Source organism: Acipenser ruthenus, chromosome 21 (assembly GCF_902713425.1).
Source record: "Acipenser ruthenus chromosome 21, fAciRut3.2 maternal haplotype, whole genome shotgun sequence".
Classification (NCBI taxonomy): domain Eukaryota; kingdom Metazoa; phylum Chordata; class Actinopteri; order Acipenseriformes; family Acipenseridae; genus Acipenser; species Acipenser ruthenus.
This window is the reverse complement of record NC_081209.1, coordinates 14,540,612-14,652,750: the sequence shown is the minus strand read 5'-3', so window position 1 is coordinate 14,652,750 and position 112,139 is coordinate 14,540,612. Positions and strand designations below refer to the sequence as shown.

The 112,139-nt window shown below is 41.3% G+C and overlaps 1 protein-coding gene across 1 annotated transcript; it reads left to right on the top strand.

Annotated features, from left to right (window-relative positions):
* The first annotated feature begins 7,705 nt into the window (after positions 1–7,705).
* Positions 7,706–106,591, top strand: LOC117428201 (tyrosine-protein kinase CSK). The gene is made up of 13 exons (XM_034901491.2): positions 7,706–8,242; positions 65,554–65,633; positions 86,348–86,461; positions 86,821–86,933; positions 89,882–90,101; positions 92,243–92,336; positions 98,678–98,743; positions 99,215–99,314; positions 101,206–101,296; positions 102,645–102,718; positions 103,206–103,401; positions 103,910–103,996; positions 105,605–106,591. Exons 2-13 carry the CDS (start codon positions 65,619–65,621, stop codon positions 105,785–105,787), a joined length of 1,353 nt encoding a protein of 450 aa, XP_034757382.1. The 5' UTR covers positions 7,706–8,242; positions 65,554–65,618; the 3' UTR covers positions 105,788–106,591.
* Positions 106,592–112,139: the final 5,548 nt, after the last annotated feature.

Genomic DNA, 112,139 nt, shown 5'->3' with positions numbered 1-112,139 from the left:
AGAATTATCCCGGGTTTAAAAGGCATGTCGTATGCAGACAGGCTAAAAGAATTGAATCTATTCAGTCTTGAACAAAGAAGACTACGTGGCGATCTGATTCAAACATTCAAAATCCTAAAAGGTATAGACAATGTCAACCCGGGGGACTTCTTTGACTTGAAAAAAGAAAAAAGGACCAGGGGTCATAAATGGAGATTAGATAAAGGAATATTCAGAACAGAAAATAGGAGGTACTTTTTTACACAGAGAATTGGGCAGCAGTGTGGAGTAGTGGTTAGGGCTCTGGACTCTTGACCAGAGGGTCGTGGGTTCAAACCCCGGTCGGGGACCCTGCTGTTGTACCCTTGGGCAAGGTACTTTACCTAGATTGCTCCAGTAAAAACCCAACTGTATAAATGGGTAATTGTATGTAAAAAAAATAATGTGATATCTTGTAACAATTGTAAGTCGCCCTGGATAAGGGCGTCTGCTAAGAAATAAATAATAATAATAATAATAATAATTGTGAGGGTCTGGAACCAACTCCCCAGTAATGTTGTTGAAGCTGACACCCTGGGATCCTTCAAGAAGCTGCTTGATGAGATTCTGGGATCAATAAGCTACTAACAACCAAACGAGCAAGATGGGCTGAATGGCCTCCTCTCGTTTGTAAACTTTCTTATGTTCTTATGTTCTTATGTTCTTAGACATCACGTTGTAATACACACAGTGCATAAACATCATGCTGTAATACACACACTGCATAGACATCATGCTGTAATACACACAGTGCATAAACATCATGTTGTAATACACACACTGCATAGACATCATGTTGTAATACACACACTGCATAGACATCATGCTGTAATACACACACTGCATAGACATCATGGTGTAATACACACACTGCATAGACATCATGTTGTAATACACACACTGCATAGACATCATGCTGTAATACACACACTGCATAGACATCATGCTGTAATACACACACTGCATAGACATCATGCTGTAATACACACACTGCATAGACGTCATGCTGTAATACACACACTGCATAGACATCATGTTGTAATACACACACTGCATAGACATCATGCTGTAATACACACACTGCATAGACATCATGTTGTAATACACACACTGCATAGATGTGCATTATAAATATCATATGGGAGATAGTGAAATTGAAGAAGGGAACTATGAAAAAGACCTAGGAGTTTATGTTGACTCAGAAATGTCTTCATCTAGACAATGTGGGGAAGCTATAAAAAAGGCTAACAAGATGCTTAGATATATTGTGAGAAGTGTTGAATTTAAATCAAGGGAAGTAATGTTAAAACTCTACAATGCATTAGTAAGACCTCACCTAGAATATTGTGTTCAGTTCTGGTCACCTTGTTACAAAAAGGGTATTGCTGCTCTAGAAAGAGTGCAAAGAAGAGCAACCAGAATTATCCCGGGTTTAAAAGGCATGTCGTATGCAGACAGGCTAAAAGAATTGAATCTATTCAGTCTTGAACAAAGAAGACTACGTGGCGATCTGATTCAAACATTCAAAATCCTAAAAGGTATAGACAATGTCAACCCGGGGGACTTCTTTGACTTGAAAAAAGAAAAAAGGACCAGGGGTCATAAATGGAGATTAGATAAAGGAATATTCAGAACAGAAAATAGGAGGTACTTTTTTACACAGAGAATTGGGCAGCAGTGTGGAGTAGTGGTTAGGGCTCTGGACTCTTGACCAGAGGGTCGTGGGTTCAAACCCCGGTCGGGGACCCTGCTGTTGTACCCTTGGGCAAGGTACTTTACCTAGATTGCTCCAGTAAAAACCCAACTGTATAAATGGGTAATTGTATGTAAAAAAAATAATGTGATATCTTGTAACAATTGTAAGTCGCCCTGGATAAGGGCGTCTGCTAAGAAATAAATAATAATAATAATAATAATAATTGTGAGGGTCTGGAACCAACTCCCCAGTAATGTTGTTGAAGCTGACACCCTGGGATCCTTCAAGAAGCTGCTTGATGAGATTCTGGGATCAATAAGCTACTAACAACCAAACGAGCAAGATGGGCTGAATGGCCTCCTCTCGTTTGTAAACTTTCTTATGTTCTTATGTTCTTATGTTCTTAGACATCACGTTGTAATACACACAGTGCATAAACATCATGCTGTAATACACACACTGCATAGACATCATGCTGTAATACACACAGTGCATAAACATCATTTTGTAATACACACACTGCATAGACATCATGTTGTAATACACACACTGCATAGACATCATGCTGTAATACACACACTGCATAGACATCATGGTGTAATACACACACTGCATAGACATCATGTTGTAATACACACACTGCATAGACATCATGCTGTAATACACACACTGCATAGACATCATGCTGTAATACACACACTGCATAGACATCATGCTGTAATACACACACTGCATAGACGTCATGCTGTAATACACACACTGCATAGACATCATGTTGTAATACACACACTGCATAGACATCATGCTGTAATACACACACTGCATAGACATCATGTTGTAATACACACACTGCATAGATGTGCATTATAAATATCATATGGGAGATAGTGAAATTGAAGAAGGGAACTATGAAAAAGACCTAGGAGTTTATGTTGACTCAGAAATGTCTTCATCTAGACAATGTGGGGAAGCTATAAAAAAGGCTAACAAGATGCTTAGATATATTGTGAGAAGTGTTGAATTTAAATCAAGGGAAGTAATGTTAAAACTCTACAATGCATTAGTAAGACCTCACCTAGAATATTGTGTTCAGTTCTGGTCACCTTGTTACAAAAAGGATATTGCTGCTCTAGAAAGAGTGCAAAGAAGAGCAACCAGAATTATCCCGGGTTTAAAAGGCATGTCGTATGCAGACAGGCTAAAAGAATTGAATCTATTCAGTCTTGAACAAAGAAGACTACGTGGCGATCTGATTCAAACATTCAAAATCCTAAAAGGTATAGACAATGTCAACCCGGGGGACTTCTTTGACTTGAAAAAAGAAAAAAGGACCAGGGGTCATAAATGGAGATTAGATAAAGGAATATTCAGAACAGAAAATAGGAGGTACTTTTTTACACAGAGAATTGGGCAGCAGTGTGGAGTAGTGGTTAGGGCTCTGGACTCTTGACCAGAGGGTCGTGGGTTCAAACCCCGGTCGGGGACCCTGCTGTTGTACCCTTGGGCAAGGTACTTTACCTAGATTGCTCCAGTAAAAACCCAACTGTATAAATGGGTAATTGTATGTAAAAAAAATAATGTGATATCTTGTAACAATTGTAAGTCGCCCTGGATAAGGGCGTCTGCTAAGAAATAAATAATAATAATAATAATAATAATTGTGAGGGTCTGGAACCAACTCCCTAGTAATGTTGTTGAAGCTGACACCCTGGGATCCTTCAAGAAGCTGCTTGATGAGATTCTGGGATCAATAAGCTACTAACAACCAAACGAGCAAGATGGGCTGAATGGCCTCCTCTCGTTTGTAAACTTTCTTATGTTCTTATGTTCTTATGTTCTTAGACATCACGTTGTAATACACACAGTGCATAAACATCATGCTGTAATACACACACCGCATAGACATCATGCTGTAATACACACAGTGCATAAACATCATGCTGTAATACACACAGTGCATAAACATCATGCTGTAATACACACAGTGCATAAACATCATGCTGTAATACACACACTGCATAGACATCATGCTGTAATACACACACTGCATAGACATCATGCTGTAATACACACACTGCATAGACATCATGTTGTAATACACACACTGCATAGACATCATGCTGTAATACACACACTGCATAGACACCATGCTGTAATACACACACTGCATAGACACCATGCTGTAATACACACACTGCATAGACACCATGCTGTAATACACACACTGCATAGACATCATGCTGTAATACACACACTGCATAGACATCATGGTGTAATACACACACTGCATAGACATCATGTTGTAATACACACACTGCATAGACATCATGCTGTAATACACACACTGCATAGACATCATGCTGTAATACACACAGTGCATAAACATCATGCTGTAATACACACACTGCATAGACATCATGCTGTAATACACACACTGCATAGACATCATGCTGTAATTCACACACTGCATAGACGTCATGCTGTAATACACACACTGCATAGACATCATGTTGTAATACACACACTGCATAGATGTGCATTATAAATATCATATGGGAGATAGTGAAATTGAAGAAGGGAACTATGAAAAAGACCTAGGAGTTTATGTTGACTCAGAAATGTCTTCATCTAGACAATGTGGGGAAGCTATAAAAAAGGCTAACAAGATGCTTAGATATATTGTGAGAAGTGTTGAATTTAAATCAAGGGAAGTAATGTTAAAACTCTACAATGCATTAGTAAGACCTCACCTAGAATATTGTGTTCAGTTCTGGTCACCTTGTTACAAAAAGGATATTGCTGCTCTAGAAAGAGTGCAAAGAAGAGCAACCAGAATTATCCCGGGTTTAAAAGGCATGTCGTATGCAGACAGGCTAAAAGAATTGAATCTATTCAGTCTTGAACAAAGAAGACTACGTGGCGATCTGATTCAAACATTCAAAATCCTAAAAGGTATAGACAATGTCAACCCGGGGGACTTCTTTGACTTGAAAAAAGAAAAAAGGACCAGGGGTCATAAATGGAGATTAGATAAAGGAATATTCAGAACAGAAAATAGGAGGTACTTTTTTACACAGAGAATTGGGCAGCAGTGTGGAGTAGTGGTTAGGGCTCTGGACTCTTGACCAGAGGGTCGTGGGTTCAAACCCCGGTCGGGGACCCTGCTGTTGTACCCTTGGGCAAGGTACTTTACCTAGATTGCTCCAGTAAAAACCCAACTGTATAAATGGGTAATTGTATGTAAAAAAAATAATGTGATATCTTGTAACAATTGTAAGTCGCCCTGGATAAGGGCGTCTGCTAAGAAATAAATAATAATAATAATAATAATAATTGTGAGGGTCTGGAACCAACTCCCCAGTAATGTTGTTGAAGCTGACACCCTGGGATCCTTCAAGAAGCTGCTTGATGAGATTCTGGGATCAATAAGCTACTAACAACCAAACGAGCAAGATGGGCTGAATGGCCTCCTCTCGTTTGTAAACTTTCTTATGTTCTTATGTTCTTATGTTCTTAGACATCACGTTGTAATACACACAGTGCATAAACATCATGCTGTAATACACACACTGCATAGACATCATGCTGTAATACACACAGTGCATAAACATCATGCTGTAATACACACAGTGCATAAACATCATGCTGTAATACACACAGTGCATAAACATCATGCTGTAATACACACACTGCATAGACATCATGCTGTAATACACACACTGCATAGACATCATGCTGTAATACACACACTGCATAGACATCATGTTGTAATACACACACTGCATAGACATCATGCTGTAATACACACACTGCATAGACACCATGCTGTAATACACACACTGCATAGACACCATGCTGTAATACACACACTGCATAGACACCATGCTGTAATACACACACTGCATAGACATCATGCTGTAATACACACACTGCATAGACATCATGCTGTAATACACACACTGCATAGACATCATGCTGTAATACACACACTGCATAGACATCATGGTGTAATACACACACTGCATAGACATCATGTTGTAATACACACACTGCATAGACATCATGCTGTAATACACACACTGCATAGACATCATGCTGTAATACACACAGTGCATAAACATCATGCTGTAATACACACACTGCATAGACATCATGCTGTAATACACACACTGCATAGACATCATGCTGTAATTCACACACTGCATAGACGTCATGCTGTAATACACACACTGCATAGACATCATGTTGTAATACACACACTGCATAGATGTGCATTATAAATATCATATGGGAGATAGTGAAATTGAAGAAGGGAACTATGAAAAAGACCTAGGAGTTTATGTTGACTCAGAAATGTCTTCATCTAGACAATGTGGGGAAGCTATAAAAAAGGCTAACAAGATGCTTAGATATATTGTGAGAAGTGTTGAATTTAAATCAAGGGAAGTAATGTTAAAACTCTACAATGCATTAGTAAGACCTCACCTAGAATATTGTGTTCAGTTCTGGTCACCTTGTTACAAAAAGGATATTGCTGCTCTAGAAAGAGTGCAAAGAAGAGCAACCAGAATTATCCCAGGTTTAAAAGGCATGTCGTATGCAGACAGGCTAAAAGAATTGAATCTATTCAGTCTTGAACAAAGAAGACTACGTGGCGATCTGATTCAAACATTCAAAATCCTAAAAGGTATAGACAATGTCAACCCGGGGGACTTCTTTGACTTGAAAAAAGAAAAAAGGACCAGGGGTCATAAATGGAGATTAGATAAAGGAATATTCAGAACAGAAAATAGGAGGTACTTTTTTACACAGAGAATTGGGCAGCAGTGTGGAGTAGTGGTTAGGGCTCTGGACTCTTGACCAGAGGGTCGTGGGTTCAAACCCCGGTCGGGGACCCTGCTGTTGTACCCTTGGGCAAGGTACTTTACCTAGATTGCTCCAGTAAAAACCCAACTGTATAAATGGGTAATTGTATGTAAAAAAAATAATGTGATATCTTGTAACAATTGTAAGTCGCCCTGGATAAGGGCGTCTGCTAAGAAATAAATAATAATAATAATAATAATAATAATTGTGAGGGTCTGGAACCAACTCCCCAGTAATGTTGTTGAAGCTGACACCCTGGGATCCTTCAAGAAGCTGCTTGATGAGATTCTGGGATCAATAAGCTACTAACAACCAAACGAGCAAGATGGGCTGAATGGCCTCCTCTCGTTTGTAAACTTTCTTATGTTCTTATGTTCTTATGTTCTTAGACATCACGTTGTAATACACACAGTGCATAAACATCATGCTGTAATACACACACTGCATAGACATCATGCTGTAATACACACAGTGCATAAACATCATGCTGTAATACACACACTGCATAGACATCATGCTGTAATACACACAGTGCATAAACATCATGCTGTAATACACACACTGCATAGACATCATGCTGTAATACACACACTGCATAGACATCATGCTGTAATACACACACTGCATAGACATCATGTTGTAATACACACACTGCATAGACAACATGCTGTAATACACACACTGCATAGACATCATGTTGTAATACACACACTGCATATACATCATGCTGTAATACACACACTGCATATACATCATGCTGTAATACACACACTGCATAGACACCATGCTGTAATACACACACTGCATAGACATCATGCTGTAATACACACACTGCATAGACATCATGCTGTAATACACACACTGCATAGACATCATGCTGTAATACACACACTGCATAGACAACATGCTGTAATACACACACTGCATAGACATCATGCTGTAATACACACACTGTATAGACATCATGCTGTAATACACACACTGCATAGATATCATGCTGCCAAAAAAATAATGAAAATGTGTGTGAAGTCGTGTCTCTGCACTCGCACTCCACCAGAGGGCACTACTGGCTTTGGCGTCGGGAAAAAGCCCGTCCTCCCCTCTGTGCGCGCTCCCTTCTCTTCCCACAGTGCGCGGCTCCGCGGAGGCGCATGCGCACTCAAGCTGTCTCACGGAGGGACCATTTCCTCTTGGAGGCCTGTGCTTGCAAAGAGAGTAGAGGTTAGTCTGCGCAGGGACTATATTTTATTTTTAAAAATATAACTGGATAACTGCGAGATACAACTATATCTGTGGAGAGCAACACAGAGCAGCTCCTTTCTGAGTCGGTGCTGCACTGGGAGCTCGCGGCACGTTGTTTATTATTCATTACCGCTGGAGATTAATTATAAATACCACTCGGAATCGCTGAGAGAACATTGTATCTAAAAAAAAAATCGACTTTCTTCTTTGTTTCTGCAATACTGTGGATCGCTTTCTGAAGACAGATTATATATTTTGTAATTACAAATATTATTTGTTCATTAAGACCCGCTGCAGCCGTTGTGTTCATTAATGGACTAGCTACCCAGACGTAGCATCTTGAACACGGAGTTGGTATTTACTTGTATCTACACCCGAAGGAAAGGAATTACAACGCAGCTTCCAAAAAGGCAATACAAGGTGAGTGCACAAAGAACCGTTGCCGTTCAGTTTGAACAGAGTCGTCTTTTCTGCACCGCTGCATAACTCCGCTGTTAGGGTCGCTATGCTGATATGGTCGCCTACGCTATGCTGTGTATGATGTTGATGTATCTTGCCGGGCTGGGTTGCCAGTATTTTGATTTGAATAGCTGCTTGTGATCGTGCTACACAACCTTTTTAACTATAAACTGGACCTTACCAGGATATTTGTATGAGTTTAGTAATGGAAGCTAATTGTAAAACACGCTATGATGCCACCTAATAAAGGGTGCAGTTGCGTTTAAAAAGGATGCAGTGTCACACATATTGGTAAATTACTGTACATCTAGCTTCCGTATACATTCTGGGCAGTACTGCAATTATAAGATGGATACTTAACTATTTTGTGTTGCATATGTGTTATTTATGTATGTCTTTATTAAAAAACCCATTCCTGTAACTTCCTTCTTTGGGTGCTGAGAAGTGTTGACGGGGTTGGCCTGCGATTCATTTTGCTCGGGCTAGTCTCTGGCTCCGCAGCCGATGTATTCATACCGCGACATTGTCATTTGGCTGCACCTCTGTGCATATGCTGCTAGGTTTAGAATGTGTTGGTCGTTTCCATTGCTGCTAGACTCGCTTTGTGTCCATTCTGACAACCGCAGTTGTTCTTTCCATGGAAACAATCATTTAAAAAAAAAAAAAAAAAACCCAAACAAAAAAGAACACCAGGAACTTCCTATATTAGTAGAGCCAGTAGTAGTCGCGGTGTTGCACGACATCCGAGCTCCACAGTCAATGAAGTGAAAAGCTAGCTTCTCCATCCTGGTAATTTGAGAGCCCTGCACATCGAGATATGCTTTGCTACAATGAGAACCCCCGCTAATTGAATTACAGTTTGACTTCACTAGAGGCTGTTAAACATATATACACTAATATGTTCCGCTTTTGTGAATTCCCATATTTTAAGCACAGTTAAACAGCAATGTCCTTGCATGTCCCATCTTTGTACCTGTTAATGTGTGATAAATCAGTAGTACAGCATGTGCAATATATATCGTGCATTCTGTACATACAGTTCAGAGCAATGTTCTGGATATTGCCCTGGCTACAGGCTTGCAACAGTAAGGTTGTGGATATTGCCCTGGCTATAGGCTTGCAGCAGTAAGGTTGTGGATATTGCCCTCGCTACAGGCTTGCAGCAGTAAGGTGGATATTGCTCTGGCTACAGGCGTGCAGCAGTAAGGTTGTGGATATTGCCCTGGCTACAGACTTGCAGCAGTAAGGTTGTGGGAGGATCATTTGGGTGAGAAATCACCATGGACTGATTCATGTACTGTATTGAGTTATACAGTAGGTACCACGTGGTATTATTTCAGCCTTGAGTAAATGTCAAAATTAGACCCCTGCCTAATGTTAATATTAAAAACCATGTACATGAAGTTGAGTTCCGGGACCTTGAGAGAGGGTTTCTTTTGATACCTAAATAAAGATGGATTTATTTTAATCACCTAAATACCAGTGGCCTGAACATGTAGAAAGCTGTTCAGAAGTATCTGTGTACCCTGGGCAACCCAGTCTCTGGGTAGAAAGTGTCATTTTTTTCTTTGTTTGGAAACCCAAGAACCTTGTTTTGTTTAATTCAGAGTGGCAACCCTTTGAGAAAGAGGGACCTAACAGGCTGTTGAATAGTGGGACACAGATAGGTTCCTATTCCATCCATTACAATGCCTCTGCTGAGCCACAGCATGTCTGAAAGAGGGATAGGCACTCCTCAAAAGAGGGCACACCTCTGACAGCCTCAGTATCTAGAACGAGTGCTCATGTCCATCTCCAGTGACCTCTGACAGCCTCAGTATCTAGAACGAGTGCTCATGCCTATCTCCAGTCACCTCTGACAGCCTCAGTATCTAGAACGAGCCCTCATGCTCATCTCCAGTCACCTCTGACAGCCTCAGTATCTAGAATGAGCGCTCATGCCCATCTCCAGTCACCTCGTGCACGTTTCCCATGCTGAGAGTTCTTTTATCTGGTTCACAGTTTTGCTTCTGGTGAAGTTTTTGACCTCCGCACACAGCATTTAAATGTCCTGCCAGTTTGGTGTTGCAGATGCAGGCAGGCGGTGAGTGACACAAAGCAGTCGGGTATCCCCAGGGAGCGTGGCCATGTTAGATAGAAGGATGTTCACAGACAGGAGTCCAAAAGGGAGGGGGATCAGCACAGGCTTTCATTACATTAACATTTATTTCCTTGTTTTACCAGAGCCTGTTGAGGCAGGTGTCTCATTTTGAATGGGGTCCTGGTAAGATTAAGCACAAATATTTATTTATTTATTTATTTATTTATTTATTTATTTATTTATTTATTTATTTATTTTTCATTTTATATAGTGCCTTTTGTACAAAAGTATCACAAAGCACTGTACAGTACATCGCAGAAAAAAACCACAATACATTTGTATAGCATGTCACACATACAACTGCCACAATCAGACCATTTAAATATCATATTTAAATAACAGTATACACATAATACAAAAACATCAATTTTAAAGTTACATTAAAACCCACTAAGATAAGAAAACCAGTAACCCCTGCAAATAACTAGGTGCTAATCTATTCAGGGACGTGTTAGTTAACAGCAAAATCTTAAACCCAATTCTATACTACACAGGGAGCCAGTGTAAGGCCAGTGGAGGCCAAAACTAAGGTAATATGTTCACTTTTCCTGGTTTTAGTCAGAATTCAGCAGCGGTATTCTGAACAAACTGCAAGCGGGATACCACACGTTTTGGGAGACCAGAAAAAAGTGCATTATAATAATCAATTTGGTGCATAATAATCATGCATTAGTCTCTCAGCATCAGATACGGAGAACTGTACCGGAGGAAAGTGAACCATTTCTCATTTTTTAAATGTAGGTATTAATAACACAAGAACATCTTTTAGTAGTTTTGTAGGAATAAGATCAAGAGAGCATGTAATAGCTCTCATATGTTGAAATCAGCATCCTTGTAATCTAACACAGAAAGGTCATGCTTCAGGGTGTATCAGGGATCAGTACTGAAACATGAACTCCAATATAAAGGGCCTTGTAATCTAACACAGAAAGGTCATGCGTCAGGGTGTATCAGGGATCAGTACTGAAACATGAACTCCAATATAAAGGGCCTTGTAATCTAACACAGAAAGGTCATGCGTCAGGGTGTATCAGGGATCAGTACTGAAACATGAACTCCAATATAAAGGGCCTTGCAATCTAACACAGAAAGGTCATGCTTCAGGGTGTATCAGGGATCAGTACTGAAACATGAACTCCAATATAAAGGGCCTTGCAATCTAACACAGAAAGGTCATGCTTCATGGTGTATCAGGGATCAGTACTGAAACATGAACTCCAATATAAAGGGCCTTGTAATCTAACACAGAAAGGTCATGCGTCAGGGTGTATCAGGGATCAGTACTGAAACATGAACTCCAATATAAAGGGCCTTGTAATCTAACACAGAAAGGTCATGCGTCAGGGTGTATCAGGGATCAGTACTGAAACATGAACTCCAATATAAAGGGCCTTGCAATCTAACACAGAAAGGTCATGCGTCAGGGTGTATCAGAGATCAGTACCGAAAGATGAACTCCAATATAAAGGGCCTTGTAATCTAACACAGAAAGGTCATGCGTCAGGGTGTATCAGGGATCAGTACTGAAACATGAACTCCAATATAAAGGGCCTTGTAATCTAACACAGAAAGGTCATGCGTCAGGGTGTATCAGGGATCAGTACTGAAACATGAACTCCAATATAAAGGGCCTTGTAATCTAACACAGAAAGGTCATGCGTCAGGGTGTATCAGGGATCAGTACTGAAACATGAACTCCAATATAAAGGGCCTTGTAATCTAACACAGAAAGGTCATGCGTCAGGGTGTATCAGGGATCAGTACTGAAACATGAACTCCAATATAAAGGGCCTTGTAATCTAACACAGAAAGGTCATGCGTCAGGGTGTATCAGGGATCAGTACTGAAACATGAACTCCAATATAAAGGGCCTTGTAATCTAACACAGAAAGGTCATGCGTCAGGGTGTATCAGGGATCAGTACTGAAACATGAACTCCAATATAAAGGGCCTTGTAATCTAACACAGAAAGGTCATGCGTCAGGGTGTATCAGGGATCAGTACTGAAACATGAACTCCAATATAAAGGATCTTGTAATCTAACACAGAAAGGTCATGCGTCAGGGTGTATCAGGGATCAGTACTGAAACATGAACTCCAATATAAAGGATCTTGTAATCTAACACAGAAAGGTCATGCGTCAGGGTGTATCAGGGATCAGTACTGAAACATGAACTCCAATATAAAGGGCCTTGTAATCTAACACAGAAAGGTCATGCGTCAGGGTGTATCAGGGATCAGTACTGAAACATGAACTCCAATATAAAGGGCCTTGTAATCTAACACAGAAAGGTCATGCGTCAGGGTGTATCGGGGATCAGTACTGAAAGATGTTCCAATTTCCATTATTGTGTTAGTTGCAAAGCAGTAAGTTTATGTCATTTACAAACCTGTTCGTAAGTCATCCTTTATTCAAACATGCTGCTAATGCTACAAAACTAACAATCAACTTGAGCAATCGGATATGTTTACTTAATGTTATGAACTTTAGAGAGAGAGAAAACCCATTTTCTATTTGTTTAAATTGGACCAGTACCAGCTTTGGTTCCCATTTATTGCGGCTGCTGTAGTGTAAACTTGTGCAGACCTTGCAGACTGCTTGCCACCATGTGCAAGCTGTTTTCGGAACAGGCACACTTCTGCTATTTCATAGTGAGAAAGTTAGAAATGGCATCTTCAAGCTTTTCAGCTGAGGAAGCTGAAACGGAAGTTAAAAAGAGGATTTCTTTTTTGTCTAAAATTGTGTTTTTTTTTTTGTTACACAGATAACGTTTTACAGGAAACTATTACATAGATGATCAACATCACGTGATATGGTCATAACCTTATTAAATATGTAAAAAAAAAAAAATAAATTAAAACCATGCATCGTACTACCGTGCAGCTTTAATGTGCCTGCAAGCGTTACTGATAAGCACCCCATGTGACACGTATTGTAGTACCACTCACCACAATGCAAGGTTCAGCACTGAAGTGCTGTGCAGTTCCACTGGCTAGAGGCATCCTGCACTCTAAAGAGACTGCCTCCTTTGTGTGTTTATTTGTAAGAATTTGGATTCGCAACATGACAGAGTAATGGAGTGAACATGTTAGGGATGGGAAGTTTAAACCTATAAACTCTAAAGAAGTAATTAAACATTGAATAATATGCTAGACGTATAACCAGTCACGTGACACATTTCACCAAACGCATATTTTTTAATGTATTATTTTTAGTAATTTATCATCATTAGGTGTCTACTTAAATCTCGTTAAATTTACGTATTTTTCACGGGTATGTTGCGGAATAAAATTAGGATTTCGCGGACATGTTTAAACATTAAATAAACCTAAGTAGACAGTATTTCAGAACACTATAAAGCCTAAAAATAGTGGTACTTGCTTCCTTACTAAAACAGAGTGCTGGCATTTGTTAAAGGCAAGTATGCAGCATCCCCTTGCAGTTGACTTGCCCATACATTGAGACTGCACGTTCTGCATCCACTGAATTGGTTGGAAGTTAAGGCAAAGCTTTGCCAAGTTATACAGATGTGAAAATCGATTAGAAACAGCCCAAAAACTCGGTTACACAAGGGCATCTGGCATACTTTAATGAAGTCAATGTATGCAGCACGTTCGCTGTCATGTTATTTGTCCCATCCAATAATTTATTTTATTAGTACCGACTCAAAACAAAGAAGACGTGGCTATTCTATTCAGGTCTAAAATTCCAACTGTAAGCAGCAGGTTGAAGCGAGGTGGCTGTGCTGGATCGTTTTAGTACTGATTTAACTTGCAGAATACTTCTTGTCTGCGCTGACTTCCCAGTTTGGTTTCTGAAAGCTGTTTATTTTACGTTCTGTTCAGCAGCCTCTGTAGTAGCCTTTTGTTTAATGTGTGATTCTGAAGCTAAATTGCGATCGATCGTATTTTCTCCAAATACACATTAAGATATGGAAAACAATTACCTCAGTCTGCATGTAGTTTATTTGGGAAATATCTTGAAACGATCATCAGCCGAAATATAGTTTGCTTTCTTTGTCGTCCATTTCTACTATTTTACCTCCAATGCTGAAAACTAGATTTTAGCAACCTAAATGAAAACAATGCAGCACCAACTTTGTCCCGCCCCCTCCTGCACAGTACAGGTCACATAAAAGCAGTAAAGACGCACGGATAGGCTGATTAAAACTTTGTCATTTGAATAGTAAACAAGAACGTTAACTGCTTTGGAGAATTTATTTTGTAAATGTTACTTGTGGACATTTTTTGTTTGTTTTTTGCTTAAGTGCACTGCACACGGGACGGCGAAGGAATAAAAATGGGCTATCTGCAGAAGGAAGATACGTAGTTTGCGTCACTGCGTTGTGCAGTAGTTCCTTTAAACAAGTTTTTTTTTTCTTTTTTTTCCTCTCCGTACTTGTTTGTATGCATTGGCCCCTAAGAGGTGAATTTCGCGGTGACCCCTCAATTTCACGATTGCCGCGAAATCGCGAATTAGGTAGGTCCCTAATCATCATATACAGCAGCCCGTCGCATTTCCAAATTCTGTGATGCCCCAGTAAGGGCGGATATTATAAAAAGGAAGGGGTTTGGCAGTTGCCTCCAAGTAGTTTTTCTAATTGGTGCAACAGAAAGATTGACACTGGGGCGGGTTTTATTCTCGGTTGATCTGGCGCTTCATTGGTACACTGTGTGTTCATGCTGTAGTGGGCTTGGTATGGTAATTTTTTTCAGACGTTTGTTGTATATTTTTAATAAAATTGCATCTCTAAATAAAGGAACAAGCCAAAGTCACGTTTGGAATTATTATGAGGAACCGGACGAGAAAACCGAGGTATGTAAATAATTATGCCAAACAAAATTGTAGAGTGTCACTAAGGAGGGCGCGACTGACTAAAGAAAGAGGCAGTTCTGTTAAAAATAAAAAAGATAGAACATTTTAAAGAAATACATAAATGACAGCTAATTAGGCCAAGTTCTTACTTTTCAAATGAGCCGTTGACGATTACTCTAGGACTTGTAGAACCGGAGAAATTGTGTTTGAAGTGGCGAGTGTCAGTGAAACTACAGTGAACAGTGCAGTGTAGAAAAAATGTTTTCCTGGATTAATGTAAATCGCGTATTTTTTCCGAGATTGAACCAAAAAAAAAGTCCCGATTTAGCTAAATACATAAATGTTAACAAACACAGTGTTAAAAGTAGGAGTGTAAGGGCAGCTCTTCAGCATACAGTGCCAAATCAAACACGTCAATGGGCATGGGCTTGCATGTTAAGAGCTATGCACACCAGATGCGAGCTTGCAAATCAAAATTAAGACAAGCAAAGCGAGTGGCGTGAATGAAGCGAGCAAATATAGAAATACATTTGTTGTATTTGAATTTTGCTATGCGCCGTTTGCGTCGCAATGGACCAATCAGAAATAAGGTCAAAGGTAGCGGCTGTCAGACTGTCAATGTCTCGCACACGCAGAGATTACCACAGAAATAAAAACATCTACATCAATGAGAATTTAATTATTAAAGTCGAAAAATATAATGGTCTTTATGATGTCAGTGTCTGTGGTTATAAAGACAATAAAAAGGACGCACAAGTCAAGAAATAGCAGAGCAATTGGAAATTGATGGTATGTTTATTCTCTTTATTTCACCTTATTTTTAGTCTTAAGTGACAGGGAGCACCACACACTGGTTTTGTATTTCTGTAAAGTGATGCTTCTTTGTTTTAATAATGTTGACCAATAATAATAATCACATTAGCTCTTTTACAAGCCGGTGGTATTCCCTAAACTGTTTCTTTTTTTAGTGTGTGGTGTTTCCATGCTCTTCTGTGTTTCATTTATTTTATTTCGTCTCCGCAAAAGGAGACAGTCTTTTCTTTTCATGACTAGCTACATTTTTTTGTACTTGTGCTGTTTTCGTGTCGTTTGCTTCGCTCCCGATGTGCATACTGTATTTTGTGAAAACCTCAGATTTAATTGCTGAACGATAATGTTTTTCAGATGTATCTGTCAGGTAACTGTTGAATCGCCAAGTTTAAACAAAACAAACAATATTTACATTCACTGATGTATTTGTTAGAAACCCTGGTTTAACATGTCAAAATGTTCACTCGAAGTGTAAAAAAAAAAAAAAAAAAAAAAAAGGTTTCCAGACTGATTTTAAATGTTGAATTTGTGATCCGCGTTTATATTTAGCTAAATCTGGACTTTTTTGTGGTTAAAGAAAAATACACAATTTACACAAAATCAGGGAAAAAAACTGTTAAAGTATAAAGTTATGGTCTAACGTTTTTATATGGGGGGGTGCGACAAAATGTATGCTAAAAAAGGGGGGGGGGGGGGGCGGCATTTAAAAACTTTGCGCAACACAAGTTCAATGCTTCACCATTTGAAATGAAAACCATTCAGAATTACTGTGGATGGAGGTACTGAATGTAGTAAAAAGCAAACATCCAGAATAAACCAAACAGAATGCTCTAGATGGCGACTGTGAATACGTTGGCACACTTTCAAAAGGATTTTTGGGTTATGTATAGGCTTTAATTTACCAGTACACTTTTACGCAGATCATTGATATCTATGTAATCTCTCAACAAAGGGGATTAAAAAAAAAAAAAGAAAAAACAATAAATGGATTTCCCGTTTTGTGGCACTGATCCCTGAATTAATATAACAATGTATTGGAATATGTGCATTTGATAGATTCTGTAACATATGTAAGTGTTAATGTTTTCTAATTATTATTGGTCTTGTTTTGTTCTTTTGAATATTATAATTAAAACAAAAAAAAAAGGTTCAGTTTGTGCCCACAGGGCCTGGTACATCTCAATAGCGCAGTACAAATACCAGCATGATTTACTCAGCCTTCTCATGTCCAGCCAGCTAAATTGCCGTCTACTTTTCTACATGAGTCGCCTAATATAGTTATTAAAAAAATAAATAAAAAAGTTTTTACAGTGCTCTTATGTTCCAGTGAATAGTATTAAAATGTTTATTTATTTTCTTCTAGTAAAATAGTGGCAATTTCCACAATTTACGTATAAGTCGAGTAAAACAGCGTTTCTTTTCCGGACTTATGTTTCTATGGACACCGTGAATCGCAATGGACCAATCAGTTTCGAGCTTACAAGCAATGTTGGTGATAAAAGCCGAACGATGAAGTGGGTGTCAAATCAGTTACCACCCACACACACACACTCCCCTGAAGAAAACAAATGACAGTGGAGGTGAGTAATGCCACAACTTGTATATATATATATATCATTTTTATTGCACACTTTCAGTCGTTGTAACTAAACTTCTTTTTGAGTGCACCGTCTCTAATTGCCATCAAAACCAGGCTTACCCCATTTCCATAGTAATTTGTTTCCCCCGGTTTTGCTTTTTGTTGAGAACCAGTTCTGCCATTTTGATTATAAACGAAGCACTGTTTTGTTTTAGTTTTTCAGCACATGCCAATCATTTTCTGTGACTTCAGTTGAATCCCGTTGTCAGCAGCTTAAATTCCTCCTTTTAGCTGTATTGACTGTTGTTTTGTTAGACTGATTCTTTACTCATTTAACTGTGCATATTTTTTATATTTTACAACATAATGTATATCGAACACGAAATATCTGAACCCGTTAATGCGAATCGGTTTGAATCTTTGTACTCCTACGCACTCAAGCCAGCTGTATCGTTGACTCATCGATCTGAGTGCCTCTCGCTCTGGCAATGTTGAGCTACAACAGTATTATATATTGAATGTCTTAAGTAGACTGTATACAATCAGTGTTAATCACCTGTACCCTTTTCCAGGGTCCTACATAAACATTCATGTGATTTCTACATTAAGAGGTTGTGCTATAATTTAATAGAAGTTAAAGCTAGGTAGCTGTCTATTGCAGTGTTTTGTGGCAGACTGCAAGCACCAGCCAAAAAGGGAAGCTGCTCCAGATTTCTTCTGCTAGCTCGTCAAAGGAAGTGGTATGTCTGTTTGTGCTAATCTGTATTAATAAAATGAATAAGAAATATCCAAAACCATTTGTGTGTGCAGTATAAATGTAATGTGTAGTGGTTTTCTTTTTCAACATTACTCTTTTCCATTTGGTAATTCATTTCCATGTTTTTCCATTTCATAGACCTGTTACTTGATATATATGTGCTGGACTTTTACTTTCAAGCTACGTTGTTCAAGTAAATGCCAACACATTCTTATTTGTATTTATTTTAATAAACCAACAGTTAAAAGAATTGAAAAAAATACATTAAAAAAGAAAGAAAAAATACAACCTACTGTAGAAATCGCATTGTTTACAGAAATTGTAACAAAAACGAACTTCTGAAAACTGTAAAATAAACTGTGTTCGAAATCACAGTTCTCGCACGCATTTTTATGTATATTTATTTTTGTTTGTTTGTTTGTTTATTCATACACCTGCGCATTCTTGGACTCTAGTTAATGAGAAATGGCGTCATGGGAAAGTATGTACACTCAGAATCTGGAAAGACTGAGAATGAATGTAACGACTGGTGGTTCCATGAATATTTTTAGAAACTTAAAATTGATCTTGTTTTTTTTATAAAATTTAAAAGACAAATGGAATACATGAAAAAATAGAAAACAAAACACAGCTCATGGCTTCCTGTATTCAAATGTACTACCAATTAATACAGCTTCTTATCTTATGTCTTTAATTTAGAAATTGCTTCACATTTTTCTCTTCTGGCTGACTTGGTATTATGGTATCTATATAATGTGACATTGTGTGTTGTGCCTGAAATATAATTTCTGTGTTTCACTGGTTTTGTCTTTCTTCCCCACTTTTTTTTGTGTGAAATAAGTTATTGCAAAACCATACAGTTTGCTTATTTGGACTTTAATTACTTGGACATGTACTGTGTGCCAAGACAAGTTTGTGGTTTTAAAATTATGCAGGATTTAGACCCCTGCAAAACCCTGAAACTGGTTTTCAGTGGGGGCACCCGCGCCGGGGGAGGACCCCCATACCCCCCTGCACCCGCGCCGGGGGAGGACCCCCACACCCCCCTGCACCCGCGCCGGGGGAGGACCCCCACACCCCCCTGCACCCGCGCCGGGGGAGGACCCCCACACCCCCCTGCACCCGCGCCGGGGGAGGACCCCCACACCCCCCTGCACCCGCGCCGGGGGAGGACCCCCACACCCCCCTGCACCCGCGCCGGGGGAGGACCCCCGCACCCCCCTGCACCCTTCTACTTAGGATTTCTAGCCTCCTTCTTTAAATGAAAATGTTAAGACTGTTTACTAAGAAAAATCATAAAACAATAGAACAAATTCCCTTTTTTTTATTCTGTTGATTTTTTTTGTATTACAAGCAGGACAGCCACTATAAGATCTTTACCTTTATTAAAAATGTGCACGGATGAATCTACCACTTAATCCAGTAATGCCCATAAATTAACTGATCAAAAATTTGAATCGAGTGACAGCCCTAATTTCAATATATACAGTGCCTTGCGAAAGTATTCGGCCCCCTTGAACTTTGCGACCTTTTGCCACATTTCAGGCTTCAAACATAAAGATATGAAACTGTAATTTTTTGTGAAGAATCAACAAGTGAAGTTGAACGAAATTTATTGGATATTTCAAACTTTTTTAACAAATAAAAAACTGAAAAATTGGGCGTGCAAAATTATTCAGCCCCCTTAAGTTAATACTTTGTAGCGCCACCTTTTGCTGCGATTACAGCTGTAAGTCGCTTGGGGTATGTCTCTATCAGTTTTGCACATCGAGAGACTGAAATTTTTGCCCATTCCTCCTTGCAAAACAGCTCGAGCTCAGTGAGGTTGGATGGAGAGCATTTGTGAACAGCAGTTTTCAGTTCTTTCCACAGATTCTCGATTGGATTCAGGTCTGGACTTTGACTTGGCCATTCTAACACCTGGATATGTTTATTTGTGAACCATTCCATTGTAGATTTTGCTTTATGTTTTGGATCATTGTCTTGTTGGAAGACAAATCTCCGTCCCAGTCTCAGGTCTTTTGCAGACTCCATCAGGTTTTCTTCCAGAATGGTCCTGTATTTGGCTCCATCCATCTTCCCATCAATTTTAACCATCTTCCCTGTCCCTGCTGAAGAAAAGCAGGCCCAAACCATGATGCTGCCACCACCATGTTTGACAGTGGGGATGGTGTGTTCAGGGTGATGAGCTGTGTTGCTTTTACGCCAAACATAACGTTTTGCATTGTTGCCAAAAAGTTCGATTTTGGATTCATCTGACCAGAGCACCTTCTTCCACATGTTTGGCGTGTCTCTTAGGTGGCTTGTGGCAAACTGTAAACGACACTTTTTATGGATATCTTTAAGAAATGGCTTTCTTCTTGCCACTCTTCCATAAAGGCCAGATTTGTGCAGTATACGACTGATTGTTGTCCTATGGACAGAGTCTCCCACCTCAGCTGTAGATCTCTGCAGTTCATCCAGAGTGATCATGGGCCTCTTGGCTGCATCTCTGATCAGTCTTCTCCTTGTATGAGCTGAAAGTTTAGAGGGACGGCCAGGTCTTGGTAGATTTGCAGTGGTCTGATACTCCTTCCATTTCAATATTATCGCTTGCACAGTGCTCCTTGGGATGTTTAAAGCTTGGGAAATCTTTTTGTATCCAAATCCGGCTTGAAACTTCTCCACAACAGTATCTCGGACCTGCCTGGTGTGTTCCTTGTTCTTCATGATGCTCTCTGCGCTTTAAACGGACCTCTGAGACTATCACAGTGCAGGTGCATTTATACGGAGACTTGATTACACACAGGTGGATTCTATTTATCATCATTAGTCATTTAGGTCAACATTGGATCATTCAGAGATCCTCACTGAACTTCTGGAGAGAGTTTGCTGCACTGAAAGTAAAGGGGCTGAATAATTTTGCACGCCCAATTTTTCAGTTTATTTGTTAAAAAAGTTTGAAATATCCAATAAATTTCGTTCCACTTCATGATTGTGTCCCACTTGTTGTTGATTCTTCACAAAAAATTACAGTTTCATATCTTTATGTTTGAAGCCTGAAATGTGGCAAAAGGTCGCAAAGTTCAAGGGGGCCGAATACTTTCGCAAGGCACTGTACTTTGGTGTGTACGTGTGTTTTTTTTTTTTTTCCTTTTTAATTAATTTATTTTTATTTATTTTTATCTTTATTTTTTACTGTAGTTAAGTCTTGCGATGATGAAATGTTATTTGCTTAATTTGAGGTTATTTGCGCGTTAAATACTAACCAGGGCTGTCAGTGTACATCTGAATGTAATATTAAGAGAGTGTGTGTGTGTAGATATGGTTTAAAAGCTGACACCTGCATAGCATTTAAATGTTCATAAAAATGTACCAAAACCACATCCCTAGAACATGTACAGCAACATGCCAGAGTAACGGGGTTACATGTACAGTATGGTGCTTTGCAACATGCCAGAGTAACAGGGTCACATGTACAGTATGGTGCTTTGCAACATGCCAGAGTAACAGGGTTACATGTACAGTATGGTGCTTTGCAACATGCCAGAGTAACGGGGTTACATGTACAGTATGGTGCTTTGCAGCATGCCAGAGTAACGGGGTTACATGTACAGTATGGTGCTTTGCAACATGCCAGAGTAACGGGGTTACATGTACAGTATGTTGCTTTGCAACATGCCAGAGTAACGGGGTTACATGTACAGTATGGTGCTTTGCAGCATGCCAGAGTAACGGGGTTACATGTACAGTATGTTGCTTTGCAACATGCCAGAGTAACGGGGTTACATGTACAGTATGGTGCTTTGCAGCATGCCAGAGTAACGGGGTTACATGTACAGTATGGTGCTTTGCAACATGCCAGAGTAACGGGGTTACATGTACAGTTTGGTGCTTTGCAACATGCCAGAGTAACAGGGTTGCCATTTTTCTATGAGAGAGACAGAGAGACTGAGAGAGACTGTCTGGGAGGCAGGGTGGGCAGAGAGACTGAAAGAGACTCTCTGGGAGGCAGGGTGTGCGAGTGGTTAGAATGGAGAGACAGGGAAGCAGTGTAGGGCATGACGTTTTTTTATCCTGAGTTGCAGCCTGTGTGACTCACTGACTTGGGCAGATGTAGAGGCAGACACACGCCATCCTGTTGTCAGGGAGATAATGAAGACATTGTTGCAGGGGCCAGTCCCATAATGAAGCTCTCGTCCTCTGTCTGTGGAGCTCATGGCAAACATGCTGGTCTCAAAAGCTCCATGTAGCGAGGCTCTATCACTGCGAGAGGGAACTGCTGGACTGAAACATGCTGGTCTCAGAGCTCCATGTAGCGAGGCTCTATCACTGCGAGAGGGAACTGCTGGACTGAAACATGCTGGTCTCAGAGCTCCATGTAGCGAGCCTCTATCACTGCGAGAGGGAACTGCTGGACTGAAACATGCTGGTCTCAGAGCTCCATGTAGCGAGCCTCTATCACTGCGAGAGGGAACTGCTGGACTGAAACATGCTGGTCTCAGAGCTCCATGTAGCGAGCCTCTATCACTGCGAGAGGGAACTGCTGGACTGAAACATGCTGGTCTCAGAGCTCCATGTAGTGGCGCTTGATATCACTGTGCGACGGAACTGCTGAACTGAAACATGCTGGTCTCAGAGCTCCATGTAGCGAGCCTCTATCACTGCGAGAGGGAACTGCTGGACTGAAACATGCTGGTCTCAGAGCTCCATGTAGTGGCGCTTGATATCACTGTGCGACGGAACTGCTGAACTGAAACATGCTGGTCTCAGAGCTCCATGTAGTGGCGCTTGATATCACTGTGCGACGGAACTGCTGAACTGAAACATGCTGGTCTCAGAGCTCCATGTAGCGGGGCTCTATCACTGCAAGAGGGAACTGATGGACTGAAACATGCTGGTCTCAGAGCTCCATGTAGCGGGGCTCTGTCGCTGCGAGAGGGAACTGCTGGACTGAGTCCCTTATCTGGAGCTCCTCAGCACGGGAAAGGGGGTGGGCTGCTTGATTTTAACAGCCCTCTGTAATGTTATGAGTCACAAAAGGAAATGCTTTACCAGTGATTCGTTGTCTTTTTTATAATTTGAAATCCGCCCCAAACAAGTGGCCTAGTGGCTGACTGCAGACTCCTTTGGTTTGGGGAGCCAGAGGTTCAGTCTCTATTTTGAGTACTCAGTAGCATGCTGGAGAATCTTCAAGGCAATATCAGCATGTAGCTTTTTCACCCACTGTTGCATCACACGCACGACTGAATCGGTGTGATGATTGAGTGCACAGTGACTGTGGCTGGCAAATGTTTCTTCAGCTTTATTCCTTGAAGCCTTAAGACGTACATATTTTAAATTAAAGTGTAAGGTTGGTTATTTTTCTAGTGCAGCTTGGATAATTCCATTTATTTGATTAGTCATAGTATTGTGTTCAATCAGTGTTTATTTATGTCATGAAAACTGAAAAACAAGATTACAATCTCAGTGCGATGTTCTGTAGAAAGGACTGGCCTCCATGGATAGATACACAGCTTCTCTTCGTCTCTAAGCTGTTGTTTCAGTGGGAATGGGAAATTAGCCCGATCAGCACCACTGGCACTCTCTTAGGTGTTTGCACCTGCTTGTAGTGGATATCTCAATCTGGATAATGAATATAATGCAGCTCTACGAAAGAAAGTGATCACACTGCAGTACAGTACCTAATGCACGATCATCATGCTTTGAAAATTTGGTTGTGAATGGAAGTCACGTGGCTTCAACATGTGTGGATCCTGCATTATTTAGGTTGAGTGGATAGGGTATACATACAGTAAGTCAAGTAGCCTACTTACTGCTTGCCTGCTATTCCATCCAGTTTTATCTAAACCATTCTCTTTAAATGAAGTGAAAATTATACTCGTTGACCCTCTCATGCAGTTGCAGAGTGGCACATTGCTGTAGCACAGGCACATGTTTCCACACAAGCGTAACAGAGCAGCATGCTTTACTACTGTGCCTCTGTGTGGCACTGAATATCTCTCTCTGTCTGTGTATCTCTGTGTGTCTCGTGTTTGTCTGTATCTGTATGTGTCTCGTGTGTCTGTATCACTGCGTGTCTCTCTCTATCACTGCGTGTCTGTCTGTGATCTCAGATCCCCCAGGTTACTCACGTTTTTATCTGCTTCATTTTCATCTCATTTGAATTCATGACGCCTTGAATAAATGGCTTGCCCTGTGCAAAGTCTGTGCATTATTAAGATGGATACAAACAGGTTTGTGGGATTTTTCCCTTTCTGTATAATTGCCCTGATTTTTCACTTCCTGTTTCCCTGAAATAAGTCGCAGCAGGATTGCAGAATTGTCCTAATTTAGCACCTCTGCATGTGCTCTTAAACTGTAGAGACTTTGAAGACATCCCAGGAAGATCTGCATCTCCTTAGCAAAGATGCCTATAGGATAGTACAGCAGCGTACAGTACAGACCTGCAGTCTGTATTACTGGAAAGTCCCCTACAAGCAAAAGTAGGAGCAGACATTGTTAAAGTAATTGTACTGCAGCTATCAAGAAGGTTATAAATCTTGCCATGTTGCACTTCCATTACATATCTCTCAAATGTGTAGAGTGTTTTAAGTTGAAACGACTTTACAGTAGGTCAAAGGAAGCTCCCTGTTTCTGTGACTTATTCTTTCAGGGTTATTTGTTTGCACTTGCAGTCCCAGGGGCATTCCACCTCAACAGTGTCTTCTGGGTCAAAGCATGTTACTGGCTGAAAGTATGTCAGTCAATTGGGGAAGCAGCTGATTGGTTATTGATAGGAAAAAAGCCAGTGAAGGGGTGGGGCAATTTCACACTCTGTGAAATGACCCAAGAAGTACAAGACAGCCTAAGAATGGCTTGTGAAAACTTTTTTTAATTGTTTTTTATAAAAACACACATTTTTACTCGACGAAATAATTGTCCTCTGTAACATGTCTAGAATGTGAAGAGTATGTGTTTGTTTGAAATATTTTATTATGTTCAAAATTCTGAAGTAGGTCAATGATACAGAAAACCAAACTGTCCAGTCAGCTGTCAGGGGAGATTCCACACCTACTTGAAGTGTTTTTAAGTCCCCTAAAACCCCTTTATTTTTTAACTATTCGGTTATAAAATGTGTTTCATAGTTGAACAGTCCATTGTTTACCATGATTTATCTATACAGTCAGGCCACATGAAGAAACCTAACTTGTCAAATTCAGAGATGCAGGAGGTACTGACAGCTGCTTAAAAGAGCAGAATATATACATGCTGGTGACTGGATGGAGGTTCAGTTTGTCAAGGAGCAGAATATATACATGCTGGTGACTGGATGGAGGTTCAGTTTGTCAAGGAGCAGAATATATACATGCTGGTGACTGAATGGAGGTTCAGTTTGCCACTCGCAGTGGATCTGTGAGGAATTCTGTAGGATGGGGGATTCCTCCACCCAAAGGAGCTGCGCCACACCCAGGCCACGGGAGCATACTGTACGCCACACACTTGTATCTATATTCTGTTCTATGAATACAAACGTGCTCATTTTTGCCACCAAATATATTTCAAGCAGTTTTGGTTTGCATTTTTGCATATTTTTCCCAGCACTATATTGAGTCCTCAGAGTTGAGTCGATTTGTTTGAACAGTATTAGCCTATCAGTTGATTTTGTGATTTCTATATAATGCTAGCTCTCAGTATTGAGTTCTGTAATGTTTTTTTCTCCTGCTGCTATGTTGAATGATCTATTTCATTTGATCCCAGATCCTCAATCCTGGGCTTTATTAAATTCAATGGCTCTATTATCCCCTGTTCAATTAGTTCACCAGTATTGAGATCTCTCAGAGCTGTACACTATCTTGAGTTTCAGTGTCCTGTATCTAATTCTAAATGTCCATCGCTGAATAATATACAGTGCTCCCATGATATTTCACCATTCATTAGCTAACTGATTTGGTTATTTCACTGTTCGGGCATGTTGAACTTCATAATTCACTGTTTTCAGTGTTTGAGATTTTTGTATGTGATAATTGGATTGTGAAATAGAGAGAGTATTTAGGGCCCTGTGAAGTCTGTTTTATTATTTTGAATTTTCCGATTTTATTTTTTCCTGATTTCGTTTTTTTTCGGTTTTAAAAATCTGTAATTTGTTACTTAGTTAGTTTTTTATAACCGCAAGTGTTTGATACATTGACAGCAATGATGAAGCTACAAATGCATGAAAAAATGACAAAAAAAACAACTTTCTAAACGGTTTTAATAAAAGTGCTTTCAGAAAAAAGGGTACAAATTGGCACAATGTAATAGAAACAAACTAGGAACATTGTAAATTAAAAAAATATATATATATCAAAGATGTAGGCTTTTGTAGTAGTTTCTATTCAACACAAGCTGAATAACATTTCAAAATAGCTGTAATGTTAATGACAAGCAATGTAAATAAAAGCCCACATATTTTGATTTATTCTAATTTAATAAAAAGGCACTTTGTAATATCTCCCTGAGAACTTTGGAGAAAAAATGCAGCAACTAGACCCTACATTTTGCAGTAGTCATTACAATACTATCTGCTTAGAATAACTTATAGGTAGTCGTTTTCCCCCAAGTGCAGTGCTTAATTTGTGCCGGGGCTTGCCAGGGCTCAGCCCTGGAACCTCTGGACGTGCAGAGTCGTATTCCCGGTACCTCCTAGTTAAAATTTCATAAAATGCTTTCTTTTTAAATTCTCAACACAGTGGTATTAAGTCTGCAAGTTCTTGTGTGCGCACTAGAGAGACAGTCCGCTGCCACATTTGTAACCTACTTTTAAATTACTTTACGATTTCAGCTTGAGATGACACTGGCCGCAGCTCTGTCGTTTTTTATACACAAATAAGCGTACTTGATTTGAAAAACATCATTAACGATACAAGCAACTTCTTACACTACGTGGTTTGATTAAATGAGTAGTACACAACAAAATATGAAAGCTTAACATCAATTTCAACAAAGAACGACAACTTTTTAATGAAAAAAATATTGTAGCCTACTTTTAGCCTGCTATATTGTATTAAACCAAAACAATAAAATTAATAACAATCTGGTTCTTTCTTGCCTTTTTCAATTAATATAATTTAATTAATAGAGGATAAAAACATACTAAGATAAAAACTACCTAAGCCAGCGGCTTCTGTTGCATACACATCGCAGACCATGGGGCAAACCAATGCTCGTGTTGGTGTGCGTATTATTTTTTTTTTATTATTGTCGTCCTTCTGGAGTCTTCAGAATGTCTTAATTTGTTTGTATTTTAAACCATTTAAATGCAAAACCATAACAAAACATGTATACATTTATTTGTATCTTTTTAAATTATTTGTCCTGCGGTTGCCTTTAATTTATCTGCAGGTACTACTACTTTGTATATGATGTGTATATAAACGTGTTATGATTTTGAATGTCATATTGTCATTGCTGGCGCCCCGGCACCTCTTTCTTTACAAATTAATCGCTGCCCAAGCGATAACGGTAGCTAGCAAGTGAAGTGGCATGAGAGGCAGCGCTTTCTTACAGTTAAAATCACGGTGGTGTACGGTGGCTGAGGTGTGCAAATAGTTTTTTATGCGTTCCCATGACGTGTTTCTTGAAGCCTCTTGGCATACAAACACAGCGCATTTCAATGTAATTTTTAAAATATATATATTTTAAAAATATATTGTTATATATTGTTATATAGTTAATATATTGTTTGTTTTAAACTGATTTTGTGGTAATGTCCTCGGGTGCCTAATTCCGTTTTTTTTTTCTCTGAATTCCGAGATTCTGTCCATGTTCTCCGCAACACGGATTTCATAGGGACCTTATTGTATTTCCCATGTTAAACTGCATGTACAGACCACACATACAGGAGATGGACCCTTGAGAGTGGCTGTGAGGCGGTTTCACTGTATTCCAGTGGAGAAGCTGAGGGATATTTCAGGAAGTTTCAGAGTGTTTCATTCTGGGATAACAAGGGAATGTTTAGTCACAACTCGCTCAGTACAGAGCTCCCGACTTCTTACACAGCCCCACGTCACTGCTGTCTAAAAACAGACCACATTCCCCAAATCTCAGGAGCTTATTCCCAGGCCAGTCAATATGCTGAGTTTAAAGTGTAGCTGTCCTAAAATATGAAATGTCTCCACCCGGTAAACTATTCCAGAATGTGTTGTCTGTTTCACTGTTTCAGAGTGTGTTGTGTGTTTCACTGTTTCAGAATGTGTTGTGTGTTTCAGAGTGTGTTGTGTGTTTCACTGTTTCAGAGTGTGTTGTGTGTTTCAGAGTGTGTTGTGTGTTTGAGAGTGTGTTGTGTGTTTGAGAGTGTGTTGTGTGTTTGAGAGTGTGTTGTGTGTTTGAGAGTGTGTTGTGTGTTTCAGAGTGTGTTGTGTGTTTCAGAGTGTGTTGTGTGTTTCACTGTTCCAGAATGTGTTGTCTGTTTCACTGTTTCAGAATGTGTTGTGTGTTTCACTGTTTCAGAGTGTGTTGTGTGTTTCAGAGTGTGTTGTGTGTTTCACTGTTTCAGAGTGTGTTGTGTGTTTCAGAGTGTGTTGTGTGTTTCAGAGTGTGTTGTGTGTTTCAGAGTGTGTTGTGTGTTTCAGAGTGTGTTGTGTGTTTCACTGTTTCAGTGTGTTTCACTGTTTCAGAGTGTGTTGTGTGTTTCACTGTTTCAGTGTGTTTCACTGTTTCAGCGTGTTTCACTGTTTCAGAATGTGTTGTGTGTTTCAGAGTGTGTTGTGTGTTTCACTGTTTCAGAATGTGTTGTGTGTTTCAGAGTGTGTTGTGTGTTTCACTGTTTCAGAGTGTGTTGTGTGTTTCAGAGTGTGTTGTGTGTTTCAGAGTGTGTTGTGTGTTTCAGAGTGTGTTGTGTGTTTCACTGTTTCAGAGTGTGTTGTGTGTTTCAGAGTGTGTTGTGTGTTTCAGAGTGTGTTGTGTGTTTCAGAGTGTGTTGTGTGTTTCACTGTTTCAGAGTGTGTTTCACTGTTTCAGAATGTGTTGTGTGTTTTACTGTTTCAGAGTGTGTTGTGTGTTTCACTGTTTCAGAATGTGTTGTGTGTTTCACTGTTTCAGAATGTGTTGTGTGTTTCAGAGTGTGTTGTGTGTTTCACCGTTTCAGAATGTGTTGTGTGTTTCACTGTTTCAGTGTGTTTCACTGTCAGAATGTGTTGTGTGTTTCACTGTTTCAGAATGTGTTGTGTGTTTCAGAGTGTGTTGTGTGAAACAGACAACACACTCTTTTCAGAGTTTCAGAGTGTGTTGTGTGTTTCACTGTTTCAGAATGTGTTGTGTGTTTCACTGTTTCAGTGTGTTTCACTGTTTCAGAATGTGTTGTGTGTTTCACTGTTTCAGTGTGTTGTGTGTTTCAGAGTGTGTTGTGTGTTTCACTGTTTCAGAATGTGTTGTGTGTTTCACTGTTTCAGTGTGTTTCACTGTTTCAGAATGTGTTGTGTGTTTCACTGTTTCAGAGTGTGTGTGTTTCAGAGTGTGTTGTGTGTTTCAGAGTGTGTTGTGTGTTTCACTGTTTCAGAGTGTGTTGTGTGTTTCAGAGTGTGTTGTGTGTTTCAGAGTGTGTTGTGTGTTTCACTGTTTCAGTGTGTTTCACTGTTTCAGAGTGTGTTGTGTGTTTCACTGTTTCAGTGTGTTTCACTGTTTCAGCGTGTTTCACTGTTTCAGAATGTGTTGTGTGTTTCAGAGTGTGTTGTGTGTTTCACTGTTTCAGAATGTGTTGTGTGTTTCAGAGTGTGTTGTGTGTTTCACTGTTTCAGAGTGTGTTGTGTGTTTCAGAGTGTGTTGTGTGTTTCAGAGTGTGTTGTGTGTTTCACTGTTTCAGAGTGTGTTGTGTGTTTCAGAGTGTGTTGTGTGTTTCACTGTTTCAGAGTGTGTTTCACTGTTTCAGAATGTGTTGTGTGTTTTACTGTTTCAGAGTGTGTTGTGTGTTTCACTGTTTCAGAATGTGTTGTGTGTTTCACTGTTTCAGAATGTGTTGTGTGTTTCAGAGTGTGTTGTGTGTTTCACCGTTTCAGAATGTGTTGTGTGTTTCACTGTTTCAGTGTGTTTCACTGTCAGAATGTGTTGTGTGTTTCACTGTTTCAGAATGTGTTGTGTGTTTCAGAGTGTGTTGTGTGAAACAGACAACACACTCTTTTCAGAGTTTCAGAGTGTGTTGTGTGTTTCACTGTTTCAGAATGTGTTGTGTGTTTCACTGTTTCAGTGTGTTTCACTGTTTCAGAATGTGTTGTGTGTTTCACTGTTTCAGTGTGTTGTGTGTTTCAGAGTGTTGTGTGTTTCACTGTTTCAGAATGTGTTGTGTGTTTCACTGTTTCAGTGTGTTTCACTGTTTCAGAATGTGTTGTGTGTTTCACTGTTTCAGAGTGTGTGTGTTTGAGAGTGTGTTGTGTGTTTGAGAGTGTGTTGTGTGTTTGAGAGTGTGTTGTGTGTTTGAGAGTGTGTTGTGTGTTTGAGAGTGTGTTGTGTGTTTGAGAGTGTGTTGTGTGTTTCAGAGTGTGTTGTGTGTTTCACTGTTTCAGAATGTGTTGTGTGTTTCACTGTTTCAGAGTGTGTTGTGTGTTTCAGAGTGTGTTGTGTGTTTCAGAGTGTGTTGTGTGTTTCAGAGTGTGTTGTGTGTTTCACTGTTTCAGTGTGTTTCACTGTTTCAGAGTGTGTTGTGTGTTTCACTGTTTCAGTGTGTTTCACTGTTTCAGCGTGTTTCACTGTTTCAGAATGTGTTGTGTGTTTCAGAGTGTGTTGTGTGTTTCACTGTTTCAGAATGTGTTGTGTGTTTCAGAGTGTGTTGTGTGTTTCACTGTTTCAGAGTGTGTTGTGTGTTTCAGAGTGTGTTGTGTGTTTCAGAGTGTGTTGTGTGTTTCAGAGTGTGTTGTGTGTTTCACTGTTTCAGAGTGTGTTGTGTGTTTCAGAGTGTGTTGTGTGTTTCACTGTTTCAGAGTGTGTTTCACTGTTTCAGAATGTGTTGTGTGTTTTACTGTTTCAGAGTGTGTTGTGTGTTTCACTGTTTCAGAATGTGTTGTGTGTTTCACTGTTTCAGAATGTGTTGTGTGTTTCAGAGTGTGTTGTGTGTTTCACCGTTTCAGAATGTGTTGTGTGTTTCACTGTTTCAGTGTGTTTCACTGTCAGAATGTGTTGTGTGTTTCACTGTTTCAGAATGTGTTGTGTGTTTCAGAGTGTGTTGTGTGAAACAGACAACACACTCTTTTCAGAGTTTCAGAGTGTGTTGTGTGTTTCACTGTTTCAGAATGTGTTGTGTGTTTCACTGTTTCAGTGTGTTTCACTGTTTCAGAATGTGTTGTGTGTTTCACTGTTTCAGTGTGTTGTGTGTTTCAGAGTGTTGTGTGTTTCACTGTTTCAGAATGTGTTGTGTGTTTCACTGTTTCAGTGTGTTTCACTGTTTCAGAATGTGTTGTGTGTTTCACTGTTTCAGAGTGTGTGTGTTTGAGAGTGTGTTGTGTGTTTCAGAGTGTGTTGTGTGTTTCACTGTTTCAGAATGTGTTGTGTGTTTCACTGTTTCAGTGTGTTTCACTGTTTCAGAATGTGTTGTGTGTTTCACTGTTTCAGTGTGTTGTGTGTTTCAGAGTGTTGTGTGTTTCACTGTTTCAGAATGTGTTGTGTGTTTCACTGTTTCAGTGTGTTTCACTGTTTCAGAATGTGTTGTGTGTTTCACTGTTTCAGAGTGTGTGTGTTTGAGAGTGTGTTGTGTGTTTCAGAGTGTGTTGTGTGTTTCACTGTTTCAGAATGTGTTGTGTGTTTCACTGTTTCAGTGTGTTTCACTGTTTCAGAATGTGTTGTGTGTTTCACTGTTTCAGTGTGTTGTGTGTTTCAGAGTGTTGTGTGTTTCACTGTTTCAGAATGTGTTGTGTGTTTCACTGTTTCAGTGTGTTTCACTGTTTCAGAATGTGTTGTGTGTTTCACTGTTTCAGAGTGTGTGTGTTTGAGAGTGTGTTGTGTGTTTGAGAGTGTGTTGTGTGTTTGAGAGTGTGTTGTGTGTTTCAGAGTGTGTTGTGTGTTTCAGAGTGTGTTGTGTGTTTCAGAGTGTGTTGTGTGTTTCAGAGTGTGTTGTGTGTTTCAGAGTGTGTTGTGTGTTTCACTGTTTCAGAGTGTGTGTGTTTGAGAGTGTGTTGTGTGTTTGAGAGTGTGTTGTGTGTTTCAGAGTGTGTTGTGTGTTTCACTGTTTCAGAATGTGTTGTGTGTTTCACTGTTTCAGTGTGTTTCACTGTTTCAGAATGTGTTGTGTGTTTCACTGTTTCAGAGTGTGTGTGTTTGAGAGTGTGTTGTGTGTTTGAGAGTGTGTTGTGTGTTTCAGAGTGTGTTGTGTGTTTCAGAGTGTGTTGTGTGTTTCACTGTTTCAGAATGTGTTGTGTGTTTCACTGTTTCAGAGTGTGTTGTGTGTTTCAGAGTGTGTTGTGTGTTTCACTGTTTCAGAGTGTGTTGTGTGTTTCAGAGTGTGTTGTGTGTTTCAGAGTGTGTTGTGTGTTTCAGAGTGTGTTGTGTGTTTCAGAGTGTGTTGTGTGTTTCACTGTTTCAGTGTGTTTCACTGTTTCAGAGTGTGTTGTGTGTTTCACTGTTTCAGTGTGTTTCACTGTTTCAGCGTGTTTCACTGTTTCAGAATGTGTTGTGTGTTTCAGAGTGTGTTGTGTGTTTCACTGTTTCAGAATGTGTTGTGTGTTTCAGAGTGTGTTGTGTGTTTCACTGTTTCAGAGTGTGTTGTGTGTTTCAGAGTGTGTTGTGTGTTTCAGAGTGTGTTGTGTGTTTCAGAGTGTGTTGTGTGTTTCACTGTTTCAGAGTGTGTTGTGTGTTTCAGAGTGTGTTGTGTGTTTCACGGTTTCAGAGTGTGTTTCACTGTTTCAGAATGTGTTGTGTGTTTTACTGTTTCAGAGTGTGTTGTGTGTTTCACTGTTTCAGAATGTGTTGTGTGTTTCACTGTTTCAGAATGTGTTGTGTGTTTCAGAGTGTGTTGTGTGTTTCACCGTTTCAGAATGTGTTGTGTGTTTCACTGTTTCAGTGTGTTTCACTGTCAGAATGTGTTGTGTGTTTCACTGTTTCAGTGTGTTTCACTGTCAGAATGTGTTGTGTGTTTCACTGTTTCAGAATGTGTTGTGTGTTTCAGAGTGTGTTGTGTGAAACAGACAACACACTCTTTTCAGAGTTTCAGAGTGTGTTGTGTGTTTCACTGTTTCAGAATGTGTTGTGTGTTTCACTGTTTCAGTGTGTTTCACTGTTTCAGAATGTGTTGTGTGTTTCACTGTTTCAGTGTGTTGTGTGTTTCAGAGTGTGTTGTGTGTTTCACTGTTTCAGAATGTGTTGTGTGTTTCACTGTTTCAGTGTGTTTCACTGTTTCAGAATGTGTTGTGTGTTTCACTGTTTCAGAGTGTGTGTGTTTCAGAGTGTGTTGTGTGTTTCAGAGTGTGTTGTGTGTTTCACTGTTTCAGAATGTGTTGTGTGTTTCACTGTTTCAGTGTGTTTCACTGTTTCAGAATGTGTTGTGTGTTTCACTGTTTCAGTGTGTTGTGTGTTTCACTGTTTCAGTGTGTTGTGTGTTTCACTGTTTCAGTGTGTTTCACTGTTTCAGAATGTGTTGTGTGTTTCACTGTTTCAGTGTGTTGTGTGTTTCAGAGTGTGTTGTGTGTTTCACTGTTTCAGTGTGTTGTGTGTTTCAGAGTGTGTTGTGTGTTTCACTGTTTCAGAATGTGTTGTGTGTTTCACTGTTTCAGTGTGTTGTGTGTTTCAGAGTGTGTTGTGTGTTTCACTGTTTCAGAATGTGTTGTGTGTTTCACTGTTTCAGTGTGTTTCACTGTTTCAGAATGTGTTGTGTGTTTCACTGTTTCAGTGTGTTGTGTGTTTCAGAGTGTGTTGTGTGTTTCACTGTTTCAGAATGTGTTGTGTGTTTCACTGTTTCAGTGTGTTTCACTGTTTCAGAATGTGTTGTGTGTTTCACTGTTTCAGTGTGTTTCACTGTTTCAGAGTGTGTTGTGTGTTTCACTGTTTCAGTGTGTTTCACTGTTTCAGCGTGTTTCACTGTTTCAGAATGTGTTGTGTGTTTCAGAGTGTGTTGTGTGTTTCACTGTTTCAGAATGTGTTGTGTGTTTCAGAGTGTGTTGTGTGTTTCACTGTTTCAGAGTGTGTTGTGTGTTTCAGAGTGTGTTGTGTGTTTCAGAGTGTGTTGTGTGTTTCAGAGTGTGTTGTGTGTTTCACTGTTTCAGAGTGTGTTGTGTGTTTCAGAGTGTGTTGTGTGTTTCAGAGTGTGTTGTGTGTTTCAGAGTGTGTTGTGTGTTTCACTGTTTCAGAGTGTGTTTCACTGTTTCAGAATGTGTTGTGTGTTTTACTGTTTCAGAGTGTGTTGTGTGTTTCACTGTTTCAGAATGTGTTGTGTGTTTCACTGTTTCAGAATGTGTTGTGTGTTTCAGAGTGTGTTGTGTGTTTCACCGTTTCAGAATGTGTTGTGTGTTTCACTGTTTCAGTGTGTTTCACTGTCAGAATGTGTTGTGTGTTTCACTGTTTCAGAATGTGTTGTGTGTTTCAGAGTGTGTTGTGTGAAACAGACAACACACTCTTTTCAGAGTTTCAGAGTGTGTTGTGTGTTTCACTGTTTCAGAATGTGTTGTGTGTTTCACTGTTTCAGTGTGTTTCACTGTTTCAGAATGTGTTGTGTGTTTCACTGTTTCAGTGTGTTGTGTGTTTCAGAGTGTGTTGTGTGTTTCACTGTTTCAGAATGTGTTGTGTGTTTCACTGTTTCAGAGTGTGTGTGTTTCAGAGTGTGTTGTGTGTTTCAGAGTGTGTTGTGTGTTTCACTGTTTCAGAGTGTGTTGTGTGTTTCAGAGTGTGTTGTGTGTTTCAGAGTGTGTTGTGTGTTTCACTGTTTCAGTGTGTTTCACTGTTTCAGAGTGTGTTGTGTGTTTCACTGTTTCAGTGTGTTTCACTGTTTCAGCGTGTTTCACTGTTTCAGAATGTGTTGTGTGTTTCAGAGTGTGTTGTGTGTTTCACTGTTTCAGAATGTGTTGTGTGTTTCAGAGTGTGTTGTGTGTTTCACTGTTTCAGAGTGTGTTGTGTGTTTCAGAGTGTGTTGTGTGTTTCAGAGTGTGTTGTGTGTTTCACTGTTTCAGAGTGTGTTGTGTGTTTCAGAGTGTGTTGTGTGTTTCACTGTTTCAGAGTGTGTTTCACTGTTTCAGAATGTGTTGTGTGTTTTACTGTTTCAGAGTGTGTTGTGTGTTTCACTGTTTCAGAATGTGTTGTGTGTTTCACTGTTTCAGAATGTGTTGTGTGTTTCAGAGTGTGTTGTGTGTTTCACCGTTTCAGAATGTGTTGTGTGTTTCACTGTTTCAGTGTGTTTCACTGTCAGAATGTGTTGTGTGTTTCACTGTTTCAGAATGTGTTGTGTGTTTCAGAGTGTGTTGTGTGAAACAGACAACACACTCTTTTCAGAGTTTCAGAGTGTGTTGTGTGTTTCACTGTTTCAGAATGTGTTGTGTGTTTCACTGTTTCAGTGTGTTTCACTGTTTCAGAATGTGTTGTGTGTTTCACTGTTTCAGTGTGTTGTGTGTTTCAGAGTGTTGTGTGTTTCACTGTTTCAGAATGTGTTGTGTGTTTCACTGTTTCAGTGTGTTTCACTGTTTCAGAATGTGTTGTGTGTTTCACTGTTTCAGAGTGTGTGTGTTTGAGAGTGTGTTGTGTGTTTGAGAGTGTGTTGTGTGTTTGAGAGTGTGTTGTGTGTTTGAGAGTGTGTTGTGTGTTTGAGAGTGTGTTGTGTGTTTGAGAGTGTGTTGTGTGTTTCAGAGTGTGTTGTGTGTTTCACTGTTTCAGAATGTGTTGTGTGTTTCACTGTTTCAGAGTGTGTTGTGTGTTTCAGAGTGTGTTGTGTGTTTCAGAGTGTGTTGTGTGTTTCACTGTTTCAGTGTGTTTCACTGTTTCAGAGTGTGTTGTGTGTTTCACTGTTTCAGTGTGTTTCACTGTTTCAGCGTGTTTCACTGTTTCAGAATGTGTTGTGTGTTTCAGAGTGTGTTGTGTGTTTCACTGTTTCAGAATGTGTTGTGTGTTTCAGAGTGTGTTGTGTGTTTCACTGTTTCAGAGTGTGTTGTGTGTTTCAGAGTGTGTTGTGTGTTTCAGAGTGTGTTGTGTGTTTCAGAGTGTGTTGTGTGTTTCACTGTTTCAGAGTGTGTTGTGTGTTTCAGAGTGTGTTGTGTGTTTCACTGTTTCAGAGTGTGTTTCACTGTTTCAGAATGTGTTGTGTGTTTTACTGTTTCAGAGTGTGTTGTGTGTTTCACTGTTTCAGAATGTGTTGTGTGTTTCACTGTTTCAGAATGTGTTGTGTGTTTCAGAGTGTGTTGTGTGTTTCACCGTTTCAGAATGTGTTGTGTGTTTCACTGTTTCAGTGTGTTTCACTGTCAGAATGTGTTGTGTGTTTCACTGTTTCAGAATGTGTTGTGTGTTTCAGAGTGTGTTGTGTGAAACAGACAACACACTCTTTTCAGAGTTTCAGAGTGTGTTGTGTGTTTCACTGTTTCAGAATGTGTTGTGTGTTTCACTGTTTCAGTGTGTTTCACTGTTTCAGAATGTGTTGTGTGTTTCACTGTTTCAGTGTGTTGTGTGTTTCAGAGTGTTGTGTGTTTCACTGTTTCAGAATGTGTTGTGTGTTTCACTGTTTCAGTGTGTTTCACTGTTTCAGAATGTGTTGTGTGTTTCACTGTTTCAGAGTGTGTGTGTTTGAGAGTGTGTTGTGTGTTTCAGAGTGTGTTGTGTGTTTCACTGTTTCAGAATGTGTTGTGTGTTTCACTGTTTCAGTGTGTTTCACTGTTTCAGAATGTGTTGTGTGTTTCACTGTTTCAGTGTGTTGTGTGTTTCAGAGTGTTGTGTGTTTCACTGTTTCAGAATGTGTTGTGTGTTTCACTGTTTCAGTGTGTTTCACTGTTTCAGAATGTGTTGTGTGTTTCACTGTTTCAGAGTGTGTGTGTTTGAGAGTGTGTTGTGTGTTTGAGAGTGTGTTGTGTGTTTGAGAGTGTGTTGTGTGTTTCAGAGTGTGTTGTGTGTTTCAGAGTGTGTTGTGTGTTTCAGAGTGTGTTGTGTGTTTCAGAGTGTGTTGTGTGTTTCAGAGTGTGTTGTGTGTTTCACTGTTTCAGAATGTGTTGTGTGTTTCACTGTTTCAGAGTGTGTTGTGTGTTTCAGAGTGTGTTGTGTGTTTCACTGTTTCAGAGTGTGTTGTGTGTTTCAGAGTGTGTTGTGTGTTTCAGAGTGTGTTGTGTGTTTCAGAGTGTGTTGTGTGTTTCAGAGTGTGTTGTGTGTTTCACTGTTTCAGTGTGTTTCACTGTTTCAGAGTGTGTTGTGTGTTTCACTGTTTCAGTGTGTTTCACTGTTTCAGCGTGTTTCACTGTTTCAGAATGTGTTGTGTGTTTCAGAGTGTGTTGTGTGTTTCACTGTTTCAGAATGTGTTGTGTGTTTCAGAGTGTGTTGTGTGTTTCACTGTTTCAGAGTGTGTTGTGTGTTTCAGAGTGTGTTGTGTGTTTCAGAGTGTGTTGTGTGTTTCAGAGTGTGTTGTGTGTTTCACTGTTTCAGAGTGTGTTGTGTGTTTCAGAGTGTGTTGTGTGTTTCACGGTTTCAGAGTGTGTTTCACTGTTTCAGAATGTGTTGTGTGTTTTACTGTTTCAGAGTGTGTTGTGTGTTTCACTGTTTCAGAATGTGTTGTGTGTTTCACTGTTTCAGAATGTGTTGTGTGTTTCAGAGTGTGTTGTGTGTTTCACCGTTTCAGAATGTGTTGTGTGTTTCACTGTTTCAGTGTGTTTCACTGTCAGAATGTGTTGTGTGTTTCACTGTTTCAGAATGTGTTGTGTGTTTCAGAGTGTGTTGTGTGAAACAGACAACACACTCTTTTCAGAGTTTCAGAGTGTGTTGTGTGTTTCACTGTTTCAGAATGTGTTGTGTGTTTCACTGTTTCAGTGTGTTTCACTGTTTCAGAATGTGTTGTGTGTTTCACTGTTTCAGTGTGTTGTGTGTTTCAGAGTGTGTTGTGTGTTTCACTGTTTCAGAATGTGTTGTGTGTTTCACTGTTTCAGTGTGTTTCACTGTTTCAGAATGTGTTGTGTGTTTCACTGTTTCAGAGTGTGTGTGTTTCAGAGTGTGTTGTGTGTTTCAGAGTGTGTTGTGTGTTTCACTGTTTCAGAATGTGTTGTGTGTTTCACTGTTTCAGTGTGTTTCACTGTTTCAGAATGTGTTGTGTGTTTCACTGTTTCAGTGTGTTGTGTGTTTCACTGTTTCAGTGTGTTGTGTGTTTCACTGTTTCAGTGTGTTTCACTGTTTCAGAATGTGTTGTGTGTTTCACTGTTTCAGTGTGTTGTGTGTTTCAGAGTGTGTTGTGTGTTTCACTGTTTCAGTGTGTTGTGTGTTTCAGAGTGTGTTGTGTGTTTCACTGTTTCAGAATGTGTTGTGTGTTTCACTGTTTCAGTGTGTTGTGTGTTTCAGAGTGTGTTGTGTGTTTCACTGTTTCAGAATGTGTTGTGTGTTTCACTGTTTCAGTGTGTTTCACTGTTTCAGAATGTGTTGTGTGTTTCACTGTTTCAGTGTGTTGTGTGTTTCAGAGTGTGTTGTGTGTTTCACTGTTTCAGAATGTGTTGTGTGTTTCACTGTTTCAGTGTGTTTCACTGTTTCAGAATGTGTTGTGTGTTTCACTGTTTCAGTGTGTTGTGTGTTTCAGAGTGTGTTGTGTGTTTCACTGTTTCAGAATGTGTTGTGTGTTTCACTGTTTCAGTGTGTTTCACTGTTTCAGAATGTGTTGTGTGTTTCACTGTTTCAGAGTGTGTGTGTTTCAGAGTGTGTTGTGTGTTTCAGAGTGTGTTGTGTGTTTCACTGTTTCAGAATGTGTTGTGTGTTTCACTGTTTCAGTGTGTTTCACTGTTTCAGAATGTGTTGTGTGTTTCACTGTTTCAGTGTGTTGTGTGTTTCAGAGTGTGTTGTGTGTTTCACTGTTTCAGAATGTGTTGTGTGTTTCAATGAAGACAGAATAACTAAAACAGAGGTCAGAGAACCATTGGCAAACTCAGACCACAACATGGTCTTTGAAGTGCTTTTTAAAACCCAAAAAGTAATGACTAAAAGCTAAGGTTTACAATTTTAGAAAGGAAAACTATGGAGGTATGAAACAGATAGGAGTAAAATACAGAAATAATTAAAAATAATAATAATAAAGATTCTCCATCCTTTTTCTCACACAGAAAAAAGTAAACATTAATAATAATAATAATAATAATAATAATAATAATAATAATAATAATAAAGACTGTTCTTTATAACACACGCACATCGAATAAAAAAATATTATGTTAAAAAAAATTATAAATGCATAGCTAAATAATAATGACTACAGATAAAGAATGAATCTCCTAGAAAAAGTAAACAAAAATTAGCTAATACACAGACATACACAAATACCTAACTTTTGGCATCACATGCGATAGACCTATTTAGTTTTGCCTTAAGTTCAAAAAATGGAAAAACAAATCTGAAATAAAAACGTGCATGTAAAACTAAGTTTATTTATTTATTTATTTATTTATGTATTTATTTATTTTTAATGTGATGTTGGTACAGTAGTTACTCTTGTCTATGGTCATTAAAGTTAGCCCTGCCCAACACACACACACACACACACACACACACACACAGACATGACACAGCGGGGGAAAAAAAAACCCCACTGCAGATGTACTCAACACAGAAAAAAAACCACAGTATGGCTAATTAGCCCAAGTACTTACCGTTTAGATGATCTGTAGATTAACACTCTTGGGATTGGACAACCGGAGATACAGAACTTCGAATCCGCTGTGCACTCAGTCGTAATGGTGCCGGCAATGACACTCGTCTTCATCTTAAATATTATATGTCCCACCGAGCCTAGCCCTAAACCAATGGTATCATGACACGCCCCGTAGTCATGACTATGACCCAAGCTTAAAAAAAAGTTTGCTGGTTGGACAGCTGAGATATGATATGTTTTGTCATCGTAACAAAAGTTACAAAATTACAGCGAATCGGTAGCAAAGGGTTAAAAGGGGCCAAGAACAAAGTACACAGAAAGAGTACTTGGAACTGCAAATGCAAGTCAAAAAGGAAGTTAGAAAGGCCAAGAGAGAGATAGAAATCAATATGCTAAGGGGGCTAAAACCAATTCCAAAATGTTTTTCCAATATTATAACAGCTAGAGAACATTCAAAGAGGAGGTTAAATGTCTAAGAGAAAGAAATCCTCCCAATAGTACTCAAAGAAATGAAAGAAGTTATTTACAAACTGCTAAAGAAGATCATGCAACAGTCTTGACACAAGGGTTGTAACGACACACTAGAGAATTGAAAACGTAATACCGATCCACAAAAAGGGAGACAAAACCGAACCAGGTAACTACAGACCAATAAGCCTGACTTCTATTATATGTAAACTTATGGAAACTATAATAAGATCCAAAATAGAAAATTACCTATATGGTAACAATATCCTGGGAGACAGTCAGCATGGTTTTAGGAAAGGGAGATAGTGTCTAAGTAACCTGCTTGATTCTTTTGAGGATGCAACATTGACAATGGATAATTGCAAAGCATATGACATGGTTTATTTAGATTTCCAGAAAGCTTCAACAAAGTCCTGCATAAAAGATTAATTCTCAAACTGAACGCAGTAGGGATTCAAGGAAATGCATGCACATGGATTAGGGAGTGGTTAACAGGTAGAAAACAGAAAGTACTGATTAGAGGAGAAACCTTAAAATGGAGCAAGGTAACCAGTGGTGAACTAGGTATTAGGTCCTCTGCTACAAAAATAGGAGGAGTGGCAAACACTTGTTGCAGCAGTGTGGCAGGATGGCTTGCAGTGGTGAGGTGTGGTGACGTCACGGACCAGAAAGTAACTGAACCAAAACAACGGATGGGTGGGTGAAACTGAACGCAACGGCGTTCAGCTGAATTTATTAACAAACAAAACAAATGATTTGAACCAAACAACAAAAACAAAAGGCCACGAGGGCCAAACGAATAAACAGACAAAGTGTCATGCTGGCTAATCCAGCACGTTTTAGCAATTGTTATTTTCTGTCTCCTCTCTATCTCCCCGTACCTCCTCTCTGTACACCCACCCTGCAGCACGGACAGCTGCAGGTTCTTATACTCTGTCCAAGGGGTTAACTAGCTGTTAATTATCTTATTACCCCTCGGCCACAGTCTGCACGCGTTTGGTAAGGATACGTGACTGTCAGCTAGTTAAATAATCAGTAGCTGATCAGCCACGCATCCTCACGGGTTTTTAAATATACAAAAACAATAACAAAATAATAACAAATACAAATAATAATAAATAGAGGCGGGACACTCCGCCACAAGCAGCAAAGGTCATTCAAAATGATCTAGACAGCATTCAGAACTGGGCAGACACATGGCAAATTACATTTAATAGAGAAAAGTGTAAAGTACTGCACGCAGGCAATAAAAATGTGCATTATAAATATCATATGGGAGGTACTGAAATTGAAGAAGGGATCTATGAAAAAGACCTAGGAGTTTATGTTGACTCTAGACAATGTGGGGAAGCTGTAAGAAAGGCCAACAAGATGCTCAGATACATAGTGAAAAGTGTTGAATTTAAATCAAGGTAAGTAATGTTAAAACTTTATAATGCATTAGTAAGACCTCATCTAGAATATTGTGTTCAGTTCTGGTCACCTCGCTACAAAAAGGATATTGCTGCTCTAAGAAAGAGGGCAAAGAAGAGGGATGGTGCGGGTTCTGAGCAGCTCGGGGGGGGGAAAAACTGCCTGCAACCTTCCCACCGAGTGCATGGGCCCCAGCAACCCGCTGCAGGGTCCCAGCAGCTCTGGGGGGAAAAAATGCCTGCAACCTTCCCACCGAGTGCACGGGCCCCAGCGACCCGGTGCGGGTCCCAGCAGCTCGGGGAAAAATGCCTGCAACCATCCCACCTAGTGCACGGGCCCCAGCGACCCAGTGCGGGGTCCCAAATGGAGATTAAATAAAGGGGCATTCAGAACAGAAAATAGGAGACACTTTTTTACACAGAGAGTTGTGAGGGTCTGGAACCAACTCCCCAGTAATGTTGTTGAAGATGACACCCTAGGATCCTTCAAGAAGCCGCGGCAACATTGTATTGAGTGTCTGAGTGCAGGTATTGTTTAAATAAACAGTTAGGCACTGAACCGGGTAATGGAGCAAAGCACTAAAAATGAATGGAAGTTTTATTATTTTATTTTTTTTAAACGTTCTGACGGCTCACTGGACAGAAAGACGCTTACTTGTCTACTGTCAGTGAGTTCCAGGATCACACACGAGTACATCTAGTCTGCTGTGTGCTGAACACACCTTCACTTCTCAAAATGCATGAGCAGCAGTTCTTCTGCTACAGACAATAACAATACAACAACAGATTAACCCACCAGTTTTGCAGAAATTCAGCATCTGCAAGCCTATGAATCAAGCTAAGTATGATAAGAAAAACTTTATATCTATCTCTCTCTCTCTCTCTCTCTCTCTCTCTAGATTTATATATATATATATATATATATATATATATATATATATATATAAAGATATATAATCTATCTATATACAGTGCCTTGCAAAAGTATTCAGACCCCTGACCAATTCTCTCATATTACTGAATTACAAATGGTACATTGAAATTTCGTTCTGTTTGATATTTTATTTTAAAACACTGAAACTCAAAATCAATTATTGTAAGGTGACATTGGTTTTATGTTGGGAAATATTTTTAAGAAAAATAAAAAACTGAAATATCTTGCTTGCATAAGTATTCAACCCTTGTGCTGTGGAAGCTCCCAGTTTACACCGATGAAAGAAATTGCCCTAACGAGGACACAATTACCTTACCATTGGCCTCCACCTGTGAACCATTAAAGTTGCTGTCACATTTTCTGGATAAAAACCCCACTGTTGAAGGATCATTGGTCAGGCTGTGAATCTGAAGGAAAATGAAGACCAAAGAGCATTCTACAGAAGTTAGAGATAAAGTAATACAAATGCATAGATTAGGGAAAGGGTACAAAATAATATCCAAGTGTTTGGATATCCCAGTGAGCACAGTTGGATCAGTAATCAGGAAGTGGAAGCTGCATCACACCACCCAGGCACTGCCAAGAAAAGGCCATCCCTCAAAACTCAGCGCTCAAACAAGGAGACTTGTGAGAGAAGCCACAGAGAGGCCAACAATCACTTTGAAGGAGCTACAGAGTTCAGTGGCTGGGAGTGGAGTAATGGTGCAACAGTCAACCATATCAAGAGCTCTGCATAACACTGGCCTGTATGGGAGGGTGGCAAGAAAGAAGCTGTTACTCAAAAAGTACCATCTGAAAGTACGTCTGGAGTTTGTCAGAAAGCATGAGAGTGACCCAGCTGCGATGTGGGAAAAGGTTTTGTGGTCAGATGAGACCAAGATAAAGCTTTTTGGCCAAAACTCAAAGCGCTATGTGTGGCGCAAACCTAACACTGCCCATGCCTCAAGACACACCATCCCTACAGTGAAGTATGGTGGTGGCAGCATCATGCTGTGGGGATGCTTCACATTTCAGCAGGACAATGACCCGAAGCACAAAGCTAAAGCCAGACTGGTGTGGTTGAACAAGAAGAGAATTAATGTTCTTGAGTGGCCCAGTCAAGGTCCTGACCTGAATCCAATTGAAAATGTATGGCGAGACTTGAAGATTGCAGTCCAGCGACGATCCCCAACAAACTCAGAACTGGAGCAATTTTTTGTGAAGACTGGGCAAAAATTTCACCATCCTACTGTGCAAAGCTAGTATAGACCTATCCAAAACTACTAATAGCAGTAATTGCTGCAAAAGGTGCTTCTATCAAGTATTGACTTAAGGGGGTGAATACTTATGCAACCAGTACATTTCATTTTGTACATTTTCTTTGCAAGTTTTGCTGACATTTAACCTCCTCCTCATATAACAGTGTTCAGTTTAACCACTACAGCTTTGAATAAACAAAGTTTGTTTGAAAAACTGTGCATACATTATTTGTAATTCAACAAAATGTGAAAACTTTGCAGGGGGGTGATTACTTCTGCTGTATGAGTAAGCCAGGGGCATACCCAGTTAGCACACAGGCCCACTCAAATCTGCGCCTATGAATGCCAAGTTTAAGTAAAGTAAAGCTTAAGTTTTTTTTTTTTTTTTTAAAGCTGTGCACCCCGGAGGCGGGAGCTCAGGTTTCGGACAAAAAGGCTGTTTTTAAAAATGTTGCAGGCTTTAGCCAGTTAAAGCAAAGTAGTAATTGTGATGCTATGTTAGGGTGGGATCTTCCTCTCACACAACGAATCATATGCAAGCCGCATTTTGATTGACAGCTTGAGGCAGTTGGCGTGGATCTTTTTGAAAGTTCCACACGTTTCCATGTTCCAACTTTTATTTTAAATATGAAGTTTTTAAGCAAACTTGCAGACTAATTAGTAGTAGTGCGGCGGTCATCGTGGCAAAACAAATGAGTCAAACAGACAAATATCTGCAAATGATTCATTTACAGCTACTTCAGCAGTGGAAATGACAACATGTGAAAATAAATGTCTGAAGAGAAAATGACCAAATCGACTGGATGAGTCGTTTGTTACTTCGTCTTTGGGAAAGTGAACCAGGGAGCACTCTAATGAAGATTGGAGAGCAATGTGGAGTCATATTTTAGATTGTTAACTGAAAATTGAACAGCAGCTTTCAAAATGACACACATGGCCTCATGAATGCCGCGTCTGCATGCTTGCCAGCATCGGACGCATTCTGCAATAAGAACATCTACAGAACTAGCATGCACTTTGTTGTACATCGTTAATACGGATGAAGCTGAAATTTCATTCTTCATTCAACAAATAAAGCGCAAATCGACTAGGGAAGAAATATTCAACGCTAATTTAAGTTTTAGATTATTGCCACTTGTATATCTTTCCAAATATGCACATACTTTTAAGAGTTTTGATCCCAATGACCGCCTGTACACTGTGAACAGGATTAATACAGCTATAGTGAGCCTCATAAGAACATAAGAAAGTTTACAAACGAGAGGAGGCCATTCGGCCCATCTTGCTCGTTTGGTTGTTAGTAGTTTATTGATCCCAGAATCTCATCAAGCAGCTTCTTGAAGGATCCCAGGGTGTCAGCTTCAACAACATTACTGGGGAGTTGGTTCCAGACCCTCACAATTCTCTGTGTAAAAAAGTGCCTCCTATTTTCTGTTCTGAATGCCCCTTTATCTAATCTCCATTTGTGACCCCTGGTCCTTGTTTCTTTTTTCAGGTCGAAAAAGTCCCCTGGGTCGACATTGTCAATACCTTTTAGGATTTTGAATGTTTGAATCAGATCACCGCGTAGTCTTCTTTGTTCAAGACTGAATAGATTCAATTATTTTAGCCTGTCTGCATACAACATGCCTTTTAAACCTGGGATAATTCTGGTTGCTCTTCTTTGCACTCTTTCTAGAGCAGTAGTATCCTTTTTGTAAAGAGGTGACCAGGTGGCTTCAATGCTGACAAGCTGCTGAAGAACATGCTGTCTCTCCTATGGATTGAAAGAGACCTGTGCGATTCTCTGGAGTATGACTAGAATTGCAATGTTCAACAGCAAGCCTGACGCCTTATCCTGTAAGGTGGAGTGGAGATGAGAGGATACCAACTAGGCAATGGGAAGTCATTTACCAACTTTCATTTTATTTATTAATTGCTTACAATGTAATATTTCTGTGTGTTGCTGGCTTTTTAAAGTGCATTCACTGCAGATATGTGTACATTTTAGTTTTTGTCTATTTCTAACATTTTAAATGGATTTACAGGGAAAGTATTTGATGTATTCAGGGTTTTAATTGATTTCAAATCATTTTTAAAGTGTGAACTGTTTCCTGTAACGTCAGACCTTTGGTCATTACCCATCCAACCTAAATAGGGGCCCGCCCACATTTCCAAGCCTAGTTACACCACTGGAGGAGGCTGCGTTGCTGCCTCTTTTTTTTTTTGGCGCGTAGCACGTAAAGCCAACCAATTTTCTTGTTAGTTTGCAGTTTTTGGATATGATGACACAGTTTGTTTATGTTCTCTTCACAATTAAGTTAATTTCCTAGAAGTGCTTACTGTAGCTACATATTTATAATTGTATTTAAAAAAACAAAGTTATTTCAGTCCACAATCACATTTAAAAACAGATCTCCTATTTATTGTGTTTTCTCATCTCAGCTTGAACCGCACGTTTTATTGTGTTGGTTGTATTTGTAATTTCTAAATTATTGCCCCTAGTAAATTTTAGTCACGGTCTCAGTGGGTAAATTTCCTGGTTGGTTTAAATAAATACATAAATACATTGTAAATTGTATTTACAGTTAATACTACTACTACTACTACTACTAATAGCATCAGTAATAAAACAAATGTAAATGAGATGGATGTAGCAATTGTATCAATTTAATATGCCATTAAAACCGGGATAAACTAAGATTAATTGCGATAAATTTAAATTTAATATAAAGATAAAACCAAACTGAAAGTTATGTGCAAGTTGGTGGGGGTGTTAAGAGAATATTGGATCTTTTATATTGTTAAAAAATAATAGTATTTCTGTTGGAGTACAGCTGTTGATGTTGTGTGTGTGTGTGTGTGTGTGCGTGCGTGCGTGTGTGCTTGCATGCTGAAATGTTAAGGGCTGTTAGCATGCAGAGTGCCCGGATGTTAAGGGGTGTTGGCACGCTGCAGGGGCAAAGGAAAAGCCACAAAGTACTGCAATAATTGCTGATTGCATAAAACCAAAGTGAAGACTCTGAGCCCTAAAACCTGTTTGGTAAAAATGAAACAATTAAGAGTACAGAGAAAAATCAATCAGCAAATCGAGTGTTCTTCGACAGCATACCTGGCGCCTCCATTCTCTGATCTCACACACACACACACACACACACACACATACACACACAGAAATATCTCTCTATCTCACATGCAAATAGGATGTGTATTCAAAGCGCCCAATCCCACCAAGTTTACATATACCCTGCAAGCGTATTCTATTTATTTTTCATTATTTACACCAAGTGCTTCAGGGCTCTTCAAAACGGTTTCCCAAGAGGGGCCAGGACTCAAAAAAAAAACAAAAAAAAAACTGAAGGTCCCACACCTGATCTTGTGTTGGACTGCTTGGTGTGGGGGTGGCATGGACTCCACTCTGTGCTTGGTGTGGGGGTGGCATGGACTCCACTCTGTGTTTGGTGTCAGATGGCATGGACTCCACTCTGTGTTTGGGGCATGGACTCCACTCTGTGTTTGGTGTCGGATGGCATGGACTCCACACTGTGTTTGGTGTGGCATGGATTCCACTCTGTGTTTGGTGTGTTGGTGGCATGGATTCCACTCTGTGTTTGGTGTGGCATGGACTCCATTCTGTGTTTGGTGTGGCATGGACTCCACTCTGTGTTTGGTGTCAGATGGCATGGACTCCACTCTGTGTTTGGGGCATGGACTCCACTCTGTGTTTGGTGTGGGGTGGCGTGAACTCCACTCGATGCCTGGAGGGGTCCTGTGAGACCCCTGCAATGTCCAGGCAGCACTTTAACCAAGACATTATTCTGAATATTCATATAGAACTTCAGAACAAGCAAAGCTTCAGTGAAGACATGAAAAAGGAAATTAATTTTCATGTTCTTGTGGTTGAGGCACAGACTGATGCATTTCCTTGCTAAGCTCAGTGTTGCAGCTTTGCATGTTTCTGGTGCAAACACAAGAATTGCTTGATTATTTTCTGAAATGTCTGCAGAGGATATAAATGTCAAGATACCAACCTGCTTTAGTCTTCCCTGCAATGTCTCTGATACAAGGCTGATATGCAACCTCACTCCAATTAAAAGGTTAACTTTTTCTAACACTCGCTGATGCAATACAACAACTTATTCTAGAATTCCAACTGCTGTATTCTCAGCTCTACAGCACCACCCTGCACCTTAGTAATGAGAACCAACACTGCATTCCGAGCTCTCCAGCACTGCCATTACCCTTTACCTTAATAATAATGAGCACCAGTTTAAACACCCCACTCTGCGCTCTCCAGCACTGCCATTACCCTGTAACTTAATAATGAACACTAGTCTAAACACTCCTCTCTCGGCTGTCCAGCACAGTCATTACCCTGCACCTTAATAATGAGCACTAGTCTACACACCCCATTGTTGGATGAGAGTGAGTGATGGGCCAGGGGTCTTATTGAAAGTTATGTAGATAACTCTTAATGCCAGCCTGTTTTCTTAATTATTAATGGCATTGCACTGCAGCCCAGGGACTCCTTTTAATAATGAGGATATCTTTCAGCACAAAACAATGTCATGCTAACATACAACAGTAGCACCATCCTGTACCTCGGAGAAGGACACAATGTACATCTCTTTATTCCCTATCCCAGGTGACCTCAGATCAGCACTGATTTCATAGGAAGATTCTCAGCAGTGTACTGTATTACTGAATTGGATGGCTTTCAGATTCCCGACACGTAGCTTTCCATTTCAGGAAATGTTTGTTCAATTAATCTTAACATTTGCAGCAAATGGTTTTGTAATCAATTAATTGTATCCCTCTTTAAAAAAACAAACAAAAAACTATTAGCCTAAATATTTGAATGGGACTAAAAGCTTGTACAGTTAGCAGTGCACCTGTGGTCCCTAAATGTTCTGTTTGCAGCTTTCATTTGGGCTGGAGTCACGTTTTCATTAATACTAGTTACTTCAGCAGTGTTTGCTTGAAATAGTGCAGTAGACTTTTTTTACTTTTGTGCTGGAATAGTGAAGCAGGTTCAAACACCCACAATTATGCAATACTGTATTAATATCATAAAAAACATAATCATTCCAGTGTTCAAATCACCAGTGTAGCTGGGTGTTCAAGGTAAGGGACTGTGTGATGTGTAGCTGGGTGTTCAAGGTAAGGGACTGCGATGTGTGTTCCTCCTTATAACTATAATACCAGTGTTAGTTTAGTCATTATGGTGCAAGCAGGAGCCCATACCATACCTCCTTATAAGCTACAGTATAAAGGGACGCCTTATAATGAGGGAGCACTTCACTAGACTTCTCAACACGAATGAGAAATGTTTCATGCAGTTTAAAAACATGAACTACAAACATTAAGTTACTGTTGTAGTATCACTTTGTGTAACTTAGTGCACCCTTGGTGTGAGATGCATTAATAAACCCTCGAGCTGTTGTATTTTGGGATTTATATGGCATCTCACACTCGGGTGTGTAAATTCACGTTACACACGCCTCCTACATCCATTTCTTGCAGATATCTACTACACTAACCATCTTTCTATTTATTCATTTAGCAGATGCCTTTATCCAAGCCCCCCAAATTTGGAACCCTAGGAGGGACGTCCCCCTCATTCTAAAACTGAAATGCAAGCACTGTAAAGCACAGAATCAAAGCTAAATGGTGATTTCCACGTGCAATTTCTTAACATGTTAAGAACATAAGAACATAGTTTACAAACGAGAGGAGGCCATTCAGCCCATCTTGCTCGTTTGATTGTCAGTAGCTTATTGATCCCAGAATCTCATCAATCAGCTTCTTGATCCCAGAATCTCATCAAGCAGCTTCTTGAAGAATCCCAGGGTGTCAGCTTCAACAACATTACTGGGGAATTGGTTCCAGACCCTCACAATTCTCTGTGTAAAAAGTGCCATCTATTTTCTGTTCTGAATGCCCCTTTATCTAATCTCCATTTGTAACCCCTGGTCCTTGTTTCTTTTTTCAGGTCAGAAAAGTCCCCTGCGTCGGCTCAAAACATTACATTTCTCTTTACGCAGATGACATTCTTTTATATCTTTCAAATATTTCAGAATCAACTCCTCGTTGTCTAGCACTATTTACTAAATTTGGCAGTATGTCTGGTTATAAAATTAATTGGGCTAAATCAATTTTAATGCCTCTGAATCTACCTGCAAAGAATGCAGTACTCCCTATTACAATCCCAACTGATAATAAATTTACATACTTGGGAATCCTATGGGGTTCCTTGGGACTCAGATGTATATCCTCATCCTTTGATAGACTGGTTGGTCACAGACACCTGTTCACGAGGGACAGTCTCAACTATCTATGGACACTTGCTAAAACAAGCATGTAATACTCTACCAGTTACAAAAATTTGGGAGCGTGAAATGGAAAAGCTGGGTTTTTCTCCTGATTGGGACAATGTATGGAACAATACATTTTTAGCTTCCAAGAACCCAGCTCACCAATTAATACACTTTAAACTTATCCATAAAGCATATGCTACTCCATACATACTTTTTAAAATGAAAAGGTCCCCTAGTCCGCTCTGTACAGTTTGTCAGGCTGGTGCAGTGGGCTCATACCTACATATGTTTTGGGAATGTCCGATTGTGGCTGCGTTCTGGGACAGTGTAGCTCAAACTATTACTGAGCTGACGGAGGTTCAGATCATATAAAATCTGGTTGTATTTCTATTGAATGATGACTCCTCCCTGGGCCTTTCTCAACACCAGAGCAGGATACTTCTTGCAGGGTTAACTGCAGCCAAGAAATCAATTTTACGGCTTTGGATAGACCCTACTCCTCCTATGATTGCTACCTGGCTCTCGGACTTTAGAAGCATTGTTTTTTTGGAATGCTCTACAGCCAGGATTAATAAGGCACGTCTGACAACCATACAGGCATGGAATGCAACTGCTGCCGATTTGGCTACGCTGATGTCTAAATGATTTGGGCATCCTTTCCACTACCTTCATACTAGCTTCTGTTTTTGGTATGTAATTTTATTTTTAGATAACAATATTTTAGTAACTTTTTCTTATTTATTTTTTCTTATTATTTTAATGTGCAAGCATTGGCAATATTGTAAATAGTTTATTTTAGTTTTTTTTTTATGCTCTGTTATTAAAAATAAAAAAAAAACAATTGATCACAAAAAAAAGAAAAGTCCCCTGCGTCGACATTGTCTGTACCTTTTAGGATTTTGTACGTTTGAATCAGATCGCTGCGTAGTCTCCTTTGTTCAAGACTGAATAGATTCAATTCTTTTAGCCTGTCTGCATACGACATGCCTTTTAAACCTGGGATAATTCTGGTTGCTCTTCTTTGCACTCTTTCTAGAGGAGCAATATCCTTTTTGTAACGAGGTGACCAGAACTGAACACAATGTTCTAGGTGAGGGCTTACTAATGCATTGTAGAGTTTTAACATTACTTCCCTTGATTTAAATTCAACACTTCTCACAATATATCCGAGCATCTTGTTAGCCTTTTTTATAGCTTCCCCACTGTCTAGATGAAGACATTTCTGAGTCGACATAAACTCCTAGGTCTTTTTCATAGTTCCCTTCTTCAATTTCACTATCTCCCATATGATATTTATAATGCACATTTGTATTGCCCGCATGCAATACTTTACACTTTTCTCTATTAAATTTCATTTGCCATGTGTCTGCCCAATTCTGAATGCTGTCTAGATCATTTTGAATGACCTTTGCTGCTGCAACAGTGTTTGCCACTCCTCCTATTTTTGTGTCGTCTGCAAATTTAACGAGTTTGCTTACTATACCAGAATCTAAATCATTAATGTAGATTAGTAATAGCAGAGGACCTAATACTGATCCCTGTGGTACACCACTGGTTACCTCACTCCATTTTGAGGTTTCTCCTCTAATCAGTACTTTCTGTTTTCTACCTGTTAACCACTCCCTAATCCATGTGCATGCATTTCCTTGAATCCCTACTGCGTTCAGTTTGAGAATTAATCTTTTATGCAGGACTTTGTCAAAAACTTTCTGGAAATCTAAATAGACCATGTCGTATGCTTTGCAGTTATCCCTTTTCAATGTTGCATCCTCAAAAAAGTCAAGTAGGTTAGTTAGACATGATCTCCCTTTCCTAAAACCATGCTGGCTGTCTCACAGGATATTGTTACCATATAGGTAATTTTCCATTTTGGATCTTATTATAGTTTCTATAAGTTTACATATAATAGAAGTCAGGCTTACTGGTCTGTAATTACCTGGTTCGGTTTTGTCTCCCTTTTTGTGGATTGGTATTACGTTTGCTATTTTCCAGTCTGTCGGTACAACCCCTGTGTCAAGAGACTGTTGCATGATCTTGGTTAGTGGTTTGTAAATAACTTCTTTCATTTCTTTGAATACTATTGGGAGGATCTCATCTGGCCCAGGGGATTTGTTTATTTTAAGAGCTCCTAGTCCCTTTAACACTTCTGCCTCTGTTATGCTAAAGTTATTTAAAATTGGATAGGAACAGGTCGACATGTGGGGCATGTTGTCCGTGTCCTCCTTTGTAAAAACCTGTGAAAAGTAATCATTTAATATATTTGCTATTTTTTTTTCTTCATCTATGATTTTGCCATTTGTGTCTCTTAGACATTTAACCTCCTCTTTGAATGTTCTCTTGCTGTTATAATATTGGAAAAACATTTTGGAATTGGTTTTAGCCCCCTTATCAATATTGATTTCTATCTCTCTCTTGGCCTTTCTAACTTCCTTTTTGACTTGTGTTTGCAGTTCCAAGTACTCTTTCTGTGTGCTTTGTTTTTGGTCCCTTTTAAACGCTCTGTAAAGTGCCTTTTTTCGCTGAATATTTTTTTTAATTGATCTATTAAACCATTTTGGCCGTTTTGTTTTAGATTTAGATTTGTCTACTTTTGGGATGTAATTGTTTTGTGCCTCTAGTACTACATTTTTAAAAAACAGCCACCCTTTTTCTGTGGATGTTTTCTCTATTTTACTCCAATCTACTTCACAGTTATGAAACAATGGTTGGTTACAAAAAGCACAAATAATATAACCAAATGTTTGTTTGGTAGCTTTTCAACTTTTGAACTATAGGCTACTTATTATAAGTGTTTTAAAAAAAACCAAACCAATTTATAAATTGCGATTCATAAATATCAGCTTTTGAACAGTTTCAGCACTGAGTTGATTACGTTGCGGGGTCACTATCAATCCACATCCACTGAACAGCCTTTCAGACGGAACGCTCGTGGCTGGCAAACACAGATACTTGCAAGCTAACATGGAAAGATGTGGAAATGACTGGGCATGCATCTTCCACCAGTTTAGTGGATTAACCTCGATATTACTTTCAGGTAAGCTGAGATAACCAAGAATCTCACGCTGAACAGCTTCTGACACAGACAGGTTTCTTGCAAGTACTTCAGGTTTTCTCTTCTTGATTTTGACTGCCTGTTTGAAAAGTGAGGTTAAGCCTCCCTTGGTTTTCCTTTTTCTTGAGGTAAGCAAAGTGTGGGTGCTGCTTTTCACTCAACTGTCCTCAACTCCAGGATCCAAAGAGACTGCCTCTTCCTCACCCTGGCCCTGGCGAGAGCCACCAGATCCATTAAAAGCCACTTTGGCCACTTCCAAAGCTTCCTACTTAACTGTTGCAAGAGTAGCATTTTTATTTTCAAGATACTCCTGTCTAAAACGGGGATCTAGAAATGAGCACACACTCACAAACTGTTTCATGCCTTCAGCTAAGTACCGAGACTGCAAGTCCTCTGATGTGGTACGCTTGAGCTGCTTAACCATTTGTCGGTCAGCATTCACGTCCAGAATATCCCTATGCAAGTGCTGCAGAAGGGGACTTAAAGCAGATATAGTTACATGTTCTTCTCCACTGAGAGAATCTGTAAACTGCAGTAGTGGTTCCATTACTTGTGCTATATCTTCTAAGACTGTAATTGCTCTATCATCTGGCATTAAGTGCCAGTTTTTGCGGTCCTGTGCCAGGGTGGCAGAGATTGCCTGCTGCTGCTCAATAAATCTGATGACCATTGATGCAGTTGACCCCCATCTGGTAGGAACATCCTGCAAAAATATCAAAACACTTTCAATCAAAAACACACCACACATTTAAATATGTAAGATTTTAATTCAAGTGTTTCTGTTTATGATAATTATCTAATTGAGATACATGAGTAGAAGATTAAAAAAAAAACTTAGTAGCAATACAATTTATAAAATTAAAACAAGCCTACATACAGTATGTAGTACTGTACTTATGATTGTAGTTTAAAATAAACAACTATAATATTAGCTATAAATTTAGGCTAATATTAAACTTGCCATTTGGTTTATTTTTTTGGGGTGGGGGGTTGCATTGTAATAATTGCAATTGCATTTAATGTATGTAAACTGTCAAAATGTTAAATAGACAAAATAATGACATTTACAGTGAGCTACATATTTTTATTACTACAGGGATATATAGCAATTCTGTGACTCAAAATATAAATTGCGTAGCAAAACTTGGGATTTGTGTAGCAGTTTTTATTTATGTACTTTTTTAAATTACTTTGTAAATGAGGGACGGAAATAAGACGAATGCATAGCAGTTTGGTCCATTTCAGGTTTTACTAACCACAAGCCCTTGTACTGTACTGAAAATGCTGGTCACAAAACCAAATGTGTTTCCCAGTGCCAATATTTGTACTGTCTGATCTGTCTTGTATGAAAAAACACTTACCGATGATTAAGATAGCGTCAGCGTTGGAAACAGAAAGAAAGCTTTTTGGCACGTTCCCCTTTGAGAGGCGGGCTGTGTGAGTGTGTCGTCAGTCAGTTGTGTGTAGCAGTGACGTTTCAATACACTGGTCGAGAAAGCTTTATGTTTTACTTAAGGTGTTTATATGATGGAGCTTTGCTGGATATAGCTTATGTACACCACATAGCAGCACTATTTGTAGCCTGATTAGAATATAAGTACCGTTGCATTTTAAAAAAAGAAGAAAAAAGTACCGCTGCATTGTCTGCAGTACTTTATTTTACGCGTGTTTCAAAACAGATAAACTGAAATAGTTACTTCGCTTTTTAGCGATCCATACATACATATGCATGGCATTTATCATGTATTTTTGACTCGCAAATTGCGAGGCGATACCATCTGTTTCCACCTCCTGTTTACAAGTACCAATAATTTGTGTTTTAATGTTAGGAAACCAGGAAAATTTGGGGTCAAAGTGAAACCATGACGTGAAGTTAAAAGCAACTGTTTAAAATCAATACTTACATGTATCAACTTATGGTCTGGAAGTCCCAGTTTCTGTTGCTCCTTCTTCAGATCTCGTTTTTTCTTCCAGCTTCTATGAAAATGAGCAACGACAAGACGGCACACTCGAACAGCTCTCTGTACCGAATCAATCTTAAGTCCATGGTTTACTGCCAAATCTAAATTGTGGCCAAAACAACTCAGCCTTTGAACCTCCATATCCCGAAACGCCTTTACATAGTTGCTCCCATTGTCTGTTACAGCACACACAATTGACTCTTTTTTCAGGCCCCACTGATCCAAGACATTACAAACTGCTTCAGCAATATTGTTTGCAGTGTGATCCGCTATCATTGGTACAACCCCTAAGCACTTGGATTTTAACGCCCAATCTTTATTAATAAAACGACAGGTAAACGACATGTATGCATCGTTGTCCCTGCTTGTCCACAGGTCGGTAGTACAGGAAAAAAAAGTAAGTCCATCCAATTCCGCCCTCAAACGGGAGGTCTCATACATTGCTGGTATGTGAGCACCACTGAAGTATTTTCTTGATGGAATCTCATATCTTTTGTCCAATGTGTTTATCATATGTCGAAATCCAGGTTTCTCAACTACGTGGAATGGCTGCATATCCTTGCACATAAAACAGGCGATGGCATTTGTAATTTCACAGTGTTTTGGGTGATCCGTGCTATATTTAGATTTACGTTCCAGAAACTCAGTTAATTTTATGTTTGAGCTTCTCTGTTCAGATTTCGATTTCACTCCACCTCCGTCATATTTGGTTCTTGTAGAAATATGTGAATATGAATCTGGATGGTGATCTCGTAGATGGGTGAAGAGGTTAGTGGTATTCCCTTTGCATGGTATGTTTTTTTCCACACTGCCTACAGACGGGCTTATTACCTTGCGGATCACTTTCTGTCACTCCAAAAAACTGCCACACAGGACTGATGCTGTTTCTTTTTTCTAAAATGTTTTCGGAAGGTTTGGTAGTTTCTGCAGTTGCCATCGCCATTAGCTCAAATGTTTGCCTTTACTCTGTGAATATTACGTCACATGTTACAACTTCCCACTACGCAGCGCGCACAGATCACGTGTTGCGCCTCACGCAGACAGTTAAGTCCTGTCTTACTGCTTCAATGCAGAGTTACTGTTACACACAAGCATATCATAGTGGGTAACGGACGCTAAAATGATTATCGATAATTATTTTTCAACCCAATACAATTATCGATGCAAAAACATTATCGATAATATCACGATAATCGATTATTGTTCCAACCCTAATGGCTCCACTGTGTCTTGTTTTTTCAGTCCTTTTGCTCATCAGGTTTCATTTACAACACTTCAGGTGACATGCGGCTGCACTCACTCCAGTGGTCTGGCTGTCGCCGACCTGTTTGACAGTGTATTTGAAATATTTGCATGCCCTCAATTAACGTAGAAGCAAATATAGAACTAAAAGATTCTCAGCCCAATAGTAGTGGTATTAAAGGTAAGAAATGGATAGCGTACTGCTTTAAGTAGCTACAGTATTTAAACCTAAATGGCTGTCAACTTCAGCAATACATTGAAAAGGGTTACCATTAACCAATGACCTGCTTCACATTAGCACGATTTTGCCATGAATGATAGTAAAACAAAGAAGAAAAAGAATAGGGAATGCATACATAATCCGTTCCCCATTTATTTGCCTGTGTATTGTACAATAAGTGGATTGTTAATAAAGGAATGTATTACTGAGTGCTGTGTAATGTAGGGCAGAGAACTTTTCACACCACTGATGAAAAATGCAGGCTTAAACGTCATACCAACAGGATAAAAAAGCAATGCTTGCATCTGTAATTTACAAAAAACTGTGGTTAGGGAAGGAAGTGTGATTTCTAACTCTTTAAACCACTGGTAGGACTGGAAATACAAGGAATACTGCTGTGAAGAAAATCAATATGAAGCTGAAAGCTGCATCATCCAGTAGATCTGTCAGCTTTGTCAGCCCGTCTGAAAGCAGATGGGGAAGTACAGTATGGAATGTGCTTTCAGCAAAGCATATAACCAAGCCTTTAAAAACACCCTTACCAGCAGCATTCTCACAAGCTTCCTGTTGATCTGGGTGCCTTCCTGTGTCTCCACTGTATTTTGCACACAGGAAGTAAACCATTTGTTTGTTGGGGTTTTATTTGAAAAGCATGCTTATGGTTTACAGATCAGTTTCGGTTGTTTTTTGGTCCAGCTGGTAGGGAGAGTATTCCTCTTTACAGTTACTGGCTCCTTGTTTGGGAGCATTCAGTCGTTTCAACTTTGAACTGAGGCATCCAGAAATGAAAGCTATTTTTAATTAATTTTTGGTTTTATACAATGTTTTTTGGTTCTTAACGCCCTTATACTGCTTTGCAACCATAGTACTGCACACGCTGGCTTTGTGGCTTGCTCCCTGTACTGCTCACGCTGGCTTTGTGGCCTGCTCCCTGTACTGCACACGCTGGCTTTGTGGCCTGCTCCCTGTACTGCACACGCTGGCTTTGTGGCCTGCTCCCTGTACTGCACACGCTGGCTTTGTGGCCTGCTCCCTGTACTGCACACGCTGGCTTTGTGGCCTGCTCCCTGTACTGCACACGCTGGCTTTGTGGCCTGCTCCCTGTACTGCACACGCTGGCTTTGTGGCCTGCTCCCTGTACTGCACACGCTGGCTTTGTGGCCTGCTCCCTGTACTGCACACGCTGGCTTTGTGGCCTGCTCCCTGTACTGCACACGCTGGCTTTGTGGCCTGCTCCCTGTACTGCACATGCTGACTTTGTGGCCTGCTCCCTGGAGGCTCGACACATAGTATTCATATCTGGAAGTCAGAGAAGTGAGGATCTTCTTCTTCTTCTTCTTCTTCTTCTTCTTCTTCTTCTTCTTCTTCTTCTTCTTCTTCTTCTTCTTCTTCTTCTTCTTCTTCTTCTTCTTCTTCTTCTTCTTCTTCTTCTTCTTCTTCTTCTTCTTCTTCTTCTTCTTCTTCTTCTTCTTCTTCTTCTTCTTCTTCTTCTTCTTCTTCTTCTTCTTCTTCTTCTTCTTCTTCTTCTTCTTCTTCTTCTTCTTCTTCTTCTTCTTCTTCTTCTTCTTCTTCTTCTTCTTCTTCTTCTTCTTCTTCTTCTTCTTCTTCTTCTTCTTCTTCTTCTTCTTCTTCTTCTTCTTCTTCTTCTTCTTCTTCTTCTTCTTCTTCTTCTTCTTCTTCTTCTTCTTCTTCTTCTTCTTCTTCTTCTTCTTCTTCTTCTTCTTCTTCTTCTTCTTCTTCTTCTTCTTCTTCTTCTTCTTCTTCTTCTTCTTCTTCTTCTTCTTCTTCGACGCCCTTATCCAGGGTGACTACAGATACTTCTGGGTGAAAGTTAATTGTTCAGTAAAACCTCTATTATCCAAATTGATCCACACCAGGGGGTGTTCGGATGATCAAATTGATCCACACCAGGGGGTGTTCGGATGATCAAATTGATCAGATAATTGAATACAGTAACTGAAACTGTTTGACTTTCCCAATCAAGACAGAGAGCACATACAGTACACTACTACTACAGTACCCCTTTACCTTTAAATATATAAGATACTGCACTGTACTGTAAATAGAAGAGATTGAGGGCAGGGCTGACAGGTTACCAAGGGGCTGTTTGATAACAAAGAGGATCTGTGGTAGTCTAGGTTTGGATAAAGTTTTACTGTATGTAACTCATTGAGTCGCATTGATTCTGTGTGCTTTAATAAACACAGCTGCGCAAGATGGGTTACTACCGACCAGTTTGATTTTATTGCTGTGTTTTGATGAAGCATGTGTCTGAAAGAGATCCTTTTCTTTCACACTATTTTGTAATAGAAGTTCCTATCAGTCAGAAATAGCCTGGGTTATTACAGTGTCCACTGTATACACTCATCCTATCAGAGAGAAATAGCCTGGGTTATTACAGTGTCTACTGTATACACTCATCCTATGTCAGAAATAGCCTGGGTTATTATAGTGTCTACTGTATACACTCATACTATGTTAGAAATAGCCTGGATCATTACAGTGTCCACTGTACACTCACAGCAGCATGGTATTCCCTCAGTGGCATATTTTCTCATTGCCAGAGTAGACGGTGTCAGAGCTTCCACATTTACATATATTTGTATACTGTGCACTATGCAGTAAGCTGTCCCATTTATGCTTATGTACTTCATGCTTGTGCCAAAGAAGGACAGTAACTCTAGTGACCAGCTTGCACAATTAATAAAAACATGTTTAAACTCCAGTGGTTGGGACACAGCTGGCTAATTCCCAGGTCTTTCATGCCATTCACTCTGAAAGCTGGGTTCAAATTGAGATGCTCAGGCCGTCGGTAAATAAGAAAGGTCTCAGCCTAACGTACTCCAGACAGCCCTTGTCTCAAAAGAAAGGGCACATGGCGTGCTCCTGAGAGTCCTGCTGCTGCAGAAAGGCAGTGATATTCCCAGGTGCTCACACTCACGGAGATGCCAGGAGAAGCTCTTGTGCTGCCATTGTCTGGACTGAGACCCACAGATCTGGAAAACCCCCAACACAAGATGATCTTTAAGAGATGTTTATGTGCCCTGAGATTCGTGTACTTCATTCACACGCCACAGCCCTGTATAGCTGTATGAATCGGTGCACACACTAGAAGAAACATGCTTACTGTGCTGCTGTTTGCTTGTGTTACTGTGCTGCTGCGGTAGATGATCTGTTTGCTTGTGTTACTGTGCTGCTGCAGTAGAGGATCTGTTTGCTTGTGTTACTGTGCTGCTGCAGTAGAGGATCTGTTTGCTTGTGTTACTGTGCTGCTGCAGTAGAGGATCTGTTTGCTTGTGTTACTGTGCTGCTGCAGTAGAGGATCTGTTTGCTTGTGTCACTGTGCTGCTGCAGTAGAGGATCTGTTTGCTTGTGTTACTGTGCTGCTGCAGTAGAGGATCTGTTTGCTTGTGTCACTGTGCTGCTGCAGTAGAGGATCTGTTTGCTTGTGTCACTGTGCTGCTGCAGTAGAGGATCTGTTTGCTTGTGTTACTGTGCTGATGCAGTAGAGGATCTGTTTGCTTGTGTTACTGTGCTGATGCAGTAGAGGATCTGTTTGCTTGTGCAGTATTGCTTCACCCTTTTCAGTGCAGTGCCGCCTTTTCTGATTCCTAATTCACTAATAGACTAGCTCCTCTACAGCTTATCACTGGATTTTGTTATTTTAATTTAGGTGAAGTCGATTTTCTCCACTAGCCTAACTTATTGGGCAAGTCTCTGTGGTTATAAAGGATTCTCATCGCTTTTTAAAACATTTTTAAAAATCTTTATTTTAAAAAGGACATTGCTGCGTGTCACCATACAGAATACATCACACGGTATGATAAGCGAATCCCTTTGATGTCCCTTTTTTAATGTTCATAACCAGTAACCTACTATCGTATTAGATAAGGAGATAATTGTGGCAGCCATTGACGTCATTCTGTTTTCCTAGTTGTAGTTGTGTATTCAAAGCCCTGTAAATGTGTGCGTGTGCATGGCCTCCGCCGCTGCTGTGACTGAACTCCGAGTCCGGTCTGTGGGCTCTGCAGGCTGCAGGGAGGGCAGAGGGCACGCGGTGATGGGCCTGTCAGGCGCAGACAGAGAACATGCTGTTTCCAGAGCACTGTGCTTCTAACAGGGGGATTTGCATACAGAACGGGGGCCATTTCCATATCCTAATGCCGGCTGGGTTGTGACCTTGACTGGGGTCTGATTGCACAATACCGGCTTTGTGGAGATTAGGGTTGGGTTGAGTGCTGTGTGAACACACAGGGGTGTTAATAGTTTAGGGTTAGGTTAGGGTTGAGTGCTGTGTGAACACACAGGGGTGTTAATAGTTTAGGGTTGAACTCTTAGCGGTCCATTTATTCAGTGCGTCGGGGCCAATTTATTTTCACACGCGCAGTTTAGTTTAGACGCGCTGTTTAAAGGTTTAAAAGGCACTGCATATCAACAGGACACTCAGTACTGCATCTCCAGGCCTTCACTGTATTTTTCACATACCTCTTCATCTCCTGATCACTCGTTTTATCACCAAACTCCTCAATAATGCGATCCAAGTCATTATTTTATTACTGTCCACATCAAAAAGCTCTGCACATGTCTGTGATATTGTTTGAGCGCTGGATGCAGAAGCAGCTATCTTGTATGTTTAGGCCGTGTTATCTCTGTGGTGCCGGGGCTATGTGTATTGCTCAGATAAGCCCCCCCCCCCCCCCTTTTTTTCCCTCGACTTCTATCGATTTCCTATCCTAATTTAGTTAGTGCAAATCCCTTAAACTCAGGAAACACTTCAGAGGAAAACTAAAGGAGAAACTGAACTCCTGTCTTGTAGAACAGCAGGGCTGCCATGGTCACCAGTGATTGGGCCTGGAAGACAGCAGACAGGCCTGTAGCCAGTTTCCCCTGAAGTGTTTCTTGACTTGACAGAATACTGCTAATGACAAGTTTGATCAGCGATGTGCTGGAATACTGTATATTGGAATGGACTGGGATTGGAACCCTTCATGTAGCTGAGTATATTGTAATGGATTTCTAGCACAGTTTAAGTACAAATTGACTCTCTAGAGGCTGTCTAGTATTATTTGGTATGGCCTCAGGATTTTTCTCATAGTTTTACCTGCTTTGTCACAGCATGCGTGTTTTACACAAGTCCAGGGGACCATTGCTTCTGGGCAGTTGTTTCAGTTGCTCAGTACTTGGAAGGCTCTGTACTCTTCAATCTCTTCAGTTAAGTCTAGCAGGTTCAGAAATGGAAAGATAGGTTCCACTGTGGGCAATTGCCCTGGCCATTCAGGTACTGTGCAGTGGGCAATTTGCCAAAGTGGAAAATCCAGGCTGGTGTTGACATCTGGTGTCAAAACATTTATTCCAAATCAGTAATATTGAAATGAATAGAGTGTGTTGATACTTAAACATTTTTGCCCATGTATTTGCAATATTCATCTGTGCGGCACTTATACAGTACAGGGGCCCATGTGGAGCTGGGATCACAGGGAATCTCATTGGCAATAGTTCCTGGACGAACGGGAGGTTTTCATGTTTGAAATGAACAAATATTCTTTCATTTTTAATAAGATTGAAAACAAAAGTATCATGTGTACCGTATGACAGTAAAACCAACCCAGAGAGATAAAAATAGTGTGTCCCCATCCAATGACTTAGTAGAGAAAGGAGAGAAGCACGGCTCTGTGGAATGCTCACCGGGCACGCCTGTGTGTTGCACGCTCACCGGGCACACCTGTGTGTTGCACGCTCACCGGACTCCCCTGTACGAACAGAAAGCTTAAGTTTCCATGATTCAGGAGGAAATGAGAAGAACACAACACACTAACTTCCAGGCAAGGTGAAATCAGTCATTATACAAGAGAAGCTAGCTGTACCACACAACAAAGTGAGCATTGTGATGATGATCCTTTAACCAGAGAATGCATAGAAGAGCAGGCTTATCTAACCACATGTTAATGCACTGTACAAAGCCACCCTATTAGCATGATAACATCAAGGAGCTTGAAGACAAACTACACTGCATTGTATTCCATTACGAAGTATTATTAAATACTGTACCTTTTTTTTTTTTTTTTTTTTTTTTTGCAGTATAAATATAATTTATTATCACACAGGAAATGTGTCTCGGGTTGGTCAGGAATTCACTCATGTACTTTTACAGTACTGCTTGCAGTGAGAGTGAAGGAAATGGACGCGCTTTGTTTTCTAAAAGCGCTATGAAAGCTCCCTCATGAATGTTTACCACAGTACATTTGCATGGTAGTTGAGCAATTTTTCCCTGCTTTTCTCATCTTCATACAATGCATGTACCATGGTTTGCATGCTTAACTAACTCTGGGCTTAACAATGCTTGCTTGTGCTTTACCATGCTTTGTTATCCTTTGATATGCTTTTACTATAGAAATGTTTGTAAGGGTAGATGGAATATGTTTGTGCACATACCTATGTATGATGACTACAAGGATACTTTAGTTGCAATAAAGTATTCTATTACCATGGTATAATGACATACTATATTGTATATGGTTTCATACCTATTGTAAAAAACACTATTATAATATATAAACCAAAGTTCTGCACCTTTTTATTAAAGTTGTATAATATGTGAGCAGATGAGATCTGAGCCATCTGTCAAGAACATCCTGTTTCTGTACAGCATCGCACATCGGAAAAGACTGATTTACCTGCTTCCTGCTTGCGTGGTGCTTTGCATTCGCTCGTTCTGAAAGTACTACTGGGTTATATTTAGATGCTAGAGTTGGGCTGGCGGTTTGGCGGTCTGTGAGTGCATATTGATACGACAGCAAACACTCGTTTAGGGATTCATGCGAAGGGTGAGCTGCCTATCGGAGCAATTCCCATTAATAAGGCAGGATTGATCCTTTTACTAGTTTTATTGATTGATTTTTATTTTTTCCAAAAAGTATGCATTAGTGTGTTTTCCAGATAGAACACCCTAAACTTTATCAAAATAAAAAGGGGATACAATGTAACATTTGGGTATAAGATTTTTATTTTACTTTTTAGTGAAAAAAGTCCCCTGTGACATACTTACTTACTAAATTACCTAAAAGGTAGATAAAATAATTATCATATTATAATGTTTTTGTTTGTACAGAAATAAATTGTCACTCCAGAACCATAGTCAACATTCTAAGTTTTTGATAACATAGTTACTGTTACAGCAAGGTCCCCTGAAACATAATGAAATACATGGATGAATAGTTATTAGAAGTATACATTTAGATTTAACTGAATTGTATACCAAGTGATTTCATATGGACTGTACTCGTTGGCTGGACAGAATCATGAAATCACAGACTGTTACTTTTCTAGAGGATCTCCGATCATATGCAGAATGTTAAAGGGGAAGGCACAGGTTTCTTTGTTTTGAAATAAACAATTTGTCAGATTCAGAATACCATGAGTAAAGCATTGTTTGGAAATGTGAACTGGGAACCCCTTCTATCTATACAGTATACAGTACGACACAGGGAGATTCTTGAATTGATCATGGTGTGCAAAACCCCCTTTTTAAGGGGACTTAATTGTAAAGTAAGGCTTCTGGGATCTTCCCTGACAGCTCTCTTTTAATATTGAATGCTCCTGTGGCCTGGATGTGGCGCAGCTCCTTTGGGTGGAGGAATCCCCCATCCTACAGAATTCCTCACAGATCCACTGCGAGTGGCAAACTGAACCTCCATTCAGTCACCAGCATGTATATATTCTGCTCCTTGACAAACTGAACCTCCATCCAGTCACCAGCATGTATATATTCTGCTCTTTGACAAACTGAACCTCCATCCAGTCACCAGCATGTATATATTCTGCTCCTTGACAAAATTAACCTCAATCCAGTCACCAGCATGTATATATTCTGCTCCTTGACAAACTAAACCTCCATCCAGTCACCAGCATGTATATATTCTGCTCCTTGACAAAATTAACCTCAATCCAGTCACCAGCATGTATATATTCTGCTCCTTGACAAACTAAACCTCCTTCCACTCACTAGCATGTATATATTCTGCTCCTTGACAAACTGAACCTCCATCCAGTCACCAGCATGTATATATTCTGCTCTTTTAAGCAGCTGTCAGTACCTCCTGCATCTCTAAATTTGACAAGTTAGGTTTCTTCATGTGGCCTGACTGTATAGATAAATCATGGTAAACAATGGACTGTTCAACTAGTCTGTATGTGAAACACATTTTATAACCGAATAGTTAAAAAAAATAAAGGGTCTGCTGTTAGTGCCACCTACCTGTTATACCAGGTACTGCATTATTAAGTGAACGTTAGTATTTGTGAAATGTACTGCATGGTGCTGAGCATTGTCCCAATTGAGGCTGCTTGAAAATCTTCAGAATATCTCTGGGAAAAGCGTAATGTTAAATCATGGAAAAGTCGAAGAAAGGCGCATGTACAGTAAATGTTGTGTAGTTTTGCCCAGTGTTGAGTACTGTAGGTGTACCAGAATAGCATAATGAACAGATTATATCAAGTGCAGCCTTAAAATGAGCCTGATACTTAGAAGAGAAACTGTGCTGCTGCCACTAGTCTCATTCATTAATTAAACATGTTTAATAAAGCGTAGCCTGTGAACTGTGTTGACCGTGTTGCTTCTGTCTTGCAGCTCTGATGGTACCAGGTGACTTGTGACTGGCGTGAGGAGGAACCCACTTCCCAATCGACTTCACCATGTCTGGGATTCAGGTATGAGCGCTGGCACAGTGACACTGGGAAGGAAAGATCAGCCCTTTGTAACCCCCTTTCTCACACACACGTATGAATGTCACTCATTTTCCTACATGAAGTGGTGCACATAGCTAGTAACACCCTTTCTTTATTTCTCTATTGATTCTGATGAAATGTTTTAACACTGGGGTGGAAACATCAAGCTTTGTGGTCTGTAGCTTTTCTCTCTAATTTATATTTAGATGTTTTCTTACATAATTCTTTTTTTAAACTTTTATTTCTGTTCCCACTCCCCTCTATAGTGATGTCCTGCTCGGGAGTGCTTTGGGCAACTCATTGAACAGAAAAAGGGAATTCCTCAAATAAAAAAAGAAAACAGCCTTATATGCAGAAGTACCACTGCTAACTTTATCATCATCCAAAATGTTTGCAAATGATACAATGAGCATCACTAGAAGAGGCTTTTGAAGCCTTGTTATCTTAATCTCATGATGCATTCTCTAATTACTGCACATCCCTCATAGATTCTGTCGGCACGTCTTGCTCTGCGGGAATATTTCCTGTTTCTGTTGCCAAGCAAGCACTGCCTGCGAGAGCCAGCCTCTCTCCATTCAATTACTGACCTGCTGAGCTAATTCTTCTTGTTTCCTCCACTCCCATTCCCTGTCAGTCTCATTTGCTTTCCCAATTTCTCTCTCTCTAGTCTCTCCCTAAACGTTTAATCATATTCACCCTCTCCCTCACTCGCTGAGAAAGCTCTCAACCAGCGCAATACAGTTACAACTGGGGCTGCAGTACAGCACTGCAAAAACGATGCACAGCACAATGCTGTGAACTGAGTGGACTAGTGAGAAGATCTTCAAGCACTGGTAGTTTGTTGAAGCAACGCTGTTTTCTGCTGGTTTCCACTCTGGCTCTTGCCAGTATTTGAATATATTCAGAAAATGTAGATGGTATTACAGTTTTATTCCTAGCCAACATATTCAATATCCTCTTGCCTGTAACATGTATAATTCCATGGCTTCAGTCTTGCGTTTCTACATATAAAATCTGATGACAAATGAGTATTTTAATTATGAAATAATTACTAACAGGCATGTCAACCATAACTGTTAAACACTCAGTAGTGCTAAGAATGTTATAAATTTGATGACAAATGTTCAAAAGAAGTGTTTTGAAGACATTGAGAAAGACTTTGTAATTGAAGCTCCCTTACCCTCCCCATAGCTCTGTGAACCTCTATCCTGCAGAAGCAGTCGGGTGCTGTGTGAGCTCCCCTCCCCTCCCCATAGCTCTGTGAACCTCTATCCTGCAGAAGCAGTCAGGTGCTGTGTGAGCTCCCCTCCACTCCCATAGCTCTGTGAACCTCTATCGTGCAGAAGCAGTCGGGTGCTGTGTGAGCTCCCCTCCCCATAGCTCTTTGAACCTCTATCCTGCCGAAGCAGTCAGGTGCTGTGTGAGCTCCCCTCCACTCCCATAGCTCTGTGAACCTCTATCCTGCCGAAGCAGTTGGGTGATGTGTGAGCTCCACTCCCTCCCCTCCCCATAGCTCTGTGAACCTCTATCCTGCAGAAGTAGTCGGGTGCTGTGTGAGCTCCCCTCCACTCCCATAGCTCTGTGAACCTCTATCCTGCAGAAGTAGTCGGGTGCTGTGTCAGCTCCCTCCCCTCCCCTCCACATAGCTCTGTGAACCTCTATCGTGCAGAAGCAGTCGGGTGCTGTGTGAGCTCCCCTCCCCATAGCTCTTTGAACCTCTATCCTGCCGAAGCAGTCAGGTGCTGTGTGAGCTCCCCTCCCCTCCACATAGCTCTGTGAACCTCTATCGTGCAGAAGCAGTCGGGTGCTGTGTGAGCTCCCCTCCACTCCCCATAGCTCTTTGAACCTCTATCCTGCAGAAGCAGTCAGGTGCTGTGTGAGCTCCCCTCCCCTCCCATAGCTCTGTGAACCTCTATCCTGCAGAAGCAGTCAGGTGCTGTGTGAGCTCCCCTCCACTCCCATAGCTCTGTGAACCTCTATCGTGCAGAAGCAGTCGGGTGCTGTGTGAGCTCCCCTCCCCTCCACATAGCTTTGTGAACCTCTATCCTGCCGAAGCAGTCAGGTGCTGTGTGAGCTCCCCTCCACTCCCATAGCTCTGTGAACCTCTATCCTGCAGAAGCAGTTGGGTGATGTGTGAGCTCCACTCCCTCCCCTCCCCATAGCTCTGTGAACCTCTATCCTGCAGAAGTAGTCGGGTGCTGTGTGAGCTCCCCTCCACTCCCATAGCTCTGTGAACCTCTATCCTGCCGAAGCAGTTGGGTGATGTGTGAGCTCCACTCCCTTCACTCCCATAGCTCTGTGAACCTCTATCCTGCAGAAGTAGTCGGGTGCTGTGTCTGCTCCCCTCCACTCCCATAGCTCTTTGAACCTCTATCCTGCTGAGGCAGTTAGGTGATGTGTGAGCTCCACTCCCTCCACTCCCATAGCTCTGTGAACCTCTATCCTGCAGAAGTAGTCGGGTGCTGTGTCAGCTCCCTCCCCTCCCCTCCACATAGCTCTGTGAACCTCTATCCTGCAGAAGCAGTCAGGTGCTGTGTGAGCTCCCCTCCCCTCCACATAGCTCTGTGAACCTCTATCGTGCAGAAGCAGTCGGGTGCTGTGTGAGCTCCCCTCCACTCCCCATAGCTCTTTGAACCTCTATCCTGCAGAAGCAGTCAGGTGCTGTGTGAGCTCCCCTCCCCTCCCATAGCTCTGTGAACCTCTATCCTGCAGAAGCAGTCAGGTGCTGTGTGAGCTCCCCTCCACTCCCATAGCTCTGTGAACCTCTATCGTGCAGAAGCAGTCGGGTGCTGTGTGAGCTCCCCTCCCCTCCACATAGCTTTGTGAACCTCTATCCTGCCGAAGCAGTCAGGTGCTGTGTGAGCTCCCCTCCACTCCCATAGCTCTGTGAACCTCTATCCTGCCGAAGCAGTTGGGTGATGTGTGAGCTCCACTCCCTCCCCTCCCCATAGCTCTGTGAACCTCTATCCTGCAGAAGTAGTCGGGTGCTGTGTGAGCTCCCCTCCACTCCCATAGCTCTGTGAACCTCTATCCTGCCGAAGCAGTTGGGTGATGTGTGAGCTCCACTCCCTCCACTCCCATAGCTCTGTGAACCTCTATCCTGCAGAAGTAGTCGGGTGCTGTGTGAGCTCCCCTCCACTCCCATAGCTCTTTGAACCTCTATCCTGCCGAAGCAGTTGGGTGATGTGTGAGCTCCACTCCCTCCACTCCCATAGCTCTGTGAACCTCTATCCTGCAGAAGTAGTCGGGTGCTGTGTCAGCTCCCTCCCCTCCCCTCCACATAGCTCTGTGAACCTCTATCCTGCAGAAGCAGTCAGGTGCTGTGTGAGCTCCCCTCCCCTCCCCATAGCTCTGTGAACCTCTATCGTGCAGAAGCAGTCGGTGCTGTGTGAGCTCCCCTCCACTCCCCATAGCTCTTTGAACCTCTATCCTGCAGAAGCAGTCAGGTGCTGTGTGAGCTCCCCTCCACTCCCATAGTTCTGTGAACCGCTATCGTGCAGAAGCAGTCGGGTGCTGTGTGAGCTCCCCTCCCCATAGCTCTGTGAACCTCTATCCTGCAGAAGTAGTCGGGTGCTGTGTGAGCTCCCCTCCACTCCCATAGCTCTGTGAACCTCTATCCTGCCGAAGCAGTTGGGTGATGTGTGAGCTCCACTCCCTCCACTCCCATAGCTCTGTGAACCTCTATCCTGCAGAAGTAGTCGGGTGCTGTGTCAGCTCCCTCCCCTCCCCTCCACATAGCTCTGTGAACCTCTATCCTGCAGAAGCAGTCGGGTGCTGTGTGAGCTCCCCTCCCCTCCCCATAGCTCTGTGAACCTCTATCGTGCAGAAGCAGTCGGTGCTGTGTGAGCTCCCATCCACTCCCCATAGCTCTTTGAACCTCTATCCTGCAGAAGCAGTCAGGTGCTGTGTGAGCTCCCCTCCACTCCCATAGCTCTGTGAACCTCTATCGTGCAGAAGCAGTCGGGTGCTGTGTGAGCTCCCCTCCCCATAGCTCTTTGAACCTCTATCCTGCCGAAGCAGTTGGGTGATGTGTGAGCTCCACTCCCTCCCCTCCCCATAGCTCTGTGAACCTCTATCCTGCAGAAGTAGTCAGGTGCTGTGTGAGCTCCCCTCCACTCCCATAGCTCTGTGAACCTCTATCCTGCCGAAGCAGTTGGGTGATGTGTGAGCTCCACTCCACTCCCATAGCTCTGTGAACCTCTATCCTGCAGAAGTAGTCGGGTGCTGTGTCAGCTCCCTCCCCTCCCCTCCACATAGCTCTGTGAACCTCTATCCTGCAGAAGCAGTCGGGTGCTGTGTGAGCTCCACTCCCTCCCCTCCCCATAGCTCTTTGAACCTCTATCCTGCCGAAGCAGTCAGGTGCTCTGTGAGCTCCCCTCCACTCCCATAGCTCTGTGAACCTCTATCCTGCCGAAGCAGTCAGGTGCTGTGTGAGCTCCCCTCCCCATAGCTCTGTGAACCTCTATCCTGCAGAAGCAGTCAGGTGCTGTGTGAGCTCCCCTCCACTCCTCATAGCTCTGTGAACCTCTATCCTGCAGAAGCGAAGCAGTCAGGTGCTGTGTGAGCTCCCTCCCCTCCCCTCCCCTCACTCACTCAGAGACTTCCTGTGCTGCCTGCTCCTTCCTTTGCAGAGCACTCGCTGTGGTTTGCACCTCGTTTGCAAACATCATTGCACCGTTGCAAATTTAGCATTTAACAAAAATAAAGGGGGGGCGGGGGTAACGGAAGTAAAGATGGAATGTGTTGAGGGGGAGGGAGGGAGCCCAGCCCTATCTGACTTGAACACACGAGTCAGTGTTGCTGAGCTGGTATGCTGTGGTTTCCTCTGCAAGAAACACAAATCTGTGCTTGGTTCCTTTTACATTTTGTTGTTTTAAAGCAGCATTTTATCTTGTTGTGTTTTAATTTTGAATTGTAGTAATTTTCCGATGTTTAATTAAACATTATCAAATACATACATATCTTTATGGACAAATTGGAGCACAGCATAGCGGTAGAAGTGGTGTGGATCCTCTCTGTACGAACGGACAGATGCCTCCAATATACACCCACTGTGGACAATAAGAAATTAATTGCTGACCACATGCTGTGAGGTTAATGATTTCCATTACACGAGAGAGTAGATGTTAAAACTTCATGCTGATTTGAACTCTGCTGTCACCAAGATAAGCACCAACTAAGACGTAGCTTTACAGTAAACTAATGTGATCCATCTGTGTCTCCATCCATTTGTGTTTCCTTCCATATGACGATGTAGATATCCTTCTGCCAGGTGTTGATGGCTGAAGTGTAATGCTGGCTCCAGGGATCAGCTTATTTTGCCTCCCTAGCACATCAGCACACACAACTGCTACGATGCTGGCTCCGGGGATCAACCACAGTGCGGTCTTCCCAGCGCATCAGCATGACAACCGTCTGGATTGAGCTAAGTAGGGTACATCTCTGGGGTCTTCAAGTGGGCACCTTCTATCCTCAGTGTTTCATCGACTAGCCCACGACACCTCAAGAGGGCTCGATGGTGATTCTGGCATCCCAGCATCACCCCCCTCTGTACCCCACTCAACTCAGCCCAGCTTACTTACCCGTACGTCAGCGTTTCTATCTTTCTATTGTGTTTGAGATCCCCAACCAGAATCTTTCTGTCTCAACCACAGCCAGTTGCTGCTCCTCTCTGCTGCTTCAGATGAGTTCTTCACTGTGCGACACAACTTTTGGCCACTGAATCCGACGTCTCTGAGAAACCAGGTTGTAGAGTGTGCCACAATTCCTCGACAACCCACCTCCACTGGGTAAACCCGTACTCTCCGTCCTTGCTGTTCCACTTCAGCGGTTAATAGAGCATACTGCAGTTTCTTCCTCTCATATGCCTCATCTACAGAATCCGCCCATGGCACTGTTAACTCTACCAGGTGAACAAGGCGTGCTGATCCAGACCACGAGACAATATCTGGTCGAAGGTTAGTGGTGGCAGTCTCAGGTGGAAAAATAAGCAGTTGACCAACATCTGCCAGCATTTTCCAGTCTCCAGCAGCATCCAGTTGCCCTGGGCGAGGCTTGGTTTTAACACCTTTTCTTGGCGGTTGCTCTCCTGGGTGGAGGAATGTTGTCTTGTGTGTAATGTTTTGATGGAACTGGTGGCAACTTATTGGTCATGTTATGCTTTTCTTCCAATGCTAAGGCCAAACATCGCAGCATCTGGTCATAGCGCTAAGTAAACCGTCCTTGGCTAAGAGCCACCTTACATCCTGTCAAAATGTGCTTTAATGTTGCAGGTGATGAACACAAAAGGACATGAGGGATCCTCTCCTACCCAGAGGTTTAGGTTCTGTGGTGATGGGAGAACATCATACAGTGCCTTGCAAAAGTATTCAGACCCCTGACCAATTCTCTCATATTACTGAATTACAAATGGTACATTGAAATTTCGTTCTGTTTGATATTTTATTTTAAAACACTGAAACTCAAAATCAATTTGTAAGGTGACATTGGTTTTATGTTGGGAAATATTTTTAAGAAAAATAAAAAACTGAAATATCTTGCTTGCATAACTATTCAACCCCTGTGCTGTGGAAGCTCCCAGTTTACACCAATGAAAGAAATTGCCCTAACGAGGACACAATTACCTTACCATTGGCCTCCACCTGTGAACCATTAAAGTTGCTGTCACATTTTCTGGATAAAAACCCCACTGTTGAAGGATCATTGGTCAGGCTGTGAATCTGAAGGAAAATATAGAACAAAGAGCATTCTACAGAAGTTAGATAAAGTAATACAAATGCATAGATTAGGGAAAGGGTACAAAATAATATCCAAGTGTTTGGATATCCCAGTGAGCACAGTTGGATCAATAATCAGGAAGTGGAAGCTGCATCACACCACCCAGGCACTGCCAAGAAAAGGCTGTCCCTCAAAACTCAGCGCTCAAACAAGAAGGAGACTTGTGAGAGAAGCCACAGAGAGGCCAACAATCACTTTGAAGGAGCTACAGAGTTCAGTAGCTGGGAGTGGAGTAATGGTGCAACAGTCAACCGTATCAAGAGCTCTGCATAACACTGGCCTCTATGGGAGGGTGAGAAGAAAGAAGCCGTTACTCAAAAAGTACCATCTGAAAGTACGTCTGGAGTTTGCCAGAAAGCATGAGAGTGACCAGGCTGCGATGTAGGAAAAGGTTTTGAGACCAAGATACAGCTTTTTGGCCAAAACTCAAAGCGCTATGTGTGGCGCAAACCTAACACTGCCCATGCCTCAAGACACACCATCCCTACAGTGAAGTATGGTGGTGGCAGCATCATGCTGTGGGGATGCTTCTCATCAGCAGGGACTGGGCATCTTGTTAAAATTGAAGGAAGAATGGATGGAGCAAAATACAGGGAAATACTGCAAGAGAACCTGCTTCAGTCCGCTAAAAAACTGAAGCTCGGGAGGAAATTCCCCTTTCAGCAGGACAATGATCCCAAGCACAAGGCCAAAGCAACATTGGAGTTGCTCAAGAACAAAAAGGTGAATGTCCTACAGTGGCCCAGTCAAAGTCCTGATCTCAATCCCACTGAGAATCTGTGGCACTATTTGAAAATTGCGGTCCACAAGCGTCGTCCAACCAACCTGGAGCAAATCTGCCAAGAAGAATGGGCCAAAATCACTCCGACACTGTGTGCAAAGCTGGTACATACTTACCCCAAAAGACTTAAAGCTGTTATTGCAGCGAAAGGTGGCTCTACCAAATATTAATGTGTGGGGGTTGAATACTTATGCAAGCAAGATATTTCAGTTTTTTATTTTTCTTAAATATTTCCCAACATAAAACCAATGTCACCTTACAATAATTGATTTTGAGTTTCAGTGTTTTAAAATAAAATATCAAACAGAACGAAATTTCAATGTACCATTTGTTATTCAGTAATATGAGAGAATTGGTCAGGGGTCTGAATACTTTTGCAAGGCACTGTATGTTGACCTGATGAGGAAACTGATCCTGCTCTGTTCCGTTGTCCATAGGTCTTGCCAGCTGATCTTGCGTTGTTTCACACTCTCCCATCTCATCCATTCTCCCTGCTTGGCCTGGGAAACGGCCTTTACGCACCTCATCCTCTCCTCCTGCTTTTGCACCTCGTTGACTACCAGCTTCCTCCATTGAGCTGGGGCTGCCTTGTGCCATGTAGGAGGAGCTGAACTGAGACCAAGACCCCCTCTTCCATGCTGAACTTGCCCCATAATATCACCGATTCGAAGGGCAGCCTTTGCATCTTCCACAGCTTTCTTTGCCGCCCACTTTCTTCCAGTTTTTAACACAGGTGCTGCCTCCCTTACGCATTTGTCGCGTGACTCTACTAATGTCATTTCCAGTCAGATCTTGGCACACTTAAACTCCTTGGTTAGAGCGGAGACTGGTAGCTGCAGTATTCCTTTGCCATAAAGTCCCACTCTGCTGAGGCTGCGTGGAACTCCCAACCATTTCCTGATGTATGAACTGATTAAAGCTTTCAGCTTCTCTTCTCTTGTCAAAGAAACCTCGTACACAGTCAGTGGCCACAGCAGCCTCGGCAGTAGACCAAACTGAAAGCACCAGAGTTTTAGTTTGCCTGGTAAAGCGCTTCTGTCTATGCTCTTCAACCCTTCCACTGCTTGTTGTCTAACTTCTCCCACATGAACTGTGTCCTTTAGATCCCTGTCGTATAATCTCCCAAGACTTTTCACTGGCTTCTCAGACACTGTTGGTATTGCCCAACCATTAATGTAGAACATTTTATCTACTACTTTACCTATAATAATAGGGGACTATTCAAGTGCTTCCACTGACGTCTTCAATTTAAACATAAAGCAAAGGCATACACAGCCATTCCAAAACACTGAAGCCTGCTGAGCCCATGCATTTGCACACTATATCTTTATTTCAATTATTTAACCACCCAGCTGCCCCTTTATTTTGGCAATTTCCATGTAAACTTTTTTTTTTTTTTTGCAGATTCTTCATTCTTAGCCCTCAAATAAGCAATGTGGATGTTTTCAAAGCAATTTTTGCTATTTAAAATACACACTTTTTTGTTATCATGAAAATGGAAATACAGTATTTCAGTAGAACTTAAATAACAAAATAACCACGTATTTACAGTTGTAAAAATATAATATAGATCACATCGTAACATTTTCTTTCCAATGGCAGCATTATATAAGTATAAATAGCATAATTTTTTACAATTGCAGCATTGTAATAACATTATAATACTTGTCTCGCGATGTCTGGGAGACGCTCGCTCATGCAGTCTAAACCACTCAGAAGGGGGGCTCGCGATGTCTGGAAGACGCTCGCTCATCTAAACCGCTCAGAAGGGGGGGCTCGGGATGTCTGGGAGACGCTCGTTCATACAGTCTAAACCGTTCAGAAGGGGGGCTTGCGATGTCCGGGAGACGATCACTCATCTAAACCGTTCAGAAGGGGGGCTTGCGATGTCTGGGAGTCGCTCGCTCATGCAGTCTAAACCGTTCAGAAGGGGAGCTCGCGATGTCTGGGAGACACTCGCTCATGCAGTCTAAACCGTTCAGAAGGGGGGCTTGCGATGTCCGGGAGACGCTCGCTCATGCAGTCTAAACCGTTCAGAAGGGGGGCTTGCGATGTCTGGGAGACACTCGCTCATGCAGTCTAAACCGTTCAGAAGGGGAGCTCGCGATGTCTGGGAGACACTCGCTCATGCAGTCTAAACCGTTCAGAAGGGGGGCTTGCGATGCCTGGGAGTCGCTCGCTCATGCAGTCTAAACCATTCAGAAGGGGAGCTCGCGATGTCTGGGAGACGCTCGCTCATGCAGTCTAAACCGTTCAGAAGGGGGGCTTGCGATGTCCGGGAGACGCTCGCTCATCTAAACCGTTCAGAAGGGAGGCTCGCGATGTCTGGGAGTCGCTCGCTCATGCAGTCTAATCCGTTCAGAAGGGGAGCTCGCGATGTCTGGGAGACGCTCGCTCATGCAGTCTAAACCGTTCCGAAGGGGGGCTTGCGATGTCCGGGAGACACTCGCTCTTCTAAACTGTTCAGAAGGGGGGCTTGCGATGTCTGGGAGACGCTTGCTCATGCAGTCTAATCCGTTCAGAAGGGGGGCTCGCGATGTCTGGGAGACACTCGCTCATGCAGTCTAAACCGTTCAGAAGGGGGGCTCGCGATGTCCGGGAGACGCTCGCTCATCTAAACCGTTCAGAAGGGGGGCTCGGGATGTCTGGGAGACTCTCGTTCATGCAGTCTAAACTGTTCAGAAGGGGAGCTCGCAATGTCTGGGAGACACTCGCTCATGCAGTCTAAACCATTCAGAAGGGGGGCTCGCGATGTCTGGGAGACACTCGCTCATCTAAACAGTTTAGAAGGGGGGCTTGCGATGTCTGGGAGACGCTCGCATGTGTGTTAACTCTGGAGGCATGCTCTCTTTATGCTGAAGAGACAAACACCAGTACTGGGATTTGGAGTCAGTCAGCACCGCATATTAATCCACTGTGTGAAATGAGTGTTGTATGTGTAGTGTGTGAAAAAATACATTCTATAGTAATGCACAGGATTATAGAAGCGTTTTGCATGTGCAGTGTGTGAAAAAATACATTCTATAATGTACAGGCTTATAGATGGCTAAAAATAGATTAGAAAATGACCCGTAGTCACTGCAGTCCAAACACAACAGAGCTGCTGCTAAGTAGATTTCTTATCTCAGGAAGCGCAGGTGTATGCAGGTTCACAGTACAGTACAACGTCGCATATCTGACCTCCTGTGGACTGGGTTGTAGGCAAATATGTGAACAAGTCGGATTTGTGAACACCTAAAGAAAATGACATTTACACATGCATAAATAGGTTAGTGAACAAAAAACAACACTTTAAAACACGGGGAAATTCTTTGCTTTAAAAGTAAGCAAACGTAAACGAGATTAATTAGGCTACAGTGCACAGTGTTGCTATGCAGTTTACTATAAGCCATCTCCACGCAAAGCTTTAAAACAAAATACAAAACAAACTCTGAATGTACAGTAACCTGCAACTGATGGCTTCTTTCTTAACTCTAGAAGTCCCTGCCTCCGGTTCTACTTTCTTAATATCTCTGTCACGGTACTTTGTGCTCTTTCTTGATAGTGCCAACAGCCGATAAGAAGCTCGGTTTAAATATTGCTTCGACTATTTTAAACCAATGGCCGGTTAGCATTGCGTTTTATGAAGCTTGCTTTATTTAATTAAAATGCATTTAAAAGCTACAACAACACGCTGCCAATAATTGCAACTGTGAGCTCCATTATATAAACACATTGCACAGAAAAAGAGTAAAACACAAAGCTTTCTCAACTGGTGTATTTAAACGTCACTGCTACACACAGCTGACTGACACAGGCACAGGGGAACACACCAAAAGACTGATTGCTATAATGCTTTTTTTCTGTTTCCATCTCGGACGCTGCACTTGCTGCCAGTACCATTACTCTTGTAGCCTAATTTTAATATTTGTTTATTTATTTATTTAGCGGTGGTTAATTGATCAGGGCGGTTATGCGACGGTCGGATATGCAACTGTAAAACTGTATGCTATTTGCATTTCTTCCATAGACCGGAGTGATCAGGACCAAATCACAAAGAAATAAAATCTCGGGACAATCTTGTGCAACGTGAAACTGCAAATCCCAAATCAGAGGCATCAGTATCATAAAGGACCATATCCTACACCCCTCATGTGCACGTCTACAAGCCTGACAGACTGGCTGCCTGATATACACCAGGGTTATGGTACCAATAGAATTGCATAAGCGATTATAAAGTGTGACGGATGTATGAATGGACAGTAGTCTTCAGTAACACCCCCTGCAGAGAATAATAATGACTTACTGAACACATTCTGTGGCTGCTGTATCTAAAGTTTAGGTAACGACTGAACTTTTTTTTTTTTTTTTTTTTTTTTAATTTAGTCATTGCCAATTATTTTTATTATTTTCTCCCCAATTTGGAAATGGCCAGTTATTTTTAGGCTCAGCTCAGCGCTACCACCCCTGCGCTGACTCGGGAGGGCGAAGACAAACACACGCTGTTCTCCGAAGCGTGTGCCGTCAGCCAACCGCTTTTTTTCACACTGCGGACCCTCCATGCACCCCCCCAAGAGCTACAGGGTCGGAGGACAACGCAGCTCTCGGGCAGCTTACAGGCAAGCCCGCAGGCGCCCGGCCAGACTACAGGGGTCGCTGGTGTGCGGTGAGCTGAAGACACCCTGGCCGACCTAACACTCCCTCCCCCCGGGCAGCAGTCGGCCAATTGAGCGCCGCTCCCTGGAAGCTCCCGTCCTTGGTCGGCAAAGGAATAGCCTGGACTCGAACTCGCGACGTCCAGACTATAGAGCACATCCTGCACTCCACGCGGAGCGCCTTTTACTGGATGTGCCACTCAGGAGCCCTTTGACTGAACTTTTTAAAAGGACATTTAAATGAATCCTCTACAAGTCTCAAAGTGGTGAAGATTTTTTTATATTTTACATCGAAATACCTTCTCTGCCATACTTTATTCCATGCCCACAGTAACAGCCACACTTTAGCACTGACACTGGATGGGGTGTGTGATGGGCTCCAGGTTGTGTCACTGACACTGATGTATAATTAATTACAGTAAAGAACACACTCAACTCAACCTTAAATGTAATGCTAAACATTGTAAAAAGGAAGCAAGATTATTATTTATTTTTTTGCATTTCCCATTAAGTGCTGCATGTGCCAGAATACACATGTAAACTGCATCAGTATGAAGGCTTTATCTGGCATTACTGCAGCATATTATCAGTATTCTGTTTAAAAGAATAACTGTTATGGAATTTGACATGTATTTTAAGATTTCAAGAGGAGTTTGTGTGATGGGCTCCAGGTTGTTTGTCACTGACACTGGATGGGGTGTGTGATGGGCTCCAGGTTGTGTCACTGACACTGGATGGGGTGTGTCATGGGCTCCAGGTTGTTTGTCACTGACACTGGATGGGGTGTGTCATGGGCTCCAGGTTGTTTGTCACTGACAATGGATGGGGTGTTTGATGGGCTCCAGGTTGTGTCACTGACACTGGATGGGGTGTGTGATGGGCTCCAGGTTGTATCACTGACACTGGATGGGGTGTTTTACCATCATGTTTAGGGATTTCAGCTTTTAAACGTGTTTATTTTGTTGTGTTTACACAGTACATAAATTGTTTAATCGGTAACATTTAAAAATAACGTCCACAAATTCCTAATAAATTCTGACTGAGTGTCGCAGGAATAACACCTGGATATCTTGTGCACTTCCTCTGAGTTCTGAAGTCATTCATTTTGAGTTCAGCCCTGTTAATATAGGGGTGGGTTTAATTATCCCAATTCATTCCATGTTCCTTTGCATGTGTAAAGCATGCATGACGAATTCATACCCTCTTACTCGCCCACCAGGGGACTGTGAGAAGTGTTCATATTTTATTTACATTTTATATTGTATAAAAATGAAAGCTGCACAATTATTTTATTGTAAAAATGGAAGAGTGACACACATTGGTAATTGTGGAGTAAAGGAGAGGGAGGATGGGAAGGTGATGTGTAGCAATGTGTTGGATTTCGTGTCGATACATGCTTTTGACATCAAATGTAGACAGTATTGTTAATGAACAAGCATATTTCAGATCCAAGTGAATTCTGTTAAAAATCAGTATTGATTCAGGAGCATATGTTGAGGTCGCATGCATGTTAATTGAACTCAAGTACTTCAGATTATATTATTTTTTTAAATACAAAGTGTTCTTGTTTGAATGTAAGCTGTGCCTTGCTGTTTAAATAATATGCAAAGCAGCGTTAGTTATTGGATCGTCTGATAAAAATCCTGTTTTGTTTTTGATTTTGAATAATGAATATTGTTGCTGCATGGATTATTGTAGATCAATGCGTCTGTGATAATCGATTAAGTCGAAATCGAAATGAGGTTGCCGATTGCACCACCAGTGCAGTGATATTCATTCAATATTTACGCTTTTCAATATACACACAAATATTCAGCGTATATACATCAGTCTCATCAACATTAATGTTGTAGTGCATAAAAAAAAAGTAACCACACTCAAAGGCTTTTAATTACAAAAATTGGCAAGATATTAAAACATTTAAAAGTGTTTTATCCTAACACAGCATAGGGGCTGCCAGTGTGTGTAACACTAGCTGGCATGAAGTCTGTGTTGCACTCATAACAACATAAGAAAGTTTACAAACGAGAGGAGGCCATTCAGCCCATCTTGCTTGTTTGGTTGTTAGTAGCTTATTGATCCCAGAATCTCATCAAGCAGCTTCTTGAAGGATATCAGGGTGTCGGCTTCAACAACATTACTGGGGAGTTGGTTCCAGATTAAAAAAGTGCCTCCTATTTTCTGTTCTGAATGCCCCTTTATTTAATATCCATTTGTCACCCCTGGTCCTTGTTCTTTTTTCAGGTCAAAAAAGTCCCCTGGGTCGACATTGTCTATACCTTTTAGGATTTTGAACGTTTGAATCAGATCGCCGCGTAGTCTTCTTTGTTCAAGACTGAATAGATTCAATTATTTTAGCCTGTCTGCATACGACATGCCTTTTAAACCCGGGATAATTTGGGCCGTGTAATACTAGCTGGCATGAAGTCTGTGTTGCACTCAGGGGCCGCCAGTGCTGGCATGAAGTCTGTGTTGCACTCAGGGACCGCCAGTGTGTGTAACACTAGCTGGCATGAAGTCTGTGTTGCACTCAGGGGCCGCCAGTGCTGGCATGAAGTCTGTGTTGCACTCAGGGGCCGCCAGTGCTGGCATGAAGTCTGTGTTGCACTCAGGGGCCGCCAGTGTGTGTAACACTAGCTGGCATGAAGTCTATGTTGGACTTGTTTGGGTGACTTTTTGAAGTAGCGTGGGGGGGAGTGACCTTGCTCCTCTGGCCAGACGGCCTCCAGCCCCCCTTAGCAAGTGGACAGAGCCTCTTTGTTCTCTGAGGGCTCTCTTTGTATTGATAGTGACTGTAAATCTGCTCCCAAGGAGAATCAGTCACTTCATAAAGAAGCTTCTGGTCACACAGCTGGTCCTTTCCCTTTTGTTTCACAGATACAATCATGCATGTTTAAAAGGCTAATACACTGCTTTCTGCAGAAGAGATGTGAATGCATGTTTAAAGGCTGATACGCTGCTTTCTGCAGAAGAGATGTGAATGCATGTTTAAAAGGCTGATACCCTGCTTTCTGCAGAAGAGATGTGAATGCACAGTGAATTGAGAGCCTGGTCCTCCACTGTGAGTAACGCAGTGCTAAGCATTATAGTAACACATAGCAGAGCTGCGATTATCACAGTAACTCTAATCAACACAGAGCTTGCCTTGCTCTTCAGAAGGGTCTCCTGCAGCCCAGCATATACGAGGGAACCTTTCCAAGCAAGACATGATCATACCTGCTGAACACTCACAAAATGAAGGGAAGCATTAATACTGCATTGAGAGTTGTCACTGTGGTAATGTCGTATAGAGACATGGTCAGTTTGAGAGTTGTGATAATGTTGTATAGAGACATGGTCAGTTTGAGAGTTGTGATAATGTCGTTTAGAGACATGGTCAGTTTGAGAGTTGTCGCTGTGATAATGTCCTATAGAGACATGGTCAGTTTGAGAGTTGTGATAATGTCGTATAGAGACATGGTCAGTTTGAGTGATGTGATAATGTCGTTTAGAGACGTGGTCAGTTTGAGAGTTGTCGCTATGATAATGTCGTATAGAGACATGGTCAGTTTGAGAGTTGTGATAATGTCGTATTGAGACATGGTCAGTTTGAGAGTTGTAATAATGTCGTATAGAGACATGGTCATTTTGAAAGTTGTGATAATGTTGTATAGAGACATGGTCAGTTTGAGAGTTGTGATAATGTCGTATTGAGACATGGTCAGTTTGAGAGTTGTGATAATGTCGTATAGAGACATGGTCAGTTTGAGAGTTGTGATAATGTCGTATAGAGACATGGTCAGTTTGAGAGTTGTCACTGTGATAATGTCGTATAGAGACATGGTCAGTTTGAGAGTTGTGATAATGTCGTATAGAGACATGGTCAGTTTGAGAGTTGTCACTATGATAATGTCGTATAGAGACATGGTTAATCCAATGTGTAAAACTCTAGTTACTGCCATTTGTTTTACCACCACACCTGACTTTTTAAAATATTAATTTCAGGTAAATTACATGAAAAACAGCCTCATTTTTTTTTATTTTACCACATTGCAAATGACGTACCCACCCTAGAAGGATATATTGGGAAACAGAACGTTCTATTCTGGGTCCCTGTGACAGAGATCAAATGATTCTTGACCTGTGAGGGCATTGTGTAACGGGAACAGAGTACCCTTAACTAAATGGCACGACAATTTATTCCGTAGGGTAGGTGGAGGTCATTTAGGAAAAGGGCGAAGCTACGGTATCCAAACTCAGTGACCCAGACAGTAAACGGTGTGGCATCTGAGGATTGGAGGAGCGGATGCGCTCGTCAACCTAGGGGTCATGAGCGAGGGTATAAATAGGGGTCATAGCGGACATGATCTGTTCCTTTTGTGAATGGTTAGGAAAGAACCTGAAAGGAGTCCCTGCATGTAATAACCGTGAGTGTTCTGTTAGTCTGTCTTGTAAACGTTTGTTTGTTTCGTTTGTTAAAAGATTACTAACATGATCCGGAGCTGCAGCCACAGGCCAGCATTAAACCCGGACACCAGCACTTCACTTTCCACTGAGAACTGTCTTTTCACCACAAGCACTTAAATCATGCACCATAGGAACTGTGTCTTTGTGTTTTGTGCAGGTGATAAAACTGGACTTTTTGGTTGCGGGTCAAACCTGTGGGATTTTACAAAACCAAAGTGATACACGCCTCTGTAATCACTTCCAGCATTATTATTTACAGGTGTTTTGCCTTAAGGCTCTGGACATTGTAGTAATTTATCAATAAACACCCCTGCACCTGTTAGTAATTGTCCGTGTGATTTGTACCTGCACTGCTCTCACCTATATCCACTCACCACTTTGCCACAGTCCCAAACGTCCTTTTAAACATAGCCAGGCAGTGTGTGTGTCAGTCATTCATGCGTGGAATGTTAGACTAAATCCACATCAGTTGAATTATGAATATGTACAGTGATGTGTGGTGAATTGGCAAAAGAAGCCCACTATGGATTATCTGATACACCAGTTTACCACTTTGAGTTATGTATCCCACATTAAAAACATTTTCATTCTAATGATATTCATTCAAAATGCCTTTGCTGAATGCCACTGATAATACAGAAATACACAGATGTTGAATAGATCTTAAGAATTACAGTAAAAGTGTTGATCTACAGAAATGCATTTAAAACCTTGGAGAGAGGAAAGCACATCATTGATCAGTGTGTAGCTGGTGACTGACAAATCCCCAATTCTGTTATCTCTTTGAATTGGAAAAGGAATTGATTAAAATATGAAAGGGTGACTTCCTAGAAATATTTTAAATAGGAATAAATACTTCTAAGTGCTGCTGCATGACATACTTAATGTAACAGCAGTCGTAGAGCTAGCATACAGATATTAGTAAAGATCAAATAAACTTTGAGCTGTACTGAAACAGCGTCTTACTCCTCAGTCCTGTATTATTGTTTGTGTCACACATACACAGGTGGAGTCCGGCCTGATTCACAGACAGCCTTTGGAAAAGGGACTGCATGTAGATCTGGCAGCCTCTGTTAATGTCCGAGTTCTTGTAATTCCAGTCGTGTAGGGTGGGGGGTGAGGGTTTGTGTTCTTATCAGAAATGCATCTTGTTTGAATAATACACCCTGTGTTTCCAGGCATTTACCTTTGAAAGCCCCACAATCTGCAGGGTTTTGGCTCATCTTCAAATATGCAAAAGGAGCAAGCCAGTTTAACCAGTTCAGAATACAGCCACTAGAATTCTGACTAAAACCAGAAAAGGTGAACATATTACCCCTGTTTTGGACTCTTTACACTGGCTCCCTGTGCAGTATAGAATTGATTTTAAGATTTTGCTGTTAACTTACAGGGCCCTGAATGGATTAGCACCTAGTTATTTGCAAGAGTTACTGACCCCATATCTTCCAAACCGCACTCTGAGATCACAGGATGCAGGGCTGCTGGTTATTCATAGGGTCATTAAAAGCAACGCGGGAGGAGGTAGGGCTTTTTCTTGAAGAGCTCCTAAATTATGGAATGCACTGCCTTCGTTTGTCAGGGAAGTTGGGGCCGTTAGTTTTCAAGTTAAGACTAAAAACACACTTATAAAATGGCTTTCTTATCTTAGTGGGTTTTAATGCAACTTTAAAATTGTTGTTTTTGTATTGTGTATACTGTTATTTAAATATGTTAAATGTTCTGATTGTGGCAGTTGTATGTGTGACATGCCATACAAATGTATTGTGGTTTGTTCTTTTTTTCTGCTATGTACTGTACAGTGCTTTGCAACACTTTTGCATAAAAAGCACTATGTAAATGCAGTAAGTAAATAAAAACCAACACAGAATGACAGGCCGGAACAACAGTAAAATTATTTACAAATTTTATTATTATTATTATTATTATTATTATTATTATTATTATTAAGAACATAAGAGTTTACAAATGAGAGGAGGCCATTTGGCCCTTCTTCTTCTTCTTCTTCTTCTTCTTTGTCTTCTTCGAGTAATTTATGTTTATCTTGCTTAATCTGCATTGTTCTTGGTGGCATTTTGAAGTAGAAATGTGTTATTGTGCGTCTCTTAAGTAACAAATTTTGTAACCGTAAATTTAATATTTTTATGACTTTTTTTGGTTAAGTGAACCATTAAAGTTGGGCTGCATTTTTAATCAGTGTATGCTTAAAATAAGAATTTAACAAACGTTGTGGTTATAATACGCAATGTTTGAGATATATATAATATAATATATATATATATATATATATATATATATATATATATATATATATATATATATATATATATATATATATATATATATATATATATATATATATTTAGCTCAAAGAGCCAGCTGCCCAACGTTTCGATATGTTGTACATATCTTTCTCAAGGGAGCCTGTGTTTCAATCCAAACATTGGAGTATTTATAAATTCATGATTTATTCTTACATGATGTAATGGTGTTCTATATATTGTGACATCATTTTTACTTCTATCTTTGAATCTGTATTAATCCTAATTAACACTACTTTATATAAACTTATATTTTTATTATATCATGCAATGCTGGCTTTGAGGATCAGTCTAGATTTGGCCTCCCCAGCGCATCAGCATGCACAACTTTTGAATGAATTTTGTTTGTTTATTTAAATGTTATATATTTATTGAAGTTAATTAGTTCATTCTTTTCTGTTGAGTCCCGCTGGCATAATCGTGTTCAGTCTATTTATCCATTTACTTTCTTTTATTCTTCTATATGTGGCATTGTCTAATTTGAGCTGTTCTAATACTACAAACTTTACATCATTTATGTCATGTCCCTGACTGGTGAAGTGCTGTACTACTGGTTCATTCATTTTTTTATTTCTAATTAATGAAAGGTGGTTCTGAATTCTTTTATATAAAGTAGTTCCAGTCTCTCCAACATATTTGATTTCATCACATTTTTCACAGGCTATTCCATAAACAACATTGCTATTTTTACAGTAGGTATTAGTTTTTAGTGGATATGTGGTGTTCTTATGTTTAATTATATTTTTACGTTTGTCTATGTATTTACACACTTTACATCTACTAGTGCATATGTTCGTAGAACCTATTTTGTCAATTATTCTTTTATGTTTACTGTGAACTAAAATATCACCTAAATTAGCTTCTCTTTTGAATGCTACAACTGGGGCCTTAAGAAATACTTTTTTTAATTTTTCTGAATTATGTAGAATCCGCAAGTGTTTCCAAACTATCTTAGAAATATTGGGCAAAAGTTTAGAGTAAGTCATTATTAATGGGACTCTTTTGACCTTTTTATCTCTATTTTTATAATCTAGTAGATCATCTCTTTTTAGTTTATCCACTTTTCTTAACTCCGTCTCTATAATTCTTTCTTTGTATCCTCTTTTTTTAAGATTTGTTTTTAATACATTTCTTTGTTTTACATAGTCACTTTCTTTTGAGCATATTCTTCATATTCTTATTCCTAGACCCTTTGGGATTGCCCTTTTAGTGTGTATCGGATGTGCAGAGGACATGTGTAAATACTGGTGTATGTCAATATATATATTGTTCTACAGAAGTGTTTTACTAGTACAAATGTAAAGTGTTATTTTTGTTTGACTTGTAAAAGTTATTCTTTGTATTTAATTTCCTGAAGTAAATGCGACAAGTAAACAATACCTATTGATTTTGTAACATTTATAATTATAAAACAGTTTAACTATAGGTCCTATGGGTTCTAGTAGTTTACAATCGCTTACCTGCAGTAACTATTGTTATCGGTATCGGCTGATAAGGGTAGATAACCATCGGCTATCGTATCGGCCAAGAAAATCATATCGGTGCACCACTAATAAAGACTTCTACTTGAAACATTTGTCAAACTAGATTATTTTAGTATTGCTACAAAGTATTTCAGCCTCATAAAACATGTTATCAAACATTTTTTCCTCTACTTGTTTTTTTGGTCTAGTCTAAATAAAGATGATGTAGTCTCTCCAGCTCCCCCTAGTGACTGTATTGTGCTCTCTTCATCCACAGACAACGTGGCCTGCTGGCACCGAATGCATAGCCAAGTACAACTTCCAGGGCGATGCTGAGCAGGACCTGCCGTTCAGCAAAGGAGACGTCTTAACCATCATCGAAGTCACCAAGGTAACCAGGGGCATGGGCAGTAACAAGACTGCACCTTTACAGCCAATACACTGCTGTGCTTTAAACTGCTTCTTAAACATTGAACTGAACATATCACTGCGCATTCGGGAACATTCGATGAATTATAATAATAGAAAACTACATTGTGGAGGACTCACATACACTATAAACATCATTCAAACCAACAGTGGTGCTGCTTCAGCTCTGTGCGAGTGTTTACCACCTACTGAAAAGAGGGGCTGTACTCCGGCTACTTCCTTTATCAGTATCCTCAAACGTTTGTCTGCTTGATCCATTTTTTTTATTGTTATTATTTTATAGTTGATAACATGTTTTCCTCTCCTGATATTTTCTTATAGGACCCAAACTGGTACAAAGCGAAAAACATTGTGGGGCGGGAAGGCATCATCCCAGCGAACTATGTGCAGAAAAGGGAAGGAGTGAAATCAGGGAGCAAGCTCAGCCTCATGCCGTGAGTACCTTGGGGATGTGGAGGCTGCTTGATTGTATTCAGGGCTTGTGCTGGGAAACAAATCACTACAGAGCTACTTGCTGGCCATTCAAATGGTTTTTACATATTCAAACAAACACTGCTTGAAATGCAAAAGTGAAGACGTTCATATACCTGAATTTAGAAATGACTGTATCAGAAAGAATATCATAGAAGGGAAAGCAATGCATTATTGAGGTCTGAAATAAGTATCTATTAGTAATACTCTACAAATGATTTCTTTTGTTTTCAACTAATTCAATAATAAAGAATATTTGAATATTAAAACATTCTATTTGAATAATGCAGAATGATAATTGATCATGTTATATTTGTACATGTCGCACAAGTCCTTTTGAATCATGACATGTTTCATGATGCATGTTGTATTAGTAATTTCTTAGCAGACGCCCTTATCCAGGGCGACTTACAATTGTTACAAGATATCACATTATTTTTACATACAATTACCCATTTATACAGTTGGGTTTTTACTGGAGCAATGTAGGTAAAGTACCTTGCTCAAGGGTACAGCAGCAGTGTCCCCACCGGGGATTGAACCCACGACCCTCCGGTCAAGAGTCCAGAGCCCTAACCACTACTCCACACTGCTGCCCTGTATCCTGACCCGTGTCGTCTTGTAACAGAAAGAATTTCACACAGTTTGAGCAGCCAGGACCCCAAACTGCACGAGATGACATGTCTTCTCCAATAAGAGACACCCTGCACTCAACCCTAACTAACCCTAGAACTTCGGAACTTGTATGAATTGTGACTTCAAGGGTTTATTTGAACCTTGCATCAATAAGATGATTTTTTTTTTTGATAAGATCATGTAAAATCATTCAGTCGCCACAATGGATTTTGTCAGTTCTAAATCCAGCTCTTGTGATCTTTGTTAGGTTAGTTGATTTGGAGTCTAAAAGCTCACCCTCTTCTGTTCTGGTGGGACCACTTTTACATCTGCAATCATATCGCGGCATGTTCATTTCACAATCTCAGGCTAAGAAGCTTCCTGTAGTTGCTTAGAAGCAGGTAGGGTATTTCTATATTTTAGTGCATCTGGAATCCCAGAATCTAAATGTTCCAGTTTCTGTTGCATTTCTTCATCTTCCTTCTTGATCCCTCACTGCCTGAGCAGTGCTGTTTGCTGGAGACACTTGTCCTTCTTGATCCCTCACTGCCTGAGCAGTGCTGTTTGCTGGAGACACTTGTCCTTCTTGATCCCTCACTGCCTGAGCAGTGCTGTTTGCTGGAGACACTTGGAAACAAAGTTGATTGAGATTTTGGTCCCTGAGGTGTTTAAACAGTATTCCAAAACATTACCCTATTATTTAGTTGCACACACAGCATACTAGAACACAAACTGAACTGTATACATGGTATTCTGCATATTTAGGACATATTCTTTTAAAGTGCATGATTGAAAGTGATGGGGTTGAAGCAGTCCAGTGGGATCTATCATAGAGTACATGTAGTAGGAAACAGAGAGTAAGGCCAGGCCTGTCAGTTAAGTGCTGCTTGTGGGAGTCTGAGCCTTGTAGGGTCTGCCCCCTGGTGGTGAGAACTGGTATGTGCAGGAGCTTATAGAAAATAAATCAAATCCCATTCCACCAATGGGAAGCCAGCATGTTTCCAGCACTCTATTCCTAGCTCTCCCCTGCACCTGATATAATAACAAGCACCAGTCTAAATACTTCATTCCCACAGTGCTGGGATGCACATGGGCTTTTCATCTTCGAATAGTCTTTCAGAATTGAAACAAATATTAGAATATTCTTTCTTTAATTAGCTGGAAAACAAAAGTGTAATTCATACCGTATGAGAGAGAAAACGAATAAAATAAACCTGGTCCCCCTTCAAGTGAACTCTAAAGGAGAGTAGCAATGTTCTGTGCAGTAGCCTGGCCTTTAATTCAGACGCTTTTATTTGCACAATATGTTTGCACAATATCAGTTCATTGAAATGAAGAAGTGTCGTGATTGTGCCCCTGAATAAATTCCATACATGTGTTGAGCTTGTGGCATATTTGTCCCAGCGCCACAAGCATGTCAAGATGAAAGTGAATTAGAAAGCTGTAGAGAAGGAAAGCAGAAGCAATCTAATAAAACAGATACACTTAAAGCTGTGAAACCCCAGAGCACAGCTGGTGCTGCTTGTGAACAAACTCAGATGCAATTGCAGTGCTTCATTACAATGCAGTAGCCTTCTGGGTAAATAAAAAGACCACCCCACTAATCTAATGTGCATGTGAAAATCGAAATAGTTCATTAAAATGAAGAATACCCTACGGCTTGTATGAAAGTGGACCCCTGGTTAAAATAACACGTGGAGCAATCACTTCTTTCCTGTGTTTAATGAAGTTTGACCAACTGCCTTCTCTTCAGAATGAAACTTTGTGCGCTCTTCAGCGGTGTGCTTGTGAACATAGTCAACTGTCCCTAAAGTTTGTCAGGATAGTTTAACCCGATCAGAAGCATGGGTGCAATATGAGACGTGACCCAACTCGACCACCACACACATTTGGAGGAAGACATTTCTGCATTGTACGCCGTAAAAAGTGAAAGCAGCCAGACTACACACATGGCCATACGTATACTCAAAATGTAGTGGTGTTTTAAATAATAAAGCTGTTAATAATAATTTGAATAGTACAGCACTTGCAGTGAATTTGTAGGAGGTGTTCAGTGTTGGAGAGAGAACAATAGCTCACAGTACATTGTGTTTAGCAGACTGGTCACGCAATCATGGGATGCAAGTCGCCCTGGATAAGGGCGTCTGCTAAGAAATAAATAATAATGTCTACCTGGAGGGTCTTTACAAGTCATCTGTGCTGAGCAATGGGATACAGTTATATTGCTTAATATTGCTTTATTATAACAACTGTCCTGTGTATGGATTGATAGGCGTGTGTGTCCGTTTCTCTGCAGCTGGTTCCATGGGAAGATCCCACGGGAGCAGGCAGAGCGGCTCCTCTACCCCCCCGAGATCGGCCTCTTCCTGGTCCGTGAGAGCACCAACTACCCCGGAGACTACACGCTGTGCGTGAGCTGTGAGGGCAAGGTGGAGCACTACCGCATCATCTACCACAACGGCAAGCTGTCAATCGATGAGGAGGAGTACTTCGATAACCTCATGCAGCTCGTGGAGGTGAGAGAGAGAGAGATTACAAACGCTGTGTCTCTCTTTGTGTGCATACCTGTGTGTGTTTGTGTCCGACTCGAGGGTTTATTCATTTTTAGAACCCCAAAATCTTTTCGGTTTGGGGTGGGGTTGTCTTGTGAATGACCCCATTGTGGTGCAGAGCATTCACTAAACCCATCCCGATCTGAAGATGATCATTGGAAAACACAAGCAGTGAGCAGTCACAGTGCGCGTCGCTCTCCTAATTAAAGCTACAGTAACACATTAGCTGCTCAGTGCACAACACAACAGAATACAATAACACATCTAATAGCAACCTAAGTATTCTATGTGTGTTTAATTTTAACAAATAATAACAGTAATAACTAAACAAACATGATCTATGGGTAGAATTGTACACAACTTTTTTTCATTTCTTTTTTTCTTTGTTTTACCTTAGATTTAAAATTGAGCGTTTAAAAGTTGTGGGTGAACTTTTGCTAGTTTTGTTAGTTTTTATTTCTCTTCATACACGATCAGTTTCATATAATAATAATAATAATAATAATAATAATAATAATAATAATAATAATAATAATAATAATAATAAATCAGTTAATTTGATAATTTTATTTGAAAGCATAGGTCTGCAATGTATCACTTTGTTTCCATTATAATCCAAAATAAAAATGATAAATAATACATTAGTGTAGCAAAGTGTTTATCAGAACCCAGGCACCCGTTCAGTGTCTCTGCAGAACCAATGGCAGGACCTCAAAGTTGAAGAGACAACTTTCCAGGCTTTTTGGGATCTCTTTTTCCATCTTAACGTATGGGTTCTAGTAGTAAACACTGAAGACTTCCGGTTTACAAATCAACAAAGAGAGATAGCCTGCAAAGGAAAAGGGGAACCTGCTGTGCTGAAGGCTTAGCACGCCTCAGTCTGGGACAGTGAGCTGAGCCTTATATTTTTGTAGTCTGTGCACATGTGCTGTTCAAAAAGGTGCAATCTGCAGGGCTGTGGTTTCTAATAATCAGACCACATGTTCCACTCTGTCACTCACACACTAACAGATGGGTCCACTTCCTTCTGTTCATTTCAACTGTGACACAGCCAGTAATGCAGATTCATATCCAGATTCTTATCTTCAATACCCCTGTCCAATAAAGGTTTTGAAATTTAGTGGATGGGTTTAGTGGGATAGAAAGCAAAGCACAGTACTTGTACAATTTACTGTTAACAGGCCTGACTGAATTGACCAATTCCTGAATTATTGAACAGTGAAATATAGAGGGAGCGCTGTGCCTACTTTGTAGATGCAGAGGATATTTGCTTGTTCATGATACTGGTGATATCTCTAATTATATATGTGTGGCCCCTCTAAGCCGGGAGGCCCTGGGTCCCCCTCTCCCTTATGGGGAATGACAGTGTGTCCCCTCTGAGACGGGAGGCCCTGGTCCCCCTCCTGCCCCTCTCCCCTATGAGAAATGACAGTGCGTCCCCTCTGAGCTGGGAAGCCCTGGGTCCCCCTCCTGCCCCTCTCCCCTATGAGGAATGACAGTGCGTCCCCTCTGAGCCGGGAGGCCCTGGGTGCCCCTCTCCCCTATGGGGAATGACAGTGCGTCCCCTCTGAGCCGGGAGGCTCTGGGTCCCCCTCTCCCCTATGAGGAATGACAGTGCGTCCCCTCTGAGCCGGGAGGCCCTGGGTGCCCCTCTCCCCTATGGGGAATGACAGTGCGTCCCCTCTGAGCCGGGAGGCTCTGGGTCCCCCTCTCCCCTATGAGGAATGACAGTGCGTCCCCTCTGAGCCGGGAGGCCCTGGGTGCCCCTCTCCCCTATGGGGAATGACAGTGCGTCCCCTCTGAGCCGGGAGGCCCTGGGTCCCCCTCCTGCCCCTCTCACCTCTCTCGCTCCCTCTATTTGGACCAGATCCAACCTATCAGTATATTTTAATCATTGTAAATAAAAGCACCCCTCTGTTCCTCAGCTTTAGTACATTTTACAGTTTTAGGAGTTTTGAGCAACTCATGTGATTTTTTAAAAAATGATTTCTGTGTTAATTATTTGATGTGGTACAAGTACAGACACTTGGCTTTGTAATTGTGTTGGGCTTCCAGATGAAGTAGGTAATAATAAAGCATTCCCCGCTGTTTGTCTTTGTCTCCAGCATTACACCACAGATGCAGACGGACTATGTACTAAACTGATCAAACCCAAACTCATGGAAGGGACGGTGGCTGCTCAAGACGAATTCTCCAGAAGTAAGTCCTTGTTGTAGAAACACCTCTGCTTCCAGTGTCTGCAGTCAGCGGCCATCTGGACTGTTCAGTCTGAAGAAAAACTTGCAACCAAACACATGCCTTACTGTGGCTGTGCTGCCCATACTCCTACAATCTTTTACAACTTGGACATTTTGACATTTCTTTTTGTAGGGGCTCTCAAGATACTGTAATACTCTAGTATGTGATTGGGGTTCTTCATTGGAACCCCTTGAAGCTTGTTAATAATACAGCAGGTATGACACGTTCAGTCTAGAGTCGTTTCTGACCAGCTGAGCTGACAACACATCGTGATTGAGTGGGGCGGAGACACTGCTGTGCAGAATCACCAATAGGAAAGTGTCAGGTATGATTGACACACGTTTTCAATTGCTGTGATTTTACTCAGCTTGGATGTCTCCACTCCGACTGCATTTGGTCAGCTGCTGGTCACAAGCAAAGAATAGATGAAAATAATTGCATTAAGTAGCAAAGCCCCTGCAACAATGAACCGGTTGTGTGATTTTTCAATAAAGAACCCGAATCTGCTCAAAATTTAAATAGGTTGCTCTAAAAGGACCAGTGTGGACCAGTGATATTCCTTTGACATCCGGCTATGCATCCCATCTGACTGGGGAGAACTTCATGACATCCGTTTCAGTCAGAAACATGTGATTGGGTGTTTGATCGCTTCATCGTTGTTTCCACTTCAATGAGAAACGTGATTGGGTGTTTGCTTCATCGTTTCCACTTCAGTCAGAAACGTGATTGGGTGTTTTGATCGCTTCATCGTTTCAACTTCTATCAGAAACGTGATTGCGTGTTTGATTGCTTCATCTTTGTTTCTACTTCAGTTAGAAACGTGATTGCGTGTTTGATTGCTTCATCGTTGTTTCCACTTCAATCAGAAACATGATTGGGTGTTTGATGAACTCACTAGCCTGTCGTTCTTGTTGTCTTCCTCTCCAAGGTGTACACAGCTTCCCAGGGGATTAACTGGTTTATAAATATGCACGACCAGCCCTAGTGCTTTATTTACCACTTCCCAGATGACACCGATTTGAAAACATTGTGGAAGCAACTGTTGAATAAAACAACTTTTCAAAGCAATGCTGATTCTTCACTTCACAGGGTGGAATTTCTTATTTTAGATAAAATACTATTCTCAAAGTATAACTGTCGCTTGAAAAAATGTGCATTAAAAGATTTCTGAAAAATAGTCAACTGTGCAATGTTTGAAAACCGATCGTGAAGTGCTCTGTTTGTGGGTGTTGTCCCTCATTTCTGTTAATTCATTAATAATTACAATTGATTTTGGTCAGAAGGCAAGGGATTAAAACTACATGCTGAGCTGCACAGCAGCCCACACTGTCAGCAGTCAGCAGCCCTGCCTACAGTATGTAACACATGGTAGAGACATGAATATTCATATTGAGGGGCTCCCATGTACCTCTCTGAGCAGACATTCTCCTGATGAATCAAAAACAACGGCGTAACACTGATTTCTGATCAAGGGCACATGAATACAAATGTCAAAACAATCCTGACTGTGAAAGATAATGCGGGGCAGGCATTGACTACGTTGCTGCTCGTTGCTAAGAGCCGCAGAGACGCAGCGGAGAGCAGGCTTTTTTTCACCACGCTGCAGGCGAGGTTACGTCACTAGTAAAAGCCTTTCAGAATGTCAGAAAGGCATTTTACAACTGGAAAAACACCTCAGCTACAAAGCTTGGCAATGAACAAAATGACACCAAAGATGTGAGTAAGTCAGTTCCCTAATGACTTCTACGAATCAGGTGCTGTGATGTTCTGCAATGCTATCTACATTCAATTGACTGGACCTGAAAAGATACCTGCAAAGATCATTTTAAAGTCCCATATCCATCTAAAGAATCGCATCGTATATAAAGCGAATCAGCGAGGCTCCCAAGCACTACAAACCCACGATCACAGACAGTGTGGAATCTGCACGCAGCAGACAGGAATTTGTTGTTGATTGTGTTGCGGTGTGTGCCGAGGCAGATATCTCACTGGAAAGTGTAACAGTGTACTTAGTAATTGCAGGATGTTTAGTGAACATTGTTGGTATCTTTTCTGTCAAAGCATAATTTCTGCCATTGCAATCCAATTCTGAATAAGGATTTTGCACATAATTGTTAGGCTACTTAATTTGTATCACTGTATCAAACCATTTTGATTTAAAATAACGGAAACACAGAATATACATTTTTTAAAAGGGAAAAAAACGAAATCAGAAAAAAAAATTGGAAAATACCAAAAAATCTAACTGATTTCACAGGGCCCTAGGTAAGTAATGTATTTTGTTGCGAACACATTTTGAATCATTCCATGCATGTCTGGTTGAAACTTGATAAGGACATTCTTTATCAAGTTTAAGTGCATCCATCTCCGCCCATCTGTATGTACGTGCATGCAGAATACATGTTCATCTGCGTCTTATGTATGTAGGACAAGTGTACTCAAGGTAACTCACTGCAACAATAGGAGGAACACATGTATTAATTCATGTTAAACCCAGCTCTGACTTGTCGACTGGCTTTGGAACCAGCCTGTATGTTCTTTCAGTTTTCATTCTGTAAAAACTTAATGAAGCAGGTGCTATGATTTTAGTGCAGTGAGTTTCAACACTGAAAATAACCTGATCCTGTTTAAAAATACCCCAGTAACAACATCTGTGGTATCATTTTCTGTGTGATGCGGAAAGCAGTGCAGCGTGCAGGATATCCTGTTTGTAGCAGACCATGTTTATTAACACAGCTAAAGAGGGTTATCTTTGCACATGACTGGAGCGCCACAAGAATTCCGTCATTCTAACCTGTTCTGCACTTAAATTAGTTTTCTAGGTCCCAAATTTGCAGTTTTGAAAGAAAAACATATAGTAAACATATATTTTCATTTTAAACATTGATATCTGGTACTACACTTGGTTAAAGAAATCTCTGTTTGCAAACTGTGCTTTCACTTCGTGTTGGTCATTTCACCTGGAGGATGAAATTGTCCCCACCCCTTCAATGACTTCATTATTGTCATTAACCAGCCAGCTGCTCACCCTAATGACTGACATGCTTTCAGCCAGTAACATGCAAAGATCCAGAAGACACTGCTGAGGTGGAATGACCCAAGAAGTGTGAGAGAGATCTGGAGAGAGGCATAGAAACTAATAACTGTCTTTAACCTTGTGGAGTTTCCTGGATGTACTGTCAGTGAGTCCTTATCCCTCGACAGGGGCATTGTGGAGTCTTCTGGATGTACTGTCCGCATGTCCTTATCCCTCGACAGGGGTATCGTGGAGTCTCCTGGATGTACTGTCTGCATGTCCTTATCCCTCAACAGGGGTATTGTGGAGTCTCCTGGATGTACTGTCCGCATGTCCTTATTCCTCGACGGGTATTGTGGAGTCTCCTGGATGTACTGTCTGCATGTCCTTATCCCTCGACAGGGGTATTGTGGAGTCTCCTGGATTTACTGTCAGCGTGTCCTTATCCCTCGACAGGGGTATTGTGGAGTCTTCTGGGTGTACTGTCAGTGTGTCCTTGACCCTCGACAGGGGTATTGTGGAGTCTCCTGGATGTACTGTCTGCGTGTCCTTGTCCCTCGACGGGTATTGTGGAGTCTCCTGGATGTACTGTCAGCGTGTCCTTGTCCCTCGACGGGTATTGTGGAGTCTCCTGGATGTACTGTCAGTGTGTCCTTGTCCCTCGACAGGGGTATTGTGGAGTCTCCTGGATGTATTGTCAGCGTGTCCTTATCCCTCGACAGGGGTATTGTGGAGTCTCCTGGATGTACTGTCAGCGTGTCCTTGTCCCTCGACGGGTATTGTGGAGTCTCCTGGATGTACTGTCAGTGTGTCCTTGTCCCTCGACAGGGGTATTGTGGAGTCTCCTGGATGTATTGTCAGCGTGTCCTTATCCCTCGACAGGGGTATTGTGGAGTCTCCTGGATGTATTGTCAGCGTGTCCTTATCCCTCGACAGGGGTATTGTGGAGTCTCCTGGATGTACTGTCAGCGTGTCCTTATCCCTCGACAGGGGTATTGTGGAGTCTCCTGGATGTATTGTCAGCGTGTCCTTATCCCTCGACAGGGGTATTGTGGAGTCTCCTGGATGTATTGTCAGCGTGTCCTTATCCCTCGACAGGGGTATTGTGGAGTCTCCTGGATGTACTGTCAGCGTGTCCTTATCCCTCGACAGGGGTATTGTGGAGTCTCCTGGATGTACTGTCAGTGTGTCCTTATCCCTCGACAGGATGGATATTTTGCAAGTGCTGTGTATTGAATTGGTGACCGCACCTTGAATTGTTCACAGTTGTAATATGGGATAGCATGCTGCAGCTCCCATGCTCAGCGAAGTCCTGATCTGACAGCATGTAACACACACAGCTCTTATGATTACATGTTACCATTTATTTTTCAGTAAAAACAAGTTTAAATTGCAGTGAGTTTGTTCTTTTATTTACGATATTAAATACACCACAGGAAACACATTGTCATGTATTGCAGATATTTTCAGCAGCACAATCCTGAGCGCTACATTTAGTTTTACTGCAATCAAGTAAGCTGCAGTACATTTCGTTTTTAATTCCCTAAATGTGTTTTTTTTTTCTCAGCAACACACTTCCTAATTACAGTCCTAAGTATTTCTGTGCGGTCTGCAGATGATAAAAGTGTGTTTGTGTGCTGAAAGATAATGTTGGTTTGACTGCTGAAAGATAATGTTGGTTTATTGGAGTTTACAAAGGAAACTTTTCAGCTTGATATGGTAACCTTTTCACTTCCTTTTTTGTTTACTTATTTATTTTTTTGCTGCATTACAGCCCTTTGTTCAAATGATTCTTTATTTTAAGTTTCCAGGGCATTGTGTTAATGGCACGTGTGCAGCACACAAGCCTAAGTGTTTTTATTTTAGGTTTTCGCTGCTCTTCTAAATTTCTTGATTGCAACTGTTCATTTTAAGCTACATTTTTACACAGCAGGACTCACATGTTTGGTAACCATCCCGACTGTTGCATGAAGCTGGGGTTTGTGTATTCTGGTGGTGTTAACGCAGCACCTCTGCAATTACAGGCATTTGTATTTGAACAAATTGTTACTGTCCTTCTCGCACTTCAGTTTATTAAAACGTGATATGCTGTTTTTTTTTTTTTGTTTGTTTTTTTTTGTTTTATAGAGAACTGCGTCATAACTCGTTCATAACTATTGGCACATGCTTTTAAAGGGAGGCAGCACGTTTGTGTTACAGGCGCCAATGGCATCTAACCCTGAAAAAACTGTTGCCAAAACCATTTTTTTGTTACACTTGCGACCGTTTTAGCCACAGTCTGGAGCCCTGCATGGTCTACTTTTTCATAATGGCGATGACTCTGATTCTATATCTACAGTGTGGCTAGGCTCCTGCATGGTCTGTGTTTTCAGATGCTGCTGACTCTGATTCTATATCTACAGTGTGGCTAGGCTCCTGCATGGTCTGTGTTTTCAGATGCTGCTGACTCTGATTCTATATCTACAGTGTGGCTAGGCTCCTGCATGGTCTGTGTTTTCAGATGCTGATGACTCTGATTCTATATCTACAGTGTGGCTAGGCTCCTGCATGGTCTGTGTTTTCAGATGCTGATGACTCTGATTCTATATCTACAGTGTGGCTAGGCTCCTGCATGGTCTGTGTTTTCAGATGCTGATGACTCTGATTCTATATCTACAGTGTGGCTAGGCTCCTGCATGGTCTGTGTTTTCAGATGCTGATGACTCTGATTCTATATCTACAGTGTGGCTAGGCTCCTGCATGGTCTGTGTTTTCAGATGCTGATGACTCTCTGATTCTATATCTACAGTGTGGCTAGGCTCCTGCATGGTCTGTGTTTTCAGATGCTGATGACTCTGATTCTATATCTACAGTGTGGCTAGGCTCCTGCATGGTCTGTGTTTTCAGATGCTGATGACTCTGATTCTATATCTACAGTGTGGCTAGGCTCCTGCATGGTCTGTGTTTTCAGATGCTGATGACTCTCTGATTCTATATCTACAGTGTGGCTAGGCTCCTGCATGGTCTGTGTTTTCAGATGCTGCTGACTCTGATTCTATATCTACAGTGTGGCTAGGCTCCTGCATGGTCTGCTTTTTCATGATGCGGATGGCTCTAATTTTTTACAGTGTGGTTAGGATATTTGTATTACCGACATACCTTCACATTTATTTAGCATTTGTACTCGTGATTGTGTCTCATATGTACCCCACACTTGTGCCATACAAACAGTGGTGTCTGTGCGTCCTGGTACTGTGTTGATGCTGAGCCGCGGCTCTGATCCACACTCTCGCTGTCTCCCTTTCAGGTGGCTGGGCTCTCGTTAGAAAGGATCTCAAGCTGTTGCAGCCCATAGGGAAAGGGGAGTTCGGAGGTGGGTACCCTGCTGTACACAAACTTGTGTGTGTGTATGTGTGTTTACATGGGGACTTAACCAGTGCTAAAGATCTGCATGTCTGTTTATAGAGGGCAGCTCCAGTGTTTATACAGTAGGGGGGGTGCAGTGTGAGGTTATTTATTCAATATGTATACTTTGTCATAAACAATAATATCAATGTTATTATTTATGACAAGAAATGTTTGGTTGCAAAAATTCCCAATATGTTAAAAGTTAAAGTTTGGGAAATGAAACGGAATCCAACATCCCTATTGAAGTAGTTTTTAGTTTTATTAGCCCTTGAGTGTGTTCTGTAGCAACTCTGTAAACACTACGCTTGATGGCCTGCCTTCTTTCAGTAAGGCACAGAAGCTTAAGATGGAACATGTAAAAAGGCACGAATTCTATTTCAGTGTGAAACAGAACTTGAATATAGGATGTGGTTGAGTGTGTTTTCTCTCGATTCAGATGTGATGCTGGGAGACTACAGAGGGAATAAGGTGGCTGTGAAGTGCATCAAACACGATGCCACCGCCCAGGCCTTCATCGCTGAGGCCTCCGTCATGACGTGAGTCCTGCTGGGAATAGTTTGTCATTGCATTTATTACGTTTCTTTTAGTATTTCAATATATATTACTAGTAACAAATGACTTTTGAAATTGAATAAATATCCATAACTACAGTATACAATATGCAATAATATAAACAAAACGTTCATTATAGAGAATCATAAAGAAGCAATCAGTTATCGTGTCCTTCATATCAAATTCTCTTTTCCATGTCTGCTTGATCCATACTTGCACTCATACCTCCCGGAGCCTCTATCAGGTCTCTGCTTTAATAACATCAAGGCTCTTCCGAACCAGTTGGATTACCCAGTATGTGGAATAATGAGGGTTTACACAGTGCTCTGACCAGCGCTAATCTCTACTAATTACAGCTGTGTGTGTGTGCGCACGCGTTTTATTCTAATCATATCATCCCCAATCTCTGTGTGTGTGCATAGACGCATGTCACTCAGCATTCTTGACAGCAAGTATTGAGAGACGTGGATTCTGAGGATATGTGAAGGAAAACGTTGGCCAGTCCTTATGAATGCCACGTTTACATTGTTACATGTGTTTACTGTGGGGCAGGTGATCTCGTTTGTTCTGTTTCTAGTAGTTTGTGTTTACAGAACAGATGATATATGATACAAATATACTTATTATGTTTTAAATTGAGATACAAACCTGTAGGCTTTAGAGACAAATCTGAATTGCATTTCTATTATCTGGTAAAGAGCAATAATATAACGGGAGTCTTTGTGTGTTACTGCTACCCATCCCTCAGCTCTAACCACTAAGCCACACTGCCTTCAACATCCCCAGAATACCTCCTGAGTACGGGTGCATAGTGTATCAATGAATGCTGAGAATAGATTGGATCTAATTGAGGTATGTATCGTTTGTATTGTGATACAAGACTAAAAGCATAGCATATCTCCTATAGTTCTCCAAATTGTTCTTGAATAAGAACATAAGAACATAAGAAAGTTTACAAACGAGAGGAGGCCATTCAGCCCATCTTGCTTGTTTGGTTGTTAGTAGCTTATTGATCCCAGAATCTCATCAAGCAGCTTCTTGAAGGATCCCAGGGTGTCTGCTTCAACAACATTACTGGGGAGTTGGTTCCAGACCCTCACAATTCTCTGTGTAAAAAAGTGCCTCCTATTTTCTGTTCTGAATGCCCCTTTATCTAATCTCCATTTATGACCCCTGGTCCTTTTTTCTTTTTTCAAGTCAAAGAAGTCCCCCGGGTTGACATTGTCTATACCTTTTAGGATTTTGAATGTTTGAATCAGATCGCCGCGTAGTCTTCTTTGTTCAAGACTGAATAGATTCAATTCTTTTAGCCTGTCTGCATACGACATGCCTTTTAAACCCGGGATAATTCTGGTTGCTCTTCTTTGCACTCTTTCTAGAGCAGCAATATCCTTTTTGTAACGAGGTGACCAGAACTGAACACAATATTCTAGGTGAGGTCTTACTAATGCAGAATAAGTGTTTTATAGTTGGTATGCATACATCCTCTCCCAAACTCAGGTGTTTTTTGCCTTAACAGAATAGTCTATTATTAAAGCATCATTCAATCTTATGCACCATACAAGCAGCCCGTCAGGACCGTCACATGTATTATGAGACCTATTGTATCACGTGATACAGCAGTGCATTGTTACACCCCTGCGCTGTGGTGTCCTGGGAGCAGTGTGTTTGAAAGCTGTGGGGTAGGGATATCATGCCAGTGCTGTCCTGGGAGCAGTGTGTTTGAAAGCTGTGGCGATGGCAGAGGCTGCTTGTGTGTCTCTCTACTGACTGTGTCTCTCTACTGACTGTGTCTCTCTACTGACTGTGTCTCTACTGACTGTGTCTCTCTACTGACTGTGTCTCTCTACTGACTGTGCTCCCTCTGACTTCTAGGCAACTCCGACACAATAACCTGGTGCAGCTCCTGGGGGTCATAGTGGAGGAGAAGGGCGGTCTCTTCATAGTTACAGAGTACATGGCCAAGGTAAGGAAGGAGGTCTCTTCATAGTTACAGTGCATGGCCGAGGTAAGGAAGGAGGTCTCTTCATAGTTACAGTGCATGGCCGAGGTAAGGAAGGAGGTCTCTTCATAGTTACAGTGCATGGCCGAGGTAAGGAAGGAGGTTTCTTCATAGTTACAGTGCATGGCCGAGGTAAGGAAGGAGGTCTCTTCATAGTTACAGTGCATGGCTGAGGTAAGGAAGGAGGTCTCTTCATAGTTACAGTGCATGGCTGAGGTAAGGAAGGGCAGAACTGAATGTGTACATGTTCCAGAAGACAGTACTGTAGCTGTTCTAACTCAATAGGTATTGCACTGTAATCTATTGCTTTTTCCAGTACTCCCTTCAGGCAGGTGCGCTGGGTGTAGAGAAGTGCATTCTTCACACCCAGAGTGTATAAAGTCTTTTTGAAATTCCTCTATTTAGATCAAAGTTTACATTGATCTTAAAATATTTGATGTTTTGCGGTCCCTAGTTGAAGTGCTGCCGCTGGGCGCGCAGGATGAGTCACACAGCTTGAGCGGCTCCAGTTTGCATCCAGGCTGTGCAAAGAGGCTGAACTTTGCTGGGGACCCTGATGGGGGCGTTACATTGGCTCTGAAGCTCCCGGGGTGGGGATGGGAAACCAGGGATTGCTTCTCCTCATCGCGCAACAGCGAACCCTACTGACCAGACACAGAGCACATTGCACATGGATAAGAGGCAGGGCTGGTCTCTCTGCTCCGGGATCGGTAGCTTGCCCACCTCTGCTCTGGCTTGCTCGGCGTAAAAGCGATTCTGGCTTCAGGCTTGTGAGATCGGAGGACGCTCACGCGCTCAGAATGTCTGTGCTGTGTGGGGACTCGCTGCGCTGAGGAGAAAAAACATAATTGGACATTCCAAATTGGGGGGAAAATCAATAAAAATAATAATTGGTCAATCTAAATCTAAAAAAGATATAAAATAGTTGGTGTTTTGTGAATGCCCCATGGGTGGTGAAGCCTATACTCTCCCCCAGGTTAACCTGATCTTGTCACTGGGGTCTCTTATAAACTTTCCCCTGGTTATTGTGATCTTGTCACTGGGGCCTCTCTGTGAATGTGCTGCTTTTTCTCAATGTCATCTTGTCACTGGGGCCTCTCTGAATGTGCTTCTGGTTCTCAATGTGTTCTTGTCACTGGGTCCTCTCTGTGAATGTGCTGCTGGTTATCAATGTGATCTTGTCACTGGGGCTTCTCTGTGAATGTGCTGCTGGTTCTCAATGTGATCTTGTCACTGGAGCCTCTCTGTGAATGTGCTGCGGGTTCACAGTCGTTCACTTTGTGTCCCTCGTCTCAATGCTATTCCCCTGCAGGGCAGTCTGGTGGATTACCTGCGGTCTAGAGGGAGGTCTGTGCTGGGTGCAGACTGTCTGCTCAAGTTCTCACTGTGAGTATCGCAACTTCCTCTAAACAGGGGCTGCCATCTTAAGGTGTCCAGTCTTCAGATATTGAACAAGTTTTTGCTCCCATTGAAAAATAGCAGCTCTATACAGCAGGTGCTGCTTATAAGAACTGATCAGATACAAAAATACCGCAGGGGTGTGTGTACAGTGTAACCCTTTTAATATCACTTCAGAGGGGCTCGAACGATGACAACAATCCAATAAAACAGAAATGAAGCACTGGTACTATTGGAATGTAATATCGGTACCGCTTACTGTGTGAAAGTTCACATACACCAGTGTGTGCTAATTATTGCATTCATTACATCACTGCTAATTCTAAAAATGCATTTTCATTTAGTACTGAATTTAGTACTAAACTGTACAGCTTTATTGTGTTTTTATTTCTCTAAGTGACCTTAAGGGTGGGGGCTGTTTTAGAGTAATACTGGCTGGTAGGAACAGGTGTATAACATTCTCCCTGTCCCCCAGCGACGTGTGCGAGGCCATGGAGTACCTGGAGGCCAACAACTTCGTCCACAGAGACCTGGCGGCACGCAATGTCCTTGTCTCTGAGGACAACATCGCCAAAGTGAGCGACTTCGGACTGACCAAAGAGGCCTCTTCCACCCAGGACATGGGCAAGCTGCCCATCAAGTGGACATCCCCGGAGGCACTGCGGGAAAAGGTGACGAGGACTGGGAGGCAGCGTGGTCTAGTGGTTAGAGCTGAGGGACTGGGAGGCAGCGTGGTCTAGTGGTTAGAGCTGAGGGACTGGGAGGCAGCGTGGGCAAGTGGTTAGAGCTGAGGGACTGGGAGGCTGCGAGGGCAAGTGGTTAGTTTTGAGGGACTGGGAGGCTGTGTGGTCTAGTGGTTAGAGCTGAGGGACTGGGAGGCTGTGTGGTCTAGTGGTAAGAGCTGAGGGACTGGGAGGCAGTGTGGACTAGTGGTTAGAGCTGAGGGACTGGGAGGCAGTGTGGACTAGTGGTTAGAGCTGAGAGACTGGGAGGCAGTGTGGTCTAGTGGTTAGAGCTGAGGGACTGGGAGGCTGTGTGGTCTAGTGGTTAGAGCTGAGGGACTGGGAGGCAGTGTGGTCTACTGGTTAGAGCTGAGGGACTGGGCAGTAAACAAACACCGCAAGGTTACCCCTCTCTCCCTCCCCATAACTGAACTGTCTTCCCCTGTTTGTATTGTAGAAATTCTCCACAAAGTCTGACGTGTGGAGCTATGGAATTCTCCTGTGGGAGATCTACTCCTTCGGCCGAGTGCCTTACCCCAGGATTGTGAGTATCTGTGCCATGCCCACAACTCTCCAATGCAATGGCAAAGAAAAAAAAAAGAAAGGAAGATTGTTACCTGCACAAAACCTGGCCCTCCTGGCACCTGGGTTATTGCTTTTTACCGTACAATAATTGTATTCCTTTCACACAATTTGCCATTGAACTTCAAATTATTGTCAGTGCCACTTAACTTTTTTTCCCCTTTTTAGTACAAGCAAGAGAGTTTTAAGGGTAGTGTTTCACTGTGGCCAGCAGAGGGAGCTCATGCTGTATGAAAAATATCCTGTATGATTTTTGTACATTGTACTGCAATAATTTAGTACTGCTTCCAGTTGTGGGAATTCAGCAATCCATCCCACAAGTGCAGTGGTACCCCCAAAACGTTATCCATTCCTTAGCAATGCAGAGTGCCCAAGTGGGATATTTACCCTCAAAAATATTTTTGCAATGGTAATTGCCAACACTTGAAATACCTTCAATTGGTAATATTTAGGGTGGCCCAGCACTTGCTCATTTAAAAAAAAAAAAGATGTATTAGAAGTTACCTAATAAAGTAAGTAGTGCAATTCACAGCACTTGAGCAAAGGGGAGAGAAACAGATTGGTGTCCCTCCAATAGCTTCACAGAGAGAGAGCAAAGGGAAACAATGGACGATCCACCGCTACTTTTTTTCTTGCTGTAACTCATTAAAACAAAATCTCTGAAAACTACAAGAAATGTCCACAGGAAGTAAAATGCTCTTTGTTTAACAGAAGTTGTTCCTAAGTAAGTTCAAGTTGTTGTGCCCCTATAAGCTTGCATCTCAACAGTAAGAGCTGATCACACCCCGCTCAGCTGTGATGTGCATCTCAACAGTAAGAGCTGATCACACCCCACTCAGCCGTGATGTGCATCTCAACAGTAAGAGCTGATCATACCCTGCTCAGCCGTGATGTGCATCTCAACAGTAAGAGCTGATCATACCCTGCTCAGCCGTGATGTGCATCTCAACAGTAAGAGCTGATCATACCCTGCTCAGCCGTGATGTGCATCTCAACAGTAAGAGCTGCTCAGCAGTAAGAGCTGATCACAGCCCCGCTCAGCAGTAAGAGCTGATCACAGCCCCGCTCAGCAGTAAGAGCTGATCACAGCCCCGCTCAGCAGTAAGAGCTGATCACATCCCCGCTCAGCAGTAAGAGCTGATCACATCCCCGCTCAGCAGTAAGAGCTGATCACAGCCCCGCTCAGCAGTAAGAGCTGATCACATCCCCGCTCAGCAGTAAGAGCTGATCACAGCCCCGCTCAGCAGTAAGAGCTGATCACAGCCCCGCTCAGCAGTAAGAGCTGATCACAGCCCCGCTCAGCAGTAAGAGCTGATCACACCCCGCCCAGCTGTGATGTGCATCTCAGCAGTAAGAGCTGATCACAGCCACGTTCAGCAGTAAGAGCTGATCACAGCCCCGCTCAACAGTAAGAGCTGATCACAGCCCCGCTCAGCAGTAAGAGCTGATCACAGCCCCGCTCAGCAGTAAGAGCTGATCACAGCCCCGCTCAGCAGTAAGAGCTGATCACAGCCCCGCTCAGCAGTAAGAGCTGATCACAGCCCCGCTCACCTGTGTTCTACCCCTACAGGCCCTCAAGGACGTGGTCCCGCGGGTGGAGAAGGGCTACAAGATGGACGCTCCAGATGGCTGCCCCCCCGTGGTGTACGACATCATGAAGCAGTGCTGGATCCTGGACCCGCTGGTCCGGCCCAGCTTTCGAGTCCTGAGGGAGAAGATGCAGCACATCCAGGCCAAGGAGCTGTACCTGTGAGGCGGGAGCCCAGAACAAGAGGGGGGGGGGGGGGGGCTACCTTTACGAGACTCTGTGCTCAAACCTAGAGGAGGAGAAATCCAAGCAGACTCTGGATCGCTTCATTGATGAAGCCTCCTGAACTCTATATCCCAGTCTCTCTTGTAGGGGAGGGAGGGGCTGGCACCTTTTCTTCCACGTTCAGTACGAATATGTGTTGCTTAAATGAATTCTACTGTGTATGATGAGCCCCACCCCCTCTCCTTGTGTTAGTGTAAAATCTCCAGTTCCAGCATGCTTCATCCCTCCTGCTGCCAAAGTCCTTGTGGTCGATACGCTGTGTGCGAAGTGCCTCCAGACCGCAGACACCACTGCGGTATTGCATTGCTGTCTGATTGACACGCCCCTTTTTATTTCATGTATGGATTATTTTTTATTTTTTTTATGATTATAATTATTGCTGTTATTGTTGTTGTGTTTTTGGCTTGTTTCTCTGCCCTCCCTTCTTCGACACAGACTTACTGAGTTGTCCACTTATCAAAGAAAAATGTGCATCAGCCAGTCCTTTTACTACGCTTAAAATAAAAATAATAAATAAATAAAATGTGGGGAAAAAAGTTTCATTAAGAATATTGGGTTTCTTAAAAAAAAAAAAAATACATAAATAAAAGGACCAAAACACAGAGAGTCTGTGTTCACATGTTAAGCTGGGATGGTTTGCATGCTGTGTGGGAGGCCTGGGTTCACTGTCTGTGTTAATCTTGTTTGTTTTTATGCTGCGATTGAATATAAATAAACCATTCCATCTGACCAGTTTGAAAACGAGCCAGTCGCCATTGTGTTTAGTGTTTCTATTCAATTGAGAAGCGTGCAGTGTCTACTTACTGCATTCAGCCACAGTGTTCAAAAACCAGAGCGCGCTGTGCTCACTGTCCAGTTTGTTTGCATACCCTCACTGGAGTTCCAGCTGCACACACAAGCTTCCTTCCTCTGTGGTAGAGGCTTGCCACCAAGCAGACTGCTGTTACCTGCAGCCGAAGGAAGTTCTGGGGGTTATCTACAGTCCCAAGCTCTGGGAAGCAGAACTAAATAATTTAAAACCAATGGTGCAGTAGGAGTGATAACCTAACCTTTAAAAGTATTGTGTCTATTATTCACATTAGCAACGTTATGACTTGGTTCTGTCTCTTCAAATAGCTCCTGTAGTTGCACTGTAATTCCAGCAGGTGGTGGCGTGTCTCTGTTGGCCGCACCATGCCGACAGGACACTGCCTCGCCACAAAGCAGCTGCTGTTTCAATACGGATGTTGTACATGCAGTGCTTCATGTCTCCCGGATCACACTGTGTCTCTCTTAATTTTGATAGAAAGATTCAAACTGCACATTGATAAAAGGACTCGTTGGCTTCATTCACTTTAGGTGATAGGAGCACTCATGACAGCACAGAACACACTGGGTTTTACCAGTGAAAGTGAAAATCTAACCTGACAGTACAGAACCCAGTGGGCTTGACCAGTGAAAGTGAAAATCACTTTATAAGCCATACATTTCAAACCCCTAACCCTAGCCCTATTTCTGACCCCTAACCATAATCCTAGCCCTAATTCTAATGCCTGTCTGTCTGTGGCACTCTACATATTGAACACTGCCTTGGTTATTTCTTCACTAAACTTTTAGCCCATAGCTGTTTCAGTTTGCATTCGGCTATAATCCATTAAACTCAGTTTTATGCAGTACAAACCTTTTTAACCGGTCAGGTGTGAGAGGTTTTGCTCAGAAATAAAATGCAAACAATTTCAATACAAAAAATATACATGTGTTTTCATTTCGTCTGGCGGATTCCAAATTCTAGGAAATTCTGGTGTTTCCATTTGTAGCGATCACTGAGCACCTATCAGGGGCAGTCTGACAACATTTGTTATATCACAGCATTGTTACAGCAAAAAAACATTGTGCTGATTCTGTGAGAGACTTGCAGATCATAGAATATCAGAAATATACATTTCATTAAGGAGGCTGTCAAATTGCAGGATTAATGCTTCATTATTTCAAACTGGGGGGCTGAGGGGGAAGGAGAAGTCCAGGGAAAGAAAGGAGGTCCGAGCCCTGGCTCCATGGCGTTCTCCAGTGCTTATTTAAAGTGTTTTCAAGAGGAATTATTTTCTTTTGAATACTGTCCTCGGGGAGGATACAGCACAAGCACCCTGCTGCACTCACTGAAATACAGAGATGCCTTTATGTAATATATGTATTAAGGTGTTTGGGATTACACACACTAGTTATACAAGATTTCCATTCGGAACTCTAGCATTAACCTGCATGTAGCAGAATACATGGTCTCTCCTGTCAGCACTGGAGAAAAAAAACGGGGGGGGGGGTGTGAAATGAAGAACTAATGTCCCGCACAGTTGTCTGCATTGGTAGTAAATGTGTATTTTGGGGTACTATTTGTGAGACGGATTGCATGTATTTGTATGGGACATCTATTCAGGGATACCATGATACAGCATTTAAACTAGAAAGGAAGGGGGGAGAAAACAAAAAAACAGAAGGGAGACCACATCAAAACAAGGGCAACAACTCAGGTAAGACCACTATTAAATGTATTTATCTTAATGCTAGAAGTCTCAGAAACAAAATGTTAGAATTTGAAGCTACTGCACTAACAAGTAACTACGATATGATAGGTGTTACAGAAACTTGGTTGTCTGAGAGTGATGGAGACGAATATAATATTAGTGGGTACACACTGTATAGGAAAGACAGGCAGGACAGAAAAGGCGGAGGGGTAGCGCTATACTTAAGAAATAGTCTTGAAGCCCAGGTGTTAAATCAGGACAGAAAATGCAGAATCAATATGGGTCAGAATAATGGACACAAATTCAAAGGGCATAATAATAGGAGCATGCTATAGACCGCCAAATTCAGACGCTGAGCAAAATAATCTGTTGTACAATGACATTCGAAATGCGTGTAGAAAAGGAGAAGCCATACTAATGGGGGATTTCAACTTCCCCTGTATAAAATGGGAAAACCCGATGGGGGGCACGACGGACGAAATTGAAATGGTGGAAATTACAAATGACTGCTTCCTAACGCAATTTGTCAAGGCACCGATTAGAGGGGAGGCATGCCTTGATTTAGTCTTTTCAAATAATGAAGACAGAATAACTAAAACAGAGGTCAGAGAGCCATTGGCAAACTCAGACCACAACATGGTCTCATTTGAAATATTTTTTAAAACCCCAAAAGTAATGACTAAAGCTAAGGTTTACAATTTTAGAAAAGCAAACTATGAAGGTATGAAACAGAGACTAACCTCGTTACAAAAGGATATCGCTGCTCTAGAAAGAGTGCAAAGAAGAGCAACCAGAATTATCCCAGGTTTAAAAGGCATGTCGTATGCAGACAGGCTAAAAGAATTGAATCTATTCAGTCTTGAACAAAGAAGACTACGCGGCGATCTGATTCAAACTTTCAAAATCCTAAAAGGTATAGACAATGTCAACCCGGGGGACTTCTTTGACTTGAAAAAAGAAAAAAGGACCAGGGGTCATAAATGGAGATTAGATAAAGGGGCATTCAGAACAGAAAATAGGAGGCACTTTTTTACACAGAGAATTGTGAGGGTCTGGAACCAACTCCCCAGTAATGTTGTTGAAGCTGACACCCTGGGATCCTTCAAGAAGCTGCTTGATGAGATTCTGGGATCAATAAGCTACTAACAACCAAACGAGCAAGATGGGCTGAATAGCCTCCTCTCGTTTGTAAACTTTCTTATGTTCTAGAAGTAGATTGGAGTAAAATAGAGAAAACATCCACAGAAAAGGGATGGCTGTTTTTTTAAAATGTAGTACTAGAGGCACAAAACAATTACATCCCAAAAGTAGACAAATCTAAATCTAAAACAAAATGGCCAAAATGGTTTAATAGATGAATTAAAAAAAATACTCAGCGAAAAAAAGCACTTTACAGAGCATTTAAAAGGGACCAAAAACAAAGTACACTGAAAGAGTACTTGGAACTGCAAACACAAGTCAAAAAGGAAGTTAGAAAGGCCAAGAGAGAGATAGAAATCAATATTGCTAAGGGGGCTAAAACCAATTCCAAAATATTTTTCCAATATTATAACAGCAAGAGAACATTCAAAGAGGAGGTTAAATGTCTAAGAGACACAAATGGCAAAATCATAGATGAAGAAAAAAAAAATAGCAAATATATTAAATGATTACTTTTCACAGGTTTTTACAAAGGAGGACACGGACAACATGCCCGACATGTCGACCTGTTCCTATCCAATTTTAAATAACTTTAGCATAACAGAGGCAGAAGTGTTAAAGGGACTAGGAGCTCTTAAAATAAACAAATCCCCTGGGCCAGATGAGATCCTCCCAATAGTACTCAAAGAAATGAAAGAAGTTATTTACAAACCGCTAACCAAGATCATGCAACAGTCTCTTGACACAGGAGTTGTACCGACAGACTGGAAAATAGCAAACGTAATACCGATCCACAAAAAGGGAGACAAAACCGAACCAGGTAACTACAGACCAATAAGCCTGACTTCTATTATATGTAAACTTATGGAAACTATAATAAGATCCAAAATGGAAAATTACCTATATGGTAACAATATCCTGGGAGACACCAGCATGGTTTTAGGAAAGGGAGATCATGTCTAACTAACCTACTTGACTTTTTTGAGGATGCAACATTGAAAATGGATAACTGCAAAGCATACAACATGGTCTATTTAGATTTCTAGAAAGCTTTTGACAAAGTCCCGCATAAAAGATTAATTCTCAAACTGAACGCAGTAGGGATTCAAGGAAATGCATGCACATGGATTAGGGAGTGGCTAACATGTAGAAAACAGATAATACTGATTAGAGGAGAAACCTCAAAATGGAGTGAGGTAACCAGTGGTGTACCACAGGGATATTAGGTCCTCTGCTATTCCTAATCTACATTAATGATTTAGATTCTGGTATAGTAAGCAAACTCATTAAATTTGCAGACGACACAAAAATAGGAGGAGTGGCAAACACTGTTGAAGCAGCAAAGGTCATTTAAAATGATCTAGACAGCATTCAGAATTGGGCAGACACATGGCAAATGAAATTTAATAGAGAAAAGTGTAAAGTATTGCATGCGGGCAATAAAAATGTGCATTATAAATATCATATGGGAGATAGTGAAATTGAAGAAGGGAACTATGAAAAAGACCTAGGAGTTTATGTTGACTCAGAAATGTCTTCATCTAGACAATGTGGGGAAGCTCTAAAAAAGGCTAACAAGGTGCTCGGAGATATTGTGAGAAGTGTTGAATTTAAATCAAGGGAAGTAATGTTAAAACTTTACAATGCATTAGTAAGACCTCACCTAGAATATTGTGTTCAGTTCTGGTCACCTCATTACAAAAAGGATATTGCTGCTCTAGAAAAAGTGCAAAGAAGAGCAACCAAAATTATCCCGGGTTTAAAAGGCATGTCGTATGCAGACAGGCTAAAAGAATTGAATCTATTCAGTCTTGAACAAAGAAGACTACACGGCGATCTGATTCAAACATTCAAAATCCTAAAAGGTATAGACAATGTCAACCCAGGGGACTTCTTTGACCTGAAAAAAGAAACAAGGACCAGGGGTCACAAATGGAGATTAGATAAAGGGGCATTCAGAACAGAAAATAGGAGGCACTTTTTTGCACAGAGAATTGTGAGGGTCTGGAACCAACTCCCCAGTAATGTTGTTGAAGCTGACACCCTGGGATCCTTCAAGAAGCTGCTTGATGAGATTCAATAAGCTACTAACAACCAAACGAGCAAGATGGGCTGAATGGCCTCTTCTCGTTTGTAAACTTTCTTATGCCCTTATGTTCTTATGATACAGAAATTATTCTCCATTCTCGAGTCATTCTCCATTTATTCTTTCATCGATTCACTGATCCGCTTCCATAATGACCACATGATAAGTGATCCACGAAGTATAAAGCCGAGTTTCTGCCCAGGATTTCCTGTCCTGATACTGTGTGGGTCGAAGCTGAAAGGTGGTCAGCAGGTGCCACAATATTGGAAGATTTATTTGTGAAACTTCTAAGCAGCTAGATCAGGTAGACAGACATGTTGTGTACTGGTTCAGAGCTGACAAGTGATGAAGGCACAAGCCACAATGTGTGTCTGCTTCACTTCCATCTTATCCCCTGCTGGGATAAGCTACATGTTTGTTGAATTTGAGCATTTCACAGCACTTCAGGGGTAATCCCCGGATAACAAACAGTGTAGCATTAGTGTGAGCCTGGACTCTCAACAGGAGCCTCTCAGAGTGATGAACAGTGTGAGCCTGGCCTCTCAACATGAGCATCTCAGAGTGATGA

Coding starts and splice junctions, on each gene's coding strand:
- LOC117428201 (XM_034901491.2), top strand. Junction 98,744..99,214: donor AGGGAAAGGGGAGTTCGGAG/GTGGGTACCCTG, acceptor CTCTCGATTCAG/ATGTGATGCTGGGAGACTAC. Junction 101,297..102,644: donor TTACAGAGTACATGGCCAAG/GTAAGGAAGGAG, acceptor ATTCCCCTGCAG/GGCAGTCTGGTGGATTACCT.